The sequence below is a fragment of the Chiloscyllium plagiosum genome, unplaced genomic scaffold (assembly GCF_037043375.1).
Source record: "Chiloscyllium plagiosum isolate Xiang-an unplaced genomic scaffold, Cpla_swu_hap1 HiC_scaffold_3, whole genome shotgun sequence".
Taxonomy (NCBI): domain Eukaryota; kingdom Metazoa; phylum Chordata; class Chondrichthyes; order Orectolobiformes; family Hemiscylliidae; genus Chiloscyllium; species Chiloscyllium plagiosum.
In genome coordinates this window covers 109,248,780-109,370,675 of record NW_028270141.1, presented here as the reverse complement: position 1 = coordinate 109,370,675, position 121,896 = coordinate 109,248,780, and the positions used below count along the sequence as shown (strand labels likewise).

Genomic DNA, 121,896 nt, shown 5'->3' with positions numbered 1-121,896 from the left:
GATTGCCAAAGGGGTTATTTTTAGATTAGATTAGATTACATTACAGTGTGGAAACAGGCCCTTCGGCCCAACATGTGCACACCGACCCGCCGAAGCGCAACCCACCCATTCCCCTACATTTACCCCTTACCTAACACTACGAGCAATTTAGCATGCCCAATTCACCTGACCTGCACATCTTTGGACTGTGGGAGGAAACTGGGGCACTCGGAAGAAACCCACGCAGACACGGGTAGAATGTGCAAACTCCACACAGTCAGTCGCCTCAGGCGGGAATTGAACCCGGGTCTCAGGCGCTGTGAGGCAGCAGTGCTAACCACTGTGCCACCGTGCTGGGGTTTGAAGCTGATTCCCAAATTTGCCAAGGAAGACAGAGGAAGGATGTACTTTTAGAATTAGCAAATAGGTTGGAATTGGGTTTAACTAGGGGCAAAAGGAAAGCTGAAATTGTAATGAAGTTAGTCAAGCACTTTGGTGTGTCAGAGAAACCATGCAGCAGAGTTAGGAAAATTTAAATTACAATTGAGGCAAATGGAGTTAGAAGATAAAGAAAGGGAAAGAAGAGTCACGTTAGAGGAAAGAGAGAGGAGAAAAAGAAAGAGGGAGAGAGGAAAAAGAAATGGATAGAAGGTTATTAGCTGAGCAAGAAGAAAGAGAAAGAGAGAGAGAAGAAAAAGAAAGAGGAAAAAGAAAGGGAGAGGTGGTTCTTAGCTGAGCAAGAATGAAGACAGAATTTGAACTTCAGAAGTTGCGAATTAGTCAGGAAAGTCAAGTTGACAGGCTGGAGATGAAGAGAGAAGATAGTAATGTATACAAATATGTTAAAATATTTACCACTTTTGATGAGAAAGATGTCAAAGCCTTCTTTATTTAATTTTAAAAACTGACTAGACAGATGGAGTGCCCAGAGAGCTTGTGGATAATGCTAGTTTAGATTAAGCTGGTAGGCAGAGGGAGTGATGTATTTGCAGCGCTGTCAGATGAGGGGTCAAGAGATTATGCAGATGTCAAACAGGCTATTTTGAGTGTTTATTGGTACTAGAAGCACACATACAGTGGTTCAGGAACATAAAGAAGGAACCAGGTCAGACTCATGTTGAGTTTGCAAGAATTAAACATAGTAATTTTGATGGATGGGTGCGAGCCTTAAAAATAGATAAGACCCATGAGGCTCTAAGAGAGAGATTATTTTGCTGGAGGAGTTTAAAAATTTATTTCCAGAGATGATAAGAATTCATATGGATGAACAGAAAATTCAAGAAGTGGGAAGAGCGGCAGAGATGGCAGATGAATATTTATGGAGCATAAGGCAAAATTTAGCTTTCAGCAGGAATTTCATCTTGTGAGGGGTGGAAATTGGGAGAAGGGGAGATTCTACACTACAAAGAATAGAGCACATTGGTAAAAGTTTTCCACAGGTGAAAGAAGAAGCCCTAGAGGGTGAAAAGGAGATGAAAGGCCTCAGATGTTTTCACCGTGATAAGGTGGGACACACAAAATCACAGTGTTGGTTGTTGAAGAAAGGCACTTTGGGAAAAGGTGTGGAAGAGAGACTAAGCCAGTGGGATTCATGAAAATAGTAAAGGAAACCCCAAGAAAGGTCAGGGAGCTGCAGGAGAGTGCACAGCCTAGGCAGGGGCTGGGTGTTGAGTTAGTGCCTGATCTCTATAAAGACTTCATCTCTGTTGGTAAAGTTTACTCAGGAAGAACAAGGGAGAAGGGAAAGATTTTACAATTTTGAGAGATATGGGATCTAATCAGTCTCTAATAGTAAGAGATGAACGTATTTGCACTCTTTCTGACATGTTAACAAAGAGAGTGCTAATTTGTGGAATAGATGGACAGAACTTCAGTGTTCCCCTATGTAAGATCAGGTTGGAGAGCCAAGTCAAGTTTGGGGAAGTAACAGAGAGTGATTCACAGAATTCAATTTGTTCTTGGGAACAATTTAGCAGGATTCAAGGTGAGAGTGACACCCCTTGTTATGGAGAAGCCAAAGGAAGACCAGGAAACTGAGGAGTTAAAAGAAAAATACCATGGATTTTTTCCAGACTGTGTAGTAACAAGATCCCACTGTCATAAGTTACAGCAAGAAGCAAAGGGTAAAAAGAAAGACAAAGGAGTTGAGGTTCAGTTAGCTGACACCCTGTTTGATGTAATGGTGCAGGAAAAACCTGAACAGGCATAGGTTCAGGCAGAAGTGTTTAGTCCTGAAAGGCTAATGGACTTACAACAGAAAGACAAGATAATAAAGGATATATATTACTCAGAAAAGGAATCAAAATGTGTTCCTGACGATTATTATCTTAAAGATAGAATACTAAGATGAAAATGGAGACCATGGCAGGTTAGTGCAGAGGAGAAATGGGTGGAAGTGCACCAGATTGTGTTGCCGGTAGCATACAGACAGGAAGTGTTACAGGTAGCACATGAGTTACCAGTAGGAAATCATCGAGGTCTGAGGAAGACTCAGGCTAAGGTATAAAAGCACTTCTATTGGCCAGGATTGCACAAGGATGTGGTTAAATTTTGAGGTACATGTCATATGTGCCAAATGGTAGATAAGCCACAGACAGTAATAAAACCAGCATCTTTGTTGCCAATTCCTGCATTTGAAGAACCTTTCACTCAGTTTATGATTGAATGTGTAGGTCTCCTCCCGAAAATTAAAAGTGGGAACCTGTGCTTGCTAACCATAATGGATATGTCTACCAGATTTACGGAGGCAATTCCATCATGGAGAATTAAGGCAAAAAGGCTAAAGAAGGAATTCGTGTCTTACTTTACCCTGTATGGGCTACCCAGAGAGATTCTCAGACCAAGGATCTAATTTTACTGCTAGGCTGTTTAAGGAAGTCATGGATAGATTAGACATACAGCACTTTAAATCAAGAGCGTACCATCCTGAATCCTGGGGAGCTTTGGAAAGGTGGCATCAGACCCTGAAGACCATGCTAAGAGTGTACTGTCAGGATTATCTGAATGATTGGGATAAAGGTATCCCATTCATATTGTTTGCCATTAGAGATGTCCCAAACAAATTGACTCGATTTACATCCTTTGAGTTAATACAGAGGAACAGGTGGCAGATTAAAAACTCTAAAATTTGGACATTTTCCTGTTGGGATGACATATTAGTATTATTACCAGAGGTAGATGACCCCTTCAAATTCAGGTTTAGTGGTCCCTATCAAATTGAGAAAAAGTTGAGTCAGGTAAACTATATGGTAAAGATGCTGGATAGAAAAAAACTGTATAAAGTATGTCACGTGAAAATGTTCAAAACTTACTATAATAGAGACAGGGAACTGGAATAACAGGTGTTAGTTACTACTCCACAAGTAAGGAATCAAATCTAGATGTTGTGGAGTTTGATGTGCCTCAAAATAAATTAAATAATGAGGAAGTCCTTGCGGCATGCAATAAGTTAGTGAACTATCTGTTTTCGGAGCAAATAATCCAGTTGAAAGGTTTGTTGCAACAGAATGAGGATATATGCAGGGATAAGATGGGGAGAAATGCTATTGTGCGTGACTTAATCCTCGCAAAGCCACACAGGTCCAGAAGGGAAGTGGATGCGATGCTCAACAAAGATATCATCAAACCGAGTCAGAATGAGTGGAGTTTGCTGATCGTGTTAGTTCCCAAACCTGATGGGACTCAATGATTTTGTGTGGACTATTGGAAGGTCAACATCATAACAAAATCAGACTCCTATCTAATACCAAAATTGGAGGACTGTATAGAGAAAGTTGTTTTAGCCAATTACATCACAAAGTTGGACTTACTGCGTGGTTATTGGTAGGTACCTTTGTCAGAGAAAACAAAAGAAGTTTCTGCGTTTGTTGCCCCAAATGGGCTATATCAATTCAAAGTGATGTCCTTTGGAATGAAGAGCACACTAGCCACATTCCAAAGGCTCGTGAACAGAGTTGTGGCAGATTAATAAATTGTGCAGTTTATCTGGATGATGTAGTGATCTTTAGTGAGTCAAGGAAAAATCACATGGTACAGCTGGCAGAGCTCCTTGAACAATCACAAGAAGCAAAACTGGTAATAAACTTAAAGAAAACAGAATTCACTAAGGCAGAGGTGACATTCTTGGGACATAACATCGTTCATGGAAGGTTGATTAGATTTGATTCCCTACAGTGCAGAAACAGGCCCTTCGGCCCAACAAGTCCACACCAACCTTCCAAAGAATAACCCACCTAGACCCATTTCCCTCTGACTAATGCACCTAACATTCGACAATTTAGTATATGGCCGATTCACCTGACCTGCACATCTTTGGAATGTGGGAGGAAACCGAAGTACCTGCAGGAAACCCATGCAGACACGGGGAGAACGTGCAGACTCCACACAGACAGTTGGCCAAGGTTGGAATCAAACCTGGTACCCTGGTGCTGTGAGGCAGCAGTGCTAACTACTGAGCCATCGTGACCCCCCAAGGAATGTGACAATGAAGGCCATTGAGGATCTTCCACAACCATCCTCGAAGAAAGAGGTGCTTTGATTTTTGGGACTAAACAGATTCTATCAGAAGTTTGTTCCAAACTTCTGCAGTGTAGTGGCACCACTAATAGATTTACTAAAGAAGAACACAAGATTTCGGTGGAGAGAACAATGCCAGGAGGCATTTGAGAACTTAATAGCAGTATTAACTACCAAGCCAGTTTTAGCTACACCAAATTAATTGAAACACTTCAAAGCTGCAATCGATGCTAGCGATATAGAAGTTGGAGTTGTACTGCTACAGGAAGATGATGATGGAAATGAGCCGCCAATTGGCTACTTTTCAAAGAAGCTCAACAACCACCAGCGAAAATACTCTATCATCGACAAAGAATTACAGAGGAACCTTGATTATCCGGTATTCGATTATCCGAATTTCGGATTATCCAGCAAGATCGTACGGTCCCGATGCTTGGCTAAACTGTGTTGTCTGGCATTCGATCATCTGAACATTCCATTATCCAACAAAATACTCCCCGCCCATGTCGTTCGGATAATCGAGGTTTCTCTATATTGAGTTCAGTACTAGCCTTCCAACATTTTAATGTTTATGTTACAAACAATGTTGGAGACAGTTGTGTACACTGACCACAATCCTCTTACAATCTTGGAAAGATTTAAATACAAAAATACGAGACTATTTCATTGGAATCTTATGTTACAGACTTTTAATTTACAAATTGTACATGTTGCGGGTCATTAAAATGTGATAACAGATGTGTTATGGTGGATTTAAAGGAAAAAGTCTGGATAAGATTGGACAGTTTCCAATGTTATATATATATGTGCAGAAATGAATATGAAAATATAACTTAGATTAATGACCGGTATGTTTCATTGTAATGGGATTAAGAATTAAGAAAAAAATTAACCATCATAATGGAAAGATGGCTTCATTTTTTTTCTAAGGAGTGAGATGTTGTGAAGTTGAAAGCATGTACTGTACCTTTAAGAGAAAGTGAATGCTGTTCTGAACTGAGAGCTTATAAACACCTGTGTATATGACTAGACTGAGTGTACTGGAAAATTGAAAATATGTGACATTTGGCTGTGAAATGGATACCTGAGTTTTGATTGCTGTTTTGATAACAATTTGAATTTAATAAGTCATTTTAAATTATGCTCAGGATATTAAAAGCCAATCGAGTTTGAATTTATTGCTTTGCCAACGTCGAACTAATGAGATGGCCCGATGCTGGGGATATAAAAATGCGGACATTTTGAAAATTGGAGAGAGTGCAACTGTCATAGAGATAGATCCAAGAAATTAGGAAACACTCTTTATCAAAGGTCTCTTTTCATATAAAACATACTCGCAGTAAAACAAAAAAAGACGATCCAGGGAATTCAGCAGCCGGAAGACTGGTGGGTGAAGTCAAAGAAGGTGATAGCGGCTGTGTGGTTTTGAAACTAAGTTGATGTAATTTTAATAAGTGTCTTATTGGAACAGCATATTGCTATAGAGTTAGAGGCAGGTAAAATGCAATTAGGAGAAAGGGGGGCTTAGAGTTGTGAATAGTTGTTATTTAATGTTCACTTTTAGAGTTAAACAATTGATGTTATTTTCTTTAAATTGTGCAATTTGGGAATTTTCTGTCACTTATATTTTAACATATTATGAGGCAAGCTGTTCTGGTTGTTGGTTTAATTAACAGAGGGGTTCACTGCCGTGTTATAACAGTTGCTGCCAAGTTGATAGCATTGTTAAGAAGGCGTATGATGTGTTGGCTTTCATTAGCAGGGGAATTTAGTTTAAGAGCTACAAGGTTGTGCTGCAGTTCTATAAAGCCCTCGTTAGACCACACTTGGAATATTGTGTTCAGTTCTGTTTGCCTTATTATAGCAAGAATGTGAAAGCTTCAGAGAGGGTGCAGAGGAGATTTACCAAGATGCTGCCTGGACTGGAGGGCATGTCTTATGAAGTAAGGTTGAGGGAGCTGAAGCTTTTCTCATTGGAGCTAGGAAGGATGAGAGGTGACATGAGAGAGGCGTACAAGATGATGAGGAATAGATAGAGTGGATAGCCAAAGACCTTTCCCCAGGGTGGAAATGGCAATCACAAGGGGATGTAATTTTAAAGTGATTGGAGGAAGGTTTGGGGAGATGTCATAGGTAGATTCTTTACACAGACACTGGTGGGTGCATGGAATGCACTGCCAGCAGTGGTAGTAGAGTCAGATACATGAGGGTCATTTAAGCAACTCTTGGATGATAGCAAAATGAAGGGTATATAGGTTAGTTTGATCTTAGAGTAGGATAAAAGGTCGGCACAACATCAAGGGCTGAAGGGCCTGTACTGTTCTGTGTTTCACTATGCTAAAGGTGCTATCTAAATAAATTATTGTATAAGTTAAGGATGAAAGTAGAGTCATGAAAAAACCTGCAGTGATAGGGAATTTGGCCTTGGAGTGGGAAGTGCTTCAGGAAGTCAAGCTAAGTTTGCATATGATGAGATCAGGAACCATATTAACAATAATATAACATTGTGATTGGAAATAAATGTCAATGAGTAAATCATGAATTTATGGAAATTGATGACGAGATTAAAAGTACTTTGATTCAGTGTTTACAAGAAACAATATTGGGGGTGATAAACAGTAAATCAGTTTTGGAAAGTGTTCAAAAAGTTTAGTTTAAGGACAAAGTACCAATATCTGATGGAATATATCCAAAGACTCTGAGATAAATAATGATACATCAGAGGTACTAGAAATTATGTAGCAGGGTTCCATTGCGTGTTGAAGGTAGAACAGCATGTGTAAATAACATGTTCAAAACAAGAATCAGAGCTAAATTACAGACCAGTGGCAACAGCTGTGGTAGGGAAACATTTAAAGATTTATAACATTTTTGGATGAAATAATTTGTTACAACCAACACAGATTTCAGAAGGATCATATTTGAAAAACTTAAAAGTTTTATGAGGTAGTATTGATCATAGCAGATAGACAATTTTGTGGTGTAACAAGCACTGAAATTGCTGGGGAAACTCCGGTCTGGCAGCATTTTGAGTCATGGTCATAGATATGAACAGCACAGAAATAGACCCTTCGGTCCAACTCGTCCAAGCCAACCAGATATCATAACCTAATTTAGTCCTATTTGCAAGCACTTGGCCCATATCCATCTAAGCCCTTCCTATTCATATACCCATCCAGATGTTTTTTAAATGTTGTAATGGTACCAGCCTCCACAACTTCCTGGTAGCTCATTCCACACACGCACCACCCTCTGCATGAAAGCGCTGCCCCTTAGGTCCCTTTCAAATTTTTCCCTTTTACCCTAAAAGTATGCTCTCTAGTTCTGGACTCCCCCACCCCAGGGAAAAGACCGTGTCAATTTACCCTATAAAACAGAGGCAATACCTTTGGATGCTCCAGTTTCCTCCCACAGTCCAAAGATATGCAGGTTTGTTGGATTAACCATAGGAAATGCAGGGTTACAGGGAGACAGAAGGGGGTTGGGTCTGGGTAGGATGTTCTATGGAGAACTCGATGGGCTGAATTGCCTGGATCCATGCTGTAGGGATTCTATGATTCTATTATTTTGGGTCCAGTGACCCTTCAGAATGCATGTGGTGTACATGGACTTCCAGAAAGTTTTTGACAAGGTTCACAAACCAAAGATGACTAAGGTACATTTGATTATGGAAACTGGATTTAAAATTACTTCCGAAAAAGATGACTAGGAATTAAAACTTTTCAGAGCAGGTATAAGTGGGTAGTGGCAGCCCACTTCTGGGATACAAAGTTAAAAATCACACACCAGGTTTTAGTCCAACAGATTTATTTGGAAGCACTAGCTTTTGTAGCGCTGCTCCTTCATCAGGTGGTTGTGGAGCATAAGATCATAGGACACAATTTATAGCAAAAGTTTACAGTGTGAAGTAGCTGAAATTATAAGTTGAAAAAGACCTGTATCCTACAGGGAGAAGGGAGCTCAACTGATATGTTCTGATATCTGGGAGATCCAATACTCCCAACCTCTTTGCAATTTCGTAAGTTTGGTAAGGGACCGCTTATGGCGCCAAATAAAATAACTAAACCAACCATTTAATTTCTGAAATGTTTGTCTAGGAAAAAGCAAGGGAAGCATCCACAAAGGGTATAATAAGCAAGAAAGAACATTCATTTTAATAAGAGCGAGTCAACCTAACCATGATACTAGAAGGTTCCCCCATCTTTGAAGGTCGTGTTTTCTCTTGTCAAACAAATGAACAAAATTAGCCTTGAATAATTGATCAAAACTAGGGGTAACAGAGAGGTCCAAATAAAGAAAGCCTCCCTGTGCCCACTTAAAGGGGAACCCACCTTCAATGTCCGGTATTCCCTCAGACCTCTCATAGCCTCCGATTTTGAAAAATTGATCTTGCAACCTGAGAAAAAGCCAAATGAATTAATACATTGTATCAAATAGGACACTGAAACTGCCAGGTATGAAAGAAAAATGAGAACATCATCCGCATATAATGTGATCTTATGCACCTTCGACCCGACCTTTGGGGCAGGTATGTTCGGGTCCCCACGAATGGCATCCGCTAGCGGCTCAATCACCAATGTGAAGAGCAAAAGTGAGAAGGGACAGCCTTGCTGGCTGCCCCTACCAGTGTTAAAATGATCAGATCTTATATCATTAGTGAGAACCGCCAACAGAGGATCACTGTAAAGGACCCTTACCCATCGAGTAAACTCTTCACCCAGGCCAAACCGCTCCAGGGTATAAAAAAGATACGGCCATTCCACCGTAAGTCAAATGCCTTCTCAGTGTTCAAGGAAACCACCAACTCTTGAACCGACCGTTGCTGGCACACTTGAATCATGTTAAGCAGTCTCCTAACAATACTAGAAGATCTGTGACCCCTTGTAAAGCCAGTCTGATCCTCCTTAACAATGGAGGGCAACACCCTTTCCAACCTCAATGCCAGAATCTTTGATTAAAAACATAAAATCAGAATTTAAAAGCGAGATGGGTCTGTAAGAAGCACAGTCTTCCAGGGTCTTCCCTTTCTTGAGGATGAGAGAGAGATATTAGCCTCTCTCAAGGATGGCGGGAGGTAATCCTCACCATATGAATAGTTATACGTATAGCATTGGTCCTGACAGTATGTTTACAAATTCTTTATAAAACTCACTGAGGAAGCAATCAGGGCCGGGCACCTTATCACTTTAAAGTTGCCTCCCTGCCTCCTGTATCACTTGGGTTGTTAATGGAGCACTAAGGAGAGACGCCTGTTCAGCATTCACACCAGGAAGATCCAAATTCCTAAAAAAAGACCTCCATCTTATCCCATCTGTCCATACAACATTCAGACTGATAAAGTTCAGAGTAAAACCTCCGAAATGTCTCACTGACCTTGATGGCAAGTAAGAGTCCCATTCCCTTCCCTAATAGAAGCAATAGACTGGGAGGCATTCTTCTTCCTGATCAAATATGTCAAGTATTTACCCGGCCTATCACAATGTTCAAACAGCCTCTGCTTTGCAAAGGAAAGTTCCTTCCTTGCTGTATGCGTTAGCATGGAGTTTAAGGTGGATCGAAGAGCTGTGATCCGCTGCAACTTAGTCACTGACGGCCTACTGCAATATGCCGTCTCAGCTGCATTCACTCGTGCCTCAAGCAGATGCTGCTGCTCTCTGTCGTTTCTGGCTGGCAGAGTATGAAATAATTATCCCTCTACCATAGGCCTCAGCAGTCTACCAAAGAATGGATGGATTACTAACGGTACCTGAGTTGGTGGCCAAAAAAGCTTCAAGTTCCCGAGAGAAATACCCTGCAAACTTGCTGTCCTCGAGGATGAAGGGATCCATTTGCCAGTACTGTGAGCCCATTGCATCACCCTTAATCTTAACCATTAAATACACCGCTTCTTGATCAGAGATGGCAATACTCCCAATCGAAAAGATTACTACCAAATCTAAAAAAGCCATGAGAGTTAGGAAATAATCAATCCTTGTGTGGCATTTATGAGGATTGGAAAAAAACGTAAATTCTCTGCCCATAGGTGTAAATGTCTCCAAATGTCTACCTAATTATTCTCCTGCAACAGGGCAACATCCACCCTCTCCTTTTTAAGGCTCAACAATGTCTTTTCTCTTTTAATTGGTGAGTGAATCACTCTGATATTCCAGGTGCACCATTTAAGATGCTAACCATGATCCTTTACAATCACCTTTTACCTGCTGAGAGGAAGAATTCATCTTACAACATGCTGAGCATACTCAAAAGGAGACTCATATAGAGTCTATTTACAAAAAAAACAAAACAAAACCTACAAAACACAAAGGGCAGGGGGACTCTACCCCTGCCCGCAGAGGGCACTTACATTTCCCACACACACACCTCCATCCTCCCTTCCAGCTCTAGCCGCACCCCAAACCCAAGCAATAGAAGAAACACAAAGGTATAACAAAAACAGTGCGCCCACCCCCCACAATATATCAATACTACTCCAGCTCAGTCAAGGAAAAAAAAAACACCAACAGCTTCTTTGGGAAAAGAGTAGAAGTACAAGAAATAAAAGCAAGACAAAAAAAAAGACACTACTGTCAATGTCCATAAATACATCTACATTATTTTAAAGTGTCCAAGAAGTTTTTGGCTTGCTCCAAGGAATCAAACCACCACACAGTTTCCTCGTAAGTAATATGAAGCACTAATGGGTATCTCATCGAATATTGAATACAGAGGTCCTTTAACCTTCTCTTAACCTCACGCTTACACTAAAAGATAGACTGCATAGCTGAGCAAAAGAAATAGGGAATAAAGGAGTTAGGGTACAGATTTATGATCATATAACTTACATTTTTATTGTAAATTCCTGTGCAATCTTTCATGATTTCATAATTTGAGTTGAACTGTAATGATAAACCCAGAAATGTGAGTGGGCTAGATTTGTATGTTGACCCAGAAATTCCAGTAGCCATATGCTTGTTTTTGCAAGGTAGATTGGAGTTGTGTGTCGAGAAATTCTGATCAGCTGACTCTACAGGAATTTCCTTGGAAGCCCTTGGGACGGAGGTTTCAGAAGTTTTAAAGTCACTCAAGTTTAATAATTACCCAGGAGATGGTAAATAAAGTGAAAATTAAAATGTGTTAAGGATTGACAAAGGGCACATATTGAGGATCTACCCAAGAGCAGATCATTTCCCTACATCTCATGGCCCTAGGCCTTCCTCTTCAAATGCTTGCAAGGACCTCCATTTCTCAACTTCATAGAACACTGATGTGGAGGTACTGGTGTTAGACTGGGTGGACAAAGTCAGAAGACACATGACACCTGGTTATCATCCAACAGATTTATTTGAAATCACAAGCTTTTGGAGCGTAGCCCCATCATCAGGTGAAGTGAGAGAGAAGCACACTGGCACAGAATTTGTAGGCAGAGAAATCAAAAGATCACACAAATGGCGTGAGTGGAGTGTCGAATAATAAGTCTCTGCAGGCGATCAAAAAAGTGTCAGGTGGTGTGAGTAAAGTATCAACAGCGGAATAACAAGCAAAGGGTGACTTATAATCCAATTAAATGAGGCAGAGAGATAATTACAAAAAATTAAAAATAAGGTGGTGCTGGAGATAAACCAAATGACTGGAAAAACATGACAGGTATAAGAGTCACATGCCGAGAGTCTAACCTAAGTAATAAGTAATCCACAACTGTACAAACTAAGATAGAGAGATCACAACAATTTATCAAGATGATGGTGTCAAAACAGGTTCATATATTACTGGTATATAATAAATACAACTACAGCAATCAGTTAAGCAAAACAAATATCATTGGATATTCACAATTAAAATTTATTTTCAAGATAACATATAATTCAAATCATTATGCTGGGGTAAGCAGAAATTAATAAATGATTTAAATAGTATAAAAATACAATGTGGCAATAAATAAGCATTTAAAACTACTCAACATATTCTTTGGAAATTATGCAATCAATATGTACAGTAATTAACAAATAAGCGGTTCTTGAAACAGTGCCTATTGATAAGGAGTAATCAACAGTGCCTATAAGATAATGTTGCTATCAAACAAACCATTTTCAACTGTTAGAGTAAAGAATAAAATAAATATTTTATCTATCATAGCATCATATTTGCAAATAATTATTCTAAGAAAATAATACTTGTTAAACTGATCAAAACTAGCAAGCTCCCTTAAAACAATTATGGCTTGCGATGCTGTTGGCCACCTTGATGGCAAGTGCTACACAGCATGATTGTAAGTTAATACATATGTTAAAATCCTTCTCACATTTGTACATAAAATTTTACTCAAATGATGGCATATTACATGACAAATGCATACTAATTGCTCTGAGAAAGTTACTTTGTTAAACGCATTAATCCATCCAAAAGGCAAGTCAAACACTTTAAGGAGATCAATGCATTTTCATTGCAATTTGCTCTGTTCTTGGCACTTACTGTTTGTTTTGTCCATTGTCCAATTAACAATGGCATTCTCTTTTGAATGCACTATCAATGTTAAACATTGTTCCTAATGTTTATTCACTTCATAAGGCATATTATGATAGATATTTCTAGAACACCTGAGCACACCAGATATCAAAAAATTGGCCAGTTGAGCGCAAGCCTGTTGCTTTCCTTTTAAATAAACTAATATTGAGATCCTGTTCATTTGTATGAAGGTCCAGCAAAGTCTCTCCCTATTATACATGATATGTACATGCCAATTAATTCAGATCTGTGAAATTATCAGTGAACTTCAGATACGCAACAGCACTCCGTATGAAAAACAGTAGACTGATTGGAAGTTAGTTCCATTTTGAAGATGCACTGTCAAAACCTTCCATGTGTGTTACAACAGAGATGTGCAAGATCATATTATGATGAGCCAAAGCCAAACAACCAATTCTCCATCTACATTCAGCTGAAAACCTGTAGTCTACCTTCCCCCTGCAACACCATCCAGCCCCCATCTGTCTCTTAAATAATTTTAAGGTTTTGCCTAGACTGTTTCACCTGAAATCCATTCACGGGCTAATCAGATTTTGCAGGAAGTTTCCTGATAATTACCTAAATTTTGTCTTTCATTTAACTGAAACCAACGTCTCCTTGCTTTACTTCTGTGATATTGAATATTGACAGAAACTATTTCAAAAAATGAACAGTTCTTTTAACCCATCAGAAGATTGCTCCAGATTTGTCTTTTCCATTCCATATCTTATAAAACTCTCTTACGGTTCCCTTTGAATCAGCATCTTTCAGAGCCTAACAATCCAAGTGACGTCAATAGTTTAATTACCTATCATTAAGGATTTTTCTGCGCCACTTCTTATTAGGAGTGCTGCTGTACCCAGGATGCTGTTTGACTGCAGTAGAGCAAAATTGGGAGTTTCAGCACAACATCTTTTTAATTACATAGCACTGATTTAACAATTTATTGGAGCAGTCTATCTGATTTGTTGATTATTCCTAGGCAGTAACTGAAAATATTAATTACAGTAATGTTTGCTGAACATTTTGTGCACCTAACTTCTAAATGTCAAGGAACTTACATAAGATTTTGGTCTCTGGTAGTTGGAATTGGAAATGCCACCCTGCAGAAGCAGACCTGAGGCTGTTACATAGGTGGTGACTACACAGGCACATTGGAAGGCTATGTCATCATGACATGATTGTAAAGCCTCCCAGCCCTCACATCCCCGCCAACCTCTTCCACACACCATTGTATCCCCATACCACTTCACATTCTCATATCCCTTCCACACTCCTTCATTTCCCCCATGCCCTCCTATTATCCCTATGTAATCTTCATATTCACCTTTCCATTATCCCCTATGTACAAAACCAACAAACCATATATTAAGACTATGTCTTCAAAATAATCCTGAAACTCAAAAAAATCCAAACAAGTTTTGAATAAGTGGTTTGCATTTTTCGAGGTTGTAAGACGATCACTATTTAGACAAGGAGATTTTCAAAGCCTGTTTGCTTATCTTGTCCATTTCGGGACCATTTCAAAGGCATTCCAGTGTTTTTATATGGATCATATCTCTCCACATGCTGGATAATGGAAGAGTAACTATGAAGGATGTGTGGAGAGATTTGAGGGAATCTGGAGGTAGATATGAGGCATTATTGGCGAGACCTTTTCAGTGTATCAGAAAAGGTGCTTACCTCCACAGTAAGCTTACTTTAACATTCACAAATTGGCAGGATTCCCACAGGCTTCAAGACCCCATCCACTTTAAGGAAAATACAATGGGGAGGGAAACTTGAATTTTTGACAGGAATTTAAGTTGTGATCTCAATATTATTTTAAGTGCATATCAGGTTGTAATCCTCCATATTTCCCAACCAGGGGAAAATAACAAATTGCAGGAATGGCCTGTAAACATTGAGCAAACACATTAGTAGGCTGAAACATGAGGGCTGCAACTTCAATATTGTAAGGGGGAAATTGAGCCTCTGGTCTCCACCCCTACTACATTGACTGGGATCTTAGTCCAAGATTACACAACTAGATCAACACCTGGCATAATGATACAGATAAAGCAAGAAAACAGATTGCTGGCTTCTAAACATGTTGATTTGTCCACTAGACAAGAAATATAAGTATACCCAAAGGAACCGGGTACTAAGCTTACCTCTTATGCTAGGAGCTCACATTAACTAAAAGCAAAACAGACCAGTTAAATGTACCTCTTCCACCAAAATTATCATGGCATCCAAAATTACTACATCGAATCAAGCAAATCTCTGGCTTGTTCTTAATAACAATATAATAAAGTGGGAATACCAAAATGTTGATAAGGCCATCACTAAATATAGTTGATAGGTACAGCATTTAATTGGACGTTAGTCAAATTCAATACTTCTCAGAAGGCAATCTTTTACAGCTAGTAATAAAAGGAGAGTAGTACACGTGTCATCTTCCCAAACCTGGAAGAAGTAAATAATGTAGGGCATCAACTTTGAAATTAATAGAGAGAACAATTCAACAGCATGGAAGGGAGTTAAGACAGTGATCATTCAAAATAGAGAAATGGACCTTCAAACAACAGGCATTTATAAATAATTAATTTTGGAACTTTGGAAATAACAAGGGACAAATACATTGTATTGACAGAAGGATGACTTGTGATATAGCTGGTAAGATTATTTATCATTTGGAACATTTTGTGTAAAGTTACGTGAATTTGAATACTTTAATAATGCCTTTCATGAAAATAGTCTGGATTGGAAATAATTTTGTTTTATAATACTACCTCTTCTACTTCATCTTCAAGTGAATCAATTACATTTACTGCTGGCTTAATTGAGGTATATTTGGAATGGTGATGACTGGGGCTGATCATGCCATCACTAGAGATAGAATCACCAGTATTATTTTTACTTGTGCGTTTATTTGTTTGTTCCCAAGGGAATGAATTGTTACTCCGCTTAGGCTGCTCTACAGCAGGAGACATTAGAAAATTCTCTTCCTTAGTGGTGAAGCCAGTGGCAGCTCCAGATCCAAACAACTGTTCCATCAAGTTAGACTTTCTGTCTTTAAATGGAAGGTCATGATAGCCATTCATTTGCTCATCTTTGCTACTGCTCTTCTGATCTATTAGACCAGACCTCCCAGTTCCTTTCCCAAAAGATGGTGCATACATACCGAAGCTCAGCTCAGCACTGAAGTTTGTGGTCCTGGTACCTCTGCGACCATAACCTTCTGTTGGTGTACTGTCCACAGATTTCAAAAAGTTACTAGTATTTTGCAATCTTTCTGGGGAATCACGGCTTTTTGACATTTCTGTGGAAAATAGGTGTGATGTATTGTGCGGTGAGATTACGGAACTTCCATTAGTCTCTTCATCAATCTCTCTCATCTTTGCCAAAAGAATTTCTTTCTTGCGTCTCTCGTTCATTTTTTCCATGTTTTGGTGCTCAGTCTCTCTTGAACTGGATTCTTTTGCAGTACTTTCTTTCTCCTCTCGTTTTCTTTCCTGCTCTTCTTGTTCCCATTCTGCAAATGTAAAAGAAAAGTTATAATATCAATTTCTTGATCTCCATTTCTGAATTGTGCAACCATTTGACTTTATTTTCCAAATTAAACTTAATCATTAAATTTGAAAGTTTGCATTGATATAGTGCTTTTCACAAACTCAAGACGGTCCAAAGTGTTTTACATTCGATGTAGTGTAGGAAATGGAGAAGCTAATTGATACACATCAAGCTCTCACAAATAGCAATGAAATGAATGGCTCGATTATCAGATTTTAGTTATTATTTCAAGGAGAAATTTCAAAACAAGGGAGCTCAAGAGGTCACCTTTATAATTAAGTGCCTTATTCTTGACTCTTCAACTAAGAAGAACAGCAGTTTCTGTCCTCATTATCTATGCCCTTCATTATCTTATACAGCTCAATAAGGTCACCCTCAGCCTCGGCTGCTTTAAAGAAAACAACCCATGCTTCTCTTCATAGCTAAAATGCTCTAACCCAGGCAACATCCTGGTGAATTTCTTCCGCATCCCCTCTAATAAAATCACATCTTTCCCCTACAGTACACTGATCAAAACTCCAGACAATAATCCAGCTGTGGCCTTACTAACGTGTTATATGGCTTCAACATCACTTCCTGGCTCTTGTAATCTGTGCCTTGACTGATGTGTCTCATATGCCTTCTTAATCAGAAGGAGCAGATGCTGGAAGTGCATACCTCACACTTTTCATGGTTAAACACTATTTGCTACTGTGTATCTTCATCTAACTCCATTTCTGTGCACCCTTTAAAACTCTACCAATTAATTTAAACAGTGCAGTTACATTTGCCACCCTCCATTCTGCCACAAATGTCCCTGAATCTACAAATATTGGAAGATGACAACCATATCCTTGGCCATCTTCTTTATTACCCAGATATTCAGATTATCAAGCCTAGAAGATTTATCAGCTTTCAATCCTATTAGTTTCTCCAGCACTTTTCGTTTCACTAATATTAAATTCCTTAATGCTGATTCAAGCTGACCCTTGCTTCACAAGCATTTCTGGAAAGTTATCTTTGACTCTTCTGTGGTGCTACAGATTTGATGGGCCAAATGTCTCTTCTGTGCTGTATGATTCTAAAACAGAACAAAAATACTTGTTTAATTGCTCCACCATTTCCTTTTCTTCCATTATCATTCTCCTGTTTCAGACTGATACTTGCCGACACTATTTGTCTTCACTCACCTTTTTTTTTCTATTTACAAACTTACAGAACTCTTACAGTCTGCGTTTATGTCCTTTGCAAGTTTAATTACTTTTCATTTTTCCATTCTTAATTAAACTCTAGGTGCTCCTTCGCTGAATTCTAACTGCTCTCAGTTCTTAGGCTTGTTGATTTTCTACAAATGTAATATGCCTGTTCTTCAGATCTAACACAATCCTTAATTTCGTTTGTTAACCATGTTTGAGTCACTTTTCCAATTGTGTGGTTTTGCCTGAAAAGTGTGTATAATAACAGCTGCAGTGCATGCTTTAGTTCCTTAAGCCATTGCCCATTCACTTCATGTCCTTTAATAAAGTCATGCAGTGTTTCACAGACATCTCAGTCCTTATACATTCATAGTTTCTCTGTTAAGAATTAGGACTGTAGTTTTACTTCACTATTTTATCCCAATAAATTATTACATAATGTGATGTCACTTTTTCCCAAAGAACCTCCAACAACAAATTTAAATAACCCATTTCATTGTAGAAAACCTACACTAATGTTTTCCACCACTTGTTGCTTCTTACCTTTATCAAGATTGATTTCTCAATGTACTGGTTTAAATAAAAATCCTGTACACACTCCAGAATACAGCTGCCTCAGTATTATTATTGTTAATGCGGTTTGCCCATTATATGTCCATTAAAACCACCCAGGACTGTTGTAGCACCTTGTTGCACGCACCTCTAATTTCTTGTTTAATGCAGTTCCCTACCTTACCATCACAATTTGAAGACCTATGGAATTCTCTCACTAATGTTTTCCACCACTTGTTGCTGCTTACCTTTATCAAGACTGATTCCACATCTAGTTCTCCTGTGCCAATATCCTTTCTCACTAGTACACTGATTTCAACATTCACAAACAACACTAACTCATCCTACCTCCTTTCCAGTTTTGCCTTTACATTTCTAAAGACTGAATGCCCTTAGCTGGTCAGTTCCCAGTCTTGATTACTCAGCCATATATATGCAATTGCAATCATGTTGTACCAGTTTATAAATATCTGCGGATTGTTTAAACAATGTTTCAATTTCAACAGCACAGAAATCAACTTTCAAAATTTTCCACAGGATTGTGCAGATTTTACAGTGGAAAAGATGCAATGCATAAAGTTAACATCAGAAGTATTATGCAGTAATCGTTATGTATCCAGGAGTTTTATATGTCTGTATACTAGATAATGAACTTTATAAATGATACAGTGGTAGGACAGAAGTTTATTTTCCGAGAGTAAAAGTTTTTAAACTTTTCTAGTCAACAGAGGAATTTAGCAATTGGAAAGCAATTGTTCAAATAAAGTCAGTTGTACAGTATTTTAACTAGAAACACACTTATCTACAATTGAATGTCATTTATCACAAACATGGATCTAATGTTTGTATTTTGAAGTTCAAGAACATGATACTGACAATGGACACAACAGACAATTTGTTATAGAAATCTGTTACTCTATTATAGTCTGGAACACCCATTTACAGTCTCAATAAATCCATTTGATTTGAACTTTCACAATAAAGTCTCAAATTAGAATCAGTCCATTCTTAACTATAGAACTTTAACTTGTTTCTGGCAGGTTTTCGATCAACAACAAGCAGGAGCATGTCAACCTTTGTTGATAACTATTTTCTGTGGATTTGGTGGTGGTTGTTGGGGGTGGAGAGGAGAAAGAGGAGGTGGAGAAAAGAAGTTAATGGCCTGGGAGGTGTGTTTTCACTCTAGAATTTGGTTACATCACCTTATTGTGGGTGGGAATGAAAGCTTCAGAATTTTTATTTTTGGAAAGGTTAAATTTGAAGTCTCGTAGCCAAATATACTTAATTCGTCATGTGGGAGGATTAACCAGAGAGAGAATCTTAACGGGCTTTATGATACTCAGAAACAAACATTTCCTCATGGACAGCTGGCAGGTCTACTCAATTTTAAAAATATTTTTGAGGCAGAAGGTCTATTGTAAACATTGAAGGAAATCTGTGTAGAATTAATTTTCTTTATTCTATAGGGCATGTTGAGCTAAACTGAAGAAAGGTGGACCATCCTGCATCTTGGCAGATGACATACAATGTACAGGTTGGCAAACTTCCAAGATATACTTCAATACGACTCATTTTGTTTTGTAAAAAAATTAAAAGCCTTCATACTCCCAATGCATTAGCTCTTGAAAGATACCTCAAGAGATAAATCTTACCAATATAGACTGCAGCTGTCCAGAATTCACAATAGATAAAACACTTAAAACTACTCCACCAGCCTGTACTTGCAAAACTTTAAACAATGTCTAATGTTGATGTGATTTTCAACTGGAGAGGTGATAACAATCCTGACTATGCGAAGAATTACATTAACAACCAATTTAAAAATATCAGCTAGATGCTACATATATCATAATGTGTTTTTGAACTAAACAAAACAGTGTGGACAGCAAAAGTTCCCAGGTGCATTCTCCCTGACAAAACCCCTTGAGCAATGAAGTTGATTTGTCAACTAATCAGCACCCTCTCCTCATGCAATATAATTTATTGCTTCCTTGAAATTTGTTATTCTTGCTTTGGTCCTGATGAGTGCAGATGAAGAGCTTCGATAGTGTATTTCTTCTTTTAGTAATACACAAATGCTGTATATTAGAGGGCAAATTTAAGACACCTTTATTTAATTCTGCAGGGATAGATTAAGGCTTCAGCCAAATAAGCATCGCGGTATCAATTGAACTTCAGAATGTATTCAATTCAGCAAGTGTATATTTTATTATTCAGATCAGTAAAAACAAAAAAAGGCTTATCCTATTGTATGAAGGATATTAAAAATGGTGAAAATTGATTGTTACCAACTTGCATTTGTCTTTAAAATAGCAAAGTATTCCAAAACGACCCTCAGGAACATTATCAGAAAAAAATTGATAAAGAGATAATAGAACAAATGAAAAAGACTTTATGAAACATCTCAAAAGAGGATAGAGAGTTACAGAGGTGAAGAGGTTTTGGAAAGAAATTCTAGACATTAACTGGGACCTGGGATAATTGCCCATGAAACAGTGATTGAAATTGGGTGTTCGAGGTTTAAGAGAATGGAATTGGGGGTGTCTCGGGAGAAATGTAGGGCAGAAAGAATTTGAAAACAAGGATAAGCATATTGAAATCAGGCATTATCTAATCAGGAGTCAATCAAAGTCAACAAGCACTAGAACAATGGGTGAATGAGACTTTGTACAAAGTTAGGATTCCAACTACAGAGTTTGGATGAACTTTCTACAAATGGTAAAATGCATGTGGTTGGCCCTGAGAACATTGAAATATACAAGTCTTGTAGTAACAAAGGCATGGATAAGGGATTCAGCATTATATCAGATGAGCCAGGAGCAATATAAACAGAGAATAATCAAATCATCGAGAACATTAGCTACAAAATATATTTTACACAGTTTTTCTAATGCACTATATTTGGGATACCACTAGAAATAACATGGTTTATAAACAATAAATTATGCTAGTAATGAAAATAGCTTTGGTGGTCATAAGCATGCAAGAAGGTCTTCAAAGAATTGACTGAGAGTCATTACTCTGAAGAAAAAAATGAAATAACATAAGATTATATTTTATGTGATAACCTTTACTGTGGAAGGTACAAATGAATATAAACCATACACTTTTAGGTTAAAACAAGCATGATATGTGGGTTTCAAAAGGGCAGGAATGGTTGCTAAATGTTCTAGGGTTTAGAACGTTTAAAAAGAACAGGGAGGGTGGAAAAAGAGGAGGGGGTGTCGCATTGCTAATCAGAGAGTGCATCACAGCTACAGAAACAAAGGTTGTTGAGGAAGGTTTGTCTACTGAGTCAGAATGGGTGGAAGGTAGGAACTGCAAGGGAGTAGCCACCTCACTGGGGGTTTTCTACAGACCCCCTAATAGCAGTAGAGAGATTGTAGAACTGATAAGCCAACTGATTTTGGAAAAATGCAGATGTAGCAGGGTTGTTGTTATGGATGACTTCAATTTTTCCCAATACCAACTGGACCATCCTGAGTGCAGATGGTTTGGATGGAGCTATTTTTGTTAGGTGTGTTCAGGAGGATTTCCTTACTCAGTATGTAGGCAGGCCGACGAGGGGAGAGGCCATTTTAGATTTGGTGCTCGGCAATGAGCCAGAACGGGTGTCAGATCACGTGGTGGGAGAACACTTTGGTGACAGTGACCACAACTGCCTCACATTTACCATAGGCTTGGAGAGGGAAAAGAGCAGTCACCAAGGGAAGATATTTAATTGAGAAAAAGGAAAATATGATGCTATCAGACAGGAGTTGGGAAGTACAGACTGGGAGCAATTGTTCCACAGAAAGGGCACAGCAGACATGTGGAGACTGTTTAAGGTGCAGTTGTTGCGAGTGATGCATGAATTTGTTCCTCTGAGACAGGTAAGAAGGGGTAAGATTAAGGAGCCTTGGATGATGAGAACAGAGGAGCTTCTTGTCAAAAGGAAGAAGGCAGCTTATGTAAGGTGGAGGAAGCAAGGATCTAGCCAGCTTTAGAGGATTACAGGCTTGCTAGAAAGGAGCTCAAAAATGGACTGATGAGAGCCAGGAAGGGGCTTGAGAAAGGCTTGGCAAGAAGGATTAGGGAGAACCCAAAGGCATTTTACTCATGTGAAGAATAAGAGAATGATCAGGGAGAAGGAAGGGCCGATCAGGGATAGCATAGGGAACTTGTGTGTGGAGTCTGAACAGATTAGGGAAGTCCTGAATGAGTTTTTTGCCTCAGTTTTCACTAAGGAAAGGGACCTTGTTGTGAATGAGAACTTTGGGGAGCTGGGATATGGGCTTGAACAGATCAAGATTGATTAAGTTGATGCATTGGAAATTTTGGCGAACATTAAAATTGATAAGTCCCCAGGGCCAGGCCAGATTTATCCTAGGTTGCTCCGGGAAGTGAGAAAGGAGTTTGCTAAGCCGCTGGTGAAGATCTTTGCTACCTCACTCTTCATAGGAGTCATACCGGAGGATTGGAAGGAGGCGAATATTGTTCCTCTTTTCAAGAAAGGTAGTAGGGAAATCCCTGGCAATTACAGACCCAGTCAGTCTTATGTCTGTGGTCAGTGAGGTTTTGGAAAGAATTCTGAAAGATAGGATTTATGACTATTTGGAAAATCATAGCATAATTAAAGGCAGTCAGCATGGCTTTGAGATGGGCAGGTCGTGTCTAACTAATCTTATTGAGTTCTTCGATGAGGTGACAAGACAGGTCGACGAAAGTCGAACAGTAGATGTTGTGTATATGGACTTCAGCAAGGCATTTGATAAGGTTCCCCATGGTCGGCTCATTCACAAAGTGAGGAGGTATGGGATACAGGGAGAATTGGCTATCTGGATCCAGAATTGGTTGGCTGACAGAAAACAGAGAGTGGTTGTAGCTGGAAAGTATTTTGCCTGGAGGTCAGTGTCCTGAGTGGTGTCCCACAGAGCTCTGTTCTTGGGCCTTTGCTCTTTATAGTTTTTATAAATGACTTGGATGAGGAGATTGAAGGGTGGGTTAGTAAATTTGCAGACGATACAAAGGTTGGAGGTGCCACTGATAATATTTAGGGCTATTGCATGCTACAGTGTGACATAGACAGGATGCAGAGCTGGGCTGAGAAATGGCAGATGGTGTTCAATCTGAATAAATGTGAAGTGATGCGTTTTGGAAGGTCGAACTTGAATGCTGAATATAGGACTAAAGACAGGATTCTTGGCAGTGTGGAAGAACAGAGGGATCTTAGTGTTTAAGTGCATAGATCCCTCAAAGTTGTCACCCAAGTGGATAGGATTGTTAAGAAAGCATGTGGTGTTTTGGCTTTTATTAACAGGAGGATCGAGTTTAAGAGCTGCAAGGTTTTGCTACAGCTCTACAAGTCCCTGGTGAGACCACAATTGGAATATTGTGTGTAGTTCTGGTCGCCCTCCTATTGGAAAGATACAGAGGCTTTGGAGAGGGTGCAAAGAAGGTTTAAGAGGATGCTGCCTGGACTGGAGGGCTTGTCTTAAGAAGAGAGGTTGACTAAGCTCGGACTTTTCTCTCTGGAGAGGAGGAGGAAGAGAGGTAACCTGATCGAGGTATACAAGCTAATGAGAGGCACGGATAGAGTCAATAGCCAGAGACGTTTCACCAGGACAAGATTGACTGGGACGAGTGGTCATAGTTTTAAGATATAAGTTTTAAGTTTTAAGATATTAGGCGGAAGGTCTAGAGGACCTTTTGGTTCCCACACCTCAGGAAGGACATACTGGCACTGGAGCATGTCCAGCGGAGATTCACACGGATGATCCCTGGAATGGTAGGTCTAACATATGAGGAACGGCTGAGGATCCTGGGATTGTATTCATTGGAGTTTAGAAGATTAAGGGGAGATCTAATAGAAACTTACAAGATAATACATGGCTTGGAGAGGGTGGACGCTAGGAAATAGTTTCCGTTAGGCGAGGAGACTAGGACCCGTGGACACAGCCTTAGAATTAGAGGGGGTAAATTCAGAACAGAAATGTGGGGACATTTCTTCAGCCAGAGAGTGGTGGGCCTGTGGAATTCATTGCCACAGAGTGCAGTGGAGGCTGAGACGCTAAATGTCTTCAAGGCAGAAATTGATAAATTCTTGATGTCACAAGGAATTAAGGGCTACGGGGAGAATGCGGGTAAGTGGAGTTGAAGTGCCCATCAGCCATGATTGAATGGCGGAGTGGACTCGATGGGCCGAATGGCCTTGCTTCCGCTCCTATGTCTTATGGTCTTAGGAGACGTCAGAGGTACGTTCTTCACGCAGAGAGTTGTGAATACATGGAATGCGTCGCGTGGTAATGGTGGAAGCAGAATCATTAGGGACATTTAAGCACCTGCTGAACATGCACATGGATAGCAGTGAATTGAAGGGTGCATGGGTAAGGTTAATTTATTTTACATTAGGATTAATCCTCGGCACAACTTCGTAGGCCGAAGGGCCTGTTCTGTGCTGTACTTTTCTATGTTCTATGATCCAAATACACAAATAACATATTAAGATGAAATAAAGAGAACGCCTATAGAGGGAGAAAGGTGAAAAACGACAAGAATATAAGACTCTGGTGCGGCCGCATCTGGAGTACTGTGTGCAGTTTTGGTCGCCATACTATAGGAAGGACGTGGAGGCACTGGAACGGGTGCAGAGGAGGTTTACCAGGATGTTGCCTGGTATGGTAGAAAGATCGTATGAGGAAAGGCTGAGGCACTTGGGGTTGTTTTCATTGGAGAAAAGAAGGTTTGGGGTGACTTGATAAAGGTGTACAAGATGATTAGGGATTTCGAGAGGGTTGACAGTGAGAATCTTTTTCCACGTATGGAGTCAGCTAATACAAGGGGGCATAGCTTTAAATTAAGGGGGGTTAGGTATAAGACAGATGTTAGGGGTAGGTTCTTTACTCAGCGAGTCGTGAGTTCATGGAATGCCCTGCCTGTAGCAGTGGTGGACTCTCCCTCATTATGGGCATTTAAGCGGGCATTGGATATGCATATGGAGGATAGTGGGCTAGTGTAGGTTAGGTGGGCTTGGATCGGCGCAACATCGACGGCCGAAGGGCCTGTACTGTGCTGTATTCTTCTATGTTCTATGTTCTAATATAAATTCTAAGAAATTAAAACAAATGTAAGCAATAAGGAAAAGACCTAAAAGCAATAAAAAGCTCTACCAGTATTGTAACAGGAGGAGAGTCATCACAGAGGAGGATGCTAACTTGAAATGATGAAGCAGTAATGTAGCTTTACTGGAGAAATGATAGCGTTAATGTTTCAGGTTAATGACATTTTAGCAAAATTTGTTTTTATTTCCGATTTCCAGCAGACGTAGCACTTTAAGTTTTGAACTAAATAATTATTTCTTGGTCACTAACCCTAAGGTTTAAGATTATTTTGTCTTTTTTTGAGTCAACATCTCTGAACATGTGCAATGAATGACTGTATACAGGATATTCAGGATCATAGAACAACTTAGTTTTATCAAGGAGCATAAATTACAAGAAATAAGATTGTGTGCTTATCCCTGTTGGTGTGCCAGCATGGCTTGGTCGATAACATTTCTATCACTGAAACAAAAGGTTGAATCCAACTTAAGATTTAAGCAGGCGAAATGAGCTAACATTTCAGTTGAGTGTTGCATTGTCAGAGATGTCATTTCTTGCGTGAAATATTAAAGCAAGACGTCTTCTGCATGTCTAAGTGAATATAATAATTCCTGGACACAAATTGAGAGCAAGGAGGTTTTCAGTGATCTGATTAACTATTTTTACTTAAAGACCCAATAACATTTTTATCTGGTCTTTCACTGTTTATAGAATCTTGCTGTATACAAATTGACTCTGCCTTCCTATATAAGGACATTAGTTAGAATTCAGAAGTTACCCATGAGTTGTAAATTGGATTGGGATATCGTTAAGCCATTAACTACCCTACCCCTGGACCGGGAGGCCCAGGTTCAAGTGTGTAATAACATCAGAACAGGTTGATTAGGAAAAATATGTTAAAGAAAATCTTTCTTTTTCCAGAAATAGTATGATAAAATTATAGCTCCACTGCTGTTGCACAGCTCATGAAACAAGACCTGAATATATATAAGCACCAATAATCCTTATTACATGACAATGCAATGCCACCTTCAATCTTTTTAAGCTTAGTTCTTTTTTTTGTTGCTAATAATCATTATCCTGATAAATGTTGAAATCTACAAAGTATACTTTGATGCGTTGACAGTAATTCACATTCTTTTTTCATCACAGTTAGGAACAAAGACACTAACTCAAAAATCTTAATAAAAGCAGTGACAATTTTGGCATTGTAACAGAATAACTTTTATCTATAGAACTATAAAAGATGATTTTAAAAAGTAGAAGGCAGAAAATAAAGGTGATTTCTGTGAGAAAAATGGGGAGTCACAGAACAAGGCAACAAATTCTGAAAATCCACCGCATTGTGGGTTTTGCACAGAATATAACACAGAAACAGGCATCAACTCACTTGGTCTATGCTGAAGCCTTATCTTACCCATCTTCATCTAACTTGATCAGTGCATCTTTTTTTCTCTCCATCTTTATCTGGCTTCCCTTAAATGTGGCCATACTATCCATCTTAACTACTCCTTCAGGTAACAAGTTCCATGTTAGAACATAGAAAAATACAGCGCAGAACAGACCCTTCAGCCCATCATCATCCATATACTTATCCAAGGACTGTTTAAATTCCCCTAATGTGGCTGAGTTAACTATATTGGCAGGCAGGGCATTCTATGCTCTTACCACTCTCTGAGTAAAGAGCCTGCCTCTGACAGCTATCTTAAATCTATCACCCCTTAATTTGCAGCTATGGCCCCTTGTACAAGGAGACGTCATCATCCTAGGAAAAAGAGTCTCACTGTCACCCTATCTAATCCTCTGATCATCTTGTATGTCTCTACTAAATCCCCTCTTCACCATCTTCTCTCAGCTCTCAGCCTTTCCTCATAAGACCTTAGCTCATCCAGGCAACATCCTGGTAAATCTCCTCTGCACCTTTTCCAATGCTTCCACATCCTTCCTGTAATGGGGCAGCACACAATATTCCAAGTGAGGCTGCACTAGCATTTTGTACAGTTGCAGCATGACATCATGGCTCCGGAACTCAATCCGTCTATCAATAAAACCTAACACACCGTATGCCTTCTTAACACCACTATCAACCTGGGTGGCAACTTTCAGGGACCTATGTACATGGGCACCAAGATCCCTCTGCACATCCACACTACCAAGAATCTTTCCATTGACCCAGTATTCTTCCCAAAGTGAATCACCTCACATTTATCTGCATTGAACTCCAATTGCCACCTTTCAGCCCAATTCTACAGTTCATCCAAGTCTCCCTCAACCTGCAACATTCTTCCACACTGTCCACCACTCCACTGACTTTAGTATCATCTGCAAACTTACTAACCCATCCACCTATGCTTGCGTCCAAGTCGTTTATAAAAATGACAAACAGCAATGGTCCCAAAACAGATCCTTGTGCCACACCACTAGTGACCGGACTCCAGGCTGAATATTTTTATTCAGCCACCATTCATTGCCTTCTTACAGAAAGCCAGTTTCTAATCCAAACTGCTATCCATGCTTCAATCCCATGCCCCCATATTTTCTCCAGCAGCCTACCATGTGGAATCTTATCAAAGGCTTTACTGAAGTCCATGTACACCATGTCAACTTTTTTTTAGATTACATTACAGTGTGAAAACAGGCCCTTCGGCCCAACAAGTCCACACCGACCCGCCGAAGCGCAACCCACCCATACCCCTATACCCAACACTACGGGCAATTTAGCATGGCCAATTCACCTGACCTGCACATTTTTGGACTGTGGGAGGAAACCGGAGCACCCGGAGGAAACCCACGCAGACACGGGGAGAATGTGCAAACTCCACATAGTCAGTCGCCTGAGGCGGGAATTGAACCCAGGTCTCTGGCGCTGTGAGGCAACAGTGCTAACCACTGTGCCACCGTGCCGCCCTACCTTCATCTACATGTTGCAAAGTCTTTGGGTAAAGAGCTTTCATAATAGATTTATTGGTGATTATCTTATTCTTATGGCTTGTAATGTTGGCCTCGCAAACAAACAGAAACACTTTTACTCTAGCACATAACATCAGATGATTGCTGAGCTTTATCACTGCAAAAAGAGGAAAGAGCCTTAAATTATTCTTTTCCAGTTTGTTAGAACCTCTTAGTTTAGGTTTGCATGGGGCATGTGAAATATGTGTAGATACTTTTGGCATATATTTAAGTGTGCTTACTTCTTTTCATCACAACACTTGCACTTAGACATTTTAGATGGAAACATCTCATAGTGAATGTTTTTGAGTTATAGTAAAATAAATCTTTGGAGACAACTGCCTCCATTTTCATTCCCAGGTCAGGACACAGGCAGAAGAAATCCCAGCTCATAAAAGGTAACTTTTAAAAATTATGGCCTGTAATTCCCCTTTGCAACTGGTGGTAGAAGTAGTGATGGGAAGGATGGGGCAGGGAGGTTTGTGGTGGGGTTGATGTACATGTCTGAACTGTAGGGTAGATTTAGTGGTAAAATTGTTTGGAGACTTCAAAGTTTAAAAGAAAATTAATATATGACATCCTTCCTTCTCTCATCCGCCTACTCTCCAAGTTCTATTCATGTCAACTAATGGCCTATGCCATTCATTATACTATCCTATGCTCTTATACCCATTCTAAAAAAAGCCCATTCGCCTATTTCCCCATGTCCCCTCAGGTCCCTAGGCTCATCTGCACATTCCCCTCATAACTCCCATTCTGCCCGATGTCCGTCTATCCATTGAGCCCTTTTACCTCTATGCCCCTGATCATACCTAGAGACCCTTATAACACCTATCAATGTGAATTTCATGCCCCATCCTTGCCCTTCCTTCATCATGCCTATTCATCAGGGTATAAGTCAGGAAGCATGCTGACAGAAAATAAAGTTCTCTGTTTATTAATGAGGTCATGGTTGAAATAAATGGAAGTGAAAAATCATTCAATACAGTATAATGAAATTCCTTCAACTGATTTCTTATGAAAACAAACATTTCACTTAAGTGCTCAATCTTTTATGTAAGACAACATTCTATTTTATAAGAAGTCAGAGCATTTCATCAAAATGCTTGTTTGATAGGTTCTCCTTGTGAAAATAGCAGTTTGGGAAATCAGATGCACAACACAATGGTTTATGGCTAAAGAAACCCCAGCATTTTCTTTTAAACTCCACATAATTTGTGGATAGTTCCCTTTGGCCAGTCACAATCATGATTTCAATTATCAAAGTGATGGAAGGGGCTGTCAGTACTGTTGATCAGCATTTGCTTAGCAAGAACATATTCATTAATGCTCAGCTTGGATTCTACCAGGGACACTCAACTCTTGATCTCATTACAACCTTGATTTAAACATGGACAGAAGAGATGAACTCCAGAAGTGAGGTGAGAGTGACTGACCTTGATATCATGACAGCATTTAACTGAGATTTCCATCAAGGAGATTAAGAACAACTTCGTTCCTGCTGTTATCAGACTTATGAATGGAACTCATATTAGAGTTGATCATTCTCTCCACCACCTCTTAGCATAACACTATATTCTGCATTCTATTCTATTACCCTGGTTAGCATGCTGAGCAATACAATAATATATCAAATCAAATCAGTGTTCATCAATGGAATCATAGCTGGAACCAAGGAAGTTGGTTGTGGTTTTAGAGATCAATCACTTTAATTCCAGAACATCACTGGAGTTCCTCAGGATAGTGTCCTGGTCCCAACCATCTTCCGTTGCTTCTTGAGGTCCCTTCATCATTAGGTCAGAGTGGGATTGTTCACTAATGATTGCACAATGTTCAGCACCGCGTGGGCGACACGGTGGCACAGTGGTTAGCACTGCTGCCTCACAGCGCCAGAGACCCGGGTTCAATTCCCGACTCAGGCGACTGACTGTGTGGAGTTTGCACGTTCTCCCCGTGTCTGCGTGGGTTTTCTCCGGGTGCTCCGGTTTCCTCCCACAGTCCAAAGATGTGCAGGGTCAGGTGAATTGGCCACGCTAAATTGCCCATAGTGTTAGGTTAAAGGGGTAAAATGTAGGGGTAGGGGTATGGGTGGGTTGCGCTTCGGCGGGTCAGTGTGGACTTGTTGGGCCGAAGGGCCTGTTTCCACACTGTAAGTAATCTAATCTAATCTAATTGGTGACTCCTCAGATCCTGAAGCAGTCAATGTCTGTATGTAGCATGATGTGTACAACATCCAGGCTTGGACTGACACATGGTAAAGAATGTTGCACCATAAAAGGGCTGGGCCGTGACAAACTCCAACAAGGTAGAATGTTTACCTAACATCGATCTAACATACAATGGCATTACAATTGTTACCACTGACCAGAAACTGAATTAAACAGCCATAAATATATTGTGGCTACAAGAGCAGGTCAGAGGCAAGGAATTCTGTGGCAGATAGCTCACCTCTAGTCTCCCCAATTGCATCATGGGTATAGCTATAATTAAGGAATGCAATAACTCAGGAAGACAGCTCACCGTTGCTGGAAGCAAAAGCTTGCTTCACTTGGTATTTCAGGCACTCAGAGTCACAGAAACAGAGCCTTTGCTCCTTCTTTTCTGTGCCAACCTGGCTCCCAACCTGACCCAATCCCATTTGCTAGGATTTGGCCATATCCCTCTAAACCCTTCCTAGTTAGATGCCTTTAAATGTTGTAAATTATACCCATCTTCACCATTTCCTTTGACAGCTCATACCCACCTGTTTGAAAAAGGTACCCCTCAGGTCCTTTTAAAATCTATCCCCTCTCACCCAATTTACTGTAAGCCACAACGTGACATCCCAACTCCTACACTCAATGCATTGACCAATAAAGGCAAGCTTGCCAAACAGCTTCTTCACCACACTGCCTACCAGCAAAACCAATTTCAAGGTACTATGTGCCTGCACCCCTAGGTCTTTTTGTTTGGCAACACTCATCAGGGCCATACCATTAACTATAGAAGTCCTACTCTGGTTTGCCTTAACAGATGCAACATCTCACATTTATCTAAACTACATCTGCCACTCCTCAGCCCATTGGTCAATCTGATCAACATCCTGTTGTACTCTGAGATAATCTTCTACAACGTCCACTACATAACCTATTTTGGAGTCATCTGCAAATTTACTAATCATACAGGTAGATCTCCTGTAATGCTACAGTTGCGTTCCCATGCGATGCCATGTTATAGAAAATTGTGCAATAGCAATAATGGGGCCTACGAGAAAAACAGGGTTAGGGGCAAGCCACGAAAAATACCAGTAAAAATCGAAACAAAAATACTAATTAGCGTAACATAAACGATAGCACAGTCTACTTAAATTTTGACTTGTTGTATGGTACTGTGTAGTAATTCATTGGAATCTTCAACTGAGCACTCTTGACTGGCATCTATATCAGCTGGCTGCACAACATTCTAGCCAGTCTTCTGATCCCATCCAATAGTAACACTGCACAAGTCAGATCCCAGAATGAAATCTGCCTTGATAGATCAAGGGCTGAATCTTAATTTCTTTCGCTAAGTGTCCGTTTTGTCACATTTTTCGGAGAGTTTCATCTCGTGATGCTTGGGGATTTAAACCTTTTAGTTTAGACTTCCTACAGTGTGGGGACAGGCCCTTCACCCCAAAAAATCCACACCGACCCTCCAAAGAGCAATCCACCCCATTCATCTCCCTCTGACTAATGCACCTAACACTATGGGCAATTTAGCATGGCCACTCCACCTGACCTGCACATCTTTGGACTGTGGGAGGAAACCGGAGGAAGCCCACGCAGACACAGGGAGAATGTGCAAACTCCATACAGACAGTCACCCAAGGCTAGAATTGAACCTGGGTCCCTGGTGCTGTGAGGCTGTAGTGCTAACCACTGAGCCACAGTGCCACTCCTACATCTGCCTCATTTATTATCTACCACATCCTTTGGCGCCCCTCTCACATATTCCAGCTCCATCATATCATGAGCTATTTTGAAAACAGCTTACGACTTCCTGGATATCTAAGAATTGACCAATATCCGTGGTGCGGCACTATCTTTAAAAAGCTATTGTGCACTCAGACAGGGGCTGTCAGTACGGACCTGTCCTGCATTGTTCCTGACCTTGGCCCTGGACGCGGTAGACAATGGAAAATTGGTGCCTTTCCCTTTGTAGGCAGGGACATGGAGATGTTGATTAGCATGGGGTGTGGCAGAGGCAGGACTTCTCTCCAGACCTGAGGACACTATTCTACTGGAACCACGCCAACCTGGACCAGGATTACCATCCAGGCCAATGTGGTCTCAACAATCTGATGGAATGCACAGAATGTAACAAGATGGTCAATTACCTTCTCCACTCTGCCAGCGAAAATGTCACCATCTTCTCATTGATACCTCACACTCACTCTCTCTATCACTGCTACTGTGCCCAGCATTTACTGCAACATCTTCTTCTCTCACTCTCATCCTCACTAACCCCGAATCTCTTCTGTACAGCCTACTCACCCCCTCAGGACATCTCCACACATGCTCCAAAAGTAACAGTGTGCCGCCCCACCTTTCTCTCCCTCACCCACTATAACCTGGTGTTGTGTGATTTTAACTTTGTCCACCCCAGTCCAACACCCAAACCTCCACATCATCATCCAGTATGAGCAGAGTTTCCTGATTCTGACTACCCTGAGCAGCTGACTGACCATGTTCAAGCCCCTTGTATTGTTTTTTTTTTGCAAATGGTTATACCATAGTGATTAGTGATTCACATGATTCTGCAGATATTCCTTAACATTTAAACATATTTTTAAACAAAAGAGACAACAAAGCTCTTAATACAAAGAACAATGTCAGGTTTCAAACTGCTCCTCAACACTGTCCTTTTACTGTTAGTCAATTCCATTGAAATGTCATTCTTTTCTCAACTCTTTACGTTTTAAATTAACAGATTCCTCCCAGCTTCTTGTCCGCAGGCTGTAGAGACACTTTCACAGTACTTTCCAAGTCCACTAGCACAAACATTTCACAATACCTTTCACAAAGGTATTTCACGAGAAAGCACACAAGCTGAATAATCATGTGATGTCGACGTGAAGTCCAGTCCTCCACACATTGCAACATCTAGTGCCGGGGATGAGAATCACATAACACCAAATAGGAGCTTGCTGTATAAAAAATAGGTTGCCACTTCACAGATTGCATAATAGACAAATCATGTTTAATAAATGTGCATTATAGGAGAATTACCTGTACCTCCTAAACTCATACTCAACTCACTTTTCAATAACAAAAAGCAATGGACCCAGCAGAGATCTTTATGGCACACTGCTGGTCACAAGCCTCCAATCTGAAAAATAACCCTCTACCACCAGCCTCTGTCTCTATGTTCAAGCCATCTTCTTCAATGCAACTAGGGGTGGGCAATAAATGCTTGCCTAACCCAATGACATGCTTGTCTCATGAACAAAGGAAAACAAAAAAAAAAGTTTATTCCCTTTTATACGTACAAGCATAGCCACTTTTCATAATCCTGAAGAACGTCTTAAGCCCCTGAAATGTTTAATGGGAATCATTCCAAAGGTTTATCTTACTTCTCCAAAAAGCTACTTTAGTTACTCAAAATAAATGAAATGACCACAGACATGTTTTTACTGGTCTAATCTCCACACTTTGGGTTCCACATAGTAGAGGGTCCAAAATCTGAAAATCTCCAAAATCCATCAGAGGCAGCTGATCATTTAAATGGTTAGCTATCTCAGGGAACCATACAAACTACCCCCAAACCTGAGCCCCCAGAAATGAGACATGGCATTCAGGGGTAGAATTTAGGGATTCCTGACCTCTTACATCATTTTTGACAAGATGGAGACACTGTCTATCATGGCCAAAATCTGGGTCAATGGTTCAAATAAAAATGTGACTTCACCTGAGCACCTGAGCTTGGATTGCATAATCCAGTTCAGTGATCCATTACATTTGCTATGTGAAGTAACACCACCCACTACCACACCGATCCTTTGATAATTGAAAGGCCACAAAACAAGAAATTTTCCATGTGTGATCTGTGCTTCCATATAGTGTAAATCTGCAAGAGTATTATGTAGACTTCACAAAATTTCTGGATAATTTCATTGCAACTGTGTATTTGGAGTGATTGGAACGAGGTCAGCTAGGTAGATATCACAGAATACAAGTTCCCTGATTAATGCTGTTAACCTGGTCCAATCAAGGAACCCTGGCTGACAGATATAAACAAGAAGGTCAGGGGTTCTGCTCACTCTAGGAGCCAGCTCTGAGCTCACTGGGTCAGTGTTATTTACTAAGCACATGTAAATAAATGGTGATGTGGTGACAGGTCACCAGCCTTCATGGGGTTATTTCAGCGCGATGGGAGAAAAACGTGCTCTTGAAGAGATTTGCTTGCAACAATCATCTTTGAGTTCTGGTAAGCATTTCTGGTATCTTGTGCTATTTGGGAGTCTTGACTTGTTCGATCCTGCCTTCAGAGATTGGGCACAGTATGTGGAAAGAATGCATTTTATTTCTGGACAAATGACATTGGGACAGATGAAAAGCAATGAGTAATTCTCATGACAGCTTGTAGACCCATAGCTTTTTCAGTTATTAGAAGCCTAACGTTCTAAGGCACAGATATTTAAACCTTTCAAGAATTAACGGAATTAGCTAAGTATTATTACAACCTAAAGCCTCCTCTAACTCAGAGATGCTATCGACTTTACTCAGCCATTCAAAAACTACAAGAATCCATATCAGGATTTTTGATGTGGCTAAGACGACTGGCAGAGGCATGTGATTTTAGTTTAACCCAAAGTGAGATACTGAGAGACTGTTTGTTAAGATGGATTAATGATATGATCATGCAAAAATGCCTAAGCGCTGAAGCCCAACTGGACTTCAAACAGGCACCACAATTGGCTTTGGCATTAGAAAATGTAACAAATAGAGCATATCAATTACAGGGTATGCTGATGGAAGTGGACACCCTGACCAGGCTGACTGAGCTTGGGAACACCATTTGAGTGAAGACAATTGCATAGCATCACTAAGGACATATTCTGAACAGAGGGACTCTCGGTCAGCCCACAGCAAAAACCCCAAAACAAAGCCAAGCTTTGGCCAAACGGTTAAAATTTTCTCAAGGATCTGGACTGATAGGCCATTGTAGTTGCTGCTGGTACTTGAGACAGCAAAAGACTTCCATTATGCCTGAGTTGAGTAAGAGAACTCATAGGCTGGTATACAGGAGAGTACACATCCTGCAAAGTTCACCTATAACTGGTTTGGAACAGTTAAATTGCTTAGCAACATCCAAGTCAGAACCAATCAAAATACACATCTGGTTAGACAATCGGTCAGTTCTAAAGGAGGTCAATACTAGCACTACTATATATGAGTGACTGCGGAACCAGTCTTTACCAAAATTTGCTCTGGACTTCAATCCTGACTTTGGCCAGGCTGACAGCCTCTACCTGGAACCCGTAAGGTACAACTTCAGTTCTGGTCTCTTATGAGAAGCAGCTGGTTCAGTTACCATTGATAGCAGTAAAAAACTCACGCCCAAACTTAATGGGTCGAAATTGGTTGAGAAAAATTCACCTTGATTGGCTTGTCATTTTTCAATTAGAACATGGCTGTTTGAGTGAAGTCCTAATTAAATACCTAGACATTTTTCATGACTGTCTAGGAATTACCAAAGGGGCCAAGGCCACCTTAAATGGTGACTAAGAAGCAATTCTATAACTCTGCAAGGCCCACCCAATGTCATTTGCCTTATGTGCTAAAGTAGAGGCAGCATGGATTCAGGAAGGGAAGGTTGTGTTTGACAAACTTGCTAGAGTTCTTTGAGGATGTAACAAGTGCAGTGGATGGAGGGGAACAGACAGAAGTTGTATACTTAGTCTTCCAGAAGGCATTCGATAAGGTGCCGAATAAAAGACTCATCTGTAAGAATGCATGGAGTAGCGGGGAATGCACTAGCATGGATAGAGGAATGGGATTCCATTGCTCCCGATGCAGTCTCTTCTACATTGGGGAGACTGGACAACTCCTCGCAGAGCACTTCAGGGAACATCTCCGGGACACCCGCACCAATCAACCCCACAGCTCCGTGGCTGAACATTTCAACTCCCCCTCCCACTCTGCCGAGGACATGCAGGTCTTGGACTTCCTCCACTGCTACTCCCTCAACACTCGAGGCCTGGAGAAAGAACGCCTCATCTTCCGCCTCGGAACACTTCAACCCCAGGGCATCAATGTGGACTTCACCAGTTTTCTCATTTCCCCTCCCCCCACCTTACCCCAGTTCCAACCTGGCCTACCTGCCAATCTCCCTTCCCACCTATCCACTTCACCCTCCCCTCTGACCTATCACCTCCATCCCCACCCCCATTCACCTATTGTACTCTTTGCTACTTTCTCCCCAGCCCCACCACCCCCCCCGCCTCTCCATTTATCTCTCCACCCTTGAGGCTCCCTTCCTCTATTCCTGATGAAAGGCTTTTGCCTGAAACGTCGATTTTCCTGCTCCTTGGATGCTGCCTGACCTGCTGTGCTTTTCCGGCACCACTCTGATCTAAACTCTGGTTTCCAGCATCTGCAGTCCTCACTTCTGCCTGGATAGAGGACTGGTTAACCAATTGAAAGCAGAGAGTTGGGATAAATGAGTGTTGCTCCAGTTGGAGATCTGTAGTGAGCAGGGTGTCACAGGGGTCAGTGTTGGGCCACAACTATTCATGATATATATAAATGGTTTGGAAGAGGAGACCAAGTGTAAGGTATCGAAGTTTGCTGATGACACTAAATTGAGTGGAAAAGCAAACTTTGCAGAAGATGTGAAGGGTGTGCAGAGAGATTTACATGGGTTAAGTGAGAGGGCAAGGGTCTGGCAGCTGCAGTACAATGTTGGTAAATGTGAGGTTATCCACTTTTGAAGTAAAAATATTTGGTCAGAGTATTATTTAAATAGTGAGAAATTGAAGCATGCTGTTGCGCAGAGGGACTTTGGAGTGCTCGTACATGAATTGCTAAAAGTTGACTTGCAGGTGCAAAAGGTAATCAGGAAGGCAAACAGAATATTGGCTTTCATTGTTAAATTTAAGCGCAGTGAGGTTCTGCCGCAATTGTACAAGGTGTTGGTGAGGCTGCATCTGGAGTATTGTGTGCAGTTCTGGCCTTCTTACTTGAGGAAGGATACTCTGGCTTTGGAGGCGGTTCACAAGCTGGATTCCAGAGATGAGGGGGTTACCCTATGAGGAGAGGTTGAGCAGCTTGGGATTGTACTCGCTAGAATTTAGAAGAATGAGAGGGGATCTTATAGAAACATATAAAATTATGAAAGGGATCGATAAGATAGAAGCAGGCGAGTGGCTTCTGCCGGTGGGTGAGACTAGGACTAGGGGGCATGGCCTCAAGATTAGGGGAAGTAGATTTGAGGAGAAACTGCTTTTTCCAGAGTAGTGAATCTATGGAATTCTCTGCCCAAGGAAGCAGCAGAGGCAGCTTCATTGAATATATTCAAAACACAGTTGGATGGGTTTTGCATGATAGGGCAATTAAGGGTTATGGGGATGATGGATAGATCAGTCATGATCTTAATGAATGGCGGAACAGGCTCTGCTTCTAATATGAAACTATGAAATCAGAAGACTGGAAAGGGAAGGAATCATCAAACCATCAACCACACCGATTGTGAAGCCTGACAGGTCGGTTTGCCTTTGTAGGGATTTCAAACACATGGTAAACCACGTTTCACAGTTGGATACACAGTCCTTTGCCCAGAGGACTGAAATGCAAAACTGGCTCGGGGTTTGGGGGGGAGCAGTCCTTCACAAACTTCGACATGAGCCTTGCATAACTACATTTGCAATTAGGTGAGGAATTGTCAGAACTGTGCTACAATTAATACCCGCAAGGTATTTGTACCAATTTATAAGACTGCCATTTGGGGTATCATCAGCTTGTGCTAACTTTTCAGCAGACGATGGAGAACATTTTACAAGGTCTATCCAGATCGCCATTTACGTGGATGATGTGCTACTAACGGGGAAGACCAATAAAGAGCATCAAGAGAACTTGAACATTGTTCTTAAACATTTCTCCAAGGTGTGCCTTAGTAGGGAAAAAGTGTGTGTTCTAGGCACCCCAAATGACCTACAGAGGGGGGAGGGGTGTTAAAGGTGCCCATCTCCAACGTCTGTACCGGAGCTTAGGTCTTTCCTTGATAAATTATTATAGAAAATTCATATATAACCTGGCCTCTGTCCTGGCATGATATTGAAAAAGGGTTAGCTTTGGAAATGCTTTCAGAGCCAAGACGGGGCCTTTAGGGAAGAGAAGAAGCAGGTATCGTTGTCTAAGGCGTTGGTAAATTATGATCCCAAGCAAGATGAGATGCTAACATGCAATGCCTCCCCATAGTAGAAGGTAGTGTTGGTTCACCAGTAGCCCAACAGTGAGGAACGCCCAATAACATATGCTTCCCAGACTTGGCTGATGCTGAACCAAGATATCCCAAGAAAGAAAAGGAAGGTTTGACAGTCACCTTTGGTGTGAGAAAGGACCACCAATACCTTTATGGAATTGTAATAGAACGGATCAAAACCCCCTGATATAGCTACTCAAAGAGGACAGGGCTGTGCCGCCATAGCTTTAGGTCAAATTCAGCGGTGGGCTCTCATTTCTGAGTGCATACAATTACAAGTTGGAACACCATCTGGGAGACCAAGCGGCACATGTGAATGCCATGAGCCGCCTCCCACTGGCAGATACGCCACCAGAGGTGTGCCACTAGAAGAGTCTGTTCTGGTTTTAAACTTTCTGGACACCCTTCGAGTCAGTGCTGATAGTATCAGACTGGCAAAACCAAAACAGCTGGTGAGGGAGAAACAAAAAGGGCCATTCCAAACAGAATTGAAGCCTTTCTGGACCCCAACGAGACCAGATCACCATAGAGGATGGCATACTGTCATGGGGAGCAAGAATGACTTCTGAGCAAAAGTTGCCAGCAGATACTGGCTGAATTCCTGCAGGGATATCCAGGGATTTCCAAAGTGAAGATGTTGGCGAGAAGTTATGTCTAGTGACCAGGAGTAGATGCAAACAAAACTGTGGTGGTGTAGCAGTGCCCAGAATGACAAGGACAAAATTACTGCCAGGAGCTCCCCCACATTCATGGGAATTGCCAAGTAAACCCTGGACTCAGTTACATATTAACAATGCCAGTCCTTTCATGGGCTATGTTAGTCATTGTGGCCACCCATTCAAAGTGGATGACATACTAGGAGTTCATTCATCAAACACAGGGACAATGACTGAAAAGTTGAGAGTATCTTGTAATATAGACTCCTTGAAGTGTTGGTCACAAACAAAGGGCCATCAATTTTCGGCAGGGAATCTGAATTTCCTGAAGTCAAATGGCATTCAGCACGCAAAGACAGCTCTATGACATTCATTGTCACAATTATCTGGCAGAAAGAGCAGTCCAAACCTTGAAGGCAGGCTTAAAGAAACAGCTACAGCTTCACCCGATACCTGATATTAGATTACATTACAGTGTGGAAACAGGCCCTTCGGCCCAACAAGTCCACACCGACCCGCCGAAGCGCAACCCACCCATACCCCTACATTTACCCCTTACCAAACACTATGGGCAATTTAGCCTGGCCAATTCACCTAACCTGCACATCTTTGGACTGTGGGAGGAAACCGGAGCACCCGGAGGAAACCCACGCAGACACGGGGAGAATGTGCAAACTCCACACAGTCAGTCACCTGAGGCGGGAATTGAACCCTGGTCTCTGGCGCTGTGAGGCAGCAGTGCTAACCACTGTGCCACCGTGCCGCCCTGCCCCTTACCTAACACTACGGGCAATTTAGCAAGGCCAATTCACCTGACCTGCACATCTTTGGATTGTGGGAGGAAACCGGAGCACCCGGAGGAAACCCACGCAGACACGGGGAGAACGTGCAAACTCCCCACAGTCAGTCGCCTGAGGCGGGAATTGAACCCGGGTCTCTGGCGCTGTGAGGCAGCAGTGCTAACCACTGTGCCACCGTGCCGCCCACATATGATATGGGGGAGCTCCTGGCAGTAATTTTGTCCTTGTCATTCTGGGCACTGCTACACCACCACAGTGAGCGGCACGGTGGCATGAGTGGACAGCACGGTGGCACAGTGGTGAGCACTGCTGCCTCACAGCGCCAGAGACCCGGGTTCAATTCCCGCCTCAGTCGACTGACTGTGTGGAGTTTGCACGTTCTCCCCTTGTCTGCGTGGGTTTCCTCCGGGTGCTCCGGTTTCCTCCCACAGTCACAAAGGTGTGCAGGTCTGGTGAATTGGCCATGCTAAATTGCCCGTAGTGTTAGGTAAGGGGTAAATGTAGGGGTATGGGTGGGTTTCGCTTCGGCGGGTCGGTGTGGACTTGTTGGGCCGAAGGGCCTGTTTCCACACTGTAATCTAATCTAATCTAATCAAACTGTCACAATCTTTGTTTGATTATAGGACCACCCCTCATGCAGGTACAGGGACATCTCCAGCAGAGTTGCTCATGGGGAGAAAGTTCTACACCAAGTTAAACCTGATCTTCCTGGTCCTGGGAGGATGGGGGCAGGAGGAATGAAGTTTAGTGTTGAAACCATGGGAATGGCTCTAATTGGTGTTATGAAGTTGAAGGCATGGACTGTACCTTTAACAGAGAGTCAATGCTGTTTGCAACTAAGATTACAAGCACCTATGTATATGACTAGATGGCAGTCTCAGAGTGTACTGGAAAATTGAAGGCTGTGAAATGGATACCTGAGTTTTGGTTGTTGTTTTGACAACAATTCGAATTTAACCAGTTTAAGTTATGCCCCAGGATGATAAAACCCAATTGAGTTTGAATTTATTGTTTTGCCAACATCGAATCAATGAGATGATCTAATGTTGGGGATATAAAAATGCGAACATGTTGAAAATTGGAGACAGAGCAACTGTCATCGAGATTTGGCCAAGAAATTAGGAAACACTCTCTATCAAAGATACCTTATCACATAAAACATATTCACAGTAAGAAAGAAGACAACCCAGGGAGATCTTCAGCCAGAAGAAGAAAGATACCAAACACGACAGCCACTGTGTGGTTTTGAAATTAAGTTGATGTAATTTTAATAAGTATCTTATTGGAACAGCATATTGTTATCGAGTTGGAGGCAGATAATAAGTAGTTAGGAGAAAGATAGGCTTAGAGTTGTAAATAGTTGCTGTTTAATGTTCACTTTTAGAGTTAAAAAATAAACTGATGTTATTTTCTTCAAATAGTGGAATTTGCTAGTTCTCTGTCACTTGTGTTTAACAGATTATGAGACGAAGTGAGCTTTTCTGAGTGTTTGGTTTAATTATCAGAGGAGTTCACTGCCATATCGTAACAATACATAAGAGGCATGGTTGACATGAAGTCAGGTCCTGTAATATACAAATTTCAGGTATGAGAGGTGGTCCTGAACAGGCAGTGAACCACATGAAAATTGCAACCTCGCAATTGGGACAGTAGCAAAACATATCCAGCCCCTCAGAACATCTGGCAAGGCTGTCAGCACCCGTGGGATCTTCCCCTTCACCTGTGTCAAAGAAATCTCTAAGGACAATATGGACATGGCAGACATCACAGCCTCAATGTCATTACCTGTAGAAGATGAATTTTGGGTGCAAGAGGTGGACTACAGTCTGGTATATGCTGCAAGTATCTGAGGCAGAGTCACGGGAACCGGACCAGGTGCGAAAACGCCCCAAGAGAAGCTACAGGAAAAAGAATAGGCCTATGTCCCAGAACTTAAATGGGGAGGGATGCACTGATTGGAATGAGGTCAGCCAGGTAGATATCACAGGAATCGGAGTTCCCTGACTGGACCAAGTTAACCGCCCCTATCAGGTAGTGCTAGCTGACAGATATAAACAGGAGTGTCAGGAGTTCTGTTCACACTAGGAGCCAGCTCTTAGCCAGTTGGATCAATGTTATGTACGATGCCTGTGCAAATAAAGGGTGATTTGGTGACAGGATACTGGCCTTCTTGGAGTTATTTCACTATTATTGCTGAATTATTCTTTGATTTCCATCTTCAATATATTTTGTAACCTAATGTGTCCAACCTTTTCCAAGTTATAATTTGAGCAGTTACTATATTTTCATAAAAGTACTGTTTCTTCTCAAACAAATATTAGAAATGCACAATGGTGAAATTTTAAAGGAATAGTCTTGTTTTACTCCTAATTGCAACATGAAATCCACTTTATAGTTACTTTATAGAATATGTCCCTGTAACACGCAGTCATATTTGATTTTTTAAAAAACCCTTCACAAAGTAGCTAGATTTTCAATTTTTACAGAATTTCCAATAGTCCACAAAACACATTATAGAATTCAGATCAAATTTTAGCTTCAAACAATTTAGTAGCATCTTCTTGTCAAAAACAAATAAGAGGTTTGGTCGCATTTGACATATCAGACACTGATTATTTGTTGTGAGGTACCAGAAGAACTAAAATCAGAATAGGGTTGAAATTTTCTGCTGTAACACTCCATGTGGGCGGCACGGTGGCACAGTGGTTAGCACTGCTGCCTCACAGCGCCTGAGACCCGGGTTCAATTCCCGCCTCAGGCGACTGACTGTGTGGAGTTTGCACGTTCTCCCCGTGTCTGCGTGGATTTCCTCCGGGTGCTCCGGTTTCCTCCCACAGTCCAAAGATGTGCAGGGGCAGGTGAATTGGCCATGCTAAATTGCCCGTAGTGTTAGGTAAGGGGTAAATGTAGGGGTATGGGTGGGTTTCGCTTCGGCGGGTCGGTGTGGACTTGTTGGGCCGAAGGGCCTGTTTCCACACTGTAATGTAATCTAATCCATGCTTGCATAGGGTAGAAGTGACAGGGATTTGCAGTCAAGCAGGAAAATCTATACTTGTAGTAATTTTGATAAAAAGTACACTTGTATTTTGATTTTAGATTTGCAACATTAATGTTTAACTTCAAGATGGATAATCCCTTTAAGAGACACTATAAAATGTAGCAAATTGAGTGCAACTGCAGGTTTTATCCCAATCAGCGAGTTAGGTAAATAAATGACAAGACACATTGTAACCCAAACTAGGTGGTCCCAAGAAATTGCAATAAATCTCAATCTATAACCATGGTTTTGTGACATCATAAAATTGGGAATTTGTGATTAAGGTGAAGAGAAAGATAAATGAGGTGTAAATACCCAAATTCTGAACAGTGTTTTTAACCATATAAATTACCTTCTCAAAACTGAATTTGCAATAACAAAATGTATGAAAATACATTTACTTGTTTAGTAATATAGAATCTACTATTGCCATGAAAATATGTATTTTGTCAAAGTTTTTTCATCTTGCATTCCTCAAGACAAGTCAGAAGAAATACCAAAGTAAAGAAATCTATGTTGCCAAAAAATAGTTACCAAGGAATAATCAGAATTTAAGAATGTCTTTTGACTATACCTGTAGCCTTCTCTGCATTGTCATTTAAGCATGTTTAGTTTATGATTTAACTTTATATGGCTGTTATTACAGCCAAGTAGACAAGGAAATTAACCCTCCTATTTTTAACCTCCATAGTTAGCTGCAACAAAGATTAACTGCTCTTTATTAAAATGCAGCTATACTTCACCCCAATTAAAATGTAGTTAACTAGTTCACACAAAACATTAATGAGCCAATTATGTGGCTTCCTTAAGTGAAAGGAACAAGAATTTTATTGAGGACTGATCCGGAGAAAAACAAAGACTTGACATCAATTATCCATTACACATAGTACAAAAGTTAAAAAGGGATGTGTCCAGCACAAAAGATAAAAAGATGCATTTTTAAGTCCTCCCAGAGTGTCCTTGAGGTGTTCAGGAAGAGAGTGAATCAGAAATAGAGACACCGAGGATCAGAAAGTGTACTAGAGATAAAGTGAATGCTAAAGAGAGACAGAGGGGGAGGGTGGGGGAAGACAGTGTGCCAGAGACAGCGCACACCAGTATAGAGAGAGAGAGAGCACACTAAGAGAGCGAGAGAGAGAATACACTCGTGATAGGGAGCATACAGCAGGTGTGTGTGACAGAAGTGTGGCAGAGGGGGAGAGAGAGAGCACCAAAAGCTTGCTTGTGTCTTATTTTCAAACTATATAACTCTAGCCAAAACTTTTAATGCCAACACGTGAAATTTATCAAACAGAAGTAAACTAAAAATAGATGTCAGTTTCACGCCGGATTGTTTTGGTTTCTTTTGATAAAGGATTAATTTCAGTTATGATTTTTTAATTCCATATTGGTTTCCTGAAGCTTGGCTCAACTTGTTGTCAGGTGATAACGACTATTTTAAGTCAATGTCTTTTGTTTTTACAAGGATTTTCAGCCCACATGGTCCCAATCTTAAAATCAGGTGATGGAAATTGAAAATTGATGGTCCATAGTTTACCACCACTGTGTAATAGGAGTAGTTCACTCTTCAATAATAACTAAGGCTTTGGGCTTTTAGCTGAAATGCTTTATGGAATTGTGCAAAAAAAGTAAATCATAGAAAAATAATTAAATATTGTCATCAAAATTATGTTCCAACTTTGTTTGGCTCTTTCATTTAGGAAAGGTTGATGACATCTTGACAAGACTCTCAAACACAGTGCTATGCCAGGCCAACTCATTGCACAGCCAGGTCATTTTGGTGTTCCGCTCTCCCATTGCCCCTTTTCCTCCTCCACTCCCATGTCCTCTTCCTTTGATAAACTGTGTCCTTCTAGTGCCTCGCTTCTTTAAAGTTTACACTTCTTTGGAGAGCCATGTTGTGGAGACCACAGCAAATCATCAGCACAGCAACATTATTACAGGGATATTTTATAGGAAGCCTTCCAACCCTCCAGGCAGCTGAACTGCATCTTCAGAAGCTGGACAGCATGTGAAATGGTTATGTATGCATAGGCTGTAACCTTTTGTCTCTGTGCGTGTAGCTTTGGCTGTTGTGGAGAAATGAATATCCCTTGGTTTCCACAATTCATTCATACAGTTTAGACTGGGGAAGTGCTATGACAATCTGGAATGATAAGGAATGAAAGAATGCACACATGGAGGAATTTGGAGAGTTTTAGTCTTCAGTTTCTCCAATTTACTCTCTGCTCATGTTAATAACCTTACGTTTCTTATTCTGTTGGCCCTTGGTTACCCTTTATTTCTGATGTATAATTTGTGTCTTTGTCTTCACAAAGTTATTTATTCAAAGTCTCCACCATTTCCTCATTTTCCATAATATCCTCTCCTCTCTCTGCCTCTAAGGGACAAATGTTTACTTTAGCTACTCTTTTCTTTTTAAAGTTCACTTGTGGAAGCTTTTACAATCTGTTTTTATATTCCTGGCTACTTACTCAACTGAAAGCTTTCAGTTCTATTCTTACCAATCTGGATTCACAGCAAGAGGTGAAGGACTGTCAAACTGTCTATTGAGCCTACTACGCAATGGATGGGGGAGGTTTGCTGCTTATAGAGAAATGTGATAAGTTAAGATTTGAAAACAACACTTCAAATGTAATTTACAGTGGAATTTAAGCCTGTAGTTACTGTAAATCTCCTGCCCTTTTTGAAACCACAGTTACAGACAGTGTATTATTCGACTGTCCACTGAAGCAGGCTATGATCAAATGAAGTAACGAGCAAGCGAAGACATTAGTTTTCTACTTGTCTAATGATCTCCTAAAACTTATCTAGATATTTGTTAGATAAAAGAACATTTGCAAGTTCAAGAAGCAAAGGCATATCAATGGAAGTACAGTCAGTTCTGTTATACTGCGGTAGTTCTGTTCTCGTGCAATCCCGCGCTATAAGAAAATCGCACAATAGCAGCATCATTTAAATTAATGGGACCGGAATCATGCTACAACCAACAAACAATTTTAAAGTTTACACTGTAGAAACAGTGGCCCCAATTCGTTAATAGCATTGCAGTGAATTCGCATTAATGAAAAGCCCACTATAGGAGAACAATATGTCGTTTGAAATATACAAGTGTATAGGACTGATTTGAATCGAATTAGATTTATTGAATTAGCCTTATTGTGACGTACTCAAAAGAGTACAGTGAAAAGTTTACAAGTTACCACTTAGGTACAGATTCTTCAGAAAATAAAAATTCCACCATTGCAGATTGTAGAAAATAAGAAGTTCAGACAACATTCCTTCCAACCCAGTCCACACTGGTACGTAGCCTCCAATCCATGCCAGGCCTCCACTCCAAACCATGCTGGGCTTCACCACAAGGCTCAAGGCCAGGACACCGCTCTGGAATCACCTCAAGACCAGAAGTCTACACTGAGGCCATGCTGGGCCAAAAGGCCACCATGGGCTGCTGAAAGACCACCACGCCAGATCGAAAGGATGCTAAGCTAGACCAAGAGACTACCACATCAGGCTGGGAGGCAGCCTCACCAGGACAGGAGACTGCCTCACCGAATCTACACTGAGGCTGGGAATCCAAGGCCACATTGAGGCAGGGAGTCCAAGAATGAGAAGAAGAGAGAAGAAAAAGAAACACAAAACAGAGAAAAGAAAAGGAAACGGTCGAGCTTCGGCTGAAGTATCCTACTCTGCCACCATCTTGGAATTCTGTTTTATGTAAAGAGCTAAACATATACCAAAGTATATCAAACAGGTTCAAGACCAAGACAACTGCATGCTTTCTGCTTGGCATGGTATTCTTTTAGTATTATTTCAAAGATATATTCACAGTTTTCTTAGTAGCATTTTGGCTGGGTGAAGTTAATGATCTAAGATTAGCCCTTAGAAGTGAATATCAAGCAATAATTACCATGAAAACCAGAATCAAAGCCTAACAGGAGTTGATGATTATGCCGTACTTTGTATGTCAATGGCATACTGTACTCATTCTCAGGCAAAATGAAAATCCACGATGGGCTCTATCTCCAAGAATAAACAGTCATGATTCTCACTGCCCTTAAATGAAGCAGCTTATATAGCAGCCTGTAAAACTATGTTTTCGGTCAAGAACTTAGCATTGAGCTTAGGTTCAGGTAATTTCCAGTCAGTACTCCCAAAATGTCCTAATTAAGCAGATTTAACTTAGTCAGGATGATCCATTTGCTTCTCACATACTATAGATACATCTATTCAAAAGTAGCAATGCCTTTGACAAATGGGAAAAGGAATCAGTCCATTCAACAGACAGAATGGTACAAAGGGGAAAAACTACAGCTAAATCATAGCACATTAGTAAAAATGTGGTCAGACAACAAAACAACTGCAATCAGGAAGATAGGCATTAAACGAAATTCCCTTAGCATTCAAGAGATGAAACTAAACAGAATAATTGATCTGTTAGTTTTCAACTCGGAGAAACAAAAAGATACACAACACAAAAATCTGTTGTTTTATTACTATAAATTCAGCTATCAATTTCCGATTTGTCCTCAGAGCTAGGAGACTTACCAGAAGACATAGCCTCAGATCTGGGACAATTTGGAACTATAATGCAGGCCTCCCCTCTCTCAACAATAACAACATGCATTTACATTGTCCCTTTAATGTGATAAAATGCTCCAAGGTGTTTTAGTGGAGTATTATGGCACAGAAATTTACCACTCAGCCATATAAGGAGATATTAGGCCAGATGACCAATGGCTTAAACAAAGAAACATATTTTAAGGAGCATTTTGGAGGTAGATAGAGAGGGAAGATATACGCAGTGAAATTAACCCTTGTGCCTGGACAGCTAAAGGCACGGCTACCAATGATGGATTGATTAAAATTGGGCATGTTTGAAAGGTCATAACTGGCGAAGGGCAAAAATCCTGGGTGGAGGCAAGGGAAATTAGAGAGATAAGGAGAGGTGAGGCCATGGCAAGATTTGAAGACAGAAATGAGAATTTTTATATCTAGATATTGTTTGTCCGGGCATCGCCAATCCCACCTAAAAGAAAATGGCTGCACCTACCCTGGCATATCCCCCCCTCCAGTATCCGGCTTGATCTCTATCGCAGCAGCTATCCAGCCACTTTCCTGGGTTGTCAGCCACTCCCAGTGTTTTAAATGCAAAATTATAAAGCAGAACACCAACACCTGCACATGCATGCTGTGAATTGTGCAACATGGTTGTGCAAGCAGATTTTATTTTAATCATTATTTGTATATTTAGAAAAGCAGCATAAGTGACAGCTCAGATAAATGGCTGGTGTAGAGTAACGGCCTCCTGTAAGAGATGAATACATGTAATTTTTACTATGGGGGAAACGTTTTTTTGAAGAAACACGATAGCAATGGTCTTAGATGGTGACACGCTTCTTCCTCTCATCAGTTTTTTTACAATGATATTTTTAATCAAAAGAAAACTTTTTGGATGCATTTTTATAGTATTTATATTGCATATACTTCTGAAAAGAAACACACTGAAATATCGGTACATCTATGCATCATAAACCAAACATGTTGGCTTCTGAATGACATTTTTCTTTTTATTTTAAGTAAAAGGGCTTCCACTACTGACAAGAGAGATGGAAGTACAAGCAAATTCCTCTTTAATTTAGCAGTACAAAGTTCAAGGAAGGTGAAAGTAACTTTCAACCATCAACCATATAAATTATTTTTAGACTGGAATATTTTGGTCAAGTGACAATAATGACTTAAGCAAAAGACCACAAACAGTATAGTACTCATTATCCTTGTAATTGAAGAGCAAGACTGTGCGCATGCGAGTATTATGCAAATTGCACACCAAATAAAGCAAGTAAAAAGAATAAAACAACCAGAAATGCAAAATCCACAGACTGCATTCAGATCATTGCACTTTTCTTATCGAGTTTTAAAACAATTTTGAATGAAACTAACATGAAGTGCCAAGACAAAAGTTTGTCAGAGGACCTGTTTCGAAGCCCAATAGCACTAGTTTATCAAGCGTAGGGAGATCTACTTGTGTCCCTAGGAAGCAGCTTGGAATGCTTTATTCGATGAAGACACTATATTAATTCAAGTTGTTTTCCTAGCCAATAACCTTTCCGTAACCCAGTGTTCTAAATTTCTTTGACTCCAAGGCTCCCCATTCACAGACCCCATTTAAAAATGAGAATTCTTTTTAATGCAGTACAGTATCTGTTTGTGTATCTGAGAAATTTCAATATTCCCTCCTCTTCCCTGTGAAAGTTTACACAAAGGAACTTCACAGATGGAAATTCAAAAATCAATACCTATATGTAGAAGGAAATAAAGTTATAAAAATGATTGAATGAATAGATTGTGAATCTCAAGCATTAGCAGTAAGTTAAATAAAAATTAAACATGCCTGAATTTCTTACAGAGACTTATAATTAACCTCCAACCCTGATGAGAATCCTGATGTCCATCCATAGTTCCAGAATATTTCCAACTACGCATTTCCTCAGAACGCAGTCCAATTGTCTCTGGATCAAATGCCCAGATCCTGGTCCCAAACTTAAGCTTTGTACCAAACCACTTCATTTAAGCCCTAATGGGACCCATCTCAATTGCTTTACCTTCTCTTTTAAGGGCTGGTCTAGTTCTTATACACTATCACATGGATATCACAGAGGTAGATAAATATCGCTTATACAGTTTTGTTTACCACAAGCAGCTAGACCAACGAGATAATGGCCACAACGAAGGCAAAAATAAATTACGTGAACAGGCAGAACTAGTATGCTGATATTAAAAGTAGCAATGTGCAGGTACAGTGTCATGTATTCTTGATCAGCCTTACAGAATCCCTGAAAATAATTTCATTGACACAGGTTGAGAACCCATTCCTTTAACCAACACTCATTAAAGTAGCTTAACTGTCATTTATTTAATGGTTGTGGAACCCTTCTGAGCACAAATTGGCTGCCAGATTTGTTCCTGTGATAACTATGAATCTGCTTTAAAAGTAAATCATTGGCTGTGAAATGTTTTGGGATTTCACGAGAGCAGTAGAGCACAGGTTCTTCATTCAAAATGAGAACCATAGGTGGAGTAATTTCAAGGAAGAGGTGTCTGTGTTGGTTACAAGTGGCATGGACTGAAAGGAACTACACTTATTGTCTCAAAGAGTTAAATGAAGATGATTTAGACATCCACCAACTATTTTGAAAATTCTTAGCCACAGATGAGAAAGTTAGCTGGTCATGACTTTATCCATCAGAAAATATGCCCAAATGCACTAATTAAATATTTCTTAAACAATTTCAAATTTTCATTTTTGCTGCTTTATCATTTAATGGATTGATCAATCCTTATATGAAGAAATTATTATCCAATAAAAATTTGTCCTTCACAGTTTTGACCTTACTTCTACTCTCAAAACTTCAATCTACTCATTTGTCTTTTCATACTGCTTGCTATCATAAATATCACCAAATGAGTCTCTCAGATTCCTCCTCCCAAATTGAAAAATTCAAGATTCTTTGGTTCTTTCCTGCTGCTCGTACCAAGCTTTCTTTCCCACTGCCTTAGTGTCTCACGTTTGTATTCAGGACACATGATATGTCTGTTCAGACTCTGTAGTTTGAACATGGCTTCCTCTGCCTTGGATTCTATTATTTGAGAAGTTACACAGTTAATGAGGTGATTATATGCACCAGGGACCAGTGATCTGAATGGAGCAGAGTGGAATTATCAACAGAGTAAACAGGACTTGACAAAAAATGATAACCGATCACTGATAACCATGATAACCATTTGGAAAATCCTACTTAATAGATAGAATCAAATGATAAGACATTAGCGACACCACATATAAAGCAATGCAAAAGGTATAGAAAGCCTTGAAAATGGTATTGCCAAAAGACTATAAGGAAATCTATTTAAAAAATGCACTGATCCAAATACTAATCAATGCTCCAGAGATTCCAAGGAAATGAAAGGTAATTTATGAAGCTGTTTAAGGCCAAAATCAAGGGATTTTGTTTGTCATGTTATCATAAGCAAAATAGTAATGCTAAAAACCACACTGCCAATTATGGAACAAAAACTGAAATTGCTGGAAATTCTCAGAAGAAGGGTCACTGAATCTAAAACATGAACTTAGATTTATCTCCACAAATGTTGCCAGCCCTACTGTTCCAGCAATTTCTGTTTTTTCAGATTTCAAGCATCTGCAGTTCTTTGGTTTTTTTGTCTATTGTCAAATATGGATTAGATCAGCACTTTGAGGTCCATTTGCACCTTGCACAAGCTTTAGCAAGTATCGATTAAAAGATCATAGTTAGTTTTCAAAAATATCTTAAGGAATAAAAAGGATATCAAGGTAAATTGGATTATCTTTTGGAGGAATTGGTCGTCATTATGGAATTTCTAGAAAGGGAAGTCACTGTGAATGAATAGATTAAAGAAATGGCATCAGGCTGAGATGAATTTTTTAAAAAAACTTGTACGATGGTTGAATATTAGTAGGAACAGAAGTGGTCATTGGCCACAATGGTGCATTAAAAACTAGGAATGCAAGATGTTCTTTACGTTGACCATCACACTGAGAATTAAAGAATAGTTAGCCAAAATCATAGGCTCTCTCTTTGGGAGTTAGCACCTGCACCATCAACACAGAGGATGATTGGAAAGGAGGATTCACAGAAGTTACTAGACAACTTTCAGAAGGAAAAAAGATTAAATAGCTGTTGGAAAGTCAGAAAGACTGGATTATTTACTTATTTGAGTGAAGACATCTATTGCAACATTAAGATACAGCTATATTGTAAATACTAAATTAAATTTTAAGACTATAGATAAAGAAGCAGAAATAGAAATCCAACATGATTTACTGAATGTTGGTCTCATGATAAATATTTCCATCTCCATTCAGTTTGATATAAAAACATTAAAATAACATTTATACTCTTACTTTCTCTCAGCTTTTGAGCTTTTAACTCCAACCTGTGCTGTTCTTGTTCTCGCTTACACTTTTCTTCACAATCTCGTTCTTGTAGATCTTTTCCATGTCTCAGAGATTCTGTCAATTTCAGGGTCTCACTGTCACCATGTTCTTGAATCTGTAAGAAATTTGTTAATACCACAATCTTTTAAATATATATATATGAAGAACCAAACAATGTGTACTAATTTTCTGCTCCAATGAGTGACTGTATAAAACTTGAATTTCACCTTTGATGATAGGGTGGGATGGGAATTGCATGTCTGGTTTCTGATACACAACGAGAAGAGCCAAAAGTAAAATAATGAAACAGCAAAATAAAGTATCAGGCAGCTCTCCCATTTTCTTATCGCACATGAATGTTAAGTTTGTGTTCCACCAGGACTCACTCAACCTCTGACTACATTACCATCTTGGTCCAATAGGAAGAAGGAGGTGAAAGAAACTGTCTTTGAGATCAAGGCATCATTTGATCAAACAAGGCTTAAAGGAGCCTGAGCAAAACTGGAGTCAAAGGGAATCATGTGGGAACTCTCTGCTGCTTAAGAGTAATTCCCAACACAAAAAAAGATTATTTTGGGAAGTCAATCAACTCAGTCCCTGTACATCACTGCAGGAGTTGCTCAGGGTAGTGTCCTAAGCCCAAACATCTTCAACAGCTTTATTTCATTCATTAAGTCAGAAGTCGTGTCATATGCTGAGGTTTAGCACCATTGCCCATTCCTGAGATACTGATGATGGTATTCCCATTTATCTGCCATCCTTGTTCTTCCAGTTGGTGGTTCTCGGGGATTTGAAATTGCTGTGAAACTTTGGTAAATTTCTGCATTGCATCTCATAGTACACACTGCTATGACTGAGCATCAGTGCTGAGAGTCTGAATGGATGTGGATGTGGTACCAATCAGCAGGTTGCTTTGACTCTTGTTCAAACCACTCTCATTCAGGTAATTGGAGAGCTTTTCATTGTGTTCCTGACTAGTCCTTTGTGAATGGTGGACAATGTTTCGGTGGTCAGGAGGTGAATTATTTATTGCAGGATTCACAACCTCTGACCAGCTCTTGTAGCCACAGTATTTATTGTAATTTTCAGTATGTTGATAGCAGGGGATTCGGTGATGGTAATGTCATTGAATGTCAAAGGGTGATATAGTTAGATTCCTGCTTGTTGGAGATGAACAAAAATGGCATGAATTTTACTTGATGATAAATGACTGAGATTTGATGCAAGATAAAATATGAATAGTGGAGTTTTGGATAAGCTGAAACTCAGAAGCTGGTGGATAAATTTAACATCAGGAAGAATCAAAAGTCAGGTCTGGAGAAAGCAAAGACTTGGAAGAAGATTTCAGGAGAAGAGGGGCTGAGGTAAAAGCAAAGATTAGTGGTCCTTACAAAGGAAGGCCAATGAAGGGGAGGATGTGGGGTAAGAAACTTCAGCAGAAGATCAAATAGAGGACAGTAGGCAGATGATTAAAAGAGGATTAAAAGACATGCAGCTGTATTCCAAAACAATATAAATCCTGCAGTGACTCCAGAGACAACAATGCATGATGAGAAACCAAAATAGTTGGATCCTAACAAAACACTTTCTCATCTGATGAACAGATGGAAAACATCAAAAACATGACCACTTAAACAAGCATTACAATAATCATATTTTCCTGCATAATTTAAAACAAATCCCACAATATTGCTGGACTAGCAAAAGTATGGTATGATACAGTGAGAGAACTCGCAAAGCCACATGGCAGAAATCCCTTCAAAACACTTAACAAATCTCAGTCTTAACCATAAAATTAAGATTGAGCTCTTTGCTTTTAGTCAAGACAATTTCAGCAGTACCCTCTATTGAAGGAACTTTCGATGAAACAGCTGAAGGGCAATAAACATCCAAATCTACCAAGTGGCATACAATTTCATTTAAAACTCTTAAGATACCTACAATTATCAAATATGGCAGCCTATCATCCTTTAAGTTTGTAGTTTTAAATGGTGCCTACCAGCCTGAATATATTTTGATACACAATTCCACAGATATCAATAACTGGACACTGAATCATGTCCAGCTGCTGACAACAGTATTGCTGTTGGAGCTCTTGCCATGCTGAAGCTGGACAGCAATCTCCAAATCCTAGATACATAAATATTTAAATAAGCTTTTTTCTTTATCCAAGTCATTACAATTGTTGGATGCACTAGTAATAAAAACTACCGCTCTGCCAGTGCCAAAATCCTCTGCTTTATTTAAGCCAGTCATGAACAAAAATAGCAAGATACTGGTTAGACACAATTGTAATCTAGTTCTAGTCTGGAGAATATTTTAGAGAAAGAAAGGAGGGAGAGCAAAGTTTCCTTAGCAAGAGAAACAATGAACAAAACTTGGCCCTTTGAGCCTCCTCTGCTATTTAAGAAGATCGTGGCCAATCTGATTTTAACCTCAATTCTACATTCTTGCATATCCCCAATAATCTATCATCCCCTTTGTCATCAAGAATTTATCTACCGCTGTCTTAAATAAAGATCTTACATTCACTGCCTTTTGAGGAAAGGGAATTCCAAAGACTCACAGCCCTCAGAGAATGAAAATTTCCTTCTGTCTTAAATGGGCATCCTTCTGTTTTTAAACTAGCATCGCTTATTCTAAATTCTCCCACAACAGGAAACATCCTTTCCATATTCACCCCGTCATGTTCCTGCAGGATCTTACATGTTTCAAATAAGTCACCTCCAACTCTTCTACACTCAGATGATACAGGCCTTGCCTGTCTAGCCTTTCCTCATATAAATACATATTTATAATAGGACTGAGTGGTAGCTTTTCAAACAGGGACTTGTAAAGATTTGTGGTGGGCCATACTGCTGTGAACCGCAAACAGAAGAGAAACAAGAAAATGAACTGTAAGAAAAAGAAAACTCTCCAAAACAAAACTGTGAAAACTACAAAATACTGAAATCGAGTTGGTAAGAAGAAATACAAACAGATGCCAAATAATACAAATAAATATAAATCTGGTTCTAAACACTATTAGATATTGTTTTTTAACCATTACTTGCTTTCTAATCACAATCCAAAATTTAACCTAAGCCTCAGGATCGGAATGGGTTATGATAATAGGATAAACAGAGACATTTTAACAAGATCTGTCTTAGTTACACATGGCACAGTCAGATAATCTCAATTTCCACTGATAGATTCAACATTTCTTCTGTGGAAAAGATCTCTCTTGCTCTTCATAAAAGTGAGGGCACAATAGTGAAATATGATTCAGTGTTTGTGGGTGGCTCGACCAAGGTATGAGATAGGTTTGAGCTACGTAGTTTTGTTGTAGAATTGCAGCAGAGATCAAAGTGATGAAGTAACAATGAGGAAGAAATTAGAGTGGCACTGTATGCAAATTGATGTTGGCTCACCAGAGAAAGCTACTATAAGGCAACTATCAACAATGAGGTAGAACTGACCAATTTGCATGAACTGTAATTATAGCTGTGGTGACAAATGGGTTTTGGCTCAATTTTACAGCTAGCATGCATTACCACTTCTGTGGTGAGTAGTTCAACTCCTGTCATTCCTATGCCCGTTCATCATCTATAGGCACAAATCAGAATGCCATCGACAAGGATAGTTGCAGTGCCAGAAACATTCAAGAAGCTCAACATATCCAGGACAAAGAACTCTGTTTGACTGGCATTCTGATCACCACAATTAACACTCATTTCCGACACAATCAATGTGCAGCAGCAATGGCATTCCATCTGCAGGATGCACTACAGTAACTCCAAGTCTCTTTAGACAGCTCTTTCCAAACCCGCAAACTCATCCATCCAGAAGAACAATGGCAGCAGATCCATAGGACCATAACTACCTTCAGTTTCCCTTCCACACCCCATATATCCTGCCCTGGAGTTATATTGCTATTCCCTCACGGTCATTGACTTCATATCCTAGAAATCCCTGTCTAACAGCATGTGGTATACCTCACTCTGAGTTATGCAGCTGTTCAAATTAAAAAAGCTCTATACAAACTTCAGAAATTTAGGATAGGTAATAAATGCTGGACAGCAATGTCCACATGCCATCAATAAATAAAGAAAAAAGTTATGGTAACCCTGATCAAGTGCAAGATTGGCAGTGACTCAAGTTTCAAACATCTACTCCCTTTGTGACATTTCTACTGAATGATCTGGCTCCAGTTTTCAGACTCTGCCCCTCAGTTCCACAATAGTTTATCTTTATCTACCCTGCCTTTTCCTGTCAATTTCTTGAAGGCTTCAATCAGATAACCCCTAATGTTAAAATTCTGAAGAAAACAAGCCTAATTTGTCTACTTTCTCCTCATAGCTTAATACCTCACTCTTATAAACTAATGTATTCCAGCCAAGGCCAATATATCCTAAGGTGTGGTGCCCAGATGTGCTAACAGTGCTCCAAGTGTAGTCTAAACAGGGCTTTATATAAATGCAGCATAATTTCTACATCCTTGTATTCCAGTCTTCTTGGTATAAAAGCCAACATTTGATTAGCTTTCTTGATTTAAAAATTCATTAAAGCGCAGAAAACAAAACCTAAACACCTGAACCCGCTAGGTCCTCTGTATTTAACTTCATACCAACTAGCAAGTGCCCTGATCTATCCTTTTTTGGTCCAAAATGGATAACCTCACACTTATACTGAACTCCATCTGCCAGTTTTGCTCTATCACCTAGTCTATCCCTTTGTAATGTTATGCTATCATCTATACAGTTACAATGCCATCTAATTTTGTGTAATCTACAAATTTGGAAATGTGACTTTCTATGCCATTATCCAAGTTGGCAATAAATAATGTGAATAATTAAGGTCCTGACACACATCCTTGAGAGACACCACCGGTCACACCTTGCCAATTTGAAAACCAATTATCCCCACTTTTTTTTTTAGATTAGATTACGTTACAGTGTGGAAACAGGCCCTTCGGCCCAACAAGTCCACACCAACCCGCCGAAGCGCAACCCACCCATACCCCTACATTTACCCCTTACCTAACACTAGGGGCAATTTAGCCTGGCCAATTCACCTAAGCTGCACATTTTTGGAATGTGGGAGGAAACCGGAGCACCCGGAGGAAACCCACGCAGACACGGAGAGAATGTGCAAACTCCACACAGTCAGTCGCCTGAGGCGGGAATTGAACCCGGGTCTCTGGCGCTGTGAGGCAGCAGTGCTAACCACTGTGCCACTGTGCCGCCCCTTTATCCAGGCACTTTATGTGATCTCTGCCACTCCACCAATTTTCCAGTCAGTAATATGCCCTCAATTCCATGAGCTTCTACCGTAGTTAACAACCTCTCATTTGGTACATTTTCAAATGCCTTTTGGGAGTCCATATGAGCAGCATCCAGATACATTCCTTATCCACTAACTTTAGTCATCGCTTCAAAAAATTCAATCAAGCTTGTCAGTCATAACCTATTTGTCATGTATCTACGCTGGCTGTCCCTGATTAACTGACAATTTTCAAGGTGTTCAATTACCCCATTCTCGATTATAGACTCAAACCAATTTCCCCACCAGAGATGTTAGGCTAACTGGTCTGTAATTCCTGGGTTTCCTTCTCCTTAAAAAAAGTCATTTGTAGACTGGGTGTTGCTGGCTGGCCAGCAGTTATTGCCCATTTCTAGCTGCCCTTGAGAAGGTGGTGGTGAGCTGTTCTCTTGAACTGCTGCAGTCCACCGCTGTAGTTTGATCCACTATGCCATTAAGGAGGCAATTCCAGGATTTTGATCCAGCCACAGTGAAGGAATGGTGATATATTTTCAAGTCAGGATGGTGAGTGGTTTAGAGGGGAACTTTTAGTGGTGGATGTTCCCAAGTATCTGCTGTCCTTCTCCTTCTAGATGGATGTGGTCATGGGTTTGGAAAGTGCTGTCTAAGGTCTTTGGTGAATTTCTGCAGTATCTTGTAGATAGTACACACTGCTGCTACTGAGCATCAATAGTGGAGGGAGTAAATGCTTATGGATGTGCTGCCAATCAAGTGGGCTGCTTTGTCCTGGAAGATGTCAAGATTCTTGAGTGTTAGCACTGCACCCATCCAGGCACGTGGGGAGTATTCCATCACACTCCTAACTTGGGCCGTGTACAGATTGGACAAGCTTTAGGGAATCAGGAAGCAAGTTACTTACTCTCGTCTCTGACCCACTCTTGTAGTCAGTGTTCCTGTGGTGAGCCCAGTTAAGTTTCTGGTCAATGGTAACCCCCAGGATATTGATAGTTGGGGATTCAGCGATGGTAACACTATTGAATGTCAAAAGGCAGTGGAGAGATTGTCCCATATTGATGATGGTCATAGCCTGGCATTTGTGTGGTGGGAATTAACTTGCGGAGAAAGTGAGGTCTGCAGATGCTGGAGATCAGAGATGGAAATGTGTTGCTGGAAAAGCGCAGCAGGTCAGGCAGCATCTAGGGAACAGGAGAATCGATGTTTCGGGCATTAGCCCTTCTTCAGGAATGAGGAAAGTTGGTCCAGCAGGCTAAGATAAAAGATAGGGAGGAGGGACTTGGGGGAGGGGCGTCGGAAATGTGATAGGTGGAAAGAGGTCAAGGTGAGGGTGATAGGTCAGACTGGGGTGGGGGCGGAGAGGTCGGGAAGAAGATTGCAGGTTAGGAAGGCGGTGCTGAATTTGATGGATTTGACTGAGACAGGCTGGGGGGAGGGGAAATGAGGAAACTGGTGAAATCCGAGTTCATCCCTTGTGGTTGGAGGGTTCCTAGCCGGAAGATGAGGCGTTCTTCCTCCAACCGTCGTTTCGCTGTGGTCTGACGATGGAGGAGTCCAAAGACCTGCATATCCTTGGTGGAGTGGGAGGGGGAATTGAAATGTTGAGCTACAGGGTGGTTGGGTTGGTTGGTCCGGGTGTCCCAGAGGTGTTCCCTGAAACGCTCCGCAAGTAGGCGGCCCGTCTCCCCAATATAGAGGAGGCCACATCGGGTGCAAAGGATGCAATAGATGATACGTGTGGAGATACAGGTGAATCTGTGGCGGATATGGAAGTTTCCTTTGGGGCCTTGGAGGGAGGTGAGGGGGGAGGTGTGGGCGCAAGTCTTGCACCTCCTGCGGTTGCAGGGGAAGGTGCCGGGAGTGGAGGTTGGGTTTGTGGGGGGTGTGGATCTGACGAGGGAGTCACGGAGGGAGTGGTCTTTACGGAATGCTGATAGGGGAGGGGAGGGAAATATATCCTTGGTGGTGGGGTCCGTTTGGAGGTGGCGGAAATGGCGGCGGATGATGCGCTGTACATGGAGGTTAGTGGGGTGGTAGGTGAGGACCAGTGGGGTTCTGTCCTGGTGGTGGTTGGAGGGGCGGGGTTCAAGGGCGGAGGATCGGGAAGTGGAAGAGATGCGGTGGAGGGCATCGTCGACCACGTTGGGGGGGAAATTGCGGTCCTTGAAGAAGGAGGCCATCTGGGATGTGCGTTTTTGGAACTGGTCCTCCTGGGAGCAGATGCGGCGGAGTCGAAGGAATTGGGAGAATGGGATGGCGTTTTTACAGGGGGCAGGATGGGAGGAGGTGTAGTCCAGGTAGCTGTGGGAGTCGGTTGGTTTGTAGTAGATGTCAGTGTTGATTCGGTCGCCTGAGATAGAAATAGAAAGGTCGAGGAAGGGGAGGGAGAAATCTTAGACTGTCCAGGTGAATTTGAGGTCGGGGTGGAAGGTGTTGGTGAAGTGGATGAACTGTTCAACCTCCTCGTGGGAGCACGAGGCGGCACCGATACAGTCATCGATGTAGCGGAGGAAAAGGTGGGGGGTGGGGCCAGTGTAGTTGCGGAAGATGGATTGTTCCACATATCCTACGAAAAGGCAGGCACAGCTGGGGCCCATGCGGGTGCCCATGGCTACTCCTTTCGTTTGGAGGAAGTGGGAGGATTGGAAAGAGAAGTTGTTCAGGGTGAGGACCAGTTCAGTCAGTCGAAGGAGGGTGTCTGTGGAAGGGTACTGGTCGGTACGGCGGGAAAGAAAGAAGCGGAGGGCTTTGAGTCCTTCGTGATGGGGGATGGAGGTGTACAGGGACTGGATGTCCATGGTGAAAATAAGGCGTTGGGGACCGGGGAAGCGAAAATCATGGAGCAGGTGGAGGGCATGGGTGGTGTCCTGAACGTAGGTGGGGAGTTCTTGGACTAAGGGGGACAGGACGGTGTCAAGGTATGCGGAGATGAGTTCGGTGGGGCAGGAGCAGGCGGAGACAATGGGTCGGCCGGGGCAGTCAGGTTTGTGGATTTTGGGCAGGAGGTAGAAGCGGGAGGTGCGGGGTTGTGGGACTATGAGGTTGGAGGCGGTGGATGGGAGATCCCCCGAGGTGATGAGGTTATGGACGGTCTGGGAGATGATGGTTTGGTGGTGGGGGGTGGGGTCATGGTCAAGGGGGCAGTAGGAGGAGGTATCTGCGAGCTGGCATTTGGCCTCAGCGGTGTAGAGGTCGGTGCGCCAAACTACTACCGTGCCTCCCTTGTCTGCTGGTTTGATAGTGAGGTTGGGGTTGCAACGGAGTGAGTGGAGGGCTGCACGTTCCGAGGGTGAGAGGTTGGAGTGGGTGAGAGGGGTGGGGGAGTTCAGGTGGCGGTTAATATCGCGGCGGCAGTTGGCTATGCAGAGGTCGAGGGCAGGTAGGAGGCCAGCACGGGGTGTCCAGGTGGATGGGGTGTGTTGGAGGCGGGAGAAGGGGTCGTCAGAGGGTGGGCGGGAGTCTTGGTTAAAGAAGTAGGCGCGGAGGCGAAGGCGGCGGAAGAATTGTTCGACGTCACGCCGCGTGTTGAATTCATCAATCTGGGAGCGTAGGGGAATGAAGGCGAGGCCTCTGCTGAGGACTGATCTTTCATCCTCAGAGAGGGGTAGGTCTGGAGGGATGGTGAAAACACGGCAGGGCTGGGAGCTAGGACCTGGTGTGGGGCTGGAGCTGAGTGTGGGGGCGGGGTTAGGTCTGGGGGCGGGGACGGAGATCGGCGTGGGGGCGGGGTCGGGCGCCTCTTGCCTCTTGTCAGCCCAAGCCTGAATATTATCCAGGTCTTGATGCGTTTGAACATGGACTGCTTCAGTATCTGACGAGTCATAAATGGTGAACATGTTCACAAATGGTTGCACACATCCCTACTTCTGACCTTATGATGGAGGGAAGATAATTGATGAAGCAACTGAAGATGGTTGAGCCGAAGACACTACCTTGCAGAGCTGTCCTGGTGCTGAGATTACTGACCTCCAACAACCATGACCATCTTCCTTTGCTCCAGGTAAAATTCCAGTGGAGAGTTTGCCCCTGATACCCATTCATTTCAGTTTTGCTAGGGCTCCTTGATGCCATGCTCAGATGAGTGCAGCTGTGGTGACAAGGGCTGTCATTCTCCGTCACCTCTGAAATTCAGTTCTTTTGTCCGTGTTTGAACCAAGGCTGTAAGGAGGTCAGGGGCTGAGTGGCCCTGGCGGAACGCAAAACTGGGTATCACTGAGCAGGTTAATGCAGATCAGGTCCTGCTTGATAACACTGTTGATAACACCTTCCTTCACTTTACTGATAATGAAGAGTAGACTGAGGGGGCAGTAATTGGCTGGGTTAGATTTATCCTGATTTTTAATGTACAGGTCATAACTGGGTAATTTTCCACATTGTTGGGTAGATGCTAGTATTGTAACTGTATTGGAAGAGCTTGGCTGAGGGAGCGGCAAGTCTTCGAATACTATTGCCTGAATGCTGTCAGGGCTCAAGCCTTTGCAGTATCCAGTGTGTCCAAATGTTTCATGATATCATGCGAAGTGAATCAAATTGGCTGATAACTGGTATTCTGTAATGCTGGGAACCAGTGGAGGAGAGCACAATGAATCATTCACTCTGCACTCCTGGCTGAAGATTGCTGTGAATACTTTAGCCATTTCTTTTGCAATGACGTTCTAGGCTCTTCCATCATTGACGATGGAGATATTTGTGGAGTCTACTCCTACAATGAGTTCTTTAATTGTCCACCACGATTCACAACTGGAAGTGATCTGATCTGTTGGTTCTGGAATGCTTAGCTCGGTCCATCAATTGCTGCTTCTGTTTGGCATGCAATGAAGCTCTGTTTGGTGGCTTCACCAGCTAGCCACGTCATTTTCAAATATGCCTGATGCTGTTCCTGGCATGTCCTCCTGTATTCTCCAGTGAACCATGGTTGATCCCCTGGCTTGATGGTAATGGTTGAGTGAGGAATATGTTCGGTCATGAGGTTACAGATTGTGCTGGAGTATGATTTTGTTGCTGTTGATCACCACAGCACCTCATGAACGCTCACTCTTGAGTTGCTAGGTCTGTTCGAAATCTGTCCCATTGAGCACGATGATAGTGCCACACAACACGATGGGGGTTATTCTCAATGTGTAGGCATGACTTCATTTCCACAAGGCTAAAAAGAGATAAGTCTGAGGCTGGTTCCGTTGAGAAGAGGAACAAGTCAAATAGTCAAGGCAGAAAAGAGCAAGGCAGAGAACAAGGTAAGATGGATGAATTAAACTGCTTTTATTTCAACGCAAGAGGTCTAACAGGTAAGGCAAATGAACTCATGGGAACATGAGACTGAGATATTATAGCTATAACAGAAATATGGCTCAGGGAAGGGCAGGACAGGCAGCTTAATGTTCTGGGGTATAAATGCTTCAGGAAGAATAGAAAGGGAGACAAGAGAGGAGGTGAAGTGGGGTTTTTACTTAAGGATAGAGTTACAACTGTACTTAGGGGGGGACACTCCTGGGAGCATGTTTAGTGAAATTAAATGGGTGGAACTGAGACATAAGATGATAACCTTATAGGGATTGTATAATAGTCAGACCACCTCACCCCCTAACCAAATACTCAGCAGCAAATTGACAAGCAAATTTGTAAGGAGATTTCAGTAAACTCTAAGAATAATAGGGTTGCATTGGTAGGGGATTTTAATTTTCCAAACATAGACTGGGACTGCCATAGTGTTAAGGGCTTGGATAGAGAGGAATTTGTTAAGTGTGTACAAGAAAACTTTCTCATTCAGTATGTGAAAACTTTACCCTCTCTGGGGAAATAAGGCAAGGCAAGTGACTGAAGTGTCAGTGGGGGAGCACTTTGCAGCAAATGATCATAATTTTATTAGTTTAAAATAGTTATGGAAAAGCATAGATCTGACCTGAAAGTTAAAGTTCTAAACTGGAGTAAGGCCAATTTTGAGGTATTAGGCAAGAACTTTCATAAGTTGATTGAGAGAGACTATTTGCAGGTAAAGGAGCGGATGGAAAGTGGGGAGGTCTTCAAAAATAAGATAACAACAATCCTGAAACAGTATATTTCTGTTACTGTGAAGGGCAAGGCTGGCAGCTATAGAAAATGCTGGGTGACGAGAAAAACTGACCTCTGGTCATGAAAAAGGAGGCATATGTCAGGTACAGACAGCTGGTATCAAGTGAATTCCTAGAAGTGTATAAGGGCAGTAGAGTCAGAGATGTACAGCACAGAAACAGACCCTTTGGTCCAACTTGTCCCAGATATCCCAACCCAATCTAGTCTCACCTGCCAGCACCAGCCCATATCCCTCCAAACCCATTCATATACCCATCCAGATGTCTTTTAAATGTTGCAATTGTACCAGCCTCCACCACATCCTCTGGCAGCTCATTCCATACTCGTACCACCCTCTGAGTGAAAAAGTTACCCCTTAGGTCTCTTTTATATCTTTCCCCTCTCACCCTAAACCTATGCCCTCTAGTTCTGGATTCCCCCACCTTTCGGGAAAATACTTTGTCTATTTATCCTATCCATGCTCCTCTTGATTTTTTAAACCTCTATAAGGTCACCCCTCAGCCTCCGATGCTCCAGGGAAAACAGCCCTAGTCTATTCAACCTCTCCCTGATGCTCAAATCGTCCAATGCTGGCAACATCCTTGTAAATCTTTCCTGAACCCCTTCAAGTTTCACAATGTCTTTCCGATAGGAAGGAGACCAGAACTGCACGCAATATTCCAACAGTGGCCTAACCAATATCCTGCACAGCCGCAACATGACCTCCCAACTCCTGTACTCATTACTCTGACCAATAAAGGAAAGCATACCAAACGCCTTCTTCACTATCCTATCTACCTGCTACTCCACTTTCAAGGAGCTATGAACTTCCAAGGTCTCTTTGTTCAGCAACACTCCCTTGGGCCTTACCATTAAGTGTATAAGTTCTGCTAAGATTTGCTTTCCCAAAATCCAGCACCTCGCATTTATCTAACTCCATCTGCCACTTCTCAGCCATTGGCCCATCTGATCAAGATCCTGTTGTAATCTGAGGTAACCTTCTTTGTTGTCCACTACACCTCCAATTTTGGTGTCATCTGCAAACTTATTAACGATGTCTCTTATGCTCACATCCAAATCATTCATTTAAATTATGAAAAGTAGTGGACCCAGCACCGAACCTTGTGGCACTGCACTGGTCACAGGCCTCCAGTCTAAAAAACAACCCTCCACCACCCTCTGTCTTCTACCTTTGAGCCAGTTCTGTATCCAAATGGCTAGTACTCCCTGTATTGCATCAGATCTAACCAGTGTGCCATGGGGAACATTGTCGAACATCTTTCTGAAATCCATTTAGATCACATCTACCGCTCTGTTCTCCTCAATCCTCTTTGGTACTTCTTCAAAAAACTCATTCAAATTCGTGAGACATGATTTCCCCTCGCACAAAGCCATGTTTGACTATCCCTAATCAATCCTTGACTTTCCAAATATATGAACATCCTGTCCCTCAGGATTCCCTCCAACAACTTGCCCACCACCGATGTCAGGCTCACTGGTCTATAGTTCCCTGCTTACCTCCTTTCTTAAACAGTGGCACCACGTTAGCCAACCTCCAGTTTTACGGCACCTCACCTGTGACTATCGATGATACAAATATCTCAGTAAGAGGCCCAGCAATCACTTCCCTAGCTTCCCACAGAGTTCTAGGGTACACCTGATCGGGTCTTGGGGATTTATCCACTTTTATGCATTTCAAGACATCCAGCACTTCCTCCTCTGTAACATGGACATTTTTCAAGATGTCACCATCTATTTTCCTTATCCTTTTCCACAGTAAATACTGATGCAAAATACTCATTTAGTATCTCCCAGATCTCCTGCAGCTCTACACAAAGGCCGCCTTGCTGATCTTTGAGTGGCCCTATTCTCTCCCTAATTACCCTTTTGTCCTTAATGCATTTGTAAAATCCCTTTGGATTCTCCTTAACTCTATTTGCCAAAGCTATCTCATGTCCCCTTTTTGCCCTCCTGATTTCCCTCTTAAGTACACTCCTACTGCCTTTATAATCTTCTGAGGATTCACTCAATCTATCCTGTCAATACCTTCAGAAAAGCTTCCTTCTTTTTCTTAACCAAACCCTCAATTTCTTTACCCATCCAGCATTCCCTATACCTACCAGCCTTTCCTTTCGCCCTAACAGGAATATACTGTCTCTGGATCTCATTATCTCATTTCTGAAGGCTTCCCATTTTCAGGCCATCCCTTTACCTTGTAACATCTGCTCCCAATCAGCTTTTGAAAGTTTTTGCCTAATACCGTCAAAATTGGTATTTCTCCAATTTAGAACTTCAACTTTTAGATCTGGTCTACTTTTTGCATCACTATTTTAGAATTAATAAAATTATGGTCACTGGCCCCAAAGTGCTCCCCCCCACCCTCACTCCCCACTGACACCTCAGTCACCTGCCTACCTTATTTCCCAAGAGTAAGTCAAGTTTTGCACCTTCTATAGTAGGTACAACCACATACTGAATCAGAAAATTGTTTTGTACACACTTAACAAATTCCTCTCCATCTAAACACTATGGCAGTCCCAGTATGTCTGGAAAGTTAAAATCCCCTACCATAACCACCTTATTATTCTTACAGATAGCTGAGATCTCCTTACAAGTTTGTTTCTCAATTTTCCACTGACTATTAGGGGGTCTATAATACAATCCCAATAAGATGATCATCCCTTTCTTATTTCTCAGTTAAAATAACTTCTTAAATAACTTCCCTGAATGTTCTTTTGGGAATATCCTCCCTCAGTACAGCTGTAATGCTATCCCTGAATAAAACTGCCACTCCCCCCTCCTCTCTTGCCTCCCTTTCTGCCCTTCCTGTAGCATTTGTATCCTGGAACATTAAGGTGCCAGTCCTACCCATCCCTGAACCGTGTTTCTGTGGTTGCTATGATATCACAGTCCCGTGTTCCTAATCATGCCCTGAGTTCATCTGCTTTCTCTGTTAGGTGTCTTGCATTGAAATAAATGCAGTTTAATTTATCAGTCCTATCTAGTTCTCTGCTTTGTCCCTGCCTGCCCTGACTGTTTGACTCGCCTTTGTTCTCAACTGTACCAGATCTCTTTCCTCACTATCTCCCTGGGTCTCCCCGCCAACACCCCCCCAACCCCCACCTTACTTGTTTAAATCCTCCAGAGAAGCTCTAGCAAATCTCCCTGCCAGTATATTAGCCTCCTTCTAATTTAAGTGCAATCCGTCCTTCTTGGACAGGTCACCTCTACCCTAAAGAGCTTCTAAAGATCCAAAAATGTGAATCCTTCTCCCATACACCAGCTGCTCAAACACGTATTCATCTGCTCTATCCTCCTATTCCTGCCTTCACGAGCTCATAACACTAGCAGTAATCCAGATATTACTACTCTCGAGGACCTCCTTTTTAAATTCCTGCCTACCTCTCTGTATAATCTCCCTTCAGAATCTCAACCTTTTCCCTTCCTACCTTGTTGGTTCTGATGTGTACAATGACCTCCTGCTGGCCCCTCTTCGCCTTGAGAACATTCTGCACTCTCGCTGATAATCCTTGATCCTGGCACCAGGGAAGCAACACAACATTCTGATTTTTCACTGCTGGCCACAGAAACATCTGTCTGGACCTCGGACTAGAGAGTCCCCAAACATAATTGATCTCTTGGAACCCGACGTACGCCTCATTGCATTAGAGCCAGTCTCAATACCAGAACCTTGACTGTTTGTGCTACGTTCCCTTGAGAATCTATCACCTCCTACATTTTCCAAAACAGTATACTTGTTTGAAATGGTGTAGACACAGAAGGTTCCTGCATTAACTGCCTACCTCTCTTACTTTTCCTGGAGTTATCCCATCTATGTGACTGTATCTGCGACTTTTCCACCCTTTCTATAACTGCCACCCATCACATGCCCTTGCTCTTGTATATTCCTCATTGCCTCTAACTGCCTCTCCAACCGATCCATTCGATATGATAGGTTTCGCAATCAACAGCATTTATTGCAGATACAATCCTCAGTAACCCGTAAAGTGTCCCAAAACTCCCACATCCGACAAGAAGAGCATATCACTCTACTATTTTTGCTTCTTTCAATCTGTAGACCCAGAAAATAGCACTGTCTTATTCCTCTACAAAACATTGCTCCAGGTTAAATTAATCTTATGGCTTATATTTTAAGTTTAATCAAGAGACATATCTCAATAAAACTTATAATCACTTACTCACTACTGCAGACTTAAAATATTTACTTATCTGTTTCTGTGCTGTGACCTCTCCCAAACAGGTTCCTCCAAGATTAGTTGTGAATTTCACTGTTTGTTAATTTTCCCAGATGTACTCTGAAGGAGTATACTTAGGAAGGAAATCAGGACGGCAAAAATGGGACATGGGATAGCTTTGGCGAATAGGGTTAAGAAGAATCCAAAGAGTAACCAGGGACAGAATAGGGGCCTCATAAAAATCAACAAGGCTGTCCAAGCGTGAAACTGCAGGATATGGGTGAGATACTAAACGAGTATGTCGAATCAGCATTTATTGTGGAGAAGGATATGGAAGCTAGAGAACTTGCAAGAAATAAATAGTGATATCTTGAAAAGTGTCCATATTACAGAGAATGAGATGCATAAAGGTGGATAAATCCCTGGGACCTTCCCAAATCTTTGTGGGAAACTAGGGAAGTGATTACTGGAACCCTAGCTGAGATATTTGTATCTTTGATAGCCATGGGTGACAGCTGGAAGACTGGAGGTTGGCTAATGTAGTATCATTATCTAAGAAAAGGAGCAAGAAAAAGCCAGGGAACTGTAGACTGGTGAGCCTGACGCCAGTGGTGGGTAAGTTGTCGGGAGGAGATTCTGAGGTACTGGATTTACTCGTATTTGGAAAGGCAAGGACTGATTAGGGATAATTAACATGGCTTTGTGCCTGGCAAATCATGCCTTACTAACTTGATTGAGTCTTTTGAACAAGTGGCAAAGAAGATTGATGAAGGCGAAGTGTTGAGTGTTGGCTACATCAACTTCAGCAAGGCATTCAACATTGTTCCACATGGTAAGATCACATAGAATCCAGAGAGACAGCTAGCCATTTGAATAGAGATCTCTGAAGTTGTGATGAAGAGTCATCTCGACTCAAAACATTAGCTTGCTCACTCTCTCCACAGATGCTGCCTGACCTGCTGTGATTTCCAGCATTATTTGATTTTGGTTCATTTGGATACAAAATTGGCTTGAAGATAGGAGACAGAGGGTGGTGGAAGAAGGTTGTTTTTCAGACTGGAGGCCAGTAACCTCTGGAGTGCTGTGCATGATTTGAATGAGCTGCCAGAGGAAATAGTGGAGGCAGGTACAATTACAACATTTAAAAGGCATCTGGATGAGTACTTGAATAGGAAGGGATTAAAGGGGTAGGGGTTAAATGGGACTAGATTAATTTAAAATATCTGATTGGTATGGGTAGTCACTCTTACTGTCGAGGCTGTACTGAACTCGCTATCATCGACAAATAAATGCCCATAACTCAGTCACAAATGGCTGTTCGGGCTGCCCACAATTAATGCTGACAGTAACACCTCTCAAGGTTGCTGAATGTGTAATCATTCTTGCAAGGACATAGATGACAACACGTAACATTTAATAACAATAGCAGCACCGTACATTGCTTCTAACAAGTCAAGGTTGCAAAATTAGTTGTTTCTCTTGAATTATTTAATCGACCTGTAATATACTACAAGCATCACTACAAGATTCAAAACAGTTTCATTCAATAAAAATGCCTCCCCCTATCATTGCACTGAGGAATAAATATTCTTTTGTAATCCCTGTAATGAGAAATGTAAAGGTTTCTGATCTAATTAACTGGTAATTAACACAGTGAAGCATTGTGAAAAGAAAGACAAGGAAGTCTGTGAAAGTTTGTGACTGGGGGTAGACAACATACCTGTCCATCTCAGTGATTAGTAAACCAAGAGCCAATTACAAAAGAAACAACATGGCTCCGCTGACTAACAGTACTCAAAGGGGAGCATGTGCACTCCTAAGTTTAAATCGTATAAGTTAAGATGCCTTCGTGCCTTGATGCCTTGCTGCTGTATGCTGTAACTGAGCTGTAGATTGCAAACAAAGGTCATCGTAATGTGCACCACGCCTCGGACTCTCACTGAAAATATGAGATCTAATACTTACATATTATCATGGACAGATGCATCTGCAGCTGGCAGATTGGTAAGGATGAGGTCAAGTATGATTTTCCCTCGTCGGTTTCCTCGCCACCTGCTGCAGATCCAGTCTAGCATGTTACGTCCTTTAGCACCTGACCAACTGAATGAGTGGTACTGCTGCTATGCACTCTTGGTGCTGGATATTGAAACACCTACACAGGGTACATTCTGTGCCCTTGCCATCCTCAGTGCTTGCTCCAAATATTGTTTAACATGGAGGAGTACCAATTCATTAGCCAAGGGAGGACGGTACGTGGTAATCAACAGGAGGTCTCCTTGCCCATATTTAACCTGAAACCATGACACTTCATGAGGTCTGAAGTTAATACTGAGGACTCCCAGAGCAACTCTCTTCCGATTTGTATATCGCTGTGCCACCACTTCTACTGGGTCTGTCCTGCCTGTGTGACAGGGCATATCCAGGATCGTAATAGTGGTTTCTGGGACATTTTCTAGAAGGTATGAATCCTAGAGCATGACTATGTCAGTTGTTGTTTGACTAATCTGTGGCACTAGCACCCAGATGTTAGGAAGGACAACTTTGCAGGGTCAACAGGGCTGTCTCTATTGACTTTTCTGATGCTTAGGTCGATGCTAGGTGATCAGTCTGATTTCATTTCTTTGAGTCTTTGCAGTGATTGGCTTGCTTGGCGACTTCAGAAGGCAACTGACAATCAACCACACTGCTGTGCGTTTGGAGTCACATGTAAATCAGACGAGGTAAGGATGTCAGATTGCCTTCCGTGAAGAAGGTTGGTGAATAAGTGCATTCTTAACTCCAGATTATTTTAAAATGGAATTCAAATTCCACTATCTGCCCTGGCAGGATTCAAACTCGGGTCCACAGAACTTTAACTGAGTTTCTTGATTAACAGATTAGAGTGGTGCTGGAAAAGCACATCAGATCAGGCAGCATCTGAGGAGAAGGAAAATAGACATTTCGGGCAAAAGCTCTTCATTAATAGTCTAGTGATAATACCACTAGGCCATTGCCTCACCATTTCTTCCTTCCCCTTCTTAAAAAGTAGAGTGACATGAGCAATTTTCCAATCCAGTGGGAGGACTCCTGTATCTAAGATTATTGTTAGGGTGTCTACAATGTGCTCCCCGACTTCCATTAAAGTTGTTGGCTGGAAATAGTCAGGTCATGGGAAACGATCATTCTGTCGTTCCACTAAGTTTCTCATTACTGATGATTTATTTAATTTTACTCAGTTCCTGACCCGGTTCCTCCAGACTTCTGGCAAGCTATCCTCCTTTTCTACCCTAAATATTGCAAAATAATCATTCAACATGTCTGCCATTTACCCATAGTCACTGACAAAATCATGGAATCCCTACAGTGCATAAAGCTCAATTGCCATTCAGCCCAGCAAGTCACTCAGACCGTTCAAAGAGCATGCCATCCAGACCCAAACCCAGTTCCTCATTGTATCCCTATAACCTTACATTTACCTGTCAAGATTAGAGTAGTGCTGGAAAAGCACAGCAGGTCAGGCAGCATCTGATGAAGGGCTTTTGCCGAAAACGTCGATTTTCCTGCTCCTTGGATGCTGCCTGGCCTGCTGTGCTTTTCCAGCACTACTCTAATCTTGACTCTAATCTCCAGCGTCTGTAGTACCCACTTTCGCCCAAAGTTACCTGGCTAACCCACCTAGCCTGCACATCCCTGGACTCAACAGACAACTTACCACAGCAAATCCACCTAACCTGCACATCTGTGGACTGTGGGAGACAAGTTGAGCACCCAAAGGAAACCTATGCAGACACAGGAGAATGTGCAAACTCCACACGGACAGTCACCCAAGACTGGAATCAAATCTGGTGCTGTGAGACAATAGTGCTAATCACTGAGCCACTGTGCCGCTTTTAGGTCCTCTTTCAGTCCTTAGTGGGCTAACATTGCTCCTGGCCACCCATTTTCTCTGTTACATTTACTCTTATTGATTTTAAAGTGGTCTTTTAACCAGAAGGGAGAGGCACTGGCTTGTTAGTAATGTCACTGCACTAATAATCCAAAATACCAGGCTTACATTCTGGGGACATGAGTTCAAATTCCAAGATGGAAGATGGTAAAATTTGAATTCAATAGAAGGTCATTGACCTAACAGTAATCACATCATAAAAACCCACATGGTTCACTAATGTTCTATGGGGAAGGAAATCTACCACCTTAAATGCTCAATGGGCAAAAAATACTAGCCTAAAACCGATCTCATTAACAATTTTTTAAAAAATTATGAGCATGAGCAATCATCTTAATTTCCCACTTCGACCTTATGCTGACCACTTCCTTCAGCCTCCTACAATGAACCTCAATGTAGGCTTGAGTAAAAGCAACCACTCCCTTTGACTCTGCACTGTCAATTTGCCATTTAATCTCTCCACACTCCACTCCATCACAGATCTTCTCCCCAAAACACTGACATGTTTAAAGCTATTATTTAGATTAGATTCCCTCCAGTATGGACACAGGCCCTTCGGCACAACAAGGCCACACCGATCCTCCAAACAGTAACCCACCCAGACCCATTCCCCTATCCTATATTTACCCCTGACTAATGCATCTAACACTATGCAATTTAGCATGGCCAATTCACCTAACATGCACATCTTTGGATTGTGGGAGGAAACCAGAGCACCCAGCGGAAACTCACACAGAGACAGGAAGAATGTGCAAACTCCACAAACAGAGTCACCTGAGGTCAGAATCGAACCTGGGTCCCTGGCACTGTGATGCAGCAGTGCTAACCACCGAACCACCATGCTGCCCAGATATTATATTTAGAATTTTTCCCAGTTCTGATGAAAGGTCATCAATTTTCAACATTAAACAATTCCTATAAGTTAAAGATAATCTTTTGGTAAAGGTAAAAAGTCTTTTATTTTACTGATAGCATACTTAGTTGAAGGAATGCAGCAGCTTTTGAAGTATAGCAGCTATTGCTGAAGGAGAAACAGGAATACAGACAAAGAAACTGAGTAATCATAATGGCAAAAGGATAAGCAATAAAGACAAGAAGTTGGAGATAAGGTTATTGGCACCCAAAAAAATGGATTTGAAATTAGAACAGTTACAGATCTAAGAGATTTGGGAATTAAAAGATACAAATCAATACAAAATTGTAAGCTGATACAAATAGAAACTAAGAAACAATTGGAATGTTGGCCTTAATCCCAATAGAGTTGGAATACTTAAATTATAAATCAGTTGCATAGAGCTTTGTTCAAACCTTGTGAGAGTACTATATTCAGTTTGCGACATGTCCCTTAGGATGTCTTGGAGGGGGTTAAATGCAAATTAACCAAAAGAAATGGCCTTAGAGAGTTAAATTAGGAGGACAGGTTGTGTGAATTTGGCTTGTACGCCTCGACTGAGGGATGATCAGATCAACTCTTCTCAGATGCTGAAAGGTATGTAACGGGTCACAAGGCGAGAAATTATTTCTTCTAATGGGGAAATCAAGAACAAAAGAACATGACCTTAAAATTTGAACTAGCTCATTCAACAGTGAAATTAGAAAGCACTTTTTCCACACCAACGATAGCATAAATCTAGAAATCTCTGCCATTAAAGAGAGGTCAGGCCACAACTGGAGTACTGTGTGTAGTTCTGGTCAGCTCACTGCAGGAAGCAGCATTTGTGAACAAAAAAAGTTAACATTTCAGGTCAACAACTGTCATTAGACATGAACTCTTTCTTTCTCCACAACTGACGCTTGATTTTTTGAGTATTTCCAGCACTTTGCTTATATTTCAGATTTGCAGCACGTGCCCAAAAATCTGCTTTAAAATGTTTCACTCTACGCAATTTGTTTTTAATCCCCAATCTCTATCTACTGACATTATTTTACCTTTTAGTTCTCTACTATTTCTGGTTTCCACAGTTATAATTTTTTAAATCTGGATGACAATTTCTTTTGGATAATTTCTCTCTTTCTGTTTCATATGTCACTCTCTTCTCTCGATCCTTTGCTTTTCTTCCTCCAAATATTTACCTGTCTAACTCTCTAACCCTTCTTTTAATCACTTTGGTTATAAAACTGCTGACTCACCATGAACACTCTACCAACATAAAAAGTCTACTAAAGTTAAGTAACACTTTTATGCTGGGAATCTGATGATTAAGTTACAAATTAATTTCACAAAGAAAATTTTCTACATCTGAATATCTACCTTCAAAGCCAGTAATACATTACAAAATGTCAATGCTTTTATATATGATGTCACATGGTGACATTATGCAAGTACACACTCAAGTTTCCCACACAATACATGTGGTCCAACAGTCATGTTGAATCACACTGGAGTTTATTAGCAGCTGACTCAGCAAAAGTATTGAAAAGGATAGTCAATTTTATTCTTGAAGAATGGAGTACAGTAAAGGATGAACTGAAAGAAAAATAGATAAAGCTTTCCCAATGGCTGAGTTTTTTTTCTATGTAGATGGGTTTTGCAGATTAGAAAGCCTCTAGATTGAATTTCTTCTCTGTACCATTAGGGAACCTTAACCAGATCTTATCAGAAGGCAGGAGGGTTGGTCTCAACACTGAATTAGGGATTATTCATAACTCCTACTCACTAACAGTGGCCTCAATACATATGTGCTCATGATTAAACATTAAACGAGGTAAACATTAGGCTCAACACTGATATATGAACAGCCTCATGTTAAAGTTTATGGGGCTGAGTACAGAAGGCATCATAAAACACTTGCTCAGCAAAATGTCAATGTCCTCAAAGGAACATGAAAAGAACAGCACAGAAAATTTGAGGGAAACAAAATAAAAGAAACTGGAGGTAATTAAAATGAAGAGAAGAAATACATCCATTAAAATAAAAGCAAAGGAATTAATATGCCAGAACAGAAAGTACTCGGAGAAATTCATCAGGTCTGGTAGCAGTGATGGAGAGAGAAACAAAGTTAATGTTTTGTGTGATCTTCTTTGAAACCCTGGACTGTCAACATCAGATACTGTCAAACTTATCAGGTTTCTTCAGTACTTTATATTAAATAAATTTATAGGTTGCAACAAGAGTTGAGGGTTGAGGAATAACTTATTAAGTAACAATGGTACCTGCTTACTGCAAAGAAAAAAAACATTTTATATTAAAATCAAACCAAAATTCCATTCTGATTTTGGAAGGAAAATGGGACTGAACCAGTTTGCGTTCAGAGATTATATTCCACCCCATGTATAGTTTTGATTTTGCCACTTTCTGGTGAGAAAGGGATTCCTAAGGAAAGATCTTGTTTTACCGAGGGATTAGAATGGCTGAAGACAAAAGATCTAATCAATTTAATAAGAAGGAACCATACCACTTTTTATAATCTGTAATTAATGCAAATGTCTCTTCAAATGGGTAGAATTATTAGAATTCAATTTAATAAAGACATTAGTTATCTCTTCTTTACCTTTTAAATACAGTCAAGACTGTGACAACTGCATTAATATAAAATCACCAATGTGATCTCTACATGCAGTTGGTGCATGTATTGCTTTCCTACCTTCTAGCCAAGATAAACATTTATAACATGAGAATCATTGACCGTTAATTGTTTATCTTTGTTGGTATTTCTAATCAAACTGTTCAGAGTGTTGTGATATACTGCTGGAGCAGTTAGGACTTGAACCCAAGCCTTCTAGGTGAGAGTAAGAACACTATCACTATGCCATAAGTGCCTTTTTTTCCTTATACACAATTGAACATTCTTTTCCCCAATCATCATAATGTTCATTGTTTCCAATTGGATATTTAATTACATTAGAATCTTTTTTTTTCCTTAGAATTCCTAAAGTGTGGAAACAGGCCCTTCGACCCAACCCTACATTTTCCCCTGACTAATGCACCTAACCTACATATTCCTCAACACGATGGACAATTTAGTTTGGCCAATTCATCTAACCTGCACATTTTTGGACTGTGGGAGGAAACCGGAGCCCAGAGGAAACCCACAAGGAGAATGTGCAAACTCCACTCAGACGGTTGCCCAAGGCTGGAATCGAACCCGGGTCCCTGGTGCTGTGAGGCAGCAGTGCTAACCACTGAACCACCATCTGCCCCACTGATTTCTAATTCTACCATCTGCCATGGCAGGACTTGAACCCTGGTCCCCAGAACTTTATTTGGGTCTCTAACTAATAGTCTCGCGATAGTACCATTATGCAATCGCCTCTGCAAATTTCAAATTAACTAAAGTGGTGGGCAGTAATTGTGAACGTACCACTGTTGATATATACACATCTCCATTGCAGGTGGGTCTTAAAGATGTACAATGTGCAATGCGTTACTCCATAAATAAAAGCTTACAAAAACTGGTGTTCCCGTATTCTATCCGCTACATAACTATCTGCATTGTAACCTCAATGTTTAGCTTTTTCTTCATTATTAGACTTTTTAAAACAAATATTGATTTTGTGGAGTGATGTGTAATAATTCTTAACCATTTTGTAGAAAGCATATATGTTAGGTAAAACATACCATTTGTGAATATTCTCCTTTTATCATCAGTTCTTCTTCACCACACGCAACGAGGGGTGGAGTTGGGAACTCTAAAGGCAAGTAGTACTCTTCAGTCTGCACTCCAATTGCAGTTTTTGGTACTGTTGCTAAAGTAGACACAAAAACAATTTATCTAGTATGTCATTATTTGTTTTTATTACTCATTCACACAAGTCAAATTCTTTTGGCAAAGCAGATGAGACCAACAAATGTCAGTTATTTAAAATCCAGTTTATTTCAGAAGATAGGCCTTTTAGTTGATTACTTTCCCTCCATAATGGCCTTGCACAATACAGGCACTGTTTAATCATTATCTATACATATTCACATTTTACAATGTTTTCTAAAACATCATCAGTACATTAAGTAACATTTGAATAATTAGTTGATTAATTAACTTGAAATTTGCAGCGAATTGTTTAGTTTCTGACCAGTGAATAAGACAAGTTTGATTTATCTGACAAAATTATATATTGTCACGTTAGCATGTAATTCTATTTTTGGAGACAATACATACAAGAGGGAGACATTTACGGTTTATTCTGGAGTCAACAAGGAAACATGTCATTCAGTTCTGTGTTGGTGTCAATGTTCCACACCTGCAGCAGTTTTTTGTGCATTAAAATTTTCTTTTACATCTGTTTCAGTAAATTTATCAGTAAGTCTTCAGAGTTTGGTTACAGATTAATTTGGTCATAGAGCACAGAAACAGATCCTTCGGTCCACTCATCCATGCCAACCAGGTATCCCAAACTTAATTAGTCCCATTTGACTGTGTTTGATCCATATCCTTCTAAACTTTTCCTAAAAATGTACCTGTCTAACTGTCTTTTAAATGTTGCAACTGATATCACCTCTACCACCCTGGCAGTTCATTCCATAAATGCACCATCCTGTGTGAAAAAGTTACCCCTCAGATCCCTTTTACATCTTTCCCCTCTCACCTTTTCCTTCAACTTTTGGACTCCACTACCCTTGGGAAGAAATCTTGGCTATTCACCATATCTATACCCCTCCTGATTTTATAAACCTCAATAAGATTACCCCTCAGCCTCTGATGTGCCAGGGAGAAAAGTCCCAGCCTATGCAGCCTCTTCTGTTAACTCAAATCCTCCAGTTTCAACAACATTCTTGTAATTTTTTTCTGCCCCCTTTCTAATTTAACAACATCCTTCCTGCAGCAGGGCAAACAAAATTATAAGCAGTATTCGAAAGGTGTCTTGCACAGCCACAACATGACGTCCCAACTCCTATACTTAATGTTCTGACCAATGAAAGCAAGTGTAAACAATTACACCATTAAGCTAATATACCTGTTATGTATGTAGACATGCGCTAATCACACAGCATGGAATATGTGTCCAGAAAAAAAGACTGATAACGCTTTATTTACATCATTGTCTCTTTCTTACAAGTATATTATACACAAAGCAAATAATCTACCTTTAAACATCCACTGTGTTAAATGGGTATGGTTTCAGCTCCCTTGACTAAGAAATCCTCTCCATTTTAACAAATTATTCAACTCCTACACTCGCAACAAGATTTGCATCTTCAAACCCTCTCCTTCCATTTCCAAGTTTTCAATCCTCAACCACCCCAAAGAAGGTTTACAGCCCTCAAAACTCTTCGTCACAGATTAGCTTTCGTTTCAGGTCAGGCAGCATCTGAGGGGCAGGAGAGTCGACATTTTGACCAGAAGCCCTTTATCAGGCATCTGCAGTCCTCACTTTCTCCTAGCTTTTGTTTCACCCGAATAAACCACAATTTCAATACCAGCCTGCTGAGAATAAGACTTCAACCCAATTCACTGCATCTCTATCTGCCATTATTGCCGTGAACTAACAAGCTACTGACCTTCCAGTTCCCAATCGTTGCTAGTTGCTGTCCTAGTCTAACCCAGACACTGGCTGCCAGTCTCTCTCTCTCCTCTCTACCTCACCGTTCACTGCAAGACCCCTTATACATTACCTCTACCCAACATTATGATATACTTACAATTATTATGTATTTAACAGACATCCTCCTGCTGTCCCGCTCAACACTTCCTACATCATCTGCAAATTTCTAAACTGTATTCCTTTTACCCAACAACCTCACAATAAAATGCAATGTGCCATTTGCCTTCCTAGTTCCTTGTTGTACTTGCATGCTAATTTTCAGAGTTCCTTGTACAAGCACATCCAAATCTCTTTCAACACTAACATTTGATTCTCACACCTTCCAAAACATTTCTGCTTTTCGATTTTATGAACAAAATTAAGAAATTCCATAGAGAACATAGAACAATACAGCACAGAACAGGCCCTTTGGCCCACGATGTTGTGCCAAACACTTGTCCTAGCTTAAGCACCCATCCATGTACCTATCCAATTGCCACTTAAAGTTCGCCAATGTTTCTGACTCTACCACTCCCACAGGCAGCGCATTCCATGCTCCCACCACTCTCTGGGTAAAGAACCTACCCCTGACGTCCCCCCTATACCTTCCACCTTTCACCTTAAATTTATGTCCCCTTGTAACACTCTGTTGTACCCGGGGAAAAAGTCTCTAACTCTCTACTCTATCTATTCCCCTGATCATCTTATAAACCTCTATCAAGTCACCCCTCATCCTTCGCCATTCCAATGAGAAAAGGCCTAGCACTCTCAACCTATCCTCGTATGACCTATTCTCCATTCCAGGCAACATCCTGGTTAATCTCCTCAGCACCCTCTCCAAAGCTTCCACATCTTTCCTAAAATGAGGCGACCAGAACTGCACACAGTACTCCAAATGTGGCCTTACCAAGGTCCTGTACTTCTCCATATTACGTTCCATCTGCCATTTTGTTGTGTGCACTTACTTAACCTGCCTATATCACTTTGTGGCCTGTGTTGACCCCAGAACTTAAAAATGTCTTGCTAAAGACGATGTGGACTACACTAAGGATGCTACTTTAATTGATTCTTATTGTTACCTGCTCAAAAAATTAAGTTAAAGTATTCAACTTCAATCTTCCCTTAACAAAGATTGTCAATAGGCAATTAGCTTTTACAGGCGCCAATGATGACTGCATTGGCGCCACCTCATGCTGATGACTGCATTGGCGCCACCTCATGCTCCCGCGAGGAGGCTGAGCAATTCATCAACTTCACCAACACATTCCACCCTGACCTTAAATTTACCTGGACCATCTCTGACACCTCCCTCCCCTTCCTGGACCTCTCCATCTCCATCAGTGACGACCGACTTGACACTGACATCTTCTAAAAACCCACCGACTCCCACAGCTACCTGGATTACACTTCTTCCCACCCTACCTCTTGCAAAAATGCCATCCCGTATTCCCAATTCCTCCGCCTCCGCCGTATCTGCTCCCAGGAGGAGCGGTTCCACCATAGAACACACCAGATGGCCTCCTTCTTTAGAGACCGCAATTTCCCTTCCCACGTGGTTAAAGATGCCCTCCAACGCATCTCATCCACATCCCGCACCTCCGCCCTCAGACCCAACCCCTCCAACCGCAACAAGGACAGAACGCCCCTGGTGCTCACCTTCCACCCTACCAACCTTCGCATAAACCAAATCATCCGCCGACATTTCCGCCACCTCCAAACAGACCCCACCACCAGGGATATATTTCCCTCCCCACCCCTCTCCGCCTTCCGCAAAGACCGTTCCCTCCGTGACTATCTGGTCAGGTCCACGCCCCCCCCTACGACCCACCCTCTCATCCTGGCACTTTCCCCTGCCACCGCAGGAACTGTAAAACCTGCGCCCACACCTCCTCCCTCACCTCAATCCAAGGCCCCAAAGGAGCTTTCCACATCCATCAAAGTTTTACCTGCACATCCACTAATATCATCTATTGTATCCGTTGCTCCCGATGCGGTCTCCTCTACATTGGGGAGACTGGGCGCCTCCTAGCAGAGCGCTTTAGGGAACATCTCCGAGACACCCGCACCAATCAACCAAATCGCCCAGTGGCTCAACATTTCAACTCCCCCTCCCACTCTGCCGAGGATATGGAGGTGCTGGGCCTCCTCCACCGCTGCTCCCTCACCACCAGACGCCTGGAGGAAGAACGCCTCATCTTCCGCCTCGGAACACTTCAACCCCAGGGCATCAATGTGGATTTCAACAGTTTCCTCATTTCCCCTTCCCCCACCTCATCCTAGCTTCTAACCTCCAGAAACTCGATCCCCTGACCTGTCCGGACTTGTCCGACCTGCCCAGCTCCTTTTCCACCTATCCACTCCACCCTCTCCTCCCTGACCTATCACCTTCATCTCCTTCCCCACTGACCTATTGTACTCTATGCTACTCTCTCCCCACCCCCACCCTCCTCTAGCTTATCTCTCCACGCTTCAGGCTCTCTGCCTTTATTACTGATGAAGGGCTTTTGCTCGAAACGTCGATTTTGCCTGTCCTCGGATGCTGCCTGAATTGCTGTGCTCTTCCAGCACCACTGATCCAGAATTAGCTTTTACAGTCAGATTAAAGCTGTTTATTAGGTTTCCTATTTGTGAGAAGCTGTTATTAGGTTTCCTTAGTTTTTAAGATTAGTTAATTTGAGATTTATTGAAGTTAACCTGTGGTTGGTAATATATAGGCCTGATTCTAATGAATAAAATTGCAAGACAGTTGCCAAATAGTTTTAACAGACTTCCTTTTTTGCAAACACAATAAGATTTTTAAAAATCTAGTGTCCTTCCTTTCAGGTCATATAAATTTTTCTAATTTTACAAAATAATGCTGTTTGCCATCTAAATGGGTAAACTGCACTTCATGGAGAAAGTGAGGACTGCAGATGCTGGGGATCAGAGCTGAAAAGTGTGTTGCTGGAAAAGCACAGCAAGTCAGGTAGCATCCAAGGAGCAGGAGAATCGATGTTTCAGGCATAAGCTCTTCTTCAGGAATGGCTTTCAGGAAGCCATTCCTGAAGAAGGGCTTATGCCTGAAACATCAATTCTCCTGCTCCTTGGATGCTGCTTGACCTGCTGCGCTTTTCCAGCAACACATTTTTCAGCTCAAACTGCACTTCATGATAATTATACTATATGAAATTTACACATTCAACTCAATATTGACCTTAACAGGAGCAAAATCAACAGAAAAAGAAATACCTTTCTTCTTAGCCACACTTTCAATGTCTTTCTTTGGTGATGTCTTAAATATGCGATTAGCATAAATATTCTTCACATCCAGTTCCTTTTCCTTCTCCTTTTAATAAACATGAAAACAAGTAAATATTTACACATTTTACAAGAAAGAGCCTGTACATGTTTCTCACTAGTCTGACTGTCACATTCTTATAGATACCTTGGCTAAGCAGCTAATTTAAAAGTTTGATGATCAGGTCCATATTTTCTTGATATCTATAACAAAGTTTCAGCTGAAGCAGAGAAGGTACAAATAGTGTTATTGAAAGGTATGCTTTTAACATTAAAAGAAAACTAGCTAAAAGTTATGAGATCAATACAGGCTATAATATCTCTCCGCTCATTATCTCTGTCATATATTTTCTTTCGTAGCTTTTCTTCTAAGTGCTATTTTTGTTTATGTGATGCGGACTGACTGGACCAGCATTTATTTTACATTCCATATTATCCTGGATGAGGTGGTGGTGAGCTGCTTCTTGAATTGCTGCGGTCCTTGAGTTATAGTACACTCTCAATGCTGTTAGGAAGTCAGTTTTAGAACAGTAAAGGAATGGTGATATAATTCCAAATCAGGATAGGGTGTGGTTTGGAAGATTAATTGGAAGGTGTTAGTGTTCCCATGGTAATCCATTGAATTCATCCTTCTGACCTGCTGTAGCAGCACAGTATTTAAATGGATGGACCAGTTCAATTTTAGGTCAATGGTAAACCTCAGGATGTTGATAGTGAGGAATTCAGCAATGGAACGATCATTGAATGAATGGGTGATTGTTTGAATCTGTTGTTGAAGATGGTCATTGCCTGTTACTTTAGTAGCATGGTTGTTACTTGCCACAACTCAGCACAAATCTGAATGCTGTCCAGGTGTTGCTGGGTGTGGGCATGGACTGCATCAATATCTGAGAAGTTACTAATGCTGCTGAACATTGTGTAATTATCATAAAATCCTTCCATCGGAAGGTTAAAAATAGGGAACACAATTCATAAAGCAACTTAAGATTGTTGAACCTAGATCACTACTCTGAGGAACTACAGTAGTGATGACTGGCTTCAACAACCACAAACATCCACTTTTGTGCTAGAGATTACTCCAACCAGGTTTTCCCAGAGTTATACACATCTTAGTTTTGTCAGAGTTCCTTCATGTTGTACCCAGTCAAATGCCACTTTGATGTCAAGATTAGTCACTTTCACTTTAGTTCACTTTCACTTCAATTCAGTTCATTTGTCCTTTTGTGAATCAAGGCTGGAATGAATCAGGATCTGAATAACACTGGCAGAACCCAACCTGAGCTTCAGGGAGCAGGTTATTTTTCTTTAACAAGTGCTGCTTTATAGCACCGTCAACCATCCCTCACATCATTTTGCCAGTTACAAAGATTAGGTGGTATTTGGCCAGGTTGGATTTGTCCTGCTTTTTTGCACACAAGACATGCCTGGATAATTTTCCACATTGTCAGGTAAGTGCCAATGTTGTAGCTATACTGGAAAAACTTGGCTAGAGGTGCAGCTAGTGTTGAGTACTATTGCTGCAATATTGTTAGGGTGGCCACCTGTAATAATGTCTTAAATGAAGACTATTAAAACACTTATGAAGTTAGGAAGGAAGCTTTATAAAAGAAATAGAAGCTCTTAACAAAGTTTTCATTTTGGATCCATTCCATTAGAAAAACAATTAACTAGTTGCACACTAGAAGTTTAATGCTTTCAAAGTCCACTTCCTAGCTGGAGTTTTATTTTGATCAATTACACACCGTAATTCTCCTCTGCATTATAGAATTTTAAACAGCCTGTTTAGAGATGTTATTACTCACCTCTGGACTTGAACCCAGGCCTCCTGGCTTAGAGATAATGGCACTACTACTGCACCACAAAAGCCCTGACTCTTCTTTACATACATTTTAAGAAAACCAACGACAGCAGACTTTGTTTTAATCAGCATTTTATGAACTGGCACTCTTGATAAACCAGCAAAACTTATATACCTGAAACACCAAAACTTTCCTGTATGACAACTGGTTCTTCTATAATGCAACGGTTGTGTTCTAGTGCAATCCCGCATTATAGAAAAATTGCGCTTTAGAAACAGTGCTTAAAGTGTCAGTGATGTAATCGCATTACAGCCAACATACGTTTTTAAAAGTTTCCCCAATTCGTTAATCGCATTACTGCAAATTTATGTTAACGAAATGCGCATTATAGCAGAACAACCTGTATTGCGATCTCTACAATGTCTCAGTCAGTAGACAATGTGAGTGAGAAGACTCTATGCCAGTAAGTTTTATCTAAAATAAAGTTGCGTTATTATTGAAGGGATTCATACTGTAAATAAAGCACAACAGTGGCGGTATAGCCTCTGCATTACATTTCTATTGCTTAGTGTGTACTTTTACACTGATTATGTTGACCTCTTGATCAGCTGGAATATTTTATCAACGTGCACACTCCTGGCCCCACAGGGGCAGTTAATAATAAGTTTGGTGTAATTAGTTCACACCAACTGCTTGCCTTGTATTTAAGTATTTAGCACCCTATTAGCAGAATTAGATATTAACTGGCTTCTATCTTTTAATAATCAAAAAACTATTCATAAGGAAGTACACAAAATTACAAAACATTATATGTCACATTCTATACAGTCTTTAACAAGTGACAGTTGCATACGTTTGGATATATAACTGGCAAACCTCTGAAAATCAACACACATCTGCAGCTTCAACTATATCTATGAAATTTGACTTTAACAATAAATATTAAATTTATTCTGACTGTGTAGCTAACAACAATGATGAAACCAGGACTTTTTTTAAACATGCAACAATTTCCCATTATAATTTTCATTTAATCTATGAAAATGTCTGTAACATATTATTGTTAATGGACTAGAAGAACTTTTGTCTTTTTGATACAGCCACTATAAAGTGAAATACCTTTAGTTTCTGACCAAGATGCTGGATGCTATCCTGGAGATTTTGAACATTTTCCTGAGCCACATGCGCCTTCTTCCTCTCAGAGGCCACTTGCCTGAGGAAGCTGTGGTTGGTTAGCTCCAAGTTTCTTTCTAGTTCCTTAATATGAGAGACAAGTTTAGAAAATTACATTTATGCCTCACATTGTCTTCAACTTTACCACGTCCTTAAAAATGAATTGTTTTTAAATATCCATTTCTTTGTGGCACTGAAGGTTTGGGTTTCATTTGGGGCAGGATATAATTTTAATTACAAGCAGATGGTCCACAAAATTGATCACAGTTGATGCAATGAACACACAAAAAGTTTGTAGGATTTGCTCTGGGCATCCAGCTGGGAAGACCAAGGGCTTCCTGTAATCCATTAGAAAAATCAGGTTTCACCCACAGTTTGAAAAAACTGGCCTTGAACATAAAGGTCAACTCAGAATTTGAGTGCTAAGTATGTCCATGATGCAACAAGAATAATTTCCTTTGGGAATCTGAGAAAATAGTTAATCTCAGGCTTAAAAGGTAGGAGAAGATTGCAGTTTTATGGACAGTTAATTTTCAGAATCCTAAAATTCAAATCACCTGGATTTCATATAAAAATTATTACCTTTAATATAATAGATCTATCATTTCTATTATAAATCAGAAAACAAATAAAATATTAGGATGAAAAAATTAAAATACAACTCCAGCTAAATTGTCTCAGCACAAATCGTTCTGTCCCTAGCCTTATAATCTAATGATTTCTAACTGAGGATATTTTGAGGACATCCTAATTCAGGATATTAAGAGTATTTTTGAAGTTGGTTTAATTCAACAAAAATTCTTAATAAAACACGAACATTGCTTCAGATTTCATGCTAGTGCAGTATGTATGTTTAATAAAAGTAAGTAAAATCTCATTGCTTCACAACTACCCTGCAGCTGTCACGATGACATACATAATTAGGGTCATGTTGTTCTAAAACTAATGTTACAAATCATCCTGCTACCAGATTTTTCTAACAAGGACAAACACAAAAAAATGAATGAGAAAAGAGGAGCGGACTGAGGGAAAGTGGGTGAAAAAGGGCTCAATTGAGATAACAGAGAGTCAGGAGATACAGGGAAGGGATGGGGTATGAAAATGTCTTGGAGAGGAGAGGATCAGGTAGTATACGTGAAAAGAGAAAACTCTGATGTCTTTTCATTTCAGCTAGAAGATGTTAGAGACATAAAAAAATTTAAGTGATTTCTGAGTTTAGGAAAAAGAGGTAGCGAAGCAAAGTATGGCCTAATAGGCTGGAATACAAGAGAGGGTCATTCTTGTTGATTGAACAGAATGACCAAGTTAATGAAAGGGCATGCACAGGACACTGCCTGCACAGAGAAGTGCTATGGATGTTAAGGTGATTGCAGAGCTACCCAATGTGCCATGAAGATATTGGACCCTTTGAATTGGTGAAACCAAATGAGAGAAAAACAAGTTTGGTGATGACATCATGATGAAAGGCGCCAAATGATTAACTGAATATATAGGCAGCTCACTACAAAGGTGTCAATAAGCACTCCCCACTGTAAGCCTACCCTTTAGTTCTTTCCTCCCCAATATCCCTACTTTACTTGTCTCTATTTGTTTCAAACTTTTTACATCTCTAACACCTTCCAGTCAAAAAGCCATTGCGCTCTACTCTCTCCATAGAAGTAGCCTGATCTGTTAGGTACTTCCTGCATTTTCTATTTTTATTTCAAAGCTTTTACCATTTTGTTGCACACATCCTTGAAACACATTGCTACTGATTTATTCTTCTGCATGCAGCTGTCCTGGCAGACTTGATCATAATACACATTTGCACTATGTAAATTTGACCAAAATGCAACCAGTAGAGACATGGATTTTCACCTCATTTCATAATGTTAAATTTGTCAAAGACATAATAAGTGTTTCAATTCTGAATGATTAACACTAATGAAGATGGGTATTTTTATTTGTTTTAGCTACTAAGGTTCACTGATCAAACAAATTAGCTTTCCTACAACCAAATTGTCCATAATAAAATACTCAAGCTCCATTTCAGTTTTGGATACACAATGTAAAATTAGCATCCTTTTTGAGTCATGCCTTAATTACGTCATCAACATAAGACAAGTCCTATTAAGGGTTCTCAACATAAAAAAATGAAGTTAACTTTATGACTGTTCAAAGCATTGTTTAAAAGCTATGAACAAATGTTGAAGACAAGTGCACAGCATGAATGAGTATTATAAACATGTTGAACTTGTATCACAAGATTTACAAAATTTAAATTATTTGAAGCTTTAGCTATGGAACTGTTTTTGGTCAGGCCTCATCACCCAAGCTGCTATAAATTAATTTAGTTTCTTTTCAATGACTCAGTGACAAAACTTACACTGATTAAGCAGCATTTGGGAAAACCCAATCCCATGTCTTGTGCACTCTGATACATAATGGGAAAAAAATATTCGCCTACCACACATCAAAATATGTGATGTGAAGCATACAAGATAAACGTAAAACAGTACCTTCAATTTTCTTTCACTCTCTTCCATTTTGACTTCAGCTTTGGCAAGCTTCTGTGCTAGTTCATCTCGTTCCACCAGATGTTTGTCTTCTGAAAGTTTCTTTAATTTCTGAAGAGAGCTTTTCGTGCGATAAAGTTCTTCCTCAGTATCTTTTAAACGTTTTTCAACTGCTCTTTCGTTCTCCTGTGATTTTCGAAGTCGTTCTCGAAGTACCCTAACCTCATCATTATGATGGGATATGAGCAATGCAATCTCATTTTCTGTGTCCTCAAACTTATGAAGGGCTCTCTCTTGTCTGTGCTGGAGTCGCTTTAGAATTTTGTTTTCTTTCTGCAAATCCTCCAACTTAGCCTGCAACTCAGTAACTTCATTTCGTAGTTCATTAATTTTCAGCAGCCTGGCAGATAACATGCGTTTGGTCACTAAGTCTATGTCTTTGTGAATAGGTTCTTTGTTTAAGCTCTGGGTGCGTGATCCCCAACGGCAACTACCATGGTTTGCTGGATGCTTGGAACCAGATTTCCGATTAACTGTAAAGAATTACGAAGGTGTCATAAACTGCAAATTGATTAGTTTAAGTCAAAAACATCATTAAAACAGGAACAAAAAAAATTATTCAAACATTCAAATGAACTCAACTATCATTTATATAAACTGAAATACTGTACAACTCTAAAATTAATTGAACTGAGCAACCAACCTTATTTCAATTATCAAACTTATTTCCACCAATTGAAATTTCAACAGATACAAGCAAACAGCCAGAATTTCAGATATATTTTCAACTATAAACACAGTTCAAGGCATGAAAGGAGAACAATACATTTATTCAATATATCTATACTAGGAGTATATAACTCAAAGCCCAAGTGTCAAGTTCTTAAGTGGAAAAAATAAAAGTAAAAAGACAGAGAACTGATAATTTAGTGTCTGAAAAGGGAAGCTTCAATGTTATTTTAGTCTCATTCTCACTGCGTGTAAAAGCTCCATCGTAAGCAAAATAAAATCAGACTCTTCATTTTACCAAACACTGTTTTGAGTACAGCAGTGAAGGTGCTGCAATTTGCTGCCGATGCTTTACTTTGACATATTCACTGGATATCCACAACTATGTAAAGACTTGTAAAAAGGCAGTATTTTAATTATTCAAGAACATGGGTGTGGTAAACCAAGTGCGCCTTTGGGTAACGAAAACAGAGAAACATAAACAAAGCGTATGTCGCCTCAGTAAAAGCAAATGTACTTACGTCAGCTAAATCAAATCTGCATAAAACGCTGCTTCCCTGGTCATGCAGTATTTTCACTAAAAGGACTCCAACTATATCTCTATGACAACACTGCTGAGATTCAGTACATCCGACATGTCATACCAACAAGGCGAATACAAATGGCATCAAATGCAAAATGTAGGTGAGGTTACTGAAACTACTCCTCCATCAACTATGCTGGAAGAGAGTAAACAAATCTAGCAGAGGATTAGCTGTGCCTGAAGACCAATTAGCTCAGCCATTTCAGATGGGTGAAACAAAGGTGCCAAAATTAATCCCAGTTTAACTGCAGTGTGGAAGTGTCATTAAGAAATAGAAAAGAGATACAAGAAAATAAACAAAAGATAAATTCCATCTTGTTGCTTCCTAGCAGGCCTTATTAAAATCTAAGTATATCAATACTACTCACAATCATAAAATATTGATGCATATTATATATATTATATGAATAGATTTTTTAAAACAGCCGCTCAGATTGGCTACCAAAGGGTTACTACCTACCATGGGGCTAAGTTATGGCCCTTAGAAGGAAATAAAATAGGTATAGGAAGAAAAATTAAAATTTACTATAAAATTTGATGTACTTCGATTCAGAGAAACAAGCAGCTACCAACAAACTGAGTTGACACATTGATCTCTGCAGCCTTCAAGGTAGCAGAGAAAAAAAAAGTTCAGTTGAGTTTCAAGAACACATACATTTAACTAGCCAATCATTTCCTGGTAAAATGTCAAATTAATATGTTGCCAAGATCTTCTGTTTTACACAAGATTGCAATTTTTTTAGTTAATGAAATACCTGTACTTAAATTACTTATTACCGATACTTTAAAAAATCTCTTTTTATTAGAGTCAGAAGTCACACAACACCAGGTTACAGGCCAACAGGCTTATTTGAAAATCACAAGCTTTCAGAGCACTGCTCCTTCATGAGGTGATTTCACATCTCTTTTTGTTGGTTATACTCTCTCTCTCTACCTTTCACCATGCTGTCCTCTTCTAGTTCATTAGATTTATAATTACTTTTTATTCATTTGTGGGATGTGGGCATCACTGGCTGGCCCATTACTGTCCATTACTAGCTGCCCTTGAGAAGATGCTGGTGAGCTGCCTCCTTGAACCGTTGCAGTCCACCTGCTGTGAGTTGACCCACAATACCATTATGAGGAATTCCAGGATTAATGGATTAATTCCGGCGTATGTTTTCTTTTGGGTACACATAAACTGAATGATAGGGCAAGCTATATTGAGGTATGACTTTGCCGTGAAGGATTAAGTCAGAACAAACAAAGGAAAAAAAAAAGACTTGCATTTTATACAGCATCTTCCACAAACTCAGCATGTCCCAAAACACCAACCAAGTACATTAAAATGTAGTCACTGATTTATTAGAAGGAAACATATCTATAAAATAGAATCTCACTTGTACCAGAATTATTTGATTATTTTAGGGACACCTGACCATAGGACAAATTTTTATTTTAGTTTAAAACAATTTACAATACAACCAACCCTTTTCCATTTTAATGTTGGTCTGTCTTCACGATCTGAGCACAATCAAAATTTTCTTCAAGACAAAATTAACAAAACAGAAGTAATTCACACTGGCTGCTGACACTGACAATGCATCAATAGTCTCAACCTTAATCAAGATGTACGGCACCTTGATATGCTATACTGACTAAAACCAAATTCCTTTCACAGCAGTAGATCTTTAATCAAGTCCATTTTCTTTCGACTTAAAAGTTGCTCACCTTTGGTCCAGTCAGTTTCTTCCATTCCAATACCAAAACTCTAATACACCAACTAGGGACTCAATTTCTCCAGACCTTTATCATAGAATCCCTACAGTGTGAAATAAGGCCCTTTTGCCCAAGAAGTCCACACTGACCCTCTGAAGAGTAACCCAACCAGACCCATTCTCCTACCATATTATCCTATACATAGGAACCTCAATTATCTGGCATTCGATTAACCAAATTTTGGATTATCTGAACAAGATCACAAGGTCCTGATGCAAGGCTAACTATGTTATCCGGCCTCGATTAACCAAATGAAATACCCCCCACGCATGTCCTTCAGATAATCGAGGTTCCTCTGTATTTACCCCTGACTAATACATCTAACCTACACATCCCTGAACACTATGGGCAATTTAGCATGGCAAATTCAGCTCACCTGCACACGTTTGGATTGTGGGAGAAAACCAGAGCACCCAGAGAAATCCTCGCAGACACGAGGAGAGTGTACAAACGCCACACAGACAGTTGCCCAAGGCTGGGATCAAACCCAGATCCCTGGCGCTGTGAGGCAGCCATTTTATCTATTACAAACCAAAGAAATGAGTCTCATTCCTCCATTTCCTCTTTTCTCACTAAGTTTGCAAATGCCAGAAGATTTCATATTTTCAAATTCCAGGTCTTTGTGATTTGCATGGCAGGTCTGATTCTCTAATAATGGTTATTCCTTGGTCTGTTTCATTCTATCCATCATCAGTTACAGTGCTTTCAATTACTTGTCTCCACTCTTAAATTGAATTTTTCTGTCCTGCTTTCAAAGGTCTCTAAAACACCCTTCATCTGGGCTTTCAGCACCTATTTTTCAATTGTTTCCTTTTCTGCACTATTGGCTTCCATCTTTATGTGGCTCTGTAAAATGCTTAGATTTCACTTATGAATGTTAATAATGCCACTATCAATACAGACTTTTGAAACTTGCAACTCCAATAATAACCCTACTGTTGAACATAATTAATTCTAGATGTAGGTTTGCTCGCTGAGCTGTTCATTTTCAGACATTTCATTACTATACTAGGTCACATCTTCAGTGAACCTCCAGATGAAGCACTGCTGGTGTGTCCTGCTTCCTATTTGTATGTTTGGGTTTCCTTGGGTTGGCGATGCCATTTCCTGTGGTGATGTCATTTCCTATTCTTTTTCTCAGGAGGTGGTAAATGGGATCCAAGTCAATGTGTTTATTGATAGAGTTCCAGCTGGAATGCCATGCTTCTAGGAATTTTTGTGCAAGTCTCTGTTTGGCTTGTCCAAGGATGGATGTGTTGTCCCAGTCGAAGTGATGCCCTTCCTTACCTGTATGTAAGGATACTAGCGAGAGAGGGTCATGTCGTTTTGTGGCTAGTTAATGTTTGTGCATCCTGGTGGATAGTTTTCTGCCTGTTTGTCCAATGTAATGTTTGTTACAGTTCTTGCAAGGTATTTTGTAAATTACATTAGTTTTGCTTGTTGTCTGTATAGGGTCTTTCAAGTTAATTAGCTATTGTTTTAGTGTGTTAGTGTGTTTATGGGAAACCATGATGCTACCATTGTGGGCTACCATTAGAATGGGTACCCAATGAACACAGTCCGTCGATTTCTCAGCAACAAACCCAAACAAGCAGAGAAAACACATCCAGAAACCCTAGCCACTCTCCCTACATCAAAGACATCTCAGAAATGACTGCCAGACTACTCAGACCCCTTAGCATCATGGTAGGCCATGAACCCACCGACACAGCTAATGAACTTGAAAGACCCTATACAGACCATAAGCAAAATTAATGTAATTTACAAAATGCCATGCAAGAACTGTAACAAACACTACATTGGACAAACAGACAGAAAACTAGCCACCAGGATTCGTGAACATCAACTAGCCACAGAACGACATGACCCTCTCTCACTAGTATCCTTACATACAGATAAGAGAGGATACCACTTTGACTGGGACAACACATCCAACCTCGGACAATCCAAACAGAGACACACATGAGAATTCCTAGAAGCGTGGCATCCCAACCGTTACTCTATCAACAAATACACTGACCAATATCCCATTTACTGCCCCCTGAGAAAAAGAACAGGAAATAGCATCACTATAGGAAAGGACGTCACCACAAGAAATGACATCATCAACCCAAGGAAACCCAAACATATAAATAGAAAGCAGGAAACACCAGCAGCGCCTCGTCTGGAGGCTCACTGAAGATATTACCTCGCGTGGTGACGAAACGTCTGAAAATGAACCTTCCAGCTCAGCGAGCAAACCTACATCCCGAACCTCAACCTGGGCTGCAAATCTTCTCAAAACCCGCTACTAATTAATTCTCTTTCACACAGTAGCATTCTTAGTAATAAATTACTGAATTTTGTAAGTGTCATCTGTGTTATGGTTATTTTCAAATTATTTCATATCATAGAACATTAAAAAAAAAGAAAAAAGGACCAAGTGCAGGCCATTTGCTCCATTGAGCCTGCTTCACTGTGCAATATGATCATGGCTGATAATTCAATTCATTACCGTGTGCCTGCTTCGTCTACATATCCTTTAATCCCTTTATCCCTCAAAAACAATCTAAACCCTTCTGGAAAACATTTGCTAGGCCTTGAGTGCTTTATGTAGCAGAGAACTCATAAGTTCTCTCTCTGGGTGAAGAAATTTCTAATTTCATTGTCAAATGTCCTACCATGCATCCTTAAAGTGTGACTCCTGGATCTGGACTCACCGATCATCACTACACCTCCTTCTTGTATTTACCCTGTCTAGCCCAGTTAGAATTTTATAGATTCCCATGCATGAAAATAATGCATCATAAGCAAAATAAATTCAGAGATGTGTGATAACATCAGTGAACAAGTCAATTAGAAAATATAAAAAGAAACCGGAGTGGTGTGGTGAAAAATGGAACGTCCAGCATCAAGTCAGTAAATCAAATTACATAAAATGGCTACTATTATATCTTATCTACTTATTAGGGTTCTTGTACAGTCATAGGCTCCTTACCTCTGGACCAGGAAGCCTAGGTTCAAGATCAACCTGCTCTATAAATGTTAAAAAACATCTCTGATCAGGTTAATTAGAAAATAGCTAAAAGAATATGAGGTAGTCCTATTAACACAAGTATTTAAGTATATAAAGGGACTTGATAATGTAGATGCTGGGATTTTACCCCACAGTTGTGAATCTAGAACTAATAGGCATAATGTAAAAATGAAGGAGTGTCCCATTTAAGGCAGAGATAAGGAAGGTCTTTTTTATCCTCTCGGAGAATTATTATTCTTTGAAACTCTCACAGGGAGTACTGGAGGCTGAGTTATTGTATTTAAGGGCAAGTTAAATGTTTGATTTAAAAGGATATCAAGGGTTATGGTGGCGAGGAGAGGGATTATGCGGCAAAAAAAATGGAATCAAAGCCTCAGTCAGATCAGCTATTTTCTTAATAAATATGGAGCAGATATTAAGGGCTTAAATAGCTCACTCCTCTCTACTTCTTATAATCCATAATTGTGCTCATGATATCTACTTTCCTTCAAGATTCAGGTCTATCATTGTCTTGCGGCTGCTGCATACAATATCCTAAGCTTCATATGTTACTTGGCTTCTCTGCACCTGTCATCTGAATCACCTACCTGCCACAAAGAATTTTTCTCTCCTTTGCATAATATGTTCAATTTTCTTAGAGGAGCTGAATCATAGACTAAATAGGTCACAGGTTCATTTACCAATATATCATATTTTAGACTTTAAAATTCTCCACAGCACTCCAATCAGTTAAGGAAGGAAAAGTTAGCTATGTCTTCAACTAGTTATTACTAAGTACCAAATTCAACTTCATTTTGTGATGTAAGATATGTGATTTACATATATTTTAACTTTTTTTAAGGTTAGATTTTAGGATTTTAAACTGGTGGTATTTGGGGTTTTCTACTTATTTAATGGATTTAATTGTGTATGTTTAAATATTTCTATAGCCATTGTGATTTCTTTAAAATAGACTAAGAAAGCCCCTAAGAGCTAATGGGGTTTTATTTAGCTTGGAAGAGAGTACAAGCAAACAACATACAAAGCCCAGTACATTAGGCTTTCCCTTGGAAGATTGTAGACTTGTTTTTTTAAAAGTTAGGGGAAATACTCTTAACTCAGAGAGAAAACTTTCTGTTTAATTTCAGTTTAGTAATGTTCTGCAGAAGTCTTAGTTAAACATGGATGGCTAAAGCAGTTGCGCCTGAGAAAGGGAGAGGTTAATTTCAAATTATTAAAAATAGATTCCTCAGAGTAAAGAGTTTACTAATAGTTGCAGACTATAAGTGTGTGGGTAAAATCTTGAAGGGATTAAAATATAAAGCTCAGGTGCATGAAGGATCCAGGAAAAAGCTCAGGGCTGGGAACTGAAGTAACAGTTAAATTAAATCTATATATCTAATACAGAAGAAAATTGTCTCTGGTATGAATATTGTCAAAGGGGAGTTTCAGGAGAGTTTTTGGGATAGTTTTAAGTATGTGCATCAAAATTTTAAACTTGTGTTTATGTAAATATTTTGGTTTATTCTATTTTATCTTAATTTCTTACATCTTCATTGTTAAAAGCCAAATCTGCAATATGTTTAAGTGAGAAATCACCTAATTAAAACTAAAAAAAATCTAACAAAGCAGATTTCTAAATGGGATTAGATTTGTCCAGTACTAAACATCAGCTGGGATCACGGCAATCTGTTTGCATATTTCAACTGAAGAAAGCTGCAATACCCCTTACACTCAGTTTGCCAGAGCTCAAATTTAAGGTTCACAGAAGTAATGGTCACTTGAGGAAGGCATTGGGTGGTCCCTGGTATCCAAGGAAAGAGTTAAATGCCACAGTGGTAGTGTCCCTACTCCTGGAGCAGGAGGTCCAAGTTCAAGCTCCATCTCCTCCAGAGGTCTATTATAACATATCTGAATAAGTTGATTAGAAAATATTAGCAACATCACTTTAGGTAGGGGAGAGTTAGAGAGATGTTTAGGGGCTCGGCCACAAGGGGACACAAATAACTTTGGAATCTGATGCAGAATAGGATATGGGAGCAGTATGCTACACCTGCTGAAGTTAAAGGGGTCCAGTCAGGAAATCTGAAACCTCAAAATTTGGAGGTAATAATGCATAGCTGAGGATTTTCACAGCAAATGAATGAAGGCTTCAGCAGTTGTAAGTGGCATTTCATAGGTGAAAGGAAATCATCTTTGCAAACTTTACAGGATTAGACATTTGGCTTACTATACCCACATGAGGGTTTTTATGAGAAAGAAAGAAAAATTTAAAGAGAAAAAGATTTTAAATGATCAGCAGTTGACAGTTTGATTGAACTAATTTTAATTTGCAACTTCTACTTTAGATATTCAGGATAATAGATAAAAGTTTTATGGAAAAGGGTGAATGACAATTCACTTAAAAACATGGTAGAAGGGGATACTCTTATTTGTAGACAGAGGGAATGAACATAAACCAGAGAGTTTAATCTATATATGACACTTCTGGTATAAAGAGAATTCTGTTAATATAAATATCATTTTAAACACACAAGTGAATCTGTCCAATATATGTCATCTGAAAATTCATTTTTTTTTTCAACAGCTTATCAGATGCCATGTTAATGAGAAATAAAGTACATTGCATTAAATATTAAGTGATAACATAACTTGGATGGCTTGTGTCAAATCTCCAGTAAGCTATTCTGGCACTTAATTGATGGAATCAGTGACTGCATTATAATCCCTCACTCAATATTCACTCTCTCCACCTAATGGAAAAATAACTGATATCAATATTTACACAGAAAAATCACCTGATGAAGGAGCGTCGCTCCGAAAGCTAGTGTGCTTCCAATTAAACCTGTTGGACTATAACCTGGTGTTTTGTGATTTTTAACTTTGTACACAGAAAAAGCATGTCATAAGTAAAATCTTTACTGGTAGGAATTATCCCTGGATTAGTAAAGGTTGGTCTTCTGTCAGATTTAAGAAGCAGAACTACAGATCTGTTGCACTGAACTATGGCAGGTTTGTCGTATGAGAAAAGATTGGGTCAACTGGACTTGTTTAAGAACATAAGAACTAGGAGCAGTAGTAGGTCATCTGACCCTTCGAGACTGTTCCACCATTCAATAAAATCATGACATCTTTTTGTGGGCTCAGCTTCACTTGCCCACTCAGTATAACTCTTAATCGCTTTACTACTCAAAAGATTATCTATCTTAGCTTTAAAAGAATTTACTGAGGAAGCCTCAACTACTTCACTGGGCAGGGAATTCCATAGATCACAATCCTCTGATTGAAGAAGTTCTTTCTCAATTCAGTCCTAAATCTGCTCTCCATAATTTTGAGGCTATGCCCTCTTGTCTTAGTTTCACCCACCAGTGGAAACATCCTCTCTTCTTCTACCTTGTCTATTCCCTTCATAATTTTATATATTTCTATAAGATCCTCCTCATTCTTCTAAATTCCAATGAATATAATACCAGTCTACTCAGTCTGTCCTCCTAAGCCAACCCCTTCAACTCCGGAATCAACCTGGTGAACCTCTTCTGCACCCCTCTCGTGTCAGTACATCCTTTCACAAGCGAAGAAACTAAAACTGCATGCGGTATACCAGGTGTGGCCTCACCAGCATTCTATACAGCTGTAATATATCCTCCTTGCTTTTAAACTCACTTTGTTTAGAAGAATGAGAGGGGATCTTATTGTAATGTATAAAATTCTGACAGGGCTGGACAGACTGAATGCAAGAATAACATTTTCCCCGATTAGGCTTCCTAAACAAGGGGTCATGGTCTCAGGATTTACAGTAAGCCATTTTGGACTGAAATTAGAAATTTCTTCATACAGAGGTGGTAAATCTTTAAAATTCTGAAGCACAGAAGGCCTTCATGCCAAGTCACTGAGTTTATTTAATGAGAGAAATAAGTAGATTTCTAGAAGCTCAAGATTTCAAGAAGTATGGGGAGACAGCGAGATTAATTTATTGAGAAAGAGATTCAGACATGATCATGCTGAATTGCGAAGCAGGCTCAATGAATCGAATGGTCTACTTCTACTCCCACAATCTACATCAGAGTGAAGCAGACTGGGAAAAGTGGCCTACAGTCAGCATCACAGTGAAGCAGTCTGGGAGGAGTGTCAAAAAGTGATGCGAGTCAAGAAGCAGCTGATTGGTGAATAAGGTCTAGAGAGTACTTATACTATTTTTGTCTCTTTAGTTTGTGAGGTCTTTACGTGGGGTTTATAGTTTGTCATGCAATATTAATCCAGAGAAAAGGGGCCCTTGACTAATGAATATTAATTGATTTTAAGAGCAATCTAAGGATTTAAATTTAGGAGTTCAGACGGAAGAACAGCTGAAAGCTGTGGTGTGCTCCTCCTGCTCTATGTGGGAAATTTCAACGCCTAGGTCCAGAATGTGTGCAAGAAGTGTCTCTAGCTTGCACTGAGAAGTGGTCACTCCACAGGCTAAGACTCTGCAGGCAGAGAGGGAATGGATGACTACCAGGCAAAGAGCATCTTCATGATAATAGAACATCACAGGAGCTGCATTTTTAAAATTATTATACTGTATTTCTACTTTTCGCTCTTACAAAAGACCTCATATTTGAGCAAGCCAAATAGCTTATACCCTACATCTTCCCCAAAGACCAACCACTGCTACCTCTGAAATGCCATTTACTACTGCCCTGTCTTAGTTCTTCTGCTATGGAAAGTGCCCACTGTGCTTTATTATTTCCAGACTTCATAATTTTTCACTACGTATATCCAATGCTGCCAGCACCTTCCACTCATTCATCATGGTAAGAGGTATAAATATCAATCTGAAAAGGGCAAAAGGCGAGGAGAAAATAAATATAATAACCATCACCAGAGTAAAAGAACCAATGTGGCTAAAGGCCAATAATTTCCCTGATCCTGACAGGTTGCAACGTAGGGTACTGAAGGGAAGCGGAGATAGTGGATGCTCTCATTGTAATCTTCCAAGAATCCTTAGGTTTTAGCAAAGTCCCAGAAGATTTGAAAATTGCCAATGTGACAGAGACAGGTAACATTAGGGGACAGCTAGCCTAATAACTGTCAGGGAGAATGTTAAACAGGCTGTTATAAAGGACATAACAGCAGAGCATTTGACCAGCGTCAACATGGCTTTATGAGGAAAATTTGCATATTTATTAGAATCCTATGAGGAGGTGACATCAGGATAGGCAAAAAGAGGAACCAGTAATGTAATACATTTGGAATTCCAAAAGGGTTTGATAAATTTGCACATAAGGCTACTTAGCAAGAGCCCACGGTGTAAGGGGCTAATATTTTTGCATGGATTGAGGATTGGGCACTAACAAAAGACCGAGAATTAAGATAAAGGGGATATTTTCAGGTTGACAACCTGTAACTGCAGAGTGCTACAAGGATTAGTGCTGGGGCCACAATTATATTAATGACTTGGATGTAAATGTTCTATCACCAAATTTGCAGATAACATAAAAACAGGTGGGAAGACAAGTGATGAGGTTGACACTTGGTTAAGAGGGAGGGTAAAACTTGGTAGATGGAATATAATATGTTGAAATGTGAGGTTAAACATTTTGGCAGGAAGAACAGAGGAGTTGAAAAGACTGTAAAAAGCTGGATTACGCAGGAAATTAAGGATCCTCTGCATGAATCACAAAAAGCTAGCATCCAAATTCAGTGGGTAATTTGGAAAGCAAATGGAATATTGGCCTTTATTTCAAAGAGAGTACAATATTGCTAAATCTATACAAGGCTTTAATCACATCACACATGGAATACTGTGAATATTGCAAACTGTGAAGTTTTAGTTCTCTTATCTAATGAACAAGGTAATGGCATTGGAGGCAGTTCAAAGAATGTTCACTAAGTAGATCCCATCATAGAGGGACATACGTAAGAGGAGAGGGTGGGTAGGCTGGGCCTATACTCACTGAAGATTAGAAGAATGAGTGTTGACCTTCTTGAAACATATAAAATTGTGAGGAGGCTTAGATACTGAATGGTTGTTTCTCATTGTCAGGAAGTATAGGACCAGACAGCATAACATCAGAATAAAGGGTAATTTATTTAAGACAGAGATGAGAATGAACCGCTTCTCTCAGAAGCTGGTAAATCTGTGGAGTTCTTCAACACAGATTGCTGTCAACGACAGATTGTTAAGAATATTCAAGGTTGACATTGATAGATTTTTAATTAGTAAGAAAATCAAGGGGTTTAGGGAAAACTCAGGAAAGTGGTGTTGAGAATTCTCAGTTCAGCCATGATTGCACAGAATGGCAGGTGGGCTGAATGGCCTACCTTTACTCCTACAGAGAAAAATCCTCACTTTGGGCTTATCACACACATGCTTATGAGCAAGATGTTGCTCAGTCAGAATAGTTAAAAGAATGTGATTTCACAAGAAAAAAAAGGTAGGAAATGCATCATCCACTCTGCACAGTGTCTTAGTATAATAACCCACACACATCTCTCATCTGCATTGCACGCATTAGTCAACTTGCAAATGCAAACACATCAGATCCCAAACAAGAAATCTGCTTAGAGGCTAGTATTGATGTAGTGATGTCAGCATTGTCCAAAAACATGAAACCAGGACAAAGAAATGATGAAGCAGGCTCAGTGAACCATCAAAGGAACTTCAATAACTATTTCATTACTATTTCAAATAGATTTTCAGAGAGTTTTCTTCACTATAATAAAAGAAATATTAGAATAGTGTTAAGAGATATGAATATGGATTTTCTTCTGCTATTCATTCTAAAAACTGGTATAAGCAATGAAAATGTACAGAGTGAGGAGAAGTAAGGGAAAGAAAGAAAAAATTTGGAGTCGAAGATGGGAGAAAGAGAATAAGCGATATGGGAGGAGGAGGAAGGGGGTGAGTAGGGAGAGAAGGGCATTGGAAAGGTATATGATAGTGGGTACAATACTCCTGTCTTTAATATGCAATGTGTGCAATAGATGTTTACAGCATGTAAACAGCTAAGAGAGAGGGTGACAAAGTAAGGGAGGAAGAGTAGTTGCGAAGGGCAAGTTGAGGGAAGAGCAGGTGCAAGGGCTAAAACAGGCACTTAAGAGAAAGAGATCAATCACAACTGTTAATAATCACCTTATTAAATTGGCACTATTCTAGATGTAATTTCAATATTATTTTCTTCATCTTATTCCTGTTTTATGAATCTTAATTTTATATTTTGTAACAGTATAGGCAACAACACAGAAAGGGTTGTTATCCGATTATACTTCCAAGCCCACATCAACTTCAGAGAGTTACATTAATTGTTCATATAAACAAACCAACCAGAGGAAAGGATTAAACCTCCTTGCTCTAAACTATCGTGTTTTCCAGTCAAAGTTAGCATCCACTATTGAGTAAGAGAATCAATTCTGTCTTTCAGGAAATGTTTAAATGGAAGTTTCAAGCCTAAAAGAAAACTAAGTTTCCCTTCAACAGGTCTAACAAAACATTGGCATAAATCAGCATAATGCAGTACTGAACAATAGTCAAGTTAAAAGTCAACATATTAAAATAATAAACTTAAATTAATCTTTAAGAAACACTGAGTACCAAGCTGCTACCAATTACAAAACACTTTGGTGTTGATAAAAGGAAAATAACAAAACTTTTAGTTGCATAACAATATTGGGATGAGAATAGTTGGGGCTTTTTTTCTGTACTGTAGACTTTTATGTCTCTAAAGCACTTAAAGATTTGGGTTATCCCAAGTATTTAACAGTCAATTAAATACTTTTTGAAGTGTAGTAATCTAAGTACTGTGGGCAACCATGTTAAATGCACGCACAGCAAAATCCTCCTAACAGAGAAAAATCACCAGAAAATCTCGATTCAGTGGTACTTACCAAGGGATAAATGCTGGCTAAAACAGCAAGGTAATAGCTCTGTTGTTGAATAATACCACCAAACATTTCAGTTTAATGTTCCATCCAATATCTCCTCTAATTATGCATCAAAGCCTCAATACTACACTTATGTCACTCTAGGTTATGTTGTCAAGTCTCTCTACTGGTAGCGGAACACACAACGTTCTAATTAGATGTCCATATTATTTGAAACTGACACAAGAATAGAGAATAAAATGAATGTGGGGAGACTGGAGTACATCTCAACCCAAGGCTAAGTACAACTCATGGAACTATTTGTCAATTCAAAATCTGCTCTTATATTTTTAATTCATACTTTAAGTTATTTATTCATTGTCCGGTCATCTATTACTATTTCACTATCTTTGCCCTGCTCTTATATGCAATTTCTAGTGTCCTCTGTGCTCTGCCACTCCTATATTTTTCCTTTGGCATCAAATCAGTCCTACTTTCTGCATTATTGCCAACTATGATTCCTGTACCTGCCAATTCTATAATGACCTCCCAAGGATCACAATATTTCACCAATTACCCGCCTCCCTTCAGCTTCAGCTTCAGCTTCAGCCCTTGGCAAATTGCATTTGGCCCTCCTTTTTGTGTATTACTTCCTCCCAGAAGAAGCAATTTCTTTTTTAAAATGAAAAGATACGTGAACTTCACAGAGATGACAACAATTTATGTTTATGTACCACTTTTAATGAAACAAACAATCAAAAGTGCTTTGCAATAACTTTTCATTGTCATTATGGATTTATTAAAGGGAAATCATGTTTTACATCTTAAAAAGCCAATACATTTGTAACTAGTAAGACTGTTAAAGAGGAACCAATGATTTGGCCATAAATCTGGCCTTTCAAAGAGCCATTTAAAATATATTAAACAAAATAATGATTCATTTGATTGTGACAATATATTAACATACTGAGGATTAGGTAATGGATTGGCAGCAGAGAAGGGGGCATGGTTAGCAAGATGAAATTTGTAGTTTACCACAAGGATCAGAAATTGGGCCATCCCTAAGTGCAATCTCGACTAATGATTTAAATGAGGGGTTGAGTAGAACATATTCCCCTTTGCTAAAGATGCAAAATTATTTGCAAAAACAATCCTGTTTTGGTCTCCTTATCTCAGGAAAGACACACTTGAACTTGAGAAAATGCACAAAGGTTCACTGGACTAGGACGGCATGGTGGTTCAGTGGTTAGCACTGCTGCCTCACAGCACTAGGGACCCAGGTTCGATTCCAGCCTTGGGCACATGTATGTGTGGAGTTTGCGCATTCTCCCCGTGTCTACGTGGGTGTGCTCCGGTTTCCTCCCACAGTCCAAAGATGTGCTGGTTAGGTGAATTGGTCATGCTAAATCTGCCCATAATGCTAGGTGCATTAGTCAGGCGTAAATGTAGGGAATGGGTAAATACAGGGTAGGGGAATGGGTCTGGGTGGGTTACTCTTCGGAGGGTCAGTGTGGACTTGTTGGGTTGAAGGAGAAAGTGAGGACTGCAGATGCTGGAGATCAGAGCTGAAAATGTGTTGCTGGAAAAGCGCAGCAGGTCAGGCAGCATCCAAGGAGCAGGAGAATCGACGTTTCGGGCATGATTCCTGAAGAAGGGCTCATGCCCGAAACGTCGATTCTCCTGCTCCTTGGATGCTGCCTGACCTGTTGCGCTTGTTGGGTTGAAGGGCCTGTTTCCACACCTGTAGGGAATCTAATCTAATCTAGTTCCAAGGATGAAGGCATTGCCTGACGAAGAAAAGTGGGTGAGTCCTTATTTGCTGGAATTGAATACAACAGGCTCATAAAACTTCACTCTCAGTTTTCAATTGTTAAAATTAAGGTCTTGTTCAAACCATATACTAACCTGGATTCTTTTATCTAATGTCTCGCACATTGAACCTTTCAGATTTTGCAAGTCCAAAGCACAGTAAATGTAAGGAATATCATTCATACTTGATGGAATCCTTAATCTGATTTAAAAACTTGTTCAGGCTAAATCACCTTCTCCTAAATTCCAAATTTACTTTTTTCAAAATTACATTATGTCAACAGTTATTTATCTTAATGTTCAACCCAAAAATGATTTTACTTTTGCTACAAATAAAATGAACAAGCTTACCTTGATGCTGGCTAGGGTTGCTGGTCTTCTTCTGTTTTGCTTGTCCCTTTCTCCTTGGACTAGGTGTTCTGGATGCAGAGTATTCTGAGCAATACTGATCAGATGTATATGATGAATCATCATAATCATCTGAATAATAGGAGTCACTATTTTTATCATAGTCCATGTTCTTTTTAGTCTTCCCTTGATCTCTCATTGTGCTGTCACTGCTTTGAGGCGAATTGATTTTCTTTGCTTTATCACTACATGAGTTATTACCATTTGTTACAAACTTTCTTTGTGTACTTGCTCTGCCAGAATGTGGACTTCTTTCAGATTCTGAATCTACTGTTATGTCTTCAAAGTATCCATTTTGAGATTCCATGTTGGTCTAAGACAGCTCTCATCCACAACTTTTGGGCTTAAAAATAAAAATAAACCATATTTCAGCAGTTGAATGCAATCCTGTTATTGCTTATCAAAGTAAGGCAAACCCATGCTAGGGACTGGAACTCTTTCTTTGTATCTTAATATAGCAAACAGCCCTATGAACCAAGGACACCACAGACTAACAACTGCCCTCCCTCCCATCTCCACATTCAAAAAGAACTACACTCAATATTCACTAATTTACCTGTGCGATTATTCCACTTTGCACAAAAGTTACAGACAACTTGAATAAGATGACAGTGGTATGGACCAGAATTTATTAAGAGGTGTAACTCCATGACTCCAAGATAGCCTAAACTCTAACGTTTTTTTATTCTAAAGGCAAATGGCAGGTTTTGCATTCCAGATACAATTTGATTGGTCAAATTGACTGGTCAAACTACCATTCTTGAAATCAAACATACTTTATTCACACACTATAGTTAACATATAACAAACGAAAGAAGAAATTTGGAATAACAGCTCTACTGAAAAACCTAACAGAATAATAAATTATTTAACGATGAAACAGTAACTGTTCCAATATAGTAACCTCCCGTAAATGCACCCTTGGCAATTGCAAATTCAGTAAAATAGATTGTCTCACATACGATTCTCCAGTCCAGGAGGAAATACATCAGTAGAAAACTCAGAGAGCGAGTAGCATGGAGAAATGTATTGCAGCTTCCAAACCCAACTGCACGATCCCATCAACTGCTGCTGAAAAACTAAAACTATAAACATTAGCTCTATGGGAGCATGACCCCACCCATTCTGGCTACTTCTACTGTTCCAACTTTAGGAAAAAGCCCCAAGGCTTCACAAGCTGTTTATGGGATTTGAAGCAGTGCTTAGCACCTCTGTCTAAACTTTTCTTCATAAAAAAAACCAGGACAAAATATGTCTCTTAAAGCTATAGTATCATCACAACTGATACATGATGAAATTGTAGCCGATTGCATGTCCATAATCCTTTCGCTTTGGGCACTCGATAGCAATAAGTGAACATTTTAATCACTCTGATAAGGACACATTTAAATGAATGCTCTCCAGGGGATTGATGCTGGAACAAGCTACTGAAGAAAGTGAAGGTTTAAGATTAAACATAGCAAGAGGTGGCCTCAAGTGTTCCAAAGGATATCACAGACTCTTTGCCTATGGGACGAAGGGATGATGGCAATGCCATTACAGGCACACAAAATTCAATGTTGGAGTTTGACGGATATTCTGTAGTTTGGTTTAACATTGGTGACCAAGATTTTTTTTTATTAGCATTGCTTCAAATAATTTGTTGATTCACTAACAGCAATCAAGTAAATAGAAATGATCTAACTGGTTCTGATACAATCAGCCAAATCCTACATTTCATGATTTCTCAGCATTTCCACTTCTGGATAATGATGATAATAATAACTATGAGCAGAAGGAAGATGAGGTATTAATGCAACTCATTTCAAAAACAGAGACTAATTTTTCCTGAGGTGAAACAGTATATGCCAATCTGTGGTTTCAAGGAAAACAACTGGGGCTTCATTTTCAAATTTACAGATGAAAGTACACAAAATGTGCCAACTGGATTTCACTCATAGTGCACCAGTTTCCTGAAGAGGACCCAGATAATTAATTATTGTGTAAGTTGGCAAATATTGCACATAGTTTTTACCAACTCAATATACCTGTATTCCTGTTCTGATTTATCTAGACAGTACCAAAGTTTACAAGGTAGAATGAACTATTGTTATTTCTCATTAAATGCTTGCCTGATTCACTTTAAAAAGTCATTACTGTTCTCTATATCAGGTTCAACATCCAGTTTTAAATAAGGTAAGTTTCCTTTTGTTAAACTCTGGCAGGACCAAAGCAATTGCTGTTAGAAAGAACCATAAAAAAAAATCCTTTAACCTACAATTTTACCCAATCAGCATTTCTATCCTCAAGTTGAACAGAATTATTTACAACCTTGTCATCCTATTCAGTCAAACCAAATGTCTAATCCTATATTCTTTACATCATAAAATCCAGACGACCTAACATATGACATTTCCCAGCTTTGCCAAAGCTCTCATCTATTCTTTTCTAAAACTTAGGTAATACAACTCTGTAAACATCATAGAGTCATGTAGAGCACGGAAACAGACCCTTCGGTTCAACTTGTCCATGCCAACCAGATATTCTAACTTAATCTCGTTCCATTTGCCAGCACTTGGCCCATATCCCTCTAAACCCTCCTCTAAATCTATCCAGATGCCTTTTAAATGCTGTATTTGTAGCAGCCTCCACCACTTCGTCTGGCAGCTCATTCCATACACGCACCAACCTCTCACCCTAAACCTATGCCCTCTAGTTCTGGACTCCCCCACCCCAGGGAAAAGAACTTCTCTATTTATCCTAACCATGCCCCTCATGATTTTATAAACTTCGATAAGGTCATCCCTCAGCCTCCTAGGGAAAACAGCCCCAGCGTATTCAGTCTCCCCCGACAGCTCAAATCCTTCAACCCCGGCAACATCCTTGCAAATCTTTTCTGAACCCTTTCAAGTTTCACAACATGGGCGGCACGGTGGCACAGTGGTTAGCACTGCTGCCTCACAGCGCCAGAGACCCGGGTTCAATTCCCGCCTCAGGCGACTGACTGTGTGGAGTTTGCACGTTCTCCCCGTGTCTGCGTGGGTTTCCTCCGGGTGCTCCGGTTTCCTCCCACAGTCCAAAGATGCGCAGGTCAGGTGAATTGGCCATGCTAAATTGTCCGTAGTGTTAGGTAAGGGGTAAATGTATGGGTGGGTTGTGCTTCGACAGGGCGGTGTGGACTTGTTGGGCCGAAGGGCCTGTTTTCACACTGTAAGTAATCTAATCTAATCTAATCCTTCCATAGGATGGAGACCAGAATTGCACACAATATTCCAAAAGTGGCCTAACCAATGTCCTGTACAGCTGCAACATGATTTCCAAAATCCTATACTTAATGCTCTGACCAATAAAGGAAAGCATACCAAATACCTTCTTTACCAGCATACTTATCTGTAACTCTACTTTCAAGGAATTATGAACCTGCAATCCAAGGTCTCTTTGTTCAGCAACACTCCCCAGGAGTTTACCATTAAGTATACAAGTTCTGCTCTAATTTGCTTTCCCAAATTGCAGCACCTACCATTGATCTAAATTAAACTCCATCTGCCACTTCTCAGCCCATTGGCCCATCTGATCAAGATCCCAATGTACTCTGAGGTAATCCTCTTCGCTGTCCACCAATTTTGGTGTCATCTGCAAACTACTAACTATACCTCCTATGTTCACATCCAAATAATTGATATAAATGACAAAAAGCAGTGGACCAAGCACTGATCCTTGTGGCAGACCAATGGTTACAGGCAACTAGGAGAAAGTGAAGACTGCAGGTGCTGGAGATCAGAGCTGAAAGATGTGTTGCTGGAAAAGTGCAGAAAGAAGGGCTTATGCCCGAAACATTGATTCTCCTGCTCCTTGGATGCTGCCTGACCGGTTGCGCTTTTCCAGCAACACATCTTTCAGCAATGGTTACAGGCCTCCAGTCTGAAAAGCAAACACCACTACCATCCTCTGTCTTCTACCTTTGAGCCAGTTCTGTATCCAAATGGCCAGTTTTCCCTGTATTCCATGAGATCTAACTTTGCTAACCAGTCTCCCATGAGGAACCTTGTCAAACACCTTACTGAAGTCCAAATATATCACGACTACCGTTCTGCCTTCATCAAACGTCTTTGTTACTTAGAACAAAGAACAAAGAAAATTTACAACCCAGGAATGGGCCCTTCGGCCTTCCAAGCCTGAGCCGATCCAAATCCACTGTCTAAACCTATCACCCAGTTCCGAAGCATCTGTATTCCTCTGCTCCCCACCTACTCATGCATCTGTCCAGACACACTTTAGATGAATCTACCATGCCTGCCACTACTACCTCTGCTGGCAATGTGTTCCAGGCACCTACCACCCTCTGTGTAAAGTACATGCCGCGTATATCCTCCTTAAACTTTTAACCTCTCACCTTGAATGCGTGACCTCTCGTTATTGAATCCTTCACCCTGGGAAAAAGCTTATTAGATTAGATCACATTACAGCGTGGAAACAGGCCCTTCAGCCCAACAAGTCCACGCCGAAGCGCAACCCACCCATGCCCCTACATCTACCCCTTACCTAAGACTACGGGCAATTTAGCATGCACATCTTTGGACTGTGGGAGGAAACCGGAGCACCCGGAGGAAACCCACGCAGACACGGGGAGAACATGCAAACTCCACACAGTCAGTTGCCTGAGGCGGGAATTGAACCCGGATCTCAGGCGCTGTGAGGCAGCAGTGCTAACCACTGTGCCACCGTGCTACCCTTCATGATTTTGTTGTCCTCAATCAGGTCCGCCTTGAATATCCTTTTTCCTAATGAAAACAACCCTAACTTACTCAACCTCTCTTCATAGCTAGCACTTTCCATACCAGGCAACATCCTCGTAAACCTTCTCTGCACCCTTTCCAAAGTATCCATATCCTTTTGGCAATGCGGCAACCAGAACTGTATACAGTATTCTAAATGCGGCCGAACCAAAGTCTTGTACAATTTTAACAAGACCTGCCAGCTCTTATACTCAATACCCTGTCCGATGAAGGCAAGCATACCATATGCCTTCTTGACTACTCTATCCACCTGTGCAGCCACCTTCAGGGTACAATGGACCTGAATTCCCAGATCTCTCTGCTCATCAACTTTTCCTAAGGCGCTTCTATTTACAATATAGTTTGCTCTAGAATTAGACTTCCCAAAATGCATCACCTCACATTTGCCTGGTTTGAACTACATCTGCCAATTCTCCGCTCAACTCTCCAGTCTATCTATATTCTCCTGTATTCTTTGACAGTCCCCTATGCTTTCTGCTACTCCACCAATCTTGTGTCATCTGCAAATTTACTGATCAGACCAATAATGCCTTCTTCCAGATCATTTATGTATATTACAAACAACAGTGGCCCCAATACTGACCCCTGTGGAATACCACTGGTCACCTTTCTCCATTTCGAGAAACTCCGTTCAACTACTACTCTCTGTTTCCTGTTGCACAACCAGTTCATAGATAGAACATGCTGTACACTATGTGACTTCACTTTCTCCATTAGTCTACCATGGAGAACCTTATCAAATGCCTTATTAAAGTCCATGTATAGGACATCTACAGCCCTTCCTTCATCTATCGACTTGCTCACTTCCTCAAAGAATTCTATTAAGTTGGTAAGGCACGATCTACCCTGCACAAAACCATGTTGCCTATCACTGATAAGCCTATTATTTTCCAAATATAAATAGATTTTATCCCTCAGTATCTTCTCCAGCAACTTTCCCATCACTGACGTCAGGCTCACCAATCTAGGAATATCCCTACAACCCTTCTTGTACGGGGGATAACATGAGCAACCCTCCAGTCCTCTGGCATCTCACCTGTGTGTCAGGGCTCCAGCTATTTCCTCTCACCCCTCCCTCAGCAACCGGGATAGATCCCATCTGGTCCTGGGGATTTGTCCACCTTAATATCCTTTAGCCTGCCCAACATAATCTTCCCTCCTTATGTCAATGTGACCCAGAGTAAACAAACTTCTATCTCTAATCTCAGCATTCTTCACCTCCCGTACCTCAAGTGAACACTGATGCGAAGTAATCATTGAGAATCTCACCCATTTTCTCAGGTTCAACACACAACCTTCCTTCCTTCCTCATCCTTTAGTGGACCAGCCCTTTCTCTGGTTACCGTCTTGCTTTTTGTGTAAGAATAAATAATATTTCTTCAAAAAATTCAGTCAAGTTCATGAGACATTATTTCCCACGCACAAAGCCATGTTGACTATCCCCTAATCAGTCCTTGCCTTTCCAAATAAATGTAAATCCTATCCCTCAGGATTCCCTTCAACAACTTGACCACCACTGATGTCAGGCTCACCAGTGTACAGTTCCTTGGCTTTTCCTTACCACCTTACATAGTGGCACCATGTCAGCCACCTTCCAGTCTTCTGGCACCTCACCTGTGACTATCAATAATACAAATATCACAGCAAGGGGCTCAGCAATCACTTCCAGTTCAACTAATTCCTGGATGGTCAGGCATCTAGTTCTACACACCCATCATTTCTGTTCTTGCTGACCTATACTAGTGATCAATCTCCTAACGTCTCTGATTTAAACTGTTTATCCTCATTTCAGGTGTCTGTTCATGGCCTTACCCTTCTCAATATTAAAATCCACTGCCACTTGTCTGTCCGAACACAAGAACATAAGTACATGATTAAGCCATTTAGCTCCTCAAGCCTGCTCTGGTATTCAGATAATGTTGTCTATTCCAAGCCAGGTTGCTGTGCTATCTTCATAACCCTTGATATTATTAGTAACTACAAGTCTTTCAATCTCTGTCTTTAAATTATTCATTAGTTGAACTTCCACAACTCTCTGGTGTACAGAATATAGGGAAGGTGACGGCCTGGTGGCATTATCACTATTCTATCACTGCAGATGGTGGAATTTGAATGCAATTAAAAAAAAGTCTGGAATTAAGAGTCTAACAACGACTCTGAATCAATTGTCATAAAGATCGATCTGGTCCACTAATGTCCTTTAGGGAAGGAAACTACCCTCCTTACCTCGTCTGGCCTGCAATGTGGTTGACTCTTAACTGAATTTTGGGCGATTCCGGATGGGCAATAAATATTGGCATAACTAGTGATGCCCTCATACCAAATGACTAAAAGTTCCAGTGATTCATCACCCTCTAAATAAAGAGGCCTCTCCTCGTATCAGTCCTAAACTGCTTGCCTTTTATTCTGAGACATCCCCCACCAACCCACTCCCAACATCTTTCCTTGCTGCTGCAAGAGGTGTAAAACCTACACCCACATTTCCCCCTCACCTCCATCCAAGGCCCCAAAGGATCCTTCCACATCCAGCAGAGATTTTCTTGCACCTCCAAACACCTCATCATCCTTGTGTGCATTGCTTTCGATGTGGTATTCTCTACATTGGGAGACAGGATGCCAACTTGCAGAATGTTTCAGAGAACATCTCCAGGACACATGCATTAAACCACCCCCACTGCCCTGTAGCTGATTACTTCAATTCCCCCTCCCACTCTGCCAAGGACATGCGAGCCCTTGGGCCTCCTCCACTGCCAAAGCCGAGCCACCCGACGACTTGAGGAAGAACACCTCATGTTCCACCTTGGAACCCTCCAACCACATGGAATCAATGTTGATTTTGCCAGTTTCCTCATCTCCCCTCCCCTCCCTTCATCCCAGATCCAGCCCTCCAACTCGGCACCACCCTTTTGAGCTGTCCTACCTGTCCATCTTCTTTCCCACCTATCTGCACCATCCTCCACTCCAACCTACCTAACTGCCTCCCCACCAAATTCCTGATGAAGAGTTTATGCTCGAAATGTCGACTCTCCTGCTCCTCGGAAGCTGCCTGACTGGCTTTTCTAGCAGCACTGTTTTAGTCTCTGACCTCCAGCATCTGCAGTCCTCATTTTCTCCTGAGTCTGTGTTCCCTGGTTCCAGACACCACAGCCAAGTGAAACAGCCTTTCCACTCCTGCTCTTTCTATTCCTTTCCTTAGTTTATGTGAGTCCTTCATTTGTCTAAACTCTAGATAATACGGTTCAGTCTCCTCAATCTTTTCTCATAGAACAGTTCCCACAATTCCAGGAATCAAACTTATGAAACTCTTGGTTATACTTCCTCTTTGGCAAAAATATCATTCCTTCGGCAAAGGAACAAAAACTGCACCCAATAATCCAGCAGCAGTCTCACTAGTGTTCTTATATAATAGAAGGTAGCTTTACTCCCTTGTGTACTCAAATCCTCTTGCAATAAAGACATCACTTGTCTTTCATAGTGGTTGTTGTACCTCCATGCTAGCTTTCCATGACTTATGGAGATCAATACTTACAATGTTTCATGACTGGAGAACTACCCTGCAACCTTCGCTCCTTCTACCAAAATGTTCTTCTGATCTCTTTTGCAATCCTACTTCCTTCACCCAAACAGGATGCCTTTATCCATAAAGATCTGTAAACTGTTTCACTCCCTTTAGAAGGTCCTTCTTAAAGTAAGCTTCTCTTGGTCACCCATATCCATTTTTGTCAGATTACAATACAATGAATATAAGAGACATATTCAAAGTTTGTGAGAACATTTGTAGCTCGGGTGCTCATTGTTGTGGTTCTGTTCGCCAAGCTGGGAATTTGTGTTGCAGACGTTTCGTCCCCTGTCTAGGTGACATCCTCAGTGCTTGGGAGCCTCCTGTGAAGCGCTTCTGTGATGTTTCCTCCAGCATTTATAGTGGGTTGTCTCTGCCGCTTCCGGTTGTCAGTTCCAGCTGTCCGCTGCAGTGGCCGGTATATTGGGTCCAGGTCAATGTGTTTGTTGATAGAATCTGAGGATGAGTGCCATGCCTCCAGGAATTCCCTGGCTGTTCTCTGTTTGGCTTGTCCTATAATAGTAGTGTTGTCCCAGTCGAACTCATGTTGCTTGTCATCCGCGTGTGTGGCTACTAAGGGTAGCTGGTCATGTTGGTGTTCATAGATGGAAATGTGTTGCTGGAAAAGCGCAGCAGGTCAGGCAGCATCTAGGGAACAGGAGAATCGACGTTTCGGGCATTAGCCTTTCTTCAGGGATGAGGAAAGTTGGTCCAGCAGGCTAAGATAAAAGATAGGGAGGAGGGACTTGGGGGAGGGGCGTCGGAAATGTGATAGGTGGAAAGAGGTCAAGGTGAGGGTGATAGGTCAGACTAGGGTGGGGGCGGAGAGGTCGGGAAGAAGATTGCAGGTTAGGAAGGCGGTGCTGAATTTGATGGATTTAACTGAGACAGGCTGGGGGGAGGGGAAATGAGGAAACTGGTGAAATCCGAGTTCAACCCTTGTGGTTGGAGGGTTCCTAGCCGGAAGATGAGGCGTTCTTCCTCCAACCGTCGTTTCGCTGTGGTCTGACGATGGAGGAGTCCAAAGACCTGCATATCCTGGGTGGAGTGGGAGGGGGAATTGAAATGTTGAGCTACAGGGTGGTTGGGTTGGTTGGTCCGGGTGTCCCAGAGGTGTTCCCTGAAACGCTCCGCAAGTAGGCGGCCTGTCTCCCCAATATAGAGGAGGCCACATCGGGTGCAAAGGATGCAATAGATGATATGTGTGGAGGTACAGGTGAATCTGTGGCGGATATGGAAGTTTCCTTTGGGGTTCTGTTTGAGAATGTGGCTGAAGAGCTTCTGTGCAGAGGAGATGACCTGATCACCCTCACCTTGACCTCTTTCCACCTATCACATTTCCGACACCCCTCCCCCAAGTCCCTCCTCCCTATCTTTTATCTTAGCCTGCTGGACCAACTTTCCTCATTCCTGAAGAAGGGCTAATGCCCGAAACGTCGATTCTCCTGTTCCCTCGATGCTGCCTGACCTGCTGCGCTTTTCCAGCAACACATTTCCATCTCTGATCTCCAGCATCTGCAGACCTCACTTTCTCCTCAAAGATTTCAACCTACTGCGAATCCTCTTACAAGGATGCCTTCCTTGAAGAAGCTCTCTTTCTCCCTCTACAAAGGTTTCAGTGAGTCCCTCTCTCACTGCACCCCCCAGGTCATCTCCTCTGCACAGAAGCTCTTCAGCCACATTCTCAAACAGAACCCCAAAGGAAACTTCCATATCCGCCACACATTCACCTGTACCTCCACACATATCATCTATTGCATCCTTTGCACCCGATGTGGCCTCCTCTATATTGGGGAGACGGGCCGCCTACTTGCGGAGCGTTTCAGGGAACACCTCTGGGACACCCGGACCAACCAACCCAACCACCCTGTAGCTCAACATTTCAATTCCCCCTCCCACTCCACCCAGGATATGCAGGTCTTTGGACTCCTCCATCGTCAGACCACAGCGAAACGACGGTTGGAGGAAGAACGCCTCATCTTCCGGCTAGGAACCCTCCAACCACAAGGGTTGAACTCGGATTTCACCAGTTTCCTCATTTCCCCTCCCCCCAGCCTGTCTCAGTTAAATCCATCAAATTCAGCACCGCCTTCCTAACCTGCAATCTTCTTCCCAACCTCTCCGCCCCCACCTTAGTCTGACCTATCACCCTCACCTTGACCTCTTTCCACCTATCACATTTCCGACGCCCCTCCCCCAAGTCCCTCCTCCCTATCTTTTATCTTAGCCTGCTGGACCAACTTTCCTCATTCCTGAAGAAGGGCTAATGCCCGAAACGTCGATTCTCCTGTTCCCTAGATGCTGCCTGACCTGCTGCGCTTTTCCAGCAACACATTTCCATCTCTGATCTCCAGCATCTGCAGACCTCACTTTCTCCTCCATGTTGGTGTTCATGGCTAGTTGGTGTTCATGGATACAGATCATTAGCTGTCTTCCTGTTTGTCCTATGTAGTGTTTTGTGCAGTCCTTGCATGGGATTTTGTACACTACATTGGTTTTGTTCATGCTGGTTATCGGGTCCTTTGTCCTGGTGAGTTGTTGTCTGAGAGTGGCTGTTGGTTTGTGTGCTGTTATGAGTCCTAGTGGTCGTAGTAGTCTGGCTGTCAGTTCAGGAATGTTTTTGATGTATGGTAATGTGGCTAGTCCTTTGGGTTGTGGCATGTCCTCATTCCGTTGTCTTTCCCTTCGGCATCTGTTGGTAAAATTGCAGGGGTATCCGTTTTGGGCGAATACGCTGTAGAGGTGTTCTTCTTCCTCTTTTTGCAGTTCTGGTGTGCTGCAGTGTGTTGTGGCCCTTTTGAACAGTGTCTTGATGCAACTTCTTTTGTGTGTGTTGGGGTGGTTGCTTTCGTAGTTCAGGACTTGGTTTGTGTGAGTGGCTTTCCTGTATACCTTTGTGGTGAATTCTCCGTTCGGTGTTCTCTGTACCATCACGTCTAGGAATGGGAGTTGGTTGTCCTTTTCTTCCTCTCTAGTGAATCTGATTCCTGTGAGTGTGGCGTTGATGATCCAGTGTGTGTTTTCTATTTCTATGTTTTTAATGATTACAAAGGTGTCATCTACATATCTGACCCAGAGTTTGGGTTGAATTTGCGGTAAGACTGTTTGTTCTAATCTTTGCAAAGGCAGCATGATGATCATCCTGGACAAAGCAGAGTACATCCAGAAAGCGCAACAACTACTTGCAGATACCAACGCCTACCAAAGAGAGAGTTTGACCCCACCCCACAGCTGACCAATAGGATAAACACACTGAGGAACCTGCAAAAACACAGGCAGATAACCAGGTTTGATCTACAGAGAATGAAACCTGAAAGCAACACCACCCCCAGATTCTATGGACTACCTAAAGTGCACAAACCAGACATCCTACTCAGTCCCATCGTATCGCTACCAGGGACACCATCACACAAACTGGCTAAAGAACTACAACAGAAACTGAAACACCTGATCAGCAGATCCAGACACTCTAGACAGTCAACACAGGAATTCTTGGACATCATCAGAAATATACATATAGACAAGGAAGAAACTATGGTCTCATTCGATGTAACAGCACTATTCACCTCTATCGACAAAACCCTAGCCAGAGAAACAATAGCCAACCTGCTGGACATACAGAACAGACAACAAGACGGGGAACCTATCAACAAAAACTCCATACTCAAACTACTAAACCTGTGCCTCACAACACACTTCACATTCAACAACCAAATATATGAACAAATCAACGGCACACCCATGGGCTCACCCATCTCTGGACTCAGAGCAGAAGTTGTAATGCAAAGATTAGAACAAACAGTCTTACCGCAAATTCAACCCAAACTCTGGGTCAGATATGTAGATGACACCTTTGTAATCATTAAAAACACAGAAATAGAAAACACACACTGGATCATCAACGCCACACTCACAGGAATCAGATTCACTAGAGAGGAAGAAAAGGACAACCAACTCCCATTCCTAGACGTGATGGTGCAGTGAACACCGAACAGAGAGTTCACCACAAAGGTATACAGGAAAGCCACACACACAGACCAAGTCCTGAACTATGAAAGCAACCACCCCAACACACACAAAGGTTGCATCAAGACACTGTTCAAAAGGGCCACAACACACTGCAGCACACCAGAACTGCAAAAAGAGGAAGAAGAACACCTCTACATCGTATTCGCCAAAAATGGATATCCCCGCAATTTCATCAACAGATGCCTAAGGGAAAGACAATGGAATGAGGACATGCCACAACCCAAAGGACTAGCCAACTTACCATACATCAAAAACATTTCTGAACTGACAGCCAGACTACTACGACCACTAGGACTCATAACAGCACACATACCAACAGCCACACTCAGACAACAACTCACCAGGACAAAGGACCCGATACCCCGCATGAGCAAAACCAATGTAGTGGACAAAATCCCATGCAAGGACTGCACAAAACACTACATAGGACAAACAGGAAGACAGCTAATGATCTGTATCCATGAACACCAACTAGCCACGAAACAACATGACCAGCTATCTTTAGTAGCCACACATGCAGATGACAAGCAACATGAGTTCGACTGGGACAACACTACTATTATAGGACAAGCCAGGGAATTCCTAGAGGCATGGCACTCATCCACAGATTCTATCAACAAACACATTGACCTGGACCCAATATACCGGCCACTGCAGCAGACAGCTGGAACTGACAACCGGAAGCGGCAGAGACAACCCACTATAAATGCTGGAGGAAACATCACAGAAGCGCTTCACAGGAGGCTCCCAAGCACTGAGGATGTCACCTAGATAGGGGACGAAACGTCTGCAACACAAATTCCCAGCTCGACGAACAGAACCACAACAATAAGAGACATATCTCTTTTGTTTCTCATATCTCTTGGAAATCTAGAACTGCTGCAGGCAAGTTATTTTCAGTTAGAATCTAAACATAGTCTTTGTATATTTAGCAAGTTTTGTTATAGCACATCCTGTGTGGAAGAATCCAAGGATAGAAATACCAGCATTATTTTAAGTACACTTGTCACCTGCAGATGGAATGCATCTGTTTCGAACAGTGATTATTTTCATGACCATTGGCAGTACACAGAAGTAGTTATCTACAGGTTTTTGGTTCAATCATCCAAAGACAACTGAAAGAGTATTTTTTAAAATAAAAAGATAATAGTAGCTGGCTTCAGTTCCAGCATTTCTTCATCAAGAAAAGGTTTTGGGAATGCAACAAAGAATTTCACTTCAGACAGGACGTTTTCTGAAAGCACGCCTTTGTTGATGGTTCAGGAGGCCAATTTTTGAGTGTCAGTTCCTATTATAAGTGCTGCGCATGAAAATGTCACTGTGGTTATTGTTGTTGATACTGCAATCTGTTGCCAAAGTATTGGTTATCTTGCTGCCAGCTACTGCATGGTGTCAACATTTTTCTCTGTTGAAAGCTTGTGACTCCCAGATGCGATAAGTTGGGTCTTGGCCTTCATATGTGCAAGCAAGCATCCTTCAAACTGGCTATCTAGCTTTAGCTACCTCATTAGTTATGGAGTACGGAACTGTCTTCCATTCTAAGGATATGATAAAACAATCTAGAGCACTTCTGCTTGACGAGAGTATATAGATGTGGGAGATATGTTTTTCAGAGGATTATTGTGTTTTTGATTTTGGCTTTCCAGGATATACCCATAAAGCAATGATGGAAATTGATGAGTTTCTTTTCTTGATAGTTGCGCGTTGTCCATGTTTTAAATGAACTGGGCAAATGATAAGATACTCACTGGCAGAAATATTGAGGATATTTCATTAGGCTGAACACTTCTGTGAGCTGTCCATCCATATTACAGATATCTCCCAGACTACGACAGATGCTACATCACAGTTTCCTGTCATGGTTGAATTAGATGAATTACCCTCATCACTCGAGTTCAACATAGACTCCACCATAAGCAGAAAGACACTTCGCAAGGAATGGCATCCCAACCAAACTGCTGAAATATGGAAAGTCAATTAATTCTTACAACTCTATTGCATCAACGGACTCTTGGAAATTCAGCATGGTTCAGTTTCACAAGATATGCATGATGCAAAAATGATCTTGTAACACAAAATCAAAAGCAACAGAGGACACTATAACTACAGGGCATTTCATTCCTGACTGCCACAAAGAAGGCCTGTGCTGGGGTCATACTTTAAAGACTCCCTCTAGTATGCGCGTAAACTCCTGTATTACAGGCAAATATCAGACTGAAGGACGTGCGTCCCCCTCCACCTTCCTTCGGTCGAACAGCGAGACCTCTGGATGGAGAATTAATTCCAGTGAACACATTCCAAGTTATCCTGGTGCTAGACACAGAAGACCACTCGTCAGAAATACAACCTGCTATCTCTGTTTAAATGCAGGGGTTAAATAACGATGAGTTTAATAAACATATCACTTACGTTGACTAATCTAAACCTTCAAAGATGGGCTTCTGACCAGTTGCAGATTTGAGGATCTGTTTTAAAAAAAAGAGAAAAATAACAATTGGTTTCGGGGCGATCGGTGAAAAGAAAATAACAATCAATCGAACCGCTCATCCAGGACGATTTAAGTTAGACAAAGTGTTCAGTAAAATAAAAACAGGAAAGTAAACTCATGTGAACACCCGAATCCGACTGCAAGGCAAGGAAACCAAGTTGGTAGCTCGGGGCCGGCGCCATGTAATTAATCCTCCATCCAGGGGTCAGGCCGTTCTAACGAAGAGAGGTCGAGACCGGGGACGCAGGCCCTTCCGCCGGGTCGAGAAACCGGCGACAAAAGCGGCTCCGGCCCCATCGGACCCGGCGAACAAATCAGCATCGGCTTCAACCGCTGGAATTAAACTCCAGAGTTACCTCTGAATCAAACCAGCGGGAGCGGCTCCAGATCCCGTTCGGGCCAGGGTGGCAGCTGTGGCACCTCGACTCTCGGGTTCGGGCCGTGGGCCGTGGGCCGCGCGTCGCCCTGTCCAAGTCCCGCCGTCACCTCCTCGGGCCCGGCCGTTGTTATGGAAGATCCCGATCCCACCCCCAGCCCCGGGCTCGGCTGTTGTTATCGGGCCCACTCCCCTCGAGCTCGGCCGTTACTACAAGAGCCCCTCGAGCTTGACCGTTGCTATGGGAGACCCCCTCCGTCTCGGCCGTTGCTATGGGCAGGCCCGTCGGGCGAGGCCGTTGCTGTGGGAGACCCTACCCCTGCGGGGTTGGCATAAGCTCCTCTCCTCTCCGTCGTGTCGATGATAGAGCCGTCTGTTCCTTCTGCCTCTCTCCTGTTTGCCCTCACCGCGTCTACGGAGCGATGTTTAAAGCGGCAGCTACCAGGGTAACCCTGGGCGCGCTGCTGCACCCACAACAAACACTTAGGTGGCTGCAAAAACCCTCAGAGGATCATGGCAAAGGTTGTGGCAGGAATGGGCCGGGGGCGGGGGCAATGCATTAAGGTCCAAAGTTTCGACGACGAGACATAATGAGAGGGATGTCGTATCCCTCGATGAAAAAAATCTTTTTTGCGGGGGGGGGTTAACCTGGATAAACAAACTCCATTGACTTAATCTTATAGTTTTCTTTTGACAAAGTATCACGTGTGCAAAGAGGTTCAGCGAATCCTTCAAGTTTCTTCAGAACTGCACCGTGAGCAGAGGTTGATGGCTTGGGGGTCAACGCGAGCATTTGCCAAATCTGTTGATTTCTAAATGGAGGTACATTTAGAAGCAATGACCAGCGAGTCCATAAAGCGATCGATCTCAGCAGTGACTCTGTCTCCTGGGAGAGACAAAACAAACAGAAAGAGAACACCAGAGCCAGGAAGAGAAAACAGCCCAGAAGATTCCTATCCAATTTCATTGGATAATGAAGTCATGGACACAAAAACAGAAATTGCTGAAAAAACTCAGCAGGTCTGGCAGCATCTGTGGAGAGAAATCAGAGTTAACGTTTCCAGTGATCCTTCCTCAGAACTGATGGTAAAGTCATGGAGTTGTGTATTTGTAAATGTAGGTTGGTTATACCCAAATCTAAATTTCCACAATCTATCTTTCCAACTTGCGTACTTCTCTGCTGTTAGAGTCCATATCAGACATCCAATTTTGGATGAACTGTAACTTATTTCAGCAAGCCATTATCACAAGAACAAAGCCATCATCCTTACCAGCCACAATAAATTTGCCTCACTTCTGACTCAGTCTGAATTGAACTGTTATAAACTCATTTAGGAATACCGAAATGGGAGTAAGTCATTCAGCCAATCAAGCTTATTCAGTCATTCAAACAATCATGCGTGGTCATCTAAATGAGTGTCACTTTCCTGTACTATTCTCATATCTCTTGATATAGTTGGTTTCTGGAAATTATCAATTGTATAGAGTCATAAAGATGTACAGCATGGAAGTAGATCCTTTGATCCAATTTGTCCATACTGACCAGAAACCCTAAATTAATCTAGTCCCATTTGACAGCATTTGGCCCATGTCCCTCTAAACCCTTCCTATTCATGGAGAACCATCTATCTACATTCTGCAATGTAATGTCCTGAAATAGATTTTTATGTTTCAATGAAAGCACCTCTCACTCTTTAAAACTCTGGAGAATACATGATTTGGAGATGCCGGTGTTGGACTGGGGTGTACAAAGTTAAAAATCACACAACGCCAGGTTATAGTCCAACAGGTTTAATTGGAAGCACACTAGCTTTCGGAGCGTCGCTCCTTCATCAGGTGGTAGTGGAGGGAATTTAAAGCAAAACTTTACAGTGTGATGTAACTGAAATTATACATTGAAAAATTGATTGTTAAGTCTTTCATCTGTTTGAAAACCATGATAGTTTCACTTCTTTCATGTGTAAATCACAAAACCTTTTTTTAAAAGTTGCATTCTCAGGTTAGCTGTTAACAATGGGTGATAGCTAGACAATATGTTGAAGGTGTTAGCCCCCTGTGTTCTCTGTCTAAGCCATGATGTTTAGATTGATTCTAATCTAAAAAGTGAGATAACGGAGTTTTGCATGAATTCATGCAGTTTTTGAGCTCAGAGTTTTACATGAATGCATGCAGTTTTTGAGCAAAGTACAACGTAACCCTGCAAATACAAATTTACCCCACAAAATATATGTGTGCATGTGGGTCTTTGTCTGTGTGTGTATGTGTGTGTGTGTGTGTCTGTCTGGGTTAGGGTTGTGAGTGTGAGAAAATGTATGTGTGTAGTGAGTGTAGAGTGTCTTAAGTCTGTGAGGGGGTGCTTGTGGGAGTGTGTGTGTGTCTGTAAGGGTGTGTGTGGGTGTCTGTGTGCACGTCTGTGTATGTGTCCATGTGTATGTGTGTATAGGAGTGCCTGAGTGTGTGTGCAGGAGTGTCTGTGTGTATAGGAGTGCCTCTGTGCGCTTGTGTGTGTGTGTGTCTCTGTGTGTGTGTATCTGTGTGTGTGTATAGTGCAATGGTGGTCACCTGTAATGTGATATGAACCCAAGGTCCCGGTTGAGGCCCTCCCTATGGACTTAGCACCTATTCACATTGTATTCCATGTGTCACAGCTGTAATGAAAATGAACATCAAATTTCAATTTCATCTATCATCTGATTGTTGTGCCTGAGACCTTTCATAGACTAAAATGCTTTTAAAAAGGTAGAAACATGGTCCTAAAGTGGCTGCAGTGATCAAATTGAGGCAAACTATTCAAGACCCATGTGGAAATAACTCGGACTGTTGAGATTACCATGTTATCTAATGATATGAAAACCAAGTAACTGAGTCAGCATCAAGAAATTTGCATCACCTGTTTAGTTCACACATGTATGATAATTTTGCACATTAGGAAAGAAAATGGAGCTAAAGTTTGGAATATACACTGAACAATATTAACACAGCTGCTTTTGAACAGCAGAGCAGATGAAAGAAAAATTAATCTGTGACAACAGCAGCTGGAACTCTGCCTCCATGCCTGTTTCTCTCATCATCTCAGAACAGCATCCAGTGAAAAAACAAATTGAGGAAACAACCATTCATTAAGAATTCAATGGTTGACAGATTTCGCTATTGGAGAGAATACAAGTAACCATTAAATTTTGGTTGCTGCTTCAAATCTAACATATAGTTGTTTGGCAGTATAGCAATTGAGTTTTGTTTTTTTTGAGTTTTTGATTTTATTGAAACTATTCATTTTGCTCTCGTCAGAGCAATTTACAAGAATACCAACATTTATTCTGTATAAGAGGAGAGCTCTGACTGATTGGCAAGTGGACTCTCATCGATAAGGACATTGCCATGAAGAATGCAATAAGGGTTAATATTGTTTAACAGTTAACTTAAGGCTTTGTTTAAATTTAAAGTTAAATAAGTTGATTCTGATTAGCCAGAAATGACTTTTACAAGTTTGTTAAGTAGAACTAGGTGATTCTCAATCAACCTCAATTGTAAATCTATATCTGTGTATTACCCCATGTACAGTAATTTTATTTACTAGTATCCTGTAAGGGCTCTTATCAAAAGTCTTCTTAAAATACAAATACACCATGTCCATTCATTCTTCTTTATCTATGCTATAAATAGCATCCTCAAAAAACTCCCAGCAGGGTTGTCAAATGTGATTTTTATTTCATTAATCCATGT

General features: G+C 40.9%; 1 protein-coding gene across 3 annotated transcripts; it reads right to left on the bottom strand.

Annotated features, from left to right (window-relative positions):
- Positions 1-11,795: 11,795 nt before the first annotated feature.
- lca5 (lebercilin LCA5) lies at positions 11,796-119,045 on the bottom strand. Of its 3 annotated transcripts, XM_087982435.1 has the most exons (10): positions 118,491-119,045; positions 117,719-117,774; positions 117,058-117,267; positions 102,890-103,289; positions 86,826-87,355; positions 84,274-84,411; positions 81,308-81,404; positions 76,179-76,306; positions 52,163-52,310; positions 11,796-16,492 (listed from the first exon to the last, which is right to left on the bottom strand). In XM_087982435.1, the coding sequence occupies exons 4-10, from the start codon at positions 103,251-103,253 to the stop codon at positions 15,738-15,740; spliced, it is 2,160 nt and encodes a 719-aa protein (XP_087838561.1). In that variant the 5' UTR covers positions 103,254-103,289; positions 117,058-117,267; positions 117,719-117,774; positions 118,491-119,045; the 3' UTR covers positions 11,796-15,737. The 3 variants fall into 3 exon arrangements, with proteins under 3 accessions (XP_087838561.1, XP_043542900.1, XP_043542901.1); XM_043686965.2 differs by lacking the exon at positions 117,058-117,267 and having other exon boundaries at positions 118,154-119,045; XM_043686966.2 differs by lacking the exon at positions 117,058-117,267.
- Between the last annotated feature and the right edge of the window lie 2,851 nt (positions 119,046-121,896).

What these genes read in the sequence shown, in the direction of transcription:
- lca5 (XM_043686965.2), bottom strand. Translation starts at nt 103,253, where the DNA reads ATGGAATCTCAAAATGGATACTTTGAAGACATAACAGTAGATTCAGAA. An exon ending in CAACCCTAGCCAGCATCAAG is followed by an intron (nt 87,356 to 102,889) that starts GTAAGCTTGTTC and finishes AATTCTTTACAG; the next exon opens with TTAATCGGAAATCTGGTTCC. An exon ending in AAGGAGAATATTCACAAATG is followed by an intron (nt 52,311 to 76,178) that starts GTATGTTTTACC and finishes AATTTCTTACAG; the next exon opens with ATTCAAGAACATGGTGACAG.